Genomic DNA, 115,480 nt, shown 5'->3' with positions numbered 1-115,480 from the left:
TGCATTCCCATCATTGTATCCATAATATTAGTTCATATCCATGTACAAATGTGTAGTGATTCGTTTTCAACCCTATACAGCTGTTCGGCAGAAATGGTAATATGAATAAATGTTGTCCAGGACTTTTTCATTTAATTTGGCAAAACCTCCGCCTGCCCCCACCCACAATCCACCCTACAAAAATGGGAGCCTGTATGCACAAGTGATCTACTGTCACTTGTATAGCAGCAACACCAGGACGTAGCCCAGTGGTAAAGCGCTCGCTTGATCCGTGGTCGGTCTAGGATCGATCCCTGTCGATGGGCCCATTTCTCGTTCCAGCCAGTGCACCACGACTGGTATGTCAAAGGTTGTTGTATGTGCTATTCTGTCTGTAGGATTGTGCATATCAAAGATCCCTTGCTGCTAATCGAAAAAGAGTAGCCCATGCCCATGAAGTGGTGACTGCGGGTTTCCTCTCTATATCTGTGTGGTCAATAACCGTATGTCCAATGCCATATAACTGTAAATAAAATGTGTTACGTGTATCGTTAAATAAAACATTTCCTTCCTTCCTGATACGACAGTGGCTAACGTTAACATTTTCGTGGTCAACCTGTCGATTTTTTTGCAAGGGTACTGTAAAGGGACAGAACTCAATATAACCAGTGTCGTACTGGCCTCGGTCTACAGGCTGGTAGGTACTGGGTTCGGATCCCAGTCGAGGCATGGGATTTTTAATCCAGATACCGACTCCAAACCCTGAGTGAGTGCTCCGCAAGGCTCAATGGGTAGGTGTAAACCACTTGCACAGAGCAGTGATCCATAACTGGTTCAACAAAGGCCATGGTTTGTGCTATCCTGTCTGTGGGAAGCGCAAATAAAAGATCCCTTGCTGCTAATCGGAAGAGTAGCCCATGTAGTGGCGACAGCGGGTTTCCTCTCAAAATATGTGTAGTCCTTAACCATATGTCTGACGCCATATAACCGTAAATAAAATGTGTTGAGTGTGTCGTTAAATAAAACATTTCTTTCTTTGTGTCGTCTGATGTAAGTTTTTCCAAAAAAGCTCCGCTTAGTCTGATATGAGTTTTTCTAAGTGTGTACCTGGTTCTCCCACCATGAATTGGGAAGAATGTAGGTGCACATACTGGCATTAAAATAGTTACAATAAACATTCACTGACCAGGTTTTCAAAGCATATGCCTTTTCTGTTTTGCATAAACATGTTTTATCATAAATTCAATTAGTTACAAGTAGAATGACCAGAAACACATTGAATTTTCCAAAATTGATAATTTAAGCAAGAAGTTGTCAGTAATACCATATACAACTTCAAGGTAACAATGCTGCAATAGCTACTGTTAGTGCTTTTGGTGTTTCTGTTATGCCTCCATCCCCTCAACAATTACAAAACAAGGGTAATAACTCATAACAAACTCATTACAACATTAAGGAAGGACATGTTTTATTTAACGACGTACTCAACACATTTTATTTACGGTTACCGTATATGTCGTCAGACATATCGTTAAGGACCACACAGATATTGAGGGAGGAAACCTGCTGTCACCATTTCATGCGCTACTCTTTTCGATAAGCAGCAAGAGATCTTTTATATGCACCATCCCATAGACAGGCTAGCACATACCATGGCATTTGATGTAACAGTCGTGGTGCATTGGCCTGAGCGAGAAATAGCCCAATGGGCCCACCAATTGATCCCAAACCAACAGCACATCAAGCGAGTGCTTTACCACCGAGCTACATCTCGCCCCTCATTACAACATTAAAGTTGAAAAGAATGGTTTAGTTGAACTACATCTCAATAGAGAATAACACACGAGTGGCCATTAGATACCATTTATCTCACGAGTTGTTTTATAATGTATCTGACGAGCGGAAGTCAAAATCGAGAATGACACCCCATACCCATACGTTTTGACTACAGACATCCTAGTAAAGAACGTACAGGTCTGTTTATCAACACACCAAACACATTCCATAGTTTGCACGTGCATCACGCAGTTGCCCCGTACACGTGCATGGGGTGTCATTCTCGATTTTGACAATTTCCAGAAAGGTCCATTAATCACGGTGAAACATTATTTCTGTCAATCTTTTTCATTCTGTTGATCTTACAGTTGATATTGTTTTGTTTTTAGTCATTTTTATTGTTTGAATTTGTGATTTAGTGATTAAAAAAACGTCAACTTTCAAATTTCACTTCTGACCCCAATGGTTCTTCAAGATCTTTGGTGGTCATAAAACCTACTGTAATACTGAACTACCGGTTGTAGTGTTAGCCCAAATAATTCACTATTATTATATAACCATTCCCCACAGTTAATATACCTTACAATTTTGGCAATTGTAAATTCTTATTAGAGCTCCCCTACTTTTTTTTGAAGAGTATATATATATACAGTAAAGTACTTTTAGAACGATTGTAAAGTCCCGATTTTCCCCCCTATACATTAGTAATAAATTTTAATGTATAGAACGAACTATGTATAGCGAATTAACTGTTAAAACAAACCAATTTTTTTTTATCAAAATTGTGAATTTCAGTGTAAATTAGTGCATATACAGCAAACCGATCATAATTGTTTTGTATCTTATTTGTATCTTATCAATCAGTAGCATTAACGGCAATGCATTAAAAATGACTATACACACATGTACTGATAAGATCAGTCAGATAACGTATGCATGGATTTATGTAGTCGATTGGCATCAATTAAGGAGGTAGTGTATTAAACAATTAATGGTATGATCTCACTTCTCTGTCATTGTACAGAACAGAACTTTATTACACTCAGGCCATTATGCAACGGCGTAAGAGGAACATACATATTCTGATTTTGACAAGATGGTTAACAGGACATAAATAATAGGAATACACTGCTTCCAAAACGACTGCACTGATAAGTCCAATCAGATAACATCCACTTGTTGTTACCTAGTAGATTGGTAACAATTAAGGGATTAATACAGTGAGCAATTGACCATCTGTTCTCACTTCACTATTATTGTGTGCTTGTTTAAGTGCCGGTATCCACATACGACTGACACATGAAACTCACAATACAGTCATTGCAATTAGCATTAAATACCCGGATATTTTGTTTTGAAGATAGGTAACACAAATGTTATCAAATGTTGAACAGTATTTGGTAGATGTGCAATCATGATGGACATGATAACACTGTTTTCCAAAGTAAAGTTGATGTAGCTATGCCTGCGTTTCTTTCGACTGTCTACATCACTACAGCCCTGCAGGCTATGAGACCATTGCTCACTAAGCAGACAAAAATAAGCAACTTTGTTTCAAAATGTGACCGACTGAACACTCATTTGATTTCAACATGCTTTATCTATATGCATATTTGCTTCTGTTGGTGATAATAAATGAAATATTAAAAAAAAACATCACACTAATTCTTGTGTTTATGGTGTTTAAATTTAAAAAATCCAAAATGGCCGACTTCCTGAATGAAAACGGCTCACATACACATACATATATATATATGCCCCCCAACACACACTTTTTTGCACTTTCCTACACCACTGTAGTTGTGGATCACTGGCAGGCATGGTGAGGCCAGTGAAGGACTCCACAGTAAAATACTTGCCAAGTAATGGACAAAGGAACTTAGGATTATATGTGGTTTGTCTAAATCACTCGACTTCCACCAGCTGGTATTAAACAATCTTTTTGAGAGAATTGCTAAAGCAAATCTTCCCTTCTGGGCCCCAACAAATATCTGCATCTCCTAAGTCCAAGGGCCATAACTCTGTCAAAAATAGGTAAAAAGTAAAGTAAAGCCACTAGAGCACATTGCTTTTTTTTATCTTATCATCAGCTATTGGACGTCAAATATATGGTCATTCTGAAACCGTTTTTTAGAGGAAACCTGCTGTTGCCACATAGGCTCCCCTTTTACAACAGGCAGCAAGGGATCTTTTATTTGCACTTCCCACAGGCAGGATAGCACAAACCATGGCCTTTGTTGAATCAATTATGGATCACTGGTCGGTGCAAGTGGTTTACACCTACCCACTGAGCCTTGCGGAGCACTCACTCAGGGTCTGGAGTCGGTATCTAGATTAAAAATCCCATTCCTCGACTGGGATTCAAACCCAGTACTTATCAGCCTGTAGACCGATGGCCTAACCACAACGTCACCGAGGCCGGTCTGTCAAAAATAGGTAAAGCCATACACAAAATGTAATATTAATATCTTGAAAGTAAAGTTTGTTTTTATTTAACGACGCCACTAGAGCACATTGATTTTTTTATCTTATCATCGGCTATTGGACGTCAAACATATGGTCATTCTGACACTGTTTTTAGAGGAAACCCGCTGTCGCCACATAGGCTACTCTTTTTACGACAGGCAGCAAGGGATCTTTTATTTGCGCTTCCCACAGGCAGGATAGCACAAACCATGGCCTTTGATGAACCAGTTATGGATCACTGGTCGGTGCAAGTGGTTTACACCTACCCATTGAGCCTTGCGGAGCACTCACTCAGGGTTTGGAGTCGGTATCTGGATTAAAAATCCCATGCTTCGACTGGGATCCAAACACAGTAAATACCAGCCTGTAGACCGATGGCCTGCCACGACGCCACCGAGGCCGGTCTATTAATATCTTGAGGTATTATGAAAACTATATGTGGGACAGGCGGAATGACAAGACGGACGGATGGAGTCAAAACCTATAGTCCCCTCCAGTTGGACTGATAGGGAACTAGTAACATAATTCATAAACAGATGGACTGAATTCTGGGTGTTTTTTTTGTTTATCTCAGCTAAAAAAAACAATTGAAAAAAAACAAACAAAAAAAACATCAGTGTGAGGCTCTCCAGTCTTCAATCCACAAAGCCATTTTGTCCAAATTGTCTTCCATTTCCTCTGGGGTGTTACTCTGCAGTTCATGAACAATTTCACTTTTGTAGGCTTCACGAGCCTCGTCAAGAATTGTCTGAAATATTTCACATTGCACATTGTCCTCCAGTTTCTTGCTGCTGTAGCCTCTGAAATAAAGCATCTCATTAATATTTCTTATTTGTTTAATGACACCTCAGTACATTTTAATCTATGGCAGTTTGCTGTCTAACATATGGGTAGGAGTGAGAGAAAGAAAAAAAAAGAGAGACACAGTGAGAAAGAGAGAGAAAAACAGAGACAGAGATAGAGAAAGAAAAAAGAGAAGGAGAGAGGGGAAGACAGGGAAGGGGAGACAGAGCAAGAAAGAAAGAGGATAGATTGAAGGACGGGACACACAGGGAGTATGGGGAAGAGAAAATGAGAGGGAGAGGGTAGAGTGTGAGAGAGGAGGTGGATAGACAGAGCGAGAGAGAGACATGAGACGAGAACACAAGATGAGAGACACACAGTTGTGGTGTAATGGTTTAAGACAGGAAAAACCAAGTCCATCAATCCTATGGTTCATGGCACATCAGGCAAGTGTACTACTACTAACATACAATATATTTAGTGCAGTAATGTTAATAAACTTTGGTAAAAAGTTGTACATATTCGGAAATTCAAATTATTTTAATATAATTACTGCTTAACATTCCATTGATTCTGAGGCGAAATGGTTTGAGGTTAGCATGTCTGTATTTAATTTGGGCTTGTTTATTTTGGGCCCACCCATTAATGTTTTGGAGTAATCTAAAGACCTGCTTTTGGGCCCACCCATTAATGCCTCAGTTTTTGTGTAATCTAAAGACCTGCTTTCGGGCCCACCCATTAATGCCTCAGTTTTTGTGTAATCTAAAGACCTGCCTACAAAACCAGGATGCTTCAGCATTATGGTTCATATATGTGTACTGACCGTTTCTCAAGTCTCTCATAAAGCGTCTTGTTATCCGTCCGCAACACGAAGACGATGTCGAACCAGCGTTCGGGGAAGAAGTCACAGCTGTGGTAGTCCACGATGTTGCCACCCTCACTCATAGTGTCTTCCAGCTCATCAATAACCTATCAAAACAAAGTTCACATGACATTATTCTCACCAAGGGGCGGGACATAGCCCAGTGATAAAGTGTTTGCCTGATGTGCAGTCGGTCCGGTCAGTGGGACCATTGGGCTATTTCTCGTTACAACCAGTGCACCACAACTGGTATATCATCGGCCATGGTATGTGCTATCCTGTCTGTGGGATAGTGCATATAAAAGAACCCTTGCTGCTAATGGAAAAATGTAGCTGGTGTTTGACATCCAATAGCCAATGATTAATAAATAAATGTGCTCTAGTGGTGTCGTTAAACAAAACAAAATTTAACTTGAACTATTCTCACCACTAAATGATGGAACAAGAATTCTCCGGAATTAAATGTCTTACCTGCCATAAACTTTTTCAGTGCACTGTGATGAACATCGACAGGTACAACTACAAACCAAGTTTCACTAAGCTAAAACTTATAATTTGTGAAAAACTCATCTAAACACAAAACTTTAAAGTAACAGTAAATGCATTTTGTGATATTAAAACCACCAGGATGACCAGAAACACTTCGGATGTACAGAAATGAATAATTATTTTAATATAAATAATAAAATCAAAGTAATATCTGATTCCAGTTATCAAAAACTGCTCTAATAATAAAAAATCTGTCTTAGTGTTTAAAAACTAGGGTTTGTGACTAATAATTCGATTGTCATGGGAAATGTTACTGTAATTGTTCCTACAATTTAAATAATGGAACTGATATAAATATGCTGCGTTTTGGGTTTGTTTACATGTAAACATATAAGTACTTAAAGGGACACACCCTAGTTACGGCTATTTGTTAACCATTATGGCGTTGTTTTTCGCTATTAAACTCTATTTTTCACAAATAAAATTGCACTTTACTTACATTTTATTATCAGAATACACATTTCCATTCACCTGAAGTGCTTTTTGGTAATCCTGATGTTTGTAAAACCACGAAATGCATTTTTTGCATTTTTTCACAAGACGTGCTGTCGAGAAAAAAACGTTAAGCAAGCGAGGTCCAATCTATTTTTAGAGGGAATCTTCCTGTGTAAACGTCACAGATGTTGGTATACCACGTGACCATTATCATTTTGGTTCAGTTTGTTTTCTCATGCACGGTTCGCGCAATCAACATCCGATTTGTTGTTGTTCATTTGTGAGATTTTTTTTCACAGTTCGTGAACATTTTCAGTAACAATAAAGTTCAGACAAGTAAGTGTCTCACTACAAAACGTTACAAACCCTTAAAACCAATAATTTTGCTAAGTCTTACAATATCTGGAGAGGGGATACAACCAGGACAGAACAGTTGGAACATGTCCAGGAGAGGCGAAAAGAACGCACCCCAAGTCTGCGCGCACTCTGTGAAATTTGTTGTGACGTAGGCATTGTTGTGCTTCGAGCGACATCTACCGGTGACATCAGAATACTACTTTCAAAATTATTTCAAGCAATTGGGACATGGGGATTCCCATGGTATTTATCGATATAAAACCTGCTTTTTCACTCCATTTGATAAAAGCGTGATCTAAGTGTGTTACAGGTTTGTAGATTAACCAAATTATAATTTATTTTCGCTGGATGGAACTAGGGTGTGCGGCTTTAAGGAAGACAGACATTGAACAGACCTATTAAATTTTAAATTTCAAAATACTTCTTAAGTTCATATACTTCTAACCTACAGTATGTAATCAAAAGTTGATGGGTTGATGAAATTCCAACCCATTCTCATCACTAGTGTGTGTATGTGTGCGAGAGAGTGAGTTTTCCTACCCGGTCTTCATCAAGGATTGGACACTGGTACGTTTCATCCCACCCTTCAAACAGCTCCTGTTCCTTGGCCAGGTTCCCAACACCGACGTAGTTTAAGGCTGTTCTCTGTGCCAACTCTGATGCCAGCGTTGATTTACCGGTTCCAGGTGTCCCTGATAAATGCAGGTAAAAACACAAATTAATTTTATACTGACTAGTGTGTTCCCTAGATTGTTTCAGCATGGTGCAGCAATAGGCTCAGTAGTCTAGCACCATTTTGCTATAATCGGCACCATGCTGCCCTGAGATTAAACAAGACTTTTTCAATAATTACTTCAAAACTTGCCTTTATAAAACAATGAAATTTTGTTTATTGATAAATAAAAAATCCATTAATTATTTTATCATTCAGTTGTTAAATCAAGCATATTAATTACATTTATTTTTAGTTCTATTAATTTTTGTACTTAATGAAAAAAAGTAAGCTCTAAAAATGGTGAAAATGCTCCAAAAATTCTTTGTCTACTGTACCGTACCAAATTTCTATGGCAAACCAGGACTTCTAGATTATGGTAGACCCACTCCCACGGCTAGTGATATTCAATGTTGGGCTAGTAAATTACTACTATTGTCATGCCCGACGGCTAGTGAAATATATTTTGTCAAATGTTGCAGTTACGTCTATTTTGTAAATATGAATATCCTGCCTCCAACTCAACCCCCCAATGTTAGTGTTTTTAAGCTCTATTTCCCTCTTTAGGTGACATACCTGATTATTACTATTATTTAGTGAACAGATTTAAAACTGTCTACATTTTCCTTATTAGCTAAGTGTAGATCGCAAAATAATAAAATGTTATGATTAACATGTAGATATTTCTGTTAGTGGGCATTTCGATGCACCCTGAAGAGAGGGCAATGACACAAGAAATGTTCAGCATCTTCAACATGATGTTCACAAGTACATTTTGGATTATCTAACAGACGACACTTAAATTTATGACCATTTAGGTTACCTTTACCCATTCTAAGTCGACAGTGAAGTATCTGCTGACATCTTTGACCATAATAGCTTAATTGATCTTGACCATATACAATAAAACATGAAAGTTAATAAAATATCTAATAGTAATACTGGAATTAATTTTGTTATGAGTTACAGGTACAGTAATTATGAAATAAACTGATTTTTAATTGATATTTGGTTAACCACATCTTAATTTAAGCTGTTTTGTTAAACTTCGATATTATTAATTTTGAAATGTTTTTGCCATAAGCAAAATGCTCACCTATGGCAATTTTGAACCTGCCTACAGCAATTATAAACCAGTAACTTTTGCAAGTATTGACATAACGTGCCACGTTAGTGTTTCTGCCAGAAATAAATTTTTGGGTATGGCGCTATGGACTTCAAATGTGTTGAAACTTGAATGCAACCAGTCAACGGGGTATGGTAGTGGGGGGCCTCCCCCAGAAAGAAAATGGGTTAAATTTGGGGTTAGAGTTAAGAAAAGCATACAGTAATGACAAGAGTAATTAATTTTGTCCAAAAGTTAACTTAAAATCTGCCAAAAAGAAATTGCTGGCAGAAACTGCCCGTGCACTAGGCCAGATCATGACAACTGATTAAAAAAAAAGTTAGTTTGTTTGTTTTGTGTAATATGACATTTTACAAGGAAAGTATATTTTATTTTATTGTTAAGGACCATACAGATGATGAGAGAAGAAACTCGCTGTCATAACGCAATCGGGATTGATCCTAGACCGACTGCGCATCAGGAGAGCGCTTTACTAATCACGGGTCCACCTAGACTACGTCCCGCCCCGACATTTTACAATTTCGGTTCTTTTCTGGAATTAGTTTATACGCTGTCATGGTAAGTAACAATATACAAATACAAGACAGTTAATACCAAAGCCATGCTTTAAATGAACAAACAATAAAACCTGTTATCAATATATTAGGCCCACGTGGCCTGGCTGCCATTGCGAATTCGAGACAAAAACAAAACAAAACCTTCGTATGTCAATCTGTTTTATTTAAATCTAACCATTTTCGTTAAAGCTCCACAGAAACCGTCCGACCTTTTCCTAGACTGGTTCTATGTTGAACTCGAGCCACTTATTCTTACATAGTAAACTTTTGTCGTAACACACGGTATGATGTCAGTATACACTCATTGTAATAATATCAAGTGTTGAGTTTCACAGTCTCTATACAGTTAAATTGTTTGTACATGTATTATTTACTTTGCTAAAAGTTTGTAGAGTCCATGTGCTTCATAATAAGCCAAAAATAGGCAATTGATTGTAGTGCAATTGATAATAAATATGTGGCAATCCAACAGAGGCAAAAGATCACCCTTTTCAAGGTTTTTCAACAGGGTCACAAATTGCATTGTCAATGTCATCAGTGTTAAACATAAAACAATAAATAAACAGATAAAAAGAAAATTAAATAATTATTCATAACATACTAAATATTAAATTAAAATAACTTGAAACATTTAATAGGCCTACATTTTGATAAAGTTTCTTTTCTTTAACAACACCTCTAAGACAAATTGATTTGGTAATTTTTTACACATAACCTTGAAGACACACTACTTTTTTCTGTAGCAGCAAGGGGTCTTTCGTACATACTTTACCCACAGACAGGACAAAACATACCACAGTGTTTGATATAGGCCTACTAGTTGTGGGACACTGGTTGGGATGGGAAAAGTGCAGTTGGAGATTGGGTCCACTAACGTGGTAGGGGCAGGACGTAGACCAGTGCCAAGTGTTTGCTTGATGCACGATTGGTCTAGGATCAATTCCTGTCGGTGAGCCCATTGAGCTATTTCTCGTTCTAACCAGTGCAGTACATGGTATGTCAAGTGTCATGGTGTGTGCTATCCTGTCTGTGGGATGGTGCATATAAACTTGCTGCAAATGGAAACATGTAGGTTTCCTCTTTAAGAAGAAAGAAATGTTTTATTTAACATTGCATTCAACACTTTATTTATGGTTACATGGTGTCACGGTCAGACATATGGTTAAGGACCACATAGATATTGAGAGAGGAAACCTGCTGTTGTCACTTCATGGGCTACTCTTTTCGAATAACAGCAAGGAATCTTTTACATGCATCATCCCACAGACAGGGTAGTACACACCACAGCCTTTGATAACCAGTCGTGGTGCACTGGCTGGAACGAGAAATAGCCCAATAGGTCCACCGATGGGGATTGATCTAACATCGATTGCGCAATGAGCGAGCATCTTACCACTGGGCTACGTCCCATTTCCTCTTTAAGACTATATATATTAAATTACCAAATGATTAACATCTGATCAGATAGGCGATGATTAATAAATCAATGCGCTCAAACTAACTTTTTTAACACTGAGGTAGTTTAATCCTGCCACACACGTACCTCAGGTGACTGCTCTACCAACTGAGCTACATGCAGAGCCCAGCCACCATTTTAAAAAAAAAAATTGTGGTGTCTTTAAAAACAATTAATATTATAAACTAACTATTGTAATCCATGGAAAAAATATAACCTATATGTTTTGTTTTTGTTTTATTAGCCTGTGATTCAGCAAAATGGATGGCACCAAAAAGTCTAAAGAAGAAATTGATGCATATGTCGACGAATTGTTCAAGCAGAATCCTGACAAGTTTGCCGAGTTGGCGGTCGATATACAAGACAAGATGGCCCAAAGTGTGGGACAAGAAGAGAAAATTCGAGCTCTACCGATGGAAGACACAATCTGGTTCATCGTTGAACTTGAAACAGGTTGGTTTTTGTTTATACGTTCTTTGAGGTTTAGACTAATGTTATAAAAAATATTTTGTCTGTGGTGAAAGTATGTTTTGTTTAAAGTTACATTATCTGGTTACCATATTATAACATCATGTACACATGTGAAATACAAGCTCAATTGCACTTTTAAAAAAGTCATGTGTGTTCGCTATGAACGGATATCGTCAAACGTATACGCTTGCAGCCTGTTGTCAGTTTCAGTTAACATGTGCGTTTGCCAATTTCAAATTGTATGGTTCGTCTCAAAAAATTAAAAGAGAAATCTTGCGCTGTAGTTAAAACCGGTTTGATCTTGACAACTTATTATCAACAGTTGTACCTTCCTATTTCAGAATTGATATTTTATAAAGTGTTAGTAGAAGTTTCAAAGTTTAGTTTGTATGCTAGTAACATATTAATCATGTATATATTTTTAAATAAAATATACTAAAGTAGACAATGAACGTTTTCACTTCTTAATTTTACATGTTAAAATCGACAAATTCAAATAAATATTATTTCGTTTGGAAAGGGTAAAGTTGGGGGGTGGTGGGTTGTTTAACGACATTAAAGATAAAGCATATTGATTTATTAATCATCCGACCCCATACAACCGTAAATAAAATGTCTTGAGTGCGTCGTTAAATAAAACATATCCTATCCTTCCTTCCATCTGCTGTTGGATGTCTAACATTAGGTAATTTTGACATATAATCTGAGAGAGGAATCGGGTGCATGTGCAGGGGGAGGGTATTGGAGGTCGAAACCCTTACTTGCCTAAGCTTAAAAAAAATTGAAATGTATTTTTTGGGGGAGCATGGCCTCATATAAACTTTGCTTAACACAGTCTATAACCCCAACCCCGCTGAAATCAAGGGATTTAGCAAGGGATTGTTTATATGTACCATCCCACAGACAGGATATCACATACCATGGCATTTTTGTATACCTGCCGATGGGGATCAATCCTAGACTGACCGCGCATTTCCAAAAAACACCTTTTTAGGTCTAAGTAATGAATAAAAATAACATATAGTCTTGAAAAATGTTACGTAAATCGAACACAGTACCCTCTTTCTCTACCCCTAGAGCATTACGTAATTAGTAACACCCACTTACATATAACGCATATGCCAACAGCTGGCCACTGTTAAAATTTCAAGGCAAATCCCCCACTCACCGACCCCTGAAAAGGCGTTGTACCATGCCTCTATGGATATAAATATGTTTTGGAGACAGTTAAATTTGTTCAAAAATTGCGAAATCTCACGTGATCTCTTGTTGGGGAATGCTATACTTGTGATAAGCTAATGAAAACCGAGATCGGTACAAGCCCATCAAAAGTGTTCCACTTTCAAAATCATTTCTTTGTTTTTAACCTGGATAAGCCAGCATAGTGAAACCAATGCGGAGTGCGGCGTCATATATATGCACCAAACGTAATTGGATTTTCTGTCCTATATGCTTAAATAATAAAAATATTCCAGGGAATGTAGTTTTAACAATGCCACTAGAGCACATTGTTTATTAGTCATCGGCTATTGGATAAGTTTGACATATAGTCATAGACAGGAAACCCGCTACATTTTTTCATTAGTAGCAAGGGATCTTTTATATGCAACATCCCACAGACAGGATAGCACATACCATGGCCTTTGATATACCAGTCATGGTGCACTGGCTGGAACAAGAAATAACCCAATAGGCTGTCTACAGTGAATAAATGTGGAAGTTAAATCTGGTTTCTTTTTTTAAGTTCTCTCAAAACTTTAAACTTTTTTATCACTTTATTTCTAATTTCACTGTTAACCCTATTTGTTATTCACATAATTCAAGATATTCAGAAAAATGTAACCAGTATGACACACGTGTGTCAATGATTTCACGTGCACAACAAATGACGTAATTTGGGGAAGTGATGTCATAACTTAATGAGGCTTCCTCAGTCATAGTTCTCTGTAAAAGGTTACCAAAATGACGTCATATCGAAAAATTACATTGTTTCGTTATCTCCTAGTTATGTTTGAAATATTTTTGATATGGTCCTAGCTTGTTATTCTTAAAAATAATATTGATAATATGGACAATAAAGAAATTATTACACTCGTTTGTGAATCGTACTGATTTTACGAAACTCTGTGAATACTTTCCAGTTGTTGATGATGATGGTGTTACCCATCGTTACGTCCAGATGAACGACAAGAGAGGGATGGGACTCGGGGTCAATGTGGCCGATCCCAGCAACAAGACGTTGTCACAGCAGGCGTACAACCTCTTCTGCTACTGCTGTCTGTTTCCTGTAGCCAAGTCGCCACGACGACCTCGCATAGTCACCTACCAGGACAAGACCAAACTTCAGTCAGTATTACAAATACATCAGAATCATATCTGGACAGGATGGATGTGGACATTTTTTAATTTTTTTTAATTGGCCTCATCATTATTAAGATCTGTTGATATATTTGTAGTATAATTATACAGTGACACCTGTCTAAATTGGACACTGAACAAACTGGAATCTGGTCAAAACTGGCCATTGTTTATGGTCCCAAATTTTCTAAAGTCTCAAACTTAACCATCTAGACACTGGATCCTGTCTAAATCAGATAAATATTAGGTCCCTGGCAATAACCGGTTTAGACAGGTTTCACTGTAATTATTTTTATTTTTTTCATGTATTCTTCAACTTTCCTTTTGCCATCTACATGTATGTTGTACTTGTTTCCCAATCTTTACCCCATGTGCTTCGAAACACCAGCATTATGATTATACAACTATGAGTGCGAGACAGACCCATGCAAGACAGACCCGTTCCAAGACGTCAGCCCATGCGGAATAAATCTGTCTTGCATGGGCTATGACATCATTGAATTTAACATAGGAAGTATTACGGCGTTGGTAATATATGACATATCAATGCGAGTTGGTTAGTTTTAGATCAATATTTTGTTATTAAAACCTTCATTATAAAAGCTATCTTGTTAATTTGTAGTGTTACATTATATTTAACACATGAAACAGATGCAGCAAATATGATATTGTAGTTTATTTATGATAAAACAGTCAAATAAAGAAGTTACTTTTTCAGCCATCTTTGTTTGTTCGTGTAAAATAATGGTTTATTGATCTAATGGTGGGAGAAAAAGACTCCATGATATGCGGTCATGTGGAATAGAAAAAGTACACCCTCGGTGGTGGAAATTTCAACCCTGGGACTCGGCAAGCATTGTCCCGGGTCGAAATGTCCACCACCTCGGGTGTACTTTTTGTATCTCACATGACCACATATGATGGAGTCTATTAATCCCAATGGATTAGTTCACAAACAGATCCTCTCTAATCTACATCTCAGTGCTGTTGTAATGTCTACTTTATGAGTCATTAAAACATTTCTTTCCTTTCTTTTTCATACTTGTACATTTTTTTTATTGAAAACCTATTTTATTGCATAAACAACAGAAGGATTGGGCACAAGTTTGCCAACTTACTAGGCCCTGACCTATATACATACAATATAATGGCGACAATTACTTAATTATAATATAATAGTAATGTATACATATAAAATTTGTATACAAATGTATTTTAATAACAATCAAATAGAGGAAAAGAGGGTATTATGTACAACAGGATTTTGAAAGAAGCTAGAAAAGAAACAAAGAAGTGCATGTGCCTTCAAACCATTAGACTATTTTAATCAAAACGATGTGTTTGGTTAATAAAATTTCAAACACAAATCAATATTTTTTTTATTATAGAGATCACTTAAGGTATTTCGACCAAATAAAAGCAGTTGTAAATGTATTGGTTGTACAAACAAAGATAACATTCCTTTCTTTTCTTTTCCTAACCACAGGTCTGCGGCTATTTTGGATCTCAGCACTGTTGGTGTCTACTTCATGAGCCCTGGTCTCGGTCCACCACTGTCCATGAGTGAACTCTGGTTCCGCCAGTGCAACATGTGTCCAATGAAAGGAACACCAGATCTCTTTAAAAAGTGGTGAGAATGTTTTGCAGCTGCAGGGTATTTATGGTGGCACATAATTATGTGAAGAAGATTTGTGTAATGTAATAAGGAAATCATTCGTCTCACATCCTCGCTGAGCATACATTTACCTAGTCTAAAATAAAACTACGGGGGTGGGGTTGCAATAAAAAAAAGAAGAACCGTGGCACAGTAATATGTTTTGTTTTGTTTAACGACTGTACACTGGCGTTTTAAGTGGGGGGTGGTCGAATGTTGCAGTTACGTCTATTTTGTAAATATGAATATCCTGCTCTCACCCTCACCCCCCAGTGTTAGTGTTTTTAAGCTATATCTCTCTCTTTAAGTGTTATTACTATTATATAGTAAAATTGTATTAACTTAAAGTAAAGTAGGGCTTGTGAATTTTTAATCGTGGCTAGTAAATTTTTAAAACCACTGATCCCATGGCTAGTGAATGTTATAAAAATTCTAGAAGCCCTGACTAGAGCACATTGATTTAGTAATCATTGGCTATTGGATGTCAAACATTTGGTAATTTTGAGACGTACATAACATTTTTTTCCATTAGTAGCAAGGGATCTTATATATGCACCATCCTACAGACAAGATAGCACATATCATGGCCTTTGATATACCAGTCATGGTGCATTGGCTGGAAGGAGAAATAGCCCAATGGGCCCACCGACGGGGATCAATCCCAGACTGACCACACATCAAGTGAGCACTTTACCACTGGGCAACGTCCCACCCCTGCCAGTAATATAGTGTCTTCGTCAGCTAGACAAAAAGGGACACCTTGAAACTAAAAAGAGTACTTTGTAATATTTTACAGAGAGTGAGGTTGGAGTGGGCAACAAATAGCTATTCTGCTATGCACATGTATGGCTTTGCCTTGTAACTAGTTTTGCAGTCGTGGTTTGCACCACCTCTCAACTTTCTAGGTTAGGACCACTCAATTTAGGTCAGTTATTAGTAGTAACAGTTGTTTATCAAATCAGCGGCCTTGATGGTGTCGTGGTTAAGCCATCGGACATAAGGCTAGTCAGTACTGAGTTTGCAGCCCAATACCGGCTCCTACCCAGAGCAAATTTTAACAACTCAGTGGGTATGTGTAAGGCCATTACATCATCTTCTCTCTCACTAACCACTAACCCATTGTCCTGAACACAGCCCAGATAGCTGAGGTGTGTGCCCAGGGCAGCCTGCTTGAATCTTAATTTTTATTTTTTATTATTTAAAAAAAAAAGTTTATTAACCCCAGAAATATATATGGTAGTGTCAAGGTTGGGGCTCTGATATCACTACCTTATGTCGTGCTAATATATAAAAAAAATGAATTCGAATGGTACATTACAACAGTATAATTAAACATGGATACATAAAATAATTATGTAATATATGGGGTTAACAGTGAATTTAGAAGTCAAGATAGAAAACATTTTAGAGGAAAAAAGAAGGAAGAAAGGAAAGAATAAATGTTAAGATAAGATTTTGAAATAGAAAATATTAAATTTTGTATTGTAATAAATACCTTTATAACAATATATTGCTATGTCTCGTTTCCTGGAATATTAACCAAGGTGCACAATATTGTTCATGCTCTTTACACTGACAATGTTTGTAAAATATATTTTTTTCAATTTGTATTCTATCTTTTATGTTTAAAAGAGCTAGGTTTCTGTTTCTGCATTTTACTTCTGTATTCATAATATTTAACATTAATAATGAATCAATTAGCAAATACCATTATACTTTTGTTGCTGTTTAAAATTCCAAACAATACTGTCTGTCAAATTGTATATGTTCACTTTTCAATTTCTTTCCACATAACAGCGTGCTTGAATCTTATTTGGATATAAGCACGAAAATAAGTTGAAATGAATAAATGAATTTATTGAGTATTTGAAGGAGGTGCTCTCTGAATATTTACCTAGATTGCCAAAGGGGAGCTATATTTTAATTTGATTTTCAACTGGGGTGGGCAGTGCATTAACTCCAGAGTTGTGGTGGGTAATGCATTAACTTCAGAGTTGGGGTGGGCAGTGCTTCTGATGCCTATTCTCCAACCAGTTATTATTCTGTTATATCATTTTAAAATTATTATATCACTATTATCCTGTTATATAGTTTGAAATATTATGTGTATTTATTTATATACATGTATTTATATATTATTTATTTATATATTGTGGAATATTACGTGTATTTCAGCTCATCATGTGATGCCATCATCTACTGCTCTAAGGAGTGTCAGAAGCGAGGCTGGTCGCAGCCCGGAGATATGAAGAATCACAGTCATAAACGGTGGTGTGCTCGCATGAAGCAGTACATGACCAGAACAACAGAACTCGCAGACTTCCCGTTCTCATATGTACAAGGTTTGTTGTATTGAGGCGTCATTGAATATTACAGCCAGAGGATTTAATGTACTTGTCTAACAGTACTATAACAATATGTGATGTTGTAATTCACTGAATATTACAGCCAGGGGGTTTAATGTACTTGTCTAACAGTACTATAACAATATGTGATGCTGTAATTCATTGAATATTGCAGCCAGAGGGTTTAGTGTACTTGTCTAACAGTACTATAACAATATGTGATGTTGTAATTCATTGAATAATGCAGCCAGAGGGTTTAATGTACTTGTCTAACAGTACTATAACAATATGTGATGTTGTACTTCATTGAATATTGCAGCCAGAGGGTTTAGTGTACTTGTCTAACAGTACTATAACAATATGTGATGTTGTAATTCATTGAATATTACAGCCAGGGGGTTTAATGTACTTGTCTAACAGTACTATAACAATATGTGATGTTGTAATTCATTGAATATTACAGCCAGGGGGTTTAATGTACTTGTCTAACAGTACTATAAAAATATGTGATGTTGTAATTCATTGAATATTACAGCCAGGGGGTTTAATGTACTTGTCTAACAGTACTATAACAATATGTGATGTTGTACTTCATTGAATATTACAGCCAGGGGGTTTAATGTACTTGTCTAACAGTACTATAAAAATATGTGATGTTGTAATTCATTGAATATTGCAGCCAGAGGGTTTAGTGTACTTGTCTAACAGTACTATAACAATATGTGATGTTGTAATTCATTTAAATATTGCAGCCAGAGGGTTTAATGTACTTGTCTAACAGTACTATAACAATATGTGATGTTGTAATTCATTGAATATTGCAGCCAGAGGGTTTAATGTACTTGTCTAACAGTACTATAACAATATGTGATGTTGTAATTCATTGAATATTACAGCCAGAGGGTTTAATGTACTTGTCTAACAGTACTATAACAATATGTGATGTTGTAATTCATTGAATATTACAGCCAGAGGGTTTAATGTACTTGTCTAACAGTACTATAACAATATGTGATGTTGTAATTCATTGAATATTACAGCCAGAGGGTTTAATGTACTTGTCTAACAGTACTATAACAATATGTGATGTTGTAATTCATTGAATATTACAGCCAGAGGGTTTAATGTACTTGTCTAACAGTACTATAACAATATGTGATGTTGTAATTCATTGAATATTGCAGCCAGAGGGTTTAATGTACTTGTCTAACAGTACTATAACAATATGTGATGTTGTAATTCATTGAATATTGCAGCCAGAGGGTTTAATGTACTTGTCTAACAGTACTATAACAATATGTGATGTTGTAATTCATTGAATATTACAGCCAGAGGGTTTAGTGTACTTGTCTAACAGTACTATAACAATATGTGATGTTGTAATTCATTGAATATTACAGCCAGAGGGTTTAGTGTACTTGTCTAACAGTACTATAACAATATGTGATGTTGTAATTCATTGAATATTACAGCCAGAGGGTTTAGTGTACTTGTCTAACAGTACTATAACAATATGTGATGTTGTAATTCATTGAATATTACAGGCAGAGGGTTTAGTGTACTTGTCTAACAGTACTATAACAATATGTGATGTTGTAATTCATTGAATATTACAGGCAGAGGGTTTAGTGTACTTGTCTAACAGTACTATAACAATATGTGATGTTGTAATTCATTGAATATTCAGCCAGAGGGTTTAGACTTGTCTAACAGTACTATAACAATATGTGATGTTGTAATTCATTGAATATTACAGCCAGAGGGTTTAGTGTACTTGTCTAACAGTACTATAACAATATGTGATGTTGTAATTCATTGAATATTACAGCCAGAGGGTTTAGTGTACTTGTCTAACAGTACTATAACAATATGTGATGTTGTAATTCATTGAATATTACAGCCAGAGGGTTTAGTGTACTTGTCTAACAGTACTATAACAATATGTGATGTTGTAATTCATTGAATATTACAGCCAGAGGGTTTATTGTCTAACAGTACTATAACAATATGTGATGTTGTACATTACAGCCAGAGGGTTTAGTGTACTTGTCTAACAGTACTATAACAATATGATGTTGTAATTCATTGAATATTACAGCCAGAGGGTTTAGTGTACTTGTCTAACAGTACTATAACAATATGTTTAGTGTACTTGTCTAACAGTACTATAACAATATGTGATGTTGTAATTCATTGAATATTACAGCCAGAGGGTTTAATGTACTTGTCTAACAGTACTATAACAATATGTGATGTTGTAATTCATTGAATATTGCAGCCAGAGGGTTTAATGTACTTGTCTAACAGTACTATAACAATATGTGATGTTGTAATTCATTGAATATTACAGCCAGAGGGTTTAATGTACTTGTCTAACAGTACTATAACAATATGTGATGTTGTAATTCATTGAATATTACAGCCAGAGGGTTTAATGTACTTGTCTAACAGTACTATAACAATATGTGATGCTGTAATTCATTGAATATTGCAGCCAGAGGGTTTAATGTACTTGTCTAACAGTACTATAACAATATGTGATGCTGTAATTCATTGAATATTGCAGCCAGAGGGTTTAATGTACTTGTCTAACAGTACTATAACAATATGTGATGCTGTAATTCATTGAATATTACAGCCAGAGGGTTTAGTGTACTTGTCTAACAGTACTATAACAATATGTGATGCTGTAATTCATTGAATATTACAGCCAGAGGGTTTAATGTACTTGTCTAACAGTACTATAACAATATGTGATGTTGTAATTCATTGAATATTACAGCCAGAGGGTTTAATGTACTTGTCTAACAGTACTATAACAATATGTGATGTTGTAATTCATTGAATATTGCAGCCAGAGGGTTTAATGTACTTGTCTAACAGTACTATAACAATATGTGATGTTGTAATTCATTGAATATTACAGCCAGAGGGTTTAATGTACTTGTCTAACAGTACTATAACAATATGTGATGTTGTAATTCATTGAATATTGCAGCCAGAGGGTTTAGTGTACTTGTCTAACAGTACTATAACAATATGTGATGTTGTAATTCATTGAATATTACAGCCAGAGGGTTTAATGTACTTGTCTAACAGTACTATAACAATATGTGATGTTGTACTTCATTGAATATTACAGCCAGAGGGTTTAATGTACTTGTCTAACAGTACTATAACAATATGTGATGTTGTAATTCATTGAATATTACAGCCAGAGGGTTTAATGTACTTGTCTAACAGTACTATAACAATATGTGATGTTGTAATTCATTGAATATTGCAGCCAGAGAGTTTAATGTACTTGTCTAACAGTACTATAACAATATGTGATGTTGTAATTCATTGAATATTACAGCCAGAGGGTTTAATGTACTTGTCTAACAGTACTATAACAATATGTGATGTTGTAATTCATTGAATATTACAGCCAGAGGGTTTAGTGTACTTGTCTAACAGTACTATAACAATATGTGATGTTGTACTTCATTGAATATTACAGCCAGAGGGTTTAATGTACTTGTCTAACAGTACTATAACAATATGTGATGCTGTACTTCATTGAATATTACAGCCAGAGAGTTTAATGTACTTGTCTAACAGTACTATAACAATATGTGACGCTGTAATTCATTGAATATTACAGGCAGAGGGTTTAATGTACTTGTCTAACAATATGTCATGTTGTAACAGGATTTTCATTTTCTCTAATTCATGCATGTACAAGATAGAATTAGCCATTTGGGATATATAGAATACTGTACAAGTTTTCATGAGATATCATTTATATGAAACAAGTGAACTTCCCATGTTAATATCTGACCAACTGAAAGTTAGGTCAGATACCTTAGGAAATTTATGAGTTTCGTAAAAATAATATCAAGCGAAAACGAGTGTTGTATTTATTTATTATCCACCATCAAATAATGTGAAATCTGACAATTACTTCCAACATTACTCAGAATAACATGCAGATGCACAGAGCTAAGACCATCGATCGGCAAGACAAAAAAGTTATTGTTAAAAGTTAAAAATCTTAAAACAAACTCAATCTGGGCAAGCTCATTCCAATAATTAAGGGTCACTAAGGGTAAAACAAATTTTAAAATGTGGAATAAAATATTCCCACAGAATCAAAATTTTTCATGTATACTTGTAGGAAGGAGGAAGGGTTTTTTAAAAAAGAAAAGAATATGCTTTATATACTCATAAAATCAGAGCTGGCTTTGGGTCAGCAAAACATTTCACCAAATTATATATTAAACTTAAAAAATAGCAGAAAAACCAGTTATTTTCTAACAAAATATCCATTATTTCATGAAATTATTTTGCCAGACTAAAATAAAATGTGCCAGTTGATTTTGAAATTTGCAATTGGCAAATTTGGCGACTGCCAGAGCTAGCCCTGGAAATGTTGATACTTCTGAATATCCTTGAGAAGACGTACAACCAAAATTATATAGTTCGCTTGATTTGCACAAAAATCTACTTAATAAAAATTAATTTTCATACCGTCATCTACATTTAGATATAAAATGTTAATGCTTATGGTTATCCTGTATTGTTTTAGAAACAACCAGTCTCGACTTCCATGTGCTTGCGTATCGGAAGTTTCTAAAGAAACATGGCGTCTACAACAAGGGCATGTGGCGACGAGAATGTCTCCTGTGGGCGCAACAAGGAAACGACATTCCTTTTGGTAATCATTACTTTCCTAATTCATGTATTGCTTTTGTTAAAATACTAACAGTCATTTAATTGTTAATTTTCTCTAGACCTAAAAACAAATTGTGTCTTTCTGGGAATCTGACTCTACCAAACGTAAAGAAAGGGTGCACCCTAATTAATTTTGTATCAATATATATTCCCGCCCACCTCTGTCTAAGCTAAAGTGTCCATTGAAATTAACAGTACAAAAACTGATGGCTACCTATATGTATAAGTTAAATGTGCAATCTTGTTTAAAAACATCTCCAACTCATTTTCACTTATTTGATACATTTTGAAATAACTGGTACCTTAGATAAATGGTATAGGCCTATAATGGCCACAAAATTATTGTAATATTCTCTATAACTGAAGGTTTAACCACTACACTTTCTCATCCTATGCTTCTACATATGTATTTGATTAAATCTTCCAAATAGTTTGCAGTTAAACACAAGATTGCTTTTTATACACATGTAGGACTTCAGGAACTTACTTCTACTTGTGATTTTTAGGTTTGCAGTTAAACACAAGATTGCTTTTTGTAGTACTTAAGGAACTTATTTTTACGTCTGATTTTTAGGGGACCTAACTGATGATGACAACCCATTTGTACTGCCCACAGAGGGTGCTGTCCTCAGCACAAAACCAGACAGTGTTCCTCCAGATATGAGCAAGCCGTTCACTGATTGGACACAGTATTACACATTTCGAGGATTTAGTCTGGATTCTCCAATAGCAGCCCTGCTTAGTTTTCCACTGACGTTGTACTACCTTGTAACATCATGTTTTAAAACTGACTGTAAGTTGTTGACCAAGGGATGCATTATGAAACATTATGGGGGAAGGGGTTCTTTGTCAAGAGTTACATAAAGTTTTGAAACAGTTGTCTCATTTTTAGTTATAAAGAAAAATGAAGCCAGTCATTGGTATTGTAGATTCTTTTTTTGAACTAAATATTTATTGCCATACCAAACAAACAGAAATATAAACAGAAATTCTAATAATATTGGTAAAATAATATTACTATGCAAGCATTGGAGGTGGTGTTGTCAGACTTACATACTTTTAGAGGTTGGCTTTTTAGAGTAAAAAATGTTATATGGGTGTGGGGAGAGTATTAAAAAAATGTCATTTCAATGGAATATTTTAAGCCATCCATTGTATGTTGGGATGTTCAGATCAGTTTATTGTTTCAGGTGAAAATGCCATTGGTTTGAGGTCAGGTTAAGTATTCATGAAAAGAAAAAATGATCCAACTTTTTTTCTTTCTTTTTTCTTCTTTTTTTGCAATATGTAATTGATGACTGGCCCGTAAATACGAACCCAGGCCTTTCATTGAAATATTTCACTTGATTTTTCCAGATCCAGATCGTCTTAAGACTGGAGACACGTTCGTCATTCATCTTGTTGGTGCAGAGAAAGAGGTGGAGATGTTAGCAGCATTTCAGGTATGACAAGTCACTAATTACTACAGTTAATGACATGCCAAATGGCTCATACATTTATAACTATAACCTTTTCTCGGGATGGGGGCAGGATGTAGCCCAGTGGTAAAGCGTGGTCAGTCTAGGATTGATCCCTCGTTGGTGGGATCATTGGCCTATTTCTCGTTCCAGCCAGTGCACCACAATCTGTATATCAAATGCTGTGGTATGTGTTATTCTCTCTTTAGGATGTAGCCCAGTGGTAAAGCGTGGTCAGTCTAGGATTGATCCCTCGTTGGTGGGATCATTGGCCTATTTCTCGTTCCAGCCAGTGCACCACAATCTGTATATCAAATGTTGTGGTATGTGCTATTCTCTCTTTAGGATGATGCATATAAGAGATTCTTGGCAACTAATGGAAAAATGTAGTGGGTTTACTCCTAAAACTCAATATTAGAATTACCAAATATTTGACATCCAATAGCTGATGATTTTGGATGATCCGTGTGCTCTAGTGGTGTCGTTAGACAAAACAAACCTTTTTTTCAGAATGGCAAAATGGTAAATGATTTTGAAAATATGGTGGTGATGTTTCCAGAATTTCAAGTATCACTAATGACTTATTACCATATTTATGCCAAATGGTTCATACAATGTACCTGTTAAGCAGTCACCAAACTGAGCTTCCAAAAATGGTCTCTTAAGACAGGTGGCTGCTTAATACAGGTCAATTCATACTTTAAAATGTAAAAACTGGGGGGTTTTCTGTAAATTTCAAAATAGATATTTTGAATGGTAGATGATGGTCATTTAGTATTCATTGTGGTCATTCTGCCAACAATGTAATGTAATTAACCTGATGAATTACAATACTTTCATTATTTACGGTTATATGGCGTCAGACATATGGTTAATGACCACACAGATATAGAGAGGAAACCCGCTGTCGCCACTTCATGGGCTACCCTTTTCAATTAGTAGCAAGGGATCTTTTATATGCACCATCCGACAGACAGGATAGTACATACCATGGTCTTTGTTACACCAGTTGTAGAGCACTGACTGGAACGAGAAATAGCCCAATGGGGCCACCGACGGGGATCGATCCAAAACCGACCACACATCACACGAGTGCTTTACCACTGGGCTACATCCTGCCCCTCCAGTTTTAAGAGGTGTCCGGTTGAGAGAGGTTAAGTTATGTACTGATTTTCAAAAAAGACTGTGAAAAATGTCCAGTTTTGAGGGAATTCAGGTTACGGTGGTGGTGGTGGGGTGGGGTTGAGAGGTTCCTCTATTATTATTTTTTTAATACTTTACAAATATTATTTTGGAGTCTGAATCCCATTGTCACATCCCATGATTTATTTTATCTGTCTGGTATTATTACATTTCTGTCCAGTACGACGGTGCACTCTCATTGTAGGGTTTATATTTTAGACATTTGTGACATCAACATTTTAATAAACTACATTACATTTAATCTTTTTAAAGGAATTTGCAAGGTTGCTTCCCACAATGAAGTTCCAGATTGACATGGTGGGCAATGAAATATCAAAGAGTGTTAAGAAAGGGAGACAACTGGAGAACATAAAAATGACGTGTTACAAGGGCTGGTACCACACGCAGAAACTTGATAAACCAGATCTCGTAGTGGGTAAGGTTTTATGTGTAGATACCATCTTTTCTTTTTTTCTGCTGTTCTAGTGATTAATTTATAATAAAAATTTTATTATTTTGATCTGAAGATTGATTATAAAAATCCATAATTAATTGCTGCGAGAAATGTTAACTGTAATAGTTCCTACAGTTTTAATGATGAAATTAATGTAAATTTTCTGGGGTTTGGGTTTGGCGGACATATATAAATAAAGCAAACCAATACTGAATGGGTTTTAAAGGTAACTGTTCCCATGAGCACAACCTTGAGGGCATGGTCCTAATGATTCAATTTTTTTTTTAATTCATATAATTCTAATTGATTGTATAATTGAACGTTGATCGGTTAATGATCAGTGATAGATGATGAAATTCCAACAGATTCATGACATTAGAATTAAGTTGATCGGTTAATGACCAATGATCGGTGATGAAATTCCAACAGATTTCCAACATTAGAATTAAGTTGATTGGTTAATGACCAATGATAGATGATAAAATTCCAACAGATTTCCAACATTAGAATTAAGTTGATCGGTTAATAACCAATGATCGATGATGAAATTCCAACAGATTCCCAACATTAGAATTAAGTTGATCGGTTAATGACCAATAATCGGTGATGAAATTCCAACAGATTCCCAATATTAGAATTAAGTTGATCGGTTAATAACCAATGATCGGTGATGAATTTCCAACATTAGAATTAAGTTGATCGGTTAATTACCAATGATAGATGATAAAATTCCAACAGATTTCCAACATTAGAATTAAGTTGATCGGTTAATAACCAATGATCGGTGATGAAATTCCAACAGATTCCCAACATTAGAATTAAGTTGATCGGTTAATGGCCAATAATCGGTGATGAAATTCCAACAGATTTCCAACATTAGAATTAAGTTGATAGGTTAATGACCAATGATCTGTGATGAAATTCCAACAGATTCATGACACAGCAAATTATATTGTTTAATTATCCTTGTACAGGCATCTGAAATTGTGACCATGGTGGTTTTATTTTCCAAGAAAATTCTGAAATTTATTTTGCTTAACGACCCCACTAGAGCACATTGATTTATTCATCATCAGCTATTGGATGTTGAACATTTGGTAATTCTGACATATATAGTCTTAGAGAAAACCCACTAATCTTTTCCATTAGTAGCAAGAAATCTTTTAAAATTACCATCCCACAGACAGGATAGCACATACCATGGCTTTGGACATACCCAGTCGTGTAGTACTGGCTACAATGACAAATGAGACCAATGTGGATTGATCCAAAACCGACTGAACATAGTTGTGTTGTTAAAACAAACTTTATATTATCTCCTGGAGAGTGGCAATGATTCATAAAACCATACCAACATGACCTTTTAGACATTGCTCATGACTTTGTCTTGTATAGAGGGAAGGACGCTGTCCACCGGTAAAGCGCCTGCTCAATGTGCGGTTGGTTGGGGATCGATCCCCGTCGGTGGGCCCATTGGGCTATTTCTCGTTCCAGCCAGTGCACCACGACTGGTATATCAAAGGCCATGGTATGTACTGCCCTGTCTGCGGGATGCTGCATATAAAAGATCCCTTGCTGCTAATCGAAAAGAGTAGCCCATGAAGTGGTGACAGCGGGATTCCTCTCTCAATATCTGTGTAGTCCTTAACCATATGTCTGATGCCATATAACCGTCAATAAAATGTGTCGAGTGCGTCGTTAAATGAAACATTTTCATTGTTTTGTGTAGAGATGCAAGCTTTAATGTTATCAGATATAGTTATGACTTCTGCATTATTCTGGGGCAGGACATGGCCCAGTGATAAATGTTCACCTGATACGGGACTATTTCTCATTCCAGCTGGTGTAATAAAGGCTGTTGTATATCTACTATCCTGTCTGTGGGATGGTGCATATATAACGGATCCCTTGCTGCTATCGAAAAGAGTAGTCCATGGAGTTTCCTCTCATTATCTGTATGGTCCTTAATATGACCAATACCATATAATTAAGAATGTGTTAAGTGTGCCTTTAAGTAAAACATGTCTTCCTTCCTTCTTTGATGTTCTTCTAGATAAACAACAACTGCATCATTTTACTACTTTTGTAATCGATGGTACTTCCCTTGTATTCTGTATTATACATATAGGGGAATGGCTGAGTACCGTAACTCTCCATTCCTGAAAAATACAAAATATTCTGAACAGGAGAGTTATGATGCTATTTCCCTACTTAAAATACACCAGTAAGTAATTAAATATGTGCATGGACTTTACGTGTGCAAGCTAGAGCTCACATGCATCTGGACAATACTGAAAGACATTGGACAGATTTTCAATGGTTTAACATTGACGGTGTATTTTAAATATATATATAGTTATTTGTACAGTTGAGTATTGTAATTTCGAAACCCTAAGGTTTCACTTGATCGGAAGGACTATAGATTGAAATTGACAACAATAACAATGTTACTTACCTGTACATATAAATATATTTATAGTAATGTCAAATGAAAATAAAATCCACTGGAACACTGCTGATATAATAAACACTGTTCCAAACACACTCCCCCTAAAACAACTGGTGTCCGGTTAGAGTATTGTAAAGTCGAGAGTAAATACAGTGTTACTTTCTATGACATCACATTTAATTGTGGTCACGTAAAAGAAATATTTTGTTTCTGGAACATTTTATTACATTTCTTTTGTATTTAAAAGAAAGCTACTTTTTTAACAAACTGATGAAAAGGACAGTAAAATTCATAAAACAATGAATAATGAAACATACAATTTTAAATGCTGACAAATGTGAAAAACCTGAAAATCAGCATGGAACATGCAATTTACTGTTTATTGTTTTGACTATTGGACCTACAGTGAGGGCAAATGAATTTATCACCTCTCCTGATCACTCTTTTTTTGGTGCAGTACATTAAACATAATTTCTGGCATTATAACCAACTCTCAAGTAATCTGTCAATGCTTTATTTGCTGTTTATTTGACCCCCAACTCTGTTAGTACCCATTTAATTACTTCATCATGGCCTTACAGTGTCTCTCCCAATGTGTCACGTGACTGAAAGCTGTGGTTTTTGCCATCCAAACCATTTTTGTCTACTTTCGTAGTTTTGACAATGCTGGGTTTCGTTTCCTGGGTGAAAACAGGAATTAGTGAAAACAGTTAAAATTATATAAACAAACATTTTGTTCTGGTTATTCTTTTTTATATCGCATTATTTCCGTGAAACATGTTCATAACCTCTTGGTGTCTCTTCTGTTTTTATTAGCAAAAACAACAATTCAACAAGTGAGCGTGCTTGTGAATTTCACGAAAATCGCAGTCTCGAACTTACAATGCTCTCGATTTTACAGTACTCGACCATACTAGTTTTAGTATTCACATAATTATAGTTTTCCATATTAATTATTTATTTATTTATTTGTTTTCAGGATTCAATGCAGGAATTGGGGCGTATGTGACATGGGGAGAGACACTAAAGAAACTGAAGGTATTATCAATCTATTATTGATTTTCTAAATTCAAGAATTTGTAAGTGGCTGAATACAACGTGTTTTAGTACTTCATTATAAAAGATGTTATTAATTTATAGTCTGTTCCCAGTGTAATTGAAACTGATTGATTGTAAATACTAAATTCAAGACTTGAAAGAAAGTAATTAAAATCCTTGTAGTTAAGTGTTTTATTACATTATGTTGCTACTTAGATATTTTGTACTATTCTCCAAAGGCTTTGTTTTGAAGACAAAATCTCAAAGACAAAATTTCTAATCTGAATGTGACAATTCTTCTCAAATCATCTCTTATTATATATAAATAAGTGCTTTTTCGACATATTTTAACATGTTATATAAGATATCTGCTGAATAAGAATAAAATATATGTAGTCAGAGCCATGGTTATGAAATCGCATTTCATCTGCTATGTTACAAACACCAGTTTTGTCTCTGTTTTCATTAATAAATTTTTTTATATTTTTAAATACAGATGGACAGCACTCCAGTGTATTTGACGGATTACTGCCAACTGAGTTGTGAGTGTGCGAGAGAGGCCATGGAAGGTCTTGGTGTCGGCTCCACAACTGAACCAATCATCAACCCATTTCGCAGTCCGCTCAGGAAAGTGTGTGAAGAAAATAACATGCCCTGGTATAGCAACGCTTTTATATACCGGCTCATTTACAGCTGAGAGAACATGTCCTGGTGCAGCCTCGGTAGTAACTTAGAAAAGATGCTCAAATATGACTTCATCATGCCCTGGTACAGGCTCATTAGCAGCTGATAAAACATGCCCTGATGATGCATCATTAAATTATTAATAGCTTAGAAATGATGCCCTGGTGAAGCCTCATTAAGTAGCTTAGAAATCATGCCCTGGTACCATGAATTCATGCCCTGGAACAGCAATGTCTTTATATAGACTTATTTACATCTGATAAAATGGGAAAAAATAGGCCCTGGTAGAGCATCATTAATAGCTTAGAAATTATGTCCTGGTACCACAACATCATGTCCTGGAACAGCAATGTTTTTATATAGACATTTATAGCTGATAAAATTATTAAATTGGTAGAGCCTCATTAAAGGATTCCCTGGTAGAGCTCAGAAATGATGCGCTGGAACAGCAATATCTTTATATAAACGTATTTACAGCTGATAACATGAAACAAAACAGGCCCTGGTAGAGCATCATTAAATAGTTTGGAAATGATGCCCTGGTACAGCAATGTCTTTATATAGACTTATTTACAGCAGGCCCTGGTAGAGCCTCATTAAATACTATGATGGAGTCTCTTTAACAGCTTAGAAATGGATGTCCTGGTACAGCAATGTGTTTATATAGACTTATTTACAGCAGGCCCTGGTAGAGCCTCATTAAATACTATGATGGAGTCTCTTTAACAGCTTAGAAATGGATGTCCTGGTACAGCAATGTGTTTATATAGACTTATTTACAGCAGGCCCTGGTAGAGCCTCATTAAATACTATGATGGAGTCTCTTTAACAGCTTAGAAATGGATGTCCTGGTACAGCAATGTGTTTATATAGACTTATTTACAGCAGGCCCTGGTAGAGCCTCATTAAATACTATGATGGAGTCTCTTTAACAGCTTAGAAATGGATGTCCTGGTACAGCAATGTGTTTATATAGACTTATTTACAGCAGGCCCTGGTAGAGCCTCATTAAATACTATGATGGAGTCTCTTTAACAGCTTAGAAATGGATGTCCTGGTACAGCAATGTGTTTATATAGACTTATTTACAGCAGGCCCTGGTAGAGCCTCATTAAATACTATGATGGAGTCTCTTTAACAGCTTAGAAATGGATGTCCTGGTACAGCAATGTGTTTATATAGACTTATTTACAGCAGGCCCTGGTAGAGCCTCATTAAATACTATGATGGAGTCTCTTTAACAGCTTAGAAATGGATGTCCTGGTACAGCAATGTGTTTATATAGACTTATTTACAGCAGGCCCTGGTAGAGCCTCATTAAATACTATGATGGAGTCTCTTTAACAGCTTAGAAATGGATGTCCTGGTACAGCAATGTGTTTATATAGACTTATTTACAGCAGGCCCTGGTAGAGCCTCATTAAATACTATGATGGAGTCTCTTTAACAGCTTAGAAATGGATGTCCTGGTACAGCAATGTGTTTATATAGACTTATTTACAGCAGGCCCTGGTAGAGCCTCATTAAATACTATGATGGAGTCTCTTTAACAGCTTAGAAATGGATGTCCTGGTACAGCAATGTGTTTATATAGACTTATTTACAGCAGGCCCTGGTAGAGCCTCATTAAATACTATGATGGAGTCTCTTTAACAGCTTAGAAATGGATGTCCTGGTACAGCAATGTGTTTATATAGACTTATTTACAGCAGGCCCTGGTAGAGCCTTATTAAATACTATGATGGAGTCTCTTTAACAGCTTAGAAATGGATGTCCTGGTACAGCAATGTGTTTATATAGACTTATTTACAGCAGGCCCTGGTAGAGCCTCATTAAATACTATGATGGAGTCTCTTTAACAGCTTAGAAATGGATGTCCTGGTACAGCAATGTGTTTATATAGACTTATTTACAGCTGATAAAACAGGCCCTGGAAGAGCATCATTAAATGATACTATGGTGGAATCTCTTTAATAGCTTAGAAGTGGATGTCCTGGTACAGCAAAGCAGTTAGTGTTTGTGCCCCATCCCTCTATAAAATCATGGCTAGTCAATCCCATTAGTCAATAAATATACTTCTAACTGTGGCTTAGTTTTAATACAGGTTTATCTTCCCATGGTAATGATATACTTGGACATGGATTGTATACATAACAAATCTAAATGTTTTTGTTTCATCCGTGCTGTACTGAAGGAATTCGAGGCTGGTTATGGAGAAGCGAAGGACTTTGTAAACCTTGTTCAGTTATTAGCTTCAAGCTCAATTTGGTTTTTTTCTACTGTTACTGGTGATGAATTTTTGTGGACTGGAGAATTCAAGTTTTATCAAAACTGCATTGGTTGTACAACTGACACACCCATTAGTTAGTGCTTGTTTGTATGGATGCATCATTAGCAAAATGACCTTATTTATTTACACGTCATATAAAATTACAACCCTCTTATTGGTCACTAGAAAATGTCTACATTATGTTGTACTTTTATTTAGCATTTTTGTAATAAAATTGTTTTACTTTTTTTGCATTAATTTTTGTGAACCTTTCTTTCGGAAATATTTACCACCAAACAAAAGGTAATCGTTTAAAAATATTTAGGTTGAGACTTTCATCTCATTTGGAACTGATCACATGACAATTATCCGTCCTTCAAATAGAGGACTCATCTAAAGTGCTTTGGTCATTGAATAGAACTCTTGGTGGACCCATTCTGCGACTGGGTTTTTTTCCAACTATTGCAACCAGTATTCCACAGCCGGTATATCAAAGGCTGTAGTATGTACTGTCCTGTCTGAGTGTGACGTCCCCACATAAGATATATCAGGGGTGGGAATTGGTGAACTGTAAAAAAATAAAAAAAGAGGAAATATAGAAGAATCCCAGGTATTCTTGAAATCCAAAGTTAAAATCTGTGCCATCCGACACATTTTGGAGGAAAGGACAATTAAAATGCAAGGAAACACAATGTTCCATGAGAGGAAAACAGCTGATCCGAGAATATATATATATATATATATATATATATACATATACACACACGCCTGAAATTTATAGTCACCAATTATTATGGGTGGTAGCCAGGCAGTATTAATACTGTAGAAAGTATATCCCTTCCCACGCTCCATACCATCGTTTTGCTGTCCTCAGTAGTCAAGAACCTGCACAAATAGCACGTGCAGCAAGCTACCCTCACACGTGGGAAAAACCAAGTTTTTGTCCCATTAAGTTTTAACTTGGTTTTGTGAAGAAAGTTTTAGTTTTGTGCTCAAAAAGGAAGGAAGGAAATGTTTTTATTTAACGATGCACTCAACACATTTTATTTACGGTTATATGGGTCAGACATGGTTAAGGATTACACAGATATATATATAGAGAGAGGAAACCCGCTGTCACCACTTCATGGGCTACTCTTTTCAATTAGCAGCAACGGATATTTTATATGCACCATCCCACAGACAGGATAGTACATACCACAGCCTTTGTTAAACCAGTCGTGGTGCACTGGCTGGAACAAGAAATAGCCCAATGGGGCCACAGACTGGGATCGATCCTAAACATACTGTGCATCAAGCGAGCGCTTTACCACTGGGCTACGTCCAGCCCCCTTGCTCAAAAAGCATCTAATGGTTTGCCGAGAACTTTTGATTGGCAGATTAATGGAATGAATAATGCGTTATTGTCATGCAGGGAAATCGAGCGTCAATTGGGTCGGAATCATAGTGTAATTAGTAGACTTGTACAAAAACACCAACAAATCAATGAAGTCAAGGACAACCTTGAAAAACATCTCCACGAGAAGATAGGCCGTTGTCGAGACTTGTTCGACATTGCCCCTTTTTCAGCAGAAACATGCAAGACCTTGAGGTAACTGGATTCCCAACAAGGTCATGTCCATGAGGACCCTAAGGAATGGGCTGAAGAAAGCTGGGTACCCAAGCCAGGAGTTCTATCAAACGTCCGTTTCCAACACCAGCACACAAAGATTTATTGATCCGATGAGTTGCTTTCTTTGCCACGGGACAGTTTGTTTTGTTTAAAAACCACTAGAGCACATTGATTTATTAATCATCAGCTACTGGATGTCAGTTGGTAATTTTAACAGGTCTTAATTAGAGAGAAAACCTGCCACATTTTTTCATTAGTAGCAAGGAATCTTTTATATGCACCATCCCACACATAGCATATACCATGGCCTTTGATATACCAGTCGTGGTGCAGAGTTTTTAAGAGGCAACCAAATGCTGCCTACAACATCCAGGAAACCATTCCATTTGGCCGTGACTCTTGATGGTGTGATGATGCATTCCTTATAATATTAAGTTGTATTTGGTCACTGTTCAAGGCAATCTCAATGGGCCAAGATATCGGAGGAACATTCTGGAAGCCATTGTCCTCCCTCACTTTGAGGCCATGCAGTGTTTATGGACAATGCTAGATTCCATTGAATGTATCCACATAAAAAAATTTATTTAAATAGAATGGGTCAATTAAATAGTCCAAGTTTGTTGTGAAATAGAAGTTCCTTACCAAAATCAGGGTGGTGTTAAATTAATTTCCAGGTGTATAAATTTTTTTACCGAAGACTTGAGCACCAAGGTTAATGCTAAAAACAGCATTCATACATCACATCTGAAAACCATTTACCATCATGGAATGTTGGATAAAGCCTTCCCATTTGAAGTTCTTGCCTTGCAGACTATGCTACACTTTTAAGAAAAAAGTGCTCAGTTTACGTGTGGTTAGTCGGTAGGTCGGTGAACCATTGGGCTATTTCTTGTTCCAGCCAGCCAACCAAGACTGGCATATCAAAGGATGTGGTATGTGCTATCCTGTCTGTGGGATGGTGTTTATTGGGTGTCAAAAATAAGTATGAAATTATTGTGTTGGTTCATAGCAATCTGCCGTTTCAGTATTGTTCAGCAACAATAAAATATAAAATAAAACACAACCATAAATAGTAATCCATTTTATTATGACACCTATCGACAAGGTTACTTTTGGAGTGAAAAATTTAAATTGGAAATATTTTTCACCATTTTCAACCACACGGCAAAAGAAAATATGAAATCTTTGGGCCTGCAACTAAAGTTGTATCAAAATACGTATATACACATATCAAAATCAACTACTCAATACATAATTATTATGTATTTCTTTGCCAAGTAGAATACACTGTTACTGATGTTTAATCTGATTATATTTCACTTTTTCTTAAGGTATATTTTTTCCCACCTAATAATAAAGTATGTGTTTAATATTTAACTAAGTATACTGTAAATAGATATGAAATGTTCTATAGCCATTTATTTTTATTAACTGGTCAATAATGTATGTCGCTGAAAAACCTGTTGCCCTATTAACAAGCACTGTTCTGATGTAATATTTCTTTGGAGTTGTTGCAGGACACTGACAAAATGACTTAATTACCACTGACAAGACATTCACAAACATCAGAAACGAATATTTAAAACAACAAAACGTTTGAGCCCATGTGAAAACTGTATCAAAGTTATATATTAATATCACGATACTAGAACAACAGGGCTGCCAAACATCCACAGGATGAGGATGAGGATGATGATGATGATGATGACAACATCTGGAGGTGCTAGCAATACAAATTTCTGATTCCGTTTCATTCCTTAGTCCTATCCGCACCATGCTGTGTAGATAGGTGGTAGAGCAACTCAAGAGTTGACGTAAATGCAAGTAGTTTGCCATTTATGACAGCCTTGGGTGTCTGTTTGTCCGCCATTATTGGGGGTTACATGAAACATAAAAACAATATTCATCACAATATAATTTTTTTCTTTCTTTGTTTTTTTTTTTTTACTTCTTCTTCAGCTTTTTGAATCTGGTTTGATGTTCATCACCTTACAAACCCAAACACCAATTTTGAAGTCAGTATTTTCAAATTTCCTAACCCAAGGATGATTCTGAAAAAAAAGAGAAAAAAAGTACGAAACTTTTAACATTGTCTTTTTATGTCCCGTACCATATTCACATTAACCTGTGTGTATTAGCCACCTCCGTGGACAACCTGACCTCTTAGTTTCACCCTAAATATCTCGTATAAAATCAACGTTGTGTATAAGCCAAGGCCATCTTTTGTCCTCATATATTGTATTGATTTTAATAATACTGTCAATGAACAGACCTATTCTAACAGTGATCACACGCCTTTCTTTTTTTGCAAAACACTGATAATGTCTAAGTATCTTCCCATAAATCAACAAGCATTCTGAGAGTACTGCTAATGCAATAGATGTCCCCTACCGCACCCAACAAATTTTAGCATCACCTAAGTTCAAGGGCCATAACTCTGTGACAAATGAGTAAATTGCCATGAAAGTCAAACCTGATCTGTAACAGTATTTTTGAGGCATTGCAAAAAAAAGAAGAAAAAAAAAGATATGGAAAAATAATTTTCCTATCTCTTAACTTTAAGGGCCATAACTCTGTCAGAATGGGTAAATCATAAAATTCAAAGTTTATCTGTACAAGTAGACAATAAAGCTATATATAAAATATCAGGCAATTACTTTGGGGCATTGTTGAAAAAAAGTTTGGAAAACTGCATGTGGGACTGAGAGACAGAAGGATGGAGATGAAACATGGTCCACTCCAGTTAGACCAGTAGGGGACTAAAAAGACACTTTCCTCGGATCTATCTATCTTCTTCTTCCCCTCTCTCTCTCTCCCTCTCTCTCTCTCTCTCTCTCTCTCTCTCTCTCTCTCTCTCTCTCTCTCTCTCTCTCTCTCTCTCTCTCTCTCTCTCTCTCTCTCTCTCTCTAACACACACACAACTTAACTACACACTTTCCTCAGATCTCTCTCCTCTCACACACACACACACAAAAAGGCACATTAAATACCATTAATGACTGCAAATCTGCTCTGTCATTGGGATTCTTCTTGAGGCTGGAAAACAAAAAAATACTATTATAATAGAAAGAAAGAAGTGTTTTATTTAACGACGCACTCAACACATTTTATTTACGGTTATATGGCGTCAGACATATGGTTAAGGACCACACAGATTTTGAGAGGAAACCCGCTGTCGCCACTACATGGGCTACTCTTCCGATTGGCAGCAAGGGATCTTTTATTTGCGCTTCCCACAGGCAGGATAGCACAAACCATGGCCTTTGTTGAATCAGTTATGGATCACTGGTCGGTGCAAGTGGTTTACACCTACCCATTGAGCCTTGCGGAGCACTCACTCAGGGTTTGGAGTCGGTATCTGGATTAAAAATCCCATGCCTCGACTGGGATCCGAACCCAGTACCTACCAGCCTGTAGACCGATGGCCTGCCACGACGCCACCGAGGCCGGTACTATTATAATAGTAATTAATAATAGTTAAATAGTTTGTTTCACCAACTACAATGAATCACTAAATATTTAAGTATAGGTTTCTGCATAGACACAAATAACACTTTATTAACTTAATGACTGCCTTTTACAAGATTTATTACTAAATGAACAAATGAAATTTTAAACAATATATGACATCTTCCCCAAATTCAAAATGCAAAAACGACCATTCTTCATTTCGAGAAACTGACATTAAACACATAAGTTTGTTTTGAATTTATTGACACAACTAAAGCACGTTGATTTATTAATCACAGGCTATTGGATGTCAAACATTTGGTAATTTTGATATGTAGTCTTAGAAAGGAAACCTGCTACATTTTTCCATTAGTAGCAAGGGATATTTTATATGCACCATCCCACAGACAGGATTGCACATACTACGGCCTTTGGTATACCAGTCATGAATGAGAAATAACCCAATGGGCCCACCGCCGGGGATCGATCCAACACTGACCGCACATCAGGTGAGCACTTTACCTCTGGGCTACATCCCGCCCCTATATGAGTTTATGTGACTTGATATTTCAGGCATAAAAGTTCTATTGCAACCAAGTCTGTGGTTACATTTGTGCACTGTATATGAATGATAATACACTGTTTGGCCGTAGTGAAGTCAATGACTCTCAGCGAGCCTTTCTCTACAAAATTTACTAAAATTAATTATTAACACTGCAATCAAATTGTGATTTTGCATGAATGTTTCCCATGAATACATTTCTCTTTATGATAATATGAGCAAGATGGATATATAGAATGGGAGACAGTCAAGACAGGAAAGACAAAATGTCTGTGCTAAACTCTATGTACATACCATCTTTCAACAAAATCTTCAAACTCAACAGAAAACTTTCCTTTAGGAAGAGATGGAGGTGACTGAAAACAAACCAATTCTCAAGTAAAAAACCCACACATCTACATTGATAATAACAAAACACCCCCAATTTCACATTTTAATTGAGCGAACTGTATCCAGAATATAAATGAGCATATCGCTGGGTGAGTGCAAGAATGTTGTATATACAAAATTCCCATTTTGAGAAAACGAGCATTAAAAAATAATATCGCTGGGTCAGTGCAAAAATGTAGTATCTACAAAATGTTGATAAATAAGGTCTTAATTTTCACAATGTAATGGACCCTATATTTTCCAGAGCAAAAATGTTGTATGTTCATATAACAGGTCTGGTTGCTTAATTTGAAGTCAGCTAAACTGTTGTAAATGCATATATTGTAGTTGACTCGGAGCGAAAGTGTTGTAAGTGTTATATCAGTGTATGCTGCTTCAGAGTTTGGAGGAAACTACCAAAAGAAGAATACAAAAAGTCATTATTTTATTATTTTTTAATGCTCGTTTTCTCAAAATGGGAATTTTGTATATACAACATTTTTGCACTCACCCAGCAATATTGTATCTAGGGTACAAGTGAGCAGATTGTATGTAGGGTATAACTGAGCAGATTGTATCTAAAGTATAATTGAGCATTGTATGTACATGTAGAGTATAACTGAGCATTATATGTAGGGTATAATTGAGCAGATTGTATCTAGAGTATAATTGAGCAGATTTTATTCAGGGTATAAATGAGTAGATAGTATCCAGGGTATAATTGAGTAAATTGTATGTAGGGTATAACTGAGCAGATTGTATCCAAGGTATAACTGAGCAGATTGTATCCAAGGTATAACTGAGCAGATTGTATCCAAGGCAGACCTGTCAACCTTTAGACAAGAGAAAGCAGGAGGTGTGTGTTGAAAAAGCAGGAGATTTTGTCAAAAAGCAGGAGATTTTTAAATTCACACAATTTAACCCAAAATCGCAAGATTTAAAAAAAAACATTATTACAATAAGTTATATGAATACTTTATAATGTCATATATACTTCTTAACCTTAGATCTTGGCATTAAAAAAAAAAAAAAAATATATTAATTTTTTTTTTTTTTTTTTTTTTTTTAAAGTTTAAATATTATTATGATATCATATTTAAAAAAAAAAAAAAAAAATTATCCAAAAATAAGAACATGAACAAGAAATACAAATTTAATTAGTACATTTACGGTATTACACTTACAGCCTTACAGGTATTATCATTTGTGGTAGTTAGGTACCAAAGACAAATATATAAATCTGAGAGGAACGGTGGCAGGTACTTGATGCAATATAAAACCTCATTACGGTATATACCCATTTCCGTGAGTAACTTTATGTCAATGTCAAACACAACATTTTTTAATTGTACAAAAATAATTTCTTGAAGTGTACCCTTATAACCAACATTTAACTGCACAAACATACAAAATTAACTGACACAAGTATGTTTATACAGCTAATTGGTCTTTTCGTTGTCTTGCTGTGACATGTGATTTTAACATGCATCGTGTGTATCGCTGTCAACTCGGAGTCTGGCAGTTCAGATTCGTCATAGTTGCATTATGTAATCCAGTGGGAAGACATTTTACAATTCAGAGGTGTTATTAGAACTAAATTGGATAGTTTTTTTTTTTTTATATGGCAACACTGAATGTCAATACACAGCCTGTTGAATTAGCGGCAACACGCATTGTAGCCATTACGATGACAACAAACATTATAATTACATGTCATTTTATAAACTCCATGTGCTTCCCACAATTTTCACTTCGGCAAAGGTTAAACAGTCGGGACAATTCGGCCTGTTACATTCTCAGAAGCCGAAAGTAGTCGACATTTGCCGAATGAGAAAAAAAGGCAGAGTTACTTCCCTTCTGTTATTTTGACAAAAGAGGATCGATTTTTTTTTATACTTACAAAAATGTAATTTAAAAGGAGAAACTGTCTCCCGCACAGGGGAAAGGAGATTTGATCAAATACCGGGAGACTCCCGCGGAATCCGGGAGGGTTGACAGGTCTGATCCAAGGTATAATAGAAAAGATGGTATCTAGGTGTATAACTGAGCAGATTGTATCTAGGGTATAATTAAGCAGATTGTATGTAGGGTATTTGTGTACAACTCTCCGAACCAATCTTTAGGCCACTGGACTGGGCTGGTAGGTAGGTAGGTGTATATGTAGGTTCATGTCCAGGGACTGGTCTCACCCACAGTAAGATCTGCTTTCCATTCATGTGATTCTGCACATAATTTATCACGTGCGTATCCATGTGCGGAAATGTGTTTTTGCATTTATAATCACACACACACACACACACACACACACACCGGATAAAAATGTACTTTTTTTATTGTCCTACTCTATATAAATAAAGGAAAAAATACTGCTTGTGCCCCCACAATGGCAGATGTGACCTTCACTAGAGGTTGTGCCCCCCCTCCCCTCCCACCCCACCCCAATATCGTTCCTATTGGCCTGATAATAGCAAACTGAATCAGACTTTATTTTGCTTCTCTTTACAGTGCATATTAGCTAGTTTATGAGTTTTGTTGTCTCAATATTACCTCGCCGACCCCTTAACAAAAAAAATATTACTGTGTAGCCACAGCCAGGAAATTATGTCAATAACTCTATCTGAAAAGTTTTTTGGGACCATCTTCACCACCAACCCCATCAAAAATACGTGCTTCCTATACATTATATTGAGAAAGTTTAAAATATAATATTATTCAAACTGAATTTCACAAAAAAACCAAAAATATGTGTAATTTGCTTCTAAAACAATAACATCAAATTTAATGATACACTAGAAAAACAGTGAAAAATTGGCCAACGACACATGCTCAGAAACAAAAAAATACCCAAAGAAATAACAATTGAAGCAGTAACTGCATGTAAGGTTATAGTTTGAAGAGTGCATGTTCTATGGTAAAGTTTTTTTTAAATTCAGCGAAACCCCTCTAAATCAGACACCCAAATGACCAAGTAAAAATAACCCTTTTAAGAGGAATCTGGTTCAGAGAGGTTCTGTGTGTACTGGGGGTAGGACATAGCCCAGTGGTAAAGCGCTCGCTTGATGCGCAGTCGATTTGGCATCGATCCCTGTCGGTGGGCCCACTGGGCTATTTCTTGTTCCAACCAATGCACCACGACTGGTATATCAAAGGCCGTGGTATGTGCTATCCTGTCTGTGGGATGGTGCATATAAAAGATCCTTTGCTGCTAATGGAAAAAATGTAGCGGGTTTCCTCTCTAAGACAGCAACAATAATAAATCAATGTGCTCTAGTGGTCGTTGAACAAAACAAACTTTAACGGTTTGTACTGGTATTTAAAAAGGGATCGTGAAAAACATCCTGAGTTTGGGGGAATTCCAGTTTTGACAGGTTTTACAATAGTAAACAAGGCCACAGTCTATGAAAGAGTGATGAAGTTAATATCTTGTGATTTAGAAAACAAATGACACCACTAGAGCACATTGATTAATAAATCATCAGCTATTGGATGTCAAACATTTGGTAATTCTGACTCGTAGTCATGAGATGAAACTCGCTACATCTTTCCTAATGCAGCAAGGGATCTTTTATATGCACTTTCCCACAGACAGTATAGCACATACCACGGTCTTTGATATATCAGTTGTGGTGCACTGGCTGGAACAAGAAGTAGGCCAATGGGCCTACCGACAGGGATCGATCCCACACTGACCGTGCATCAAGCAAGTGTTTACCACTGGGCCACGTCCCGCCCCTGAAGAAACAGTTTATGAAGTAGAAAACAAGGTCAGTTTGTGTTAAGTACTAAACCTGGTCATAATGAAGTACTTAACAAGTTCACAGTGTGTGAAGTGCAAGGTATTAAATAAAGTCAGTTTGTGAGGCAGTAAACAAATTAACAGTTCTTGGAAGTAGTAAACAAACACACAGTTTGTAAAGCAGTACACAAGGTACCAGTTTGTAAAATAGTACAAAAAGTCAGTTAGTAAAACTACAAAAAGTCAGTTTGTGAAATAGTACACAAAGTCACAGTTTGTACACAAAGTCAGTTTGTGAAGTTGTACACAGTCAGTTTGTGAAGTAGTACACAAAGTCAGTTTGTGAAGTAGTACACAAAGTCACAGTTAGTGAAGTAGTACACAAAATCAGTTTGTGATGTAGTACACAGTCACAGTTAGTGAAGTAGTACACAAAGTCACAGTTTCTGAAGTAGTAAACAAAGTCAGTTAGTGAAGTAGTACACAAAATCAGTTTGTGATGTAGTACAGTCAGTTAGTTAAGTAGTACAAAAAGTCAGTTAGTGAATTAGTACACAAAGTCACAGTTGTGAAATAGTACACAAAGTCACAGTTAGTGAAGTAGTACACAGTCACAGTGAAGTAGTACACAAAGTCACAGTTAGTGAAGTAGTACAGTCAGTTAGTGAAGTATACACAAAATCACAGTTAGTGATGTAGTGCAGTCACAGTTAGTGAAGTAGTACACAAAGTCAGTTAGTGAAGTAGTACACAAAGTCACATTTTGTTAAGTAGTACACAAAGTCAGTTAGTGAAGTAGTACAAAAAGACAGTTTGTGAAGTAGTACACAAAGTCACATTTTGTGAAGTACACAAAGTCACAGTTTGTGAAATAGTACAAAGTCAGTGAAACAGTACAAAAAGTCAGTTTGTGAAGTAGTACACAGTCACATTTTGTAAAGTAGTACACAGTCACAGTTTGTGAAGTAGTACACAAAGTCAGTTTGTGAAGTAGTACAGTCAGTTAAGTAGTACAAAAAGTCAGTTTGTGAAGTAGTACACAGTCAGTTTGTGAAGTAGTACACAAAGTCACAGTTAGTGAAGTAGTACACACAGTCAGTTAGTGAAGTAGTACACAAAGTCATAGTTAGTGAAGTAGTACACAAAGTCACAGTGAAGTGGTACACAAAATCAGTTTGTGATGTAGTACAGTCACAGTTAGTGAAGTAGTACACAAAGTCACAGTTTGTGAAGTAGTAAACAAAGTCAGTTAGTGAAGTAGTACAGAAAATCAGTTTGTGATGTAGTACACAAAGTCACAGTTAGTTAAGTAGTACAAAAAGTCAGTTAGTGAAATAGTACACAAAGTCACAGATGTGAAATAGTACACAAAGTCATAGTTAAGTAGTACACAGTCACAGTGAAGTAGTACACAAAGTCAGTTAGTGAAGTAGTACAAAAAGTAAGTCAGTGAAGTAGTACAAAAAATCACAGTTAGTGAAGTAGTACACAGTCAGTTAGTGAAGTAGTACACAATCAGTTAGTGAAGTAGTACACAGTCACAGTTAGTGATGTAGTGCACAGTCAGTTAGTGAAGTAGTACACAGTCAGTTAGTGATGTAGTACACAGTCACAGTTAGTGAAGTAGTACAAAAAGTCACAGTTAGTGATGTAGTACATAAAGTCACAGTTAGTGATGTAGTACACAAAAAACAATGTACAAACCTGACGTCGTTATTACATGTACCACACTTTCAAATTCAGTTTATATTAATACTTCACTGTGAAATCACAAATTAATCAAATGCAACACCCTTGACAAAGAAATGGAAAGAAAGAAAGAAAGAAAGAAAGAAAAAAAACAATCCCTACTCCAAAACACTACCAGCCCTCCCCCTTAAAAAAATTAAACACCTAAAAAACCCACAAACACACAAGCAAATTTCAAGTGAAATCATGCAGTGTCATCTAGGTTAGCACAAAAGTATGGTACATGTACTTTTTGTCAAGTCAATGAAAATATTCACGTCAACATTAGCATAGTATGGTTCCTCGGGCAATTACCCAATTTGCACAAAAGAAGCACTGGGCTGCAGTAACAATACAGAGGCATGTCCACAGAGAAAAGGAAAGGAATGTTACAAGACACATTTTAATCCACAGCTATGTGTTGTCTTAAAAAATATACAAGTCCAAAGTGGAGATATTAATTCAATTGTACTTACGTGCAATAAACATAGTGTTGGTTGAATGGAAGCCAACATTAGTTACAATTCACACATGCCAAGGTATACAAGTTCAAATCACCTACAGTCTGGGTCAGTTTAGCTCATGCAGTTCTTATCAGTAGTTAGTCAAAACTATTTTATCACTGTTATTGGTTAATATTTGTCATCGCCGTGAACACATTTATTGAATGACATTTATTTATGACATGACAAAAAGCCCAGTTAAAGTTTGTTTTATGCAACGACACCACTAGAGCACATTGATTTAAAGCTTTGGCTTTTGGATGGCAAACATTTGGTAATTTTGACTCGTTGACAAAAAAGAAGAAAAAAACCCACCAAAAAAAACATTCAGTTAAATCTGTTTGGTACACGAAAAATGTAATACAGCAACACATATATAGTTTTCAATGCACTGAGCTATACTTCATACAAATCATTCATGTAAAATCTCTTATACAGTTGGTAGTCGGTGCATTCACTAAAACAATCAACACAACCACACGTACGTTTTTCGATGCATGAGGTATGTTTTGGACAAAGCATTCAGTTAAAACGGTTCAAGAGGATTTCACACATATAGACAAAACTCTGTTATGAGACCTCTACAAGTCACATGGCAACTCAAACCAGATGAGCAGGAATTCACAACAACCAAAAACTAACAGTTACTAAAAATAAATATTAATACAAAAAAACCCAAATGAGCACGTCACCAGGGGTGGAGAGATTTGTAAGGGGGGGGGGGGGGGGGGGTGGCAATTGTTTTGTTATTCCTTCAAAAAAAATAATATATATTAGCCATAAGACATATTAGTTCATTATGAAAAAAAATTCCTGGCGACGCCCATGAAAATTACAAGCAATTTTGAAGAAAATAAAGTCTGCAAAATAAGTAATTAAGCAAAGATGAACCATTCAAAGCCAACAAAAAGAAAACATGCATTAAAATGTGTGTAAAACAGGAGTTCAATATACGGGTTTACAATGATACATAAAGTAACCAAATAGACACCCTTTTATAGTAAACATCAAACACTTTTAATTCAAGATTATAAATACTGAAGGAAATAGCTATGATCATTCTAAAGCAGCTACTTCCCTTTAATATGATGATTTCTTTTTTCCCAGACTTTATTTTTACTATTACAATAGTTTCTTTTCGTCCCACCAGCCTCCTTTTGCCCTCTATAATTTTTTTAATTAAAATAAAAAATTCTATCCTCACCATATCCTTGCCTAGGACACATTTCCTGAGCAACTTGAGTGCCCAAGACAGGCATACTTGACCCTTCAATGGATGTATGCAGGGCTCACCCTGTTCAATGCCAAATTAGCCATTTGCTAATTTCCATACAGTGGCTACAACATTTAATATTTGGCAAATAAAATGTTCTTTAAATTAACCACTTTTGAATCATTTTTAATGAAATACTCTACATATGTTAAAATTGGTTAAAGCAAAATTCTTTCCCTATGTAAGAATATGTCAAATGATAGATTGATTGACTGAAACACCAACGCCATATTTAAACATTACTAAGCATCGTTACAGTAGGACATCACCTAGGAAACTGACATTTACCATCCCTGATGCAAGCTTTTCAAGGCATTATTTATCTTTTGCTAGACTGGTTTCGGCACTGAATGTTAAATGAATGCGACAGGGCAGGAACCAGTCCAAACATCAATGGGTACCATATATGCGACAAAACCTGTGTTATCAACACAATGAAGTGGCTCATACTACACTTGGCAAGCGATGAAGCTAGACGTGTGTGCCTGCTCTCTTGAGTTACCCCCCCCCCACCTGGGGGGACTCATTGCCAGTTATGGAGTATTATTGGAATACCGCGTCACGTACACCGGGCCACGGGCAACCGTGACCTTGGTGTACGGTGACCCGGTCAGGAAGCCAACCAGGAAGAGAAGGAGGAGGAAGACGGACAAGCCAGACCCTCCGACGCAACCGCCGAATCCAGCTACGGACACCGAGGAGCACTGGTCACTCAAGGCCGGCAAACTGTCATCTCGCTACTCCCAGTTAGTCAAGACCAACATCGAGGACGTCAGACAGCTCTTCACGCAACCAAAGCACGCAGCTTTTAGACCATTACCAGCCAGCCCGACAGAGGGAGACTTCTGCGTTCACAGCGTCACAATGCGGGATGGTAGTGGACTCTGGTTTCACTGTTCGCCGGAACGGGATTTATCACCAAGGACTGCTACTCCCAGAAATGGACAACCCGACCCTCCATCGAATTATCAAGATCATAGCCGGGGAAGATTATTGCGCAGTAGCCAAGGCGATAGCAGGATCCACATACCGGCCAGCCATCCCGCATTTTGACTCGACCAACTTCATCGGTTCTCCATGACGACCTCCCCTTTGCCAATCTCCTTTGTCTCCGTGAGTATGGACTTACTAGACTTTAATCTTTTAGGCCGTTATTCAAAAACTTTGTTTAATTTTTTTTTGTAAACAGTCGGTAACCTTTTATTTTCGGCAGTCCGTCTAAATTGCTCAAATCACCTTAAAACTCAAATTTTAGAGTCCAGACATGTTTTTGGATGCAGTTACTCTTTGTAGACTTAGCCAATCAGAGCACGGCTCCCACTCAGTGTTACATGAGGTCTGCGAAGTGTCTGCTATTCGGTCCGCGCTTGCGTTTGACTTTACTAAATGGCTTTTTTCCAAATTCCACCCACCTCAAACTTAACCCCCCTCTTCTGCTCCGGAGTTGGTCACTGGCGAAGTCAGAGGCTAAATCCGAAGTGGGCGTGCCTGAACCTTTGTGGATAGGGGCACGTAAAATAAGTTCCAAGTTCCAATGAAGTGGAATGAATATTAAATGTCATGGCTGTTAAAAGTCATGGCTGTTAATTAAGGTCGACAAGTCACCTTTTGGACCCTTGTTTTGGTTTTGTGCACAATAAATGAAACATATCCAATGGTAATTTTTTGCCACGATATATTTGACAAATGGTACTTTTTATTTCTTTCATCTTTTAAAACTTAAAATTATTATTTTGTCCAGAATTATGAATTTAAAAAATAGCGACCTGTAAACAGCATTGTTTGCTTGTTATAGAAATTTGACAGGGGTCAAGGTTAGTAGACCAGTTTTTATTTTAATGTGGTGAAGCATTGTAATAATATAGCTAATTTTGAATTTTAATGACATCAGTATTCCAATGACGTAAGTTTGCATCTCTCCTTACAATAACTATAAACTGGATACATGACGTTTCCGTTTTAAGAATGCTGAACAATTCCAATGCAAAATTGCTATTGAAAATGTTTTGTTTGAACATTACTAATGCACGTGAATGTGTTTGAAGAAAATATTGTGATTAAAAAATTGTACCTTTTACGAAATATGGATTTCAAGTGAAATATGTTATATTTATTGTGTATGATGCCAAAATAAGGGCGCAAAAAGTGACTGTCATCGACCTTAGTAACAGGCATTATGAGAGTACTACTAAAGCAATACATGTCCCCTACAGGGTCCAACAAAATTTCGCATCTCCTAAGTTCAAGGGCTATAAGTCTGTGAAAAATTTGTAAATTACCAAGAAAGTCAAACTTGATCTGTAACAAAACATAATAAACTTATACACAATATTTCAATCTAATTAAAATTAGCTCCACTGGTTAATTACTATTACCTCTGGATCTAACAGCACCCCATTGGAGCTTATGTCCAGTTGACCTTTAATTCGACCAATCAAAACCTTACTTGCAAAATCATGCCAGTGATTTGAAAAGAATTTGAAAACATTCAGGATTATGCCGAGGGTATACAAAATGATTCAGGTGAATTATGAAGTATGCCGGAAACTAATTTCAATATAAAATTTTATATGAAATTTGTTTCGAGACGAAAAAAACACCTGTGATGGTATAGCCATAAAATCTGTTTATACTGGTGTACAATCCAGAGTTTATTACTGCACTTTTCCCCATTTTTTAATGTTGAAATAGACCCAACAAGTTCGCCTATTGCATAAATAGTCTCGCCAATATTTTTAGAATTTGCATGCTCCCGAATAACGCTATAAAAGGCGAAGTGTAATTGGTCGATATTTAAATTGTTATTTATAGATGAAGAGTCCACGCAATGCTGTTAGATATACTGGTAGACCAGTAGAGCTAATTTTAATCAGATTGACAATAGCTCAAGATCTTCAAGCATTGCCAAAAAATTATTTAAAAAAAAATCATATCTCCCAAGTTCAAGTGCCCATGAAAGTCAAACTTGATCTGTAACAGTACATGATAAAGCTATACACAAAATATCACCTCAGTATCTGAAGGCATGTGAACAAAACATCTGCAAAATTATATGTGGGACAGATGGACAGACAAACAGAAGGACAGAGGCAAAAATCTATAGTCCCCTCCAGCTGGACCGATAGGCAACTAACAATGAGAAGTGTGGCAACAATTTTCTCCTCTCCAATATTAAAGTTTGTTTAATGACACCACCAGAGCACATTGATTAACTAAAAATCGGCTGTTGCGTTCGATTCGATAAGCACTACCCATAAACAGGACAACACATACAACAACCTTTGATATACCAGTTGTGGAGCACTGGTTGGGATGAAAAGAAACCCAATGGGTCTGCAAAAAAGGCTTAATCATGTGACCCAAGCAAAGTGTGCAGGAACCTTGGAATATTTTTTTGTTATTTAATGATGCACTCAAACACATTTTAATGACAGTTTAATGGCATCAGACATATGGTTAAAGATCACACAGCCATGGGCTACTCCTTTTGATTAGTAACATGGGATAGTATATACCTTGGCCTTTGTTAGACCAGTTGTGGATCACTGGCTAGATCAAGAAATAGCCCAATGGGCCCACCAACAGGGATCGATCCTAGACCGATTGTGCATCAGCCAAGTGCTTTATATGTATGAATGGACTACGTCTTGCCCTGCTGACGTAAGTAATAAATATAGTAATATATTAAATATATGTTGAAATGGGAAGATAAAATTAACGACAGGAACTTCTAATGTGTAAGCCTTACACATGGCCAAGAAAGAAGGTATAATGGTATAATGTAGTAACAAGGAAACATAGTCATCAATACCCCCCCCCCCCCCACACACACACACACACTCCCACAATGAACTGGAAACCACATTCATTGGGTTGGTACTGTACATATACTTTCTCAAAACAGAGCTCAGTGCAGAAAAACAATATCATGGTCACCACTGTCACAGATAGTGTGATATTTGGTCATTCTGGCTATTTGTTTCCATGGTAAGAGAATAAATATCGAAAATGAAAAGTCCCTCATAACAACATGCATTATTTACAAGTCGACTTGATTAATAAATGTGTACAAAGTTTCGTAAGTTATCTTGAATGGTTTTGGACTGATGCTTTGGAAACACTATTGAACGCACAGATGCATAAGACAGTGCCCGGTTTAATATCCTACAAACATCGCATTGTGTTACGGTGTTTTCAACTAACATATGAATAATTGAAATTTTAATGTATCGATAGGCTTTTTTTTTTCGAGTCAGGTTTTTAAGCGGTCATTCATCAAATGTGATTCATAGATAAATTTGGCGAATACATTTCTTTACTAATTCACCAAAGGGTTTGGATAACTGTGTATTTTTTGTTAACATAACTCCATTTTTGCTGCTTCGCTAAATAAAACCAAACTGCTTAAACCCTGGATAGTGATTATCTTGTGCCTGCAACTTGAACTTGGGGGGGGGGGGGGGGGGGGGGGGGAGAGGGAGAAGAGAGAAGAGGAAGGGAGAGATGTTGGGGGGGGGGGGGGTGTCAGGATATTAGTATACACTAAAAATCTATCTAAAAATGCAAAAACTCTGAGACTTACAGTATCAATATTTACACTTTTGAAGATCACTAAATCCAAAGAAAAGATTTATTTATTTAATCCAACAATTTCAACACTTTATAACTCGTACAACATGTTGAGAGTTGGATTAAAATATTAGGTTAATTTAAATTACAAAGTGTTCAAGGAATTAGATTCAAATATTAGAATGGTTCAAGTTATGCAGTATTGAAGAAATTAGATTCAAATATTAGGAGTTACAATGTGTTGAAGGAGTTAGATTTGAATATCAGGATGGCTAGTTACAAAACCATCAGCCACAAAGGGTTGAAGGAGTCAAATATAAGAGTCAATATTAGAAAGCTGTCCATCAACTAATAGGAACTTGTCCATCATAGTGTTGAAGGAGTTAAGATTTAAGGATTTAGGGGAACTGTCCCTCATAGTGTTGAAGGAGTTAAGATTTAAGGATTTAGGGAAATTGTCCCTCATAGTGTTGAAGGAGTTAAGATTTAAAGGGACATTCCTGAGTTTGCTGCAATTTTTAAGGTGTTATTGACTTTCTAATGATTTTAATTACATATCAAATATATTTTTCTGCATAAAATATTAGTGGCTGTATATTAAACATGTTTCTCATCGCTCTAATATTTGTACTAGGTTAAATTTCATTTTATTTTCTAAAATATTTTTTCGTACGTACGAAATTATTTGAAAACAGAATCCAGTTTGGGCTCCTTACAAATATTAAGACGACCAGAAACACATTGAATGTACAGACACTGATATTCTAAACAAGAAAATATATTTAGTATGTAAGTTTAATCGTAGAAATATTTTGTTAGTCGGAAACATCTTACAATGCAGCAAACTCAGGAATGTCCCTTTAAGGATTTAAGGAAATTGTCCCTCATAGTGTTGAAGGAGTTAAGATTGTAGGATTTAGGGAAATTGTCCCACATAGTGTTGAAGGAGTTAAGATTGTAGGATTTAGGGAAATTGTCCCACATAGTGTTGAAGGAGTTCAGATTTAAGGATTTAGGGAAATTGTCCCTCACAGTGTTGAAAGAGTATTCAAGCTTGGAAACTGTCCCTCTAAAAGAATTAAATGAGTTATATGTAGATTTAAATAATAGGTTGCTCAAGTCAGAAAACCATTTATGACAAAGTGTTGTAGGGGTTAAATCTAGAGCCAAATCTCAGGAAACTGTTCCTCTGCTGAGATTCACAAGGACATTTACCGGGGTGGGAACTGGTGAACTGTAAAAAAGAGGAAATCTAGAGGGGTCCGGGGTGGTGAACTGTAAAAAAGGAGAAAATCTAGAGGGGCCCGGGGGCAAGGATGATTAAAATGTGAGTAAACGCAATGTTCCATGAGAGGAAAACCGTGGATCCGAAGAGAATTCCCTGATGAAGAATAACATTACAGCCCAGTAACCCGCTGATCATAAATCATTACCTGGTCTGTTATATGTCTTTTATCTGTATTCTTATATTATTGTGCTAAAATTGGTCCAACAATATTTTACTTATTAAATTTAATGTCTGAATACACATCTGAGTGTGAAATAGCAAGCTGGGGTGCGCAGTCTAAATGTATTGGAACATACAGGGTTATGACGTGGTGTAGTTTTGAAATATCCTAAAGACCATGTTGCTTTAATGCACACTACAGTATGTTGATTATGATGTGGCGCGTACTGCGGCTGAAATGTGATTACTGTGATGTTGCACGTGCACACTCGCTTTCCTTAGAGAGGGACTACTTAGAGAACATTAGTGTGTGCACTGACTGTTTGGACGTGTTGTGCTTCGTATTGACGAATTTACGAGACGTTTTTCCTTAGCAGTAGTTACACACGTATAAGACCAAAGGTGGCTTCGTGGATTCTGCGCATTATACATCATTTTGGTGTTCATGAATAACCGGATAGGCATTTGTTGTGTTAAAAATTTGGATAATATAACTTGGAAGGGACAGCGTGAGTTGGGTAGGTGTCTTGGCGTTCATGCTAGTGGGCTGGGAGTGGGTGGGTGTTGTAGTGTAGTGCGCAATGTTGGGCTATAGCGCGCTTATCAACGAGGTTCTCATCTGTGAATATTATCATAGTTATGATTGTTTTATTGTTTCAATGTTTCTTTTTCTCTGTCGCACTTTTATCTTCTCTAGAATTGTCATTGGATCACGTCAAATCTTTCAGTAATGGTAAATATAATTGGCACTTATTTAACTACTTCAAACATCAATTGTATTGACCCCTCACTTGCCACGATTAGTAAATCTCTCGGGTAAAATATATGATGTCGGTTGATATTGGTGTTTATCGGGCAAGCGTGGGGCTCTACTATTATAATGCAAGGAGTAAGCAGATGGTAGATTTCACGTGTCTTTTCATGTATATGTGTTGTCACTTCTGGGGTTCGAGGGGTATAACTATTATTCTATTCTTATTATTGATTTCTGGAAATGTTCACCTCAACCCAGGGCCTGCAGTTACACAGAATGTAGCACATACATCCATTGTTCACATTAACGTGTGTGGTCTAGAAGTTAAGCTTGACTTAGTGGAAACTGAATTGTGTAATTACGATGTTATTGCCATATCCGAAACTCACTTAAATCCCAATATCCCAAATGATAAGATTCTCATTAAAGGCTACAAGGAACCATATCGTAAGGTCAGATTAACTAACAACTGGGGTGGTATAGCAGTTTATGTAAAAAATTATATAATCTCGAAACATCGCACAGATATGGACATTCGTGGTTTGGAAGCTATTTGGGTAGATAAACACTGCAAATAATAAACTTTTAATAGGAACCTTCTACCGAGCCCCTTCTTGTGGAGTAGATTCATGGAACTTAATTGAAGAATCATTTTATTGTGGTTTAGATGATGGAATTGAAAAGGTTATCATGGTTGGAGATTTTAATGCTAATGTTCTAGAACGAAACAACCCAAGAATTGACCATCTGTGCAATCGCTTCCAACTGTCTCAACTGATAAATAAGCCAACCAGGATTACTGAAATTACCAAAAGCACTCTTGATCTAATTTTCGTTTTTTCTTCTCGATATGCGACGAATGTTGATGTACTCACTCCGTTTTGTAGCGATCATTCGCCAGTCCTTGTTAAATTTGGTACTAAAGAAAATAAAAGACAAAAATCTTTCCATAGAACGATTTTGGACTACTCAAATGCTGATATCCTTGGTTTAAAAACATTCTTTAATAATTTTGACTGGGACAATATTTTCAATCAAGAATGTATTGATACTATAGTTGAAGATTTTTCAGCATTGGTTCTAAGTGTAGCAAAACGATTTATTCCCTCTAAAGATGTAATAATACATAACAAAGCTAAACATACGAACATACCTGAAGATTGGGCCAATTTTAGGAAATCGCGTAATTTGGTTATATCCGAAGTGTGAAAAGCAAAACTAGATTACTTAAAAAAATTAGATAATAAAATAAATAATTCGGCTACTTTAGGTGAGAAAGACTGGTGGAAGTTGATAAATACATACTTAACAGGACGCTGCGTCACTAGTTCTACTGCTACACCACTGTTAGTTAATGCTTTTGTAGTAAATAACCCAACAGATATAGCTAATGCCTTTAATGACTTCTATATTACGCAGTCAACTCTTGACCACCTTCCTTCTGAGGTCCCGGAGATTGAACCTTTATCAAACGTAACCCTGGATCACATTCAATTTAACACAAAAGAGGTAGAAGATATCTTAAAGTCATTAAATCCGGCAAAGTCTACTGGTCCAGATCTCATTAGCAATACGTTATTAAAAATGTTAGCTTCAGAACTTTCCCACCCATTAACTCAACTTTTCAATCTTTCAATACAATGCTCATATTTTCCCTCTAATTGGAAACTAGCCAATGTTACACCTATCCATAAAAAAGGTTCTGTCCACGATATTAGTAACTATAGACCGATATCAATTCTAAGTAACTTATCAAAAGTGTTTGAGAAATGTATTTTTAAACATGTGTTCAATTTCTTAAAAGATAATAGTTTATAACCAAATTTCAATCGGGATTTATACCAGGGAACTCGACAGTTAATAAACTTATTGACCTGTACAATTTTATCTGCCAGGCGTTGGACGAGGGCAAGGAGGTTAGAGCTGTTTTCTGTGATACGTGTATTAGTAAAGCCTTTGACAGTCTGGCATAAAGGTATGGTAACGAAATTAAAATCTATAGGAATTTCGGGCAACCTCTTATATTGGTTCGAAAATTATTTGTCCCACCGTAAACAACGAGTAGTTATTGAAGGGAAATTTTCAAGTACTAAAATTATTCCTGCTGGCGTGCCCCAAGGTTCAGTTCTTGGTCCAATGCTATTCTTAATATATATCAACGATATAGTAACTGGAATAGACAAACATACGACTCTTCACTGACGATACTTCTTTATTCACAAAACTCTGATCTAAAACGTATTAATAACTGGGCCAAAAGGTGGCTTGTTAAATTTAGTTCTGCCAAAACTAAAACATTCACTTTCACGCGGAAGTCGTCTCTCCTGATTAAACCCACTTTGTATCTTAATAATGAGGAAATTATAGAAGTTAATTTTCATAAACATTTGGGACTGGTTTTCCAACAGTCTGGTGAATGGCGACTTCACGTGCAAACTGTTATTGATAAAACATCTAAAATGACCAGTTGCCTTCGGTCGCTTAAATATAGGTTATCTAGGAAATCATTGGAAAAAATAAACAATACATTTATCCTTCTTCTTTTTGACTATGCTGATGTAATTTGGGACAACTGTACATTGCATTTATCTCAGCAGCTTGAAAACATTCAATTTAGATACTCTACGCACCATTTGTGGTGCTGTTCATGGAACATCTCATCAGTCATTATACAAGGAAACTGGTTTTGTGCCTTTATCAGAGAGAAGAAAATGCCACAAATTATGTGTGATGTATCGACTTTGTAAAGGTATGACTCCAGCTTACCTATCCCAAAAATTGCCCAAAACAGTATCAGAACATTCTCGCTACCCGTTGCGTGATGCTGATCACTTGCAGGGATTTAGAAGCCGAACAAAACTATTTTCTGATTCGTTCTTCCCTTCAGGAGTTAAATTATGGAACAAACTACCAATAAATACTAGAAATTCTTTATCCATAAGTTGCTTTAAAAAACACTTATATGCAAACAAAACTAAAACTCCATTTTATTTTTACACGTTTGAGAGAAGACCAGAGATATTACACTGTCGTCTTAGTCTAAATATTAGCGACCTAAATGGACACAAAATTACACGTTTTATATCGGATACTCCAATCTGTGCCTGTGGCCATCCTATTGAGAATTCTGAACATTTCTTACTCCACTGCCCAAACTATGACAGACAACGTGCTCAATTTCTATTTGCTTACTCAAATTGAAATTACAAAGTGCTTTTACTTGGAAATCCAAATTTTGATGACCAAGAAAACGTTGACATGTTTAAAATGGTTCAACAGTTTATTGTTGCAAGCAAATGCTTTGACATTATCTGACAATTCTCATTCATTCATTCATTCTCTCTCTCTGTCTCTCTCTCTCCCTCCCTCTCTCTCTCTCTTTCTGTCTGTCTGTCCTCCTGTTTCTGTTCATTTCTTGTGCGTTGTGTGTGATTTGTTTTTCTCACAACTATTGTTTTGTCTGCTATGTTTTGTAAAAATTGTATTTGTAAATTGTAGGGAGAGACCTTAATACAGACATCGCCTGTTGGTCAATCCCAAACGTTAATAAATATTTATTTTTTAAAAAATCAGACCTTACACAATGAATCAAGAAACAAAATACTGATGTTGGAAACCAAGAGGCTAAATATTAATTTTGGTTAATACAAAAAACAACAATAACAAGTAATAACAAAATAAATATGTCACGGAAATAGTGTAATAAATAAAAAGAATGCAAAACAATAAGGCTAAATGGGTAGAACGACAAACTAAAACAAACTACGGTGCAACAAAGCAACCAAAATTCAAAATTAGAGAGACATGACAGTAAATGAAAAACGACATAGAGGTCTCATATTAAGTCATGGAAACTGCTAAACTGTTTATTAATCCACAAGTGCAAGATACCTCCGACAAGCTCGTACAAAAACTAAGATGGAATAAAATATAAAAAGATATTTATTATGTTCCTTTCTAGAACTAAATTTAAGATAAGCTATTTAAAGTTAACAAACAGGCTATAGTCTTTCTCACAGGGAATGCCTTTTTCCATACTATAGAATTTACCACAAACGATTTATTTTTGAGACAATTTCTAAATTGAACACCAAAAAAAAGTATTTTTTGTTATTTTTTAAACGCTTTCACAATGATCTGAAATCTTTAATAATGGCAATTAAGCTTTCAGGTTAATTACAACATTTAAAACGATCTGACAATCTTAGAAACGATCGGATGTCTTCAACCTAAGGCAATTAAGCTTTACAACTGATCTATGATATCTACAAGCTTTAAAATAATCTGCTTTACAACCGATCTAAGACATCTACAACCTAAGTTTTAATTATTAAACATACCGTATTTGACCGGAAATAAGCCCATGTCTTTGAATAAGCCCCCCACCGTTTTGATAGCATTTAAGTAATTAGGCCCTCATTCGTAAATAAGCCCACCCCCAACTTCGTCACCTTATAAATAACACGAAATTGCAAGTTTGCTCAAAGTTCATTTAAAAGGTCATACCTCCTGCTGATAATTAAACACAAATGTAACACAATATTTTACCACCAGTGAGATTTAGCAGTCTAACAATAACAGTGTGTAACATTGTTTTCAATTTCATGCTTGCAGTATTTCTTTGAAGTATCCAAGCCCAAGTATGAACTAAAAACCAATGTCTATTTTTACCACCACACTGGGTCCGCAGTTACTGCTAATTAAGCAAATACCATATTCTGATTGGCTAAGAACAATGACCTTAGATTGACAATTTTTTGAAGTGTAAGCTGGCTGCCTGTGTCAGAAACGTGTGTATACGCTATTGAATTTGTTGTTAATTGCTGTTGTTTTAAGTCTTCTCAGCATTAAATTTTGGATGTAAATAAACAGCACTGGTAAGTAATTGTAACATAGAAGGTGTGTTTCTGATAATTAGATACTAGTAAAAAAAAAAAAACAATTTAATTAATAAACAATTATTATTTATTAATAACAAATGGAACACTAATTAATAGATATGCTACTGAACGTTTTTTGTTTTCTTCCTAGTTCATTTAATTATTATTATTTATTTTAATTATTATCTTCTTTTTTTCTCTCAACAAAATTGGCCCCTTGTCTGGGAATAAGCCCACCCCATGCTAAGCTCACAATGAGTTGTCTGGGCCCCCTGGGCTTATTTCCTGTCAAATACGGTAATTTGATATCTCTGATACTGGCAATTAAGCTTTAAGATAATTACAAGATTTAACAGATCTGATAAACTTTAAAATGATCTACCATCTTCAATGTGTGGTAATTACATTTATACTGATTTGAGATATCTGCAACTCAAGCTTTAAATTATCTTTGACATGTAGCAGGAAAGCTTTATGACCGATCTAAGATATCTACGACCCAAACTTTAAAATAAACCAACATCTTCTATACTGGCTATTAAGCTTTCTTAAAATCGATCTGTGGTATCTAAAATCTAAGGTTTCAAATGATCCGACATCTTCAATCTTGTGAGATCTACAATCCAAGCTTTAACATAATCACACATATTCAATACCGGCAATTAATATTTTAGATTGATCTGTGATATACACAAACTTGATTCTAGATATAGGCTTAAAATTATCAGACATCTTCAATACTGGTAATTAATCTTTAAGATTGATCTGTGATATACACAAAGTTGATTCTAGATATAGGTTTAAAATGATCTGATATCTTTGATACTGATAATTAATCTTTAAGATTGATCTGAGATAACAAGCTTTAATTAAAATTATCCGAGAAGCATTAAAATGATTTGCTATCTACTATACCGGCACTTAATATTTTAGATTGATCTGAGGTATCTTGCAACACGTGACCACTACTATGAACAATAGAGCAGGAGCGCACTCAATGAATGCTCCCTAAACATACCTCATTTACAATGTAATCTAAAAGCTCAAATATGGCCATGGGTCGGGGTCCATCCGCACCGGGCAGGCACACAAAATTATTTCTGCTTCCTATAAAGCAAGAAGAGTGCAAAAAGACATAAACAAAAATATTGGCGAGACACACATTGAATCCACACACAAGAGTTGTCCACCCTTTACGGCTGTCATTTATTCATGGATACAAACTTAATTTTTTTTTTCCTAAATATTATTATATTTTCGTCATTTTATCTTCCAATGTTATGCTAATGATTAAATATAGGTAATTGTTGGTCTACTTAATGAGGCGTATTTTGCTAAACAGTGTAACAGGTTTTTTTATTTAATCACAGACCATTTAATACAATGGGTCTGTAAATAAGAAAGAACTGGGTTTTGTTTTCAATTATGGTCATTCTGGGGAAAAACTAACAGGAAATGTCACATAAAATCTCTGAAACCTGAAGTCAAATGAACATCTGATAACACCAGAGCATTCAGGACTAGCTCTGGTACTTGCCAAATCCACCAACTGCGAGTTTCATTTTAATTTGACTAAAAAATTACATGTAATAAATTAAATAATTGACATTTTGTTATCGAATATATTAGCGTTTCTGCTATTTCTTAAGTTTAATAGATAATACGGTAAAATTTTCTTCTCACCAGAGCTAGCCATGGAGCATGGATAGGGTATGAATATTGTACACTGCAACAATGGGTGGGTTGCAGATACATAATCAGGCCACAGCAATGTATTACAACTGGTACATCAAAGGCTGTGGTATGTACATACCTGTTTCCAGTGCATGGGCAATTACCCATACAAGATACCCTTCTGCAATATGGTGTAAGCAGTCAAAAGTCAATGGCGAATTTCCTTTCTTATTATCTAGACAAATGTGCTGAATTTTTTTTTTAATGTTCTTTTCCTTTCCATATTCTTAAGGGCATACTAATATCAGGGATACCCAGTTTAAAACACAGACTGAAATGATCTTTAAAAAGATGAACTTGCCATATCATACCATACCTAAGTAAAGGTCATTTTTTTGCATTTTAAATCCAATCCAATCTATTTTGTAAAAATTATTTTATGCAAAAAAAAAAGCTGAACTCCGAAATCACATCCCTGTAATATTCTACAGTTTACAAAGTTAAAGTTAATTTTGGTTAATGACACCACTTGATACCAGTCATGGTGCACTGGCTGGAACAAGAAATAGCTCTATGACCCACTGACGGGGATTGATCCTAAACCGACCACGCATCAGGCAAGTGCTTTACCACTGGGCTATGCCTAGCCCATCACAGTATAGCCCTCCCCATCATAGTATAGCCCACCCCATCATAGTATAGTTTGAGAATAATATAGTAGTTTATGAAGATGTAAGTAAAATTTCACCAGACTAGATAATGATTCTTACAAATATGGTCTGCAGTCAGTAATTTCTAAATAATATATATAAAACAGAGCATCTACACATTAATGCAAGACAAGCCATAAAGGGAAACAACTCTTGTATTGGTCACTTAGAACACAACATAGCAGCATATCACAGGAAGGTGATTGATATGCATCCATGGTTACCTCATTTACTATATATTCCAAGAGTTCGAATATAGCCATTGGGAGCGGCCCATCTCCAGATATCTCAAACTCACCGGGGCACCCTGGAAATGTACTAACATTTCAAAATATAGCCCTAATATTTATAATAATAAATGCTACTGTTAAAGTTAAAAATTATAAAAAAGAAAGAAAGTAATGCATTCACATTTCATGAGTTATTTTTTAAAATATCAAAACAAGAATTCCGCGGAAATAAATGTCTTGCCTACCATAATATTTTTCAGTTTTTTCTGATGAACATCCATAGGTACAACTATAAACAACGTTTAACTTACCTTCGGCACAGTTTATGAAAAACTGATCTAAATGTGAAACATAACACAAAAGTTGACGCTGTCACCATCTGTCTGAAAAATAATACCTATATCTCACCTTTTTACTTTGTAAAGGCAAGATAATAACTAGTTCATAGCCTAAATTTGTTTTTTTAAAATGAATAAGGATTAAAAATATTATTAAAGTGTATGTAACACTTACAAAAAAAAGAGAGGATATTTTACTCAAACAATGAATGAAACACTAATGGCAATTATCATAAATTCTTGAATGGAAGCCTAGGATTCTATTTTTTTTTCGCGACTCTCCGAGACCCGGCCTCTGTTCAAAGCAGGTCACAAAGCAGGTCACAAAGCAGGCTTCTATGTTTTTTAAAATCATTTTCGTGTTCTGCTGCTCGCGCCATGTTGTTAAAAATGTGACATCGTGCAATGGAAGTGACGAGTATAACGCAGTCATTAACCTGATTAAGCTAGAATAGCAGAACTAGGCAGGCTTCTATTCAAGGCAGGCTTCTATTCAAGGCAGGCACCGGCCTCGGTGGCGCAGTGGTTAAGCCATCGGACTACAGGCTGGTAGGTACAGGATTCGCAGCTCAGTACCGGCTCCAACCCAGAACGAGTTCTTAAGGGCTCAGTGGGTAGGTGTAAGACCACTACACCCTATTCTCTCTCACTAACTTATAACCCACTGTCCTGGACAGACAGCCCAGATAGCCGAGGTATGTGCCCAGGACAAAATGCTTGAACCTTAATTGGATATAAGCACAAAAATAAATTGAAATGAATGAATGAATCAAGGCAGGCTTCTATTTATTTCGCAACGCTCTGAGACCCAGCCTGTAATCAAGGCAGGCATCTATCCATGGCAGGCCTACATTCAAGGATTTCCGGTATTCACATTCTTTGACTTTATGTAACTCATACCAGAAATATAATTTTTTACCACTGAACACTTATTTTGACTAGTTTAAAACACTGTTCTTAAATCCTATACATTATAAATACCTGCAACATTACCAGTTGTCTGACATTACCACTTTTATCCGACAACATTACTAGTTATCGGACATTACCACATTGGACTGTTATTTGACAACATTACCAGTTAATATTATCTGACAATACTTCCGTTATTTTATCTGAAATGACTGGTTATGTGACATTACCACTATAGATGACAATATTATCAGCTGTTTGACAACATTACCAGTTATCTGATATCACCACTATTGTATGACAATATTAACAACTGTTTGAGAATATTAACAGTTATTTGACATTACCACTGCTATTTGACAACAATACCAGTTATCTGACATCACCACTCTTTATCTGACAACAAAGGGAGTAAGTAACCTTGCAGATGTCTCCCTGTTCTTGCAGCTTCAATATGTTCCTCCATGCAGTTTTCACCAAATATGCTGCTCAAATCATTTGGATCAGGAGGTGGAATTGGGTAGCGACCAATCGACATCTCGATGAGTGATAATCCTAGACTCCAGATATCCGACTGAACTGAGTAGTGTGTGCCCTGCAACCTCTCAGGCTAAAATCAAACAACACTCATAAAAAGACAATTTAATTTAATACAATTTAATTGTTTAAAAATTAAACAAAAACAAGCCCACGATATAGTTCCACAGAAGTACTCTGGCTGAACGCAAAGCAGAAACGAAACACCTCATGATGGTTGGGCTCGAAATTAACCATAGCACCGACAGCAACTGCAGTAGTTACGATAGATTTCCCATATGTTATGGCTTTTACCAATAGCAGTGTTTTGACGCTGAATGATAGGGATTTTTTTTTTTTGCATTTTTATTTGTTGCAAAAGTTGGTTTAAAATTTTTGTAGGCCAGGAGCCTAATTCACAAAGCTCTCTTAGGCTCTGCTAGACAACAAAGCATCCTCTTTGCAAGTCTTTTAGCATTGCACTGCGAGATCGCAAATTTGCGAGAGAGTTTAGTGAATTAGGCCCCAGACTCAAAACTGCTAAGGATGAGCATTTTGTCTTCGACAAAAACAATTTAAAGTTGTTGAAGGTAACATATTCTGAAGTTCAAGCCATGTGGTGGCATGCAATGAAACTGTAAAATTAATTGTAGCAATGGAAATGTACACACTAATTAATTAAACCACAAGCAGCTGTTTTCTGCATTAACAAACTGTGAAGAAACAACATTCTGCAAACTACATGACATTGTATATTAAACAACTTACTGCCATATACGATCTTGTACCAACAAAAGAGTTTGCCATTGAATCGATCAGCTGCCCACTGACGCCAAAATCACAGATTTTTATCTCTCCTCTCGAGTTCACCAAAATATTTGATGGTTTCACATCTGAAGGAAAGAAATGGAGGATATTCAACGAGTGTCTTGCGATATCATAATTTATCATGCTTCCTACTGACCTGATAACCCCTGCCTGATAATTCAAAGTGTTATTATGTCACTAGAAAATGAGTTGTGTGCATGATTGATGTTTGCTAAATTTTCAGGTAGGTCGTTTTCTTTTTTCAAACATCCATTTATAGCAATAATTGTATAAACTGCATAAATAAATATAACATTTACACTTCCTGTAACGTTAAACTACCTCTTATTTTTCAATTCTCCATTATTCGCTCCCATTCGGAACTAGCCAGTAGCTTCCTGCAAAGAATGTTTACATTGGAACAGCGTCTGATGTCACAGTCACTAACAGCCAGTGATGTAGATCTTCTTCAGATCACACATAAACTTTATTTTTACAGAAAAAGGTACTTGAAAGGCGTGGCATGATAAAAAAAATATCAGGCTATTTGGCTTGGTTCGATAACGGTGTAACAGGCTCGCTGAAGCTCACCTGTTATACTGTTATCTAAACCTTGCCAAATAACCACAATATCAAAACGTTGTAACCTGACATTCTACATTTATCAGCACAAGTTGATAAAAGTATGAAATCTGAGGCTTGCTGATAAATTATGATATCACAAGACACTCGGGGGTGGGGGGTGGGGGGATTGATGTGTTATTTATTTTATCTTCCATTACCATTCTTTTTATTTGTGACAATTGTAAACAATGTCAGTAGTATGGGTTGAATGTCACTGTATTTGGCAGTGGTAGTCTCGTTAACTAGCAGGACGATAGTGGTGTGACGTCACTAATGATAGGTTTAGCGCTGAAACATGCACAGTAACTTAACAAAAGAAACCATATCTCCTAGGAGAATATCGCAAATTATAGTACCAGCGATATCTTCTACAAAATCCTTTACTGGATGATAAAAACAAATATTACTCGAATTTAGAAGGAAAAAACCCTACGTAAATTGTGAAACATTATTTATATTTGTTAAAATCTAAATTTTTAATCTGCTGCTCATATGATTAATGTTTGATTTTTAACAGATGTTGTAACATACAGACTTATGCAGTCCAATCAACTTAGGCTATCCTATAAACAAAGTACCTGACAGTCACTCACTAGAAAATACTGTAATAACCTGGCAAAACGTCTTTTGGACTCTATATTACACAGAAATATGAGCTTGTTGTATACATGCGTTAACGGTATTATTATTCAGATTTAACAGATGTTATTATGGTATCCAGTCAGCACTTTTTGCAGATACACACTGGTAACCTTACACCATGGATGCATTCTAAATGTAAATTAATCTACAGCTGTTGAAAAAGCCAACTCACAGAAATTGATGATGTTCAATTAATTATTAAGGTGCAACTTAAAAAAAAAAAAAAAAAAAAAATGTTCAGTTAATAATTTACATCCTTTATATTTTCTTTCCCACCAGTTTTAAACAATGATCCATAAATGGTGTATAAAAATCTGTGTCTGTGGGAAAGTGCATATTAAACAATCTTGACAATTATTCTCTAGACCAAATTTCAGAGTGGTTGAGAAAAACAGGCAGCTACATTTGGTAAATGCAGAGATGTTTATAAATATATGTGATAGTAATAGTTGCCAAACAAATTCTGACGGAGAGACAAGGACAGAATTGAAACCTAGAGTGCCTTCCGGTTGGACTGGTAGAAGACTAACCATGCAGGAGTGTGATTAAACATTGCTATCTGTTGCTGATAAATATAGTTTTAAACACTAACCTCTGTGTATAATCTGGTGTTTCTCTCGTAAATAACACAGTCCTTTTAACACCTGCAACAAACACAACCAATCAATAAACACATTTAAACACAACAAGAATAAACTTTGTTCTATATTTGCACAAAATACTCCCAATATGAGCAATATCACCCCAAGCCATTTAATCCAGTTTAATTCAAAGGAGGGGAAGCAGGGTAGAGTAAATTTTAGGTGCTCATAATAATACATTTTTAACTATACTACAAAAACCAGGATAAGAGAAAGTACATTGAATTTGCCAAAATTGTAAATTTAAGAAAAATATTGCAAGTAATGTGTAGTTAACAGTAAAAAAAGCAATAATACCCCCAAATATTTTATACTGCCTAATAACTACGGTCAGCTGGTTCACTGAATATCGGCTACTTACTGCGTTGTTTATCACAGCTAATATTGGTTCTGGTATTCTTCCTGCTCTCTTTAAAATAAGGTCCAGCGAGCCTCCATCCTGCAAGAAATCATTTTAAAATAGTAAACTCAAATGTATTTATAAACAGGAACACCAGTTATTGTACCCCAGGCACATACATTTTACAACAAGCATTTTGTTAAAGCAATACATATCCCCTACCAGGTGGCAAACACCTCATTAAACAGATAGAGACCAAATTCTATAATCTCCTCTTGGCCCATGCTTAAAAAAAAAAAAATGACATCACACACATGCAAGCTGTATGGTGTTGCCATGACGTTGAAGTCACATACTCTATTGGAGTCTTGAGTTTACACTTTAAATTTTTTTATAAACACCAGGCCTAGTTTGACCAGTTGGGGATTCAAAAGACTTGTTTAATACACCAACACTGTTAATTTCATCAACACATCAGTCTAGCACCATGCTGCCCTGAGATTAAACAAGCCTTTTTCAATAAATAATTATAAAACATTCAGAACATATATTATTAATTGATAAAATATCCTTGTTATGGTATATATTTTGCCATTCATTTATTAAAGCAAACACGTATTAATTACATTTATTTTTATTAAAAAAAAAAAAAAATTGTCTTAAATGAGGAAACAAAAGTTCCCTGAAAATGGTAAAAATGTCCCAAAAGTGTTTAGTCTACCATGCCTTGCCAAATGTCTCGGGAAAACACAACATTATTTAGTAGTAGGCAGGTGGTTATTTTCAGAGCTACTACTGCTGCCACTGTCACTTACATTACGACGGGGTGTAGCCCAGTGCTGGCCTTATGAGCAGTCAGTCTAGAGTCTATCCATGGATATATTAGACTATTTCTTACTCTAGCCAGTGCACCACAACTGGTATATTAAAGGGCGTGGTATGTGCTATGCTGTCTGTGGTATGGTGCATATAAAAGATCCCATGCTAATAATAAAAACATGTTGCGGGTTTTCTCTCTAACAATATATCTATCTGTCTGTCTGTCGGTCTATCTATATTATATATATATATATATATGTAATATAAAAATTATCAAATGTTTGACATCCAATAGCCGATGATTAATAAATCAATGTGCTCTAGTGGTGTTAACTGTTAACAAAACAAACTTTACCTTTAGTGGAAAGCAGGACCTGGTGGTTATTGATGGAGCTAATACCGCTGCCACTTACTGTTCATGCTTACAATTATACACCTCATTTAAATCAATACATGGGCAGAGCACCAGTTATATTAAACAATATGGAAACATCCAAAGATTGAACATACCATATACTCCATGCAGATGCTGATCTCCCCGTCACTGTAAAATGCTCCGTAGAAACCAACAATGTATGGCGAGTTACACTCGTGCAGAACTTTCAGCTCTCGGATAATCTGGTTCCGAACAGCAGGTTTGATTTCCAAGTGAATGAGCTGAGGAAAGAGAAATTTCAACAATAATTCCCCGGAATTAAATGTTTTGCCTACCACAAACTTAACAATTCATCTCAATGCATGTTAAAAACATTCCAGCTCTAATACAATATGTTTGACGTTGAATACCTTTACAATGATCATTTATTACCGATAACACACATTTGACACATTAATCACTAATACACACACCATGGGAAGAAACCCATCAGCACCAATGCATTTAACCTGAACATTATTTAATGGGGGTACTGTTAGATTTCTTCCTGTAATGTGTGTATCAGTGATTAATATGTCAAATATTTGATATTAGCGAACTTGAAAATTATCAATGTAAAGGTATTTAACGTCAAATATAGGATTGTTATTGTATTAGAGCAGGTATCTTAGACTACCATTTGGTAGGCACAGATTGCACAGTTTTGATATAGTTTTCTATGGCCATAAGGAGAGCGACTTATGATCAGAGTACTCGGACTAACCCAGAGCTAGCCAAGTAACCAAACTTGATATCCCATTTCACAACAAACAGGAAAGAATACATGTACCCGTACCATGGCGCACTGGTTTTGATTGAAAGGGGGGGGGGGGGGGGGGGGGGGGGGGGTGGGGGGGGGGCAGACGACTAGGTATATCCAGGTATACTGGTATACCCAGCCCCTCTGGTAAAAGATTTATGTACTGTCAGAAAAGTCAGAAGTAAAGAGTAAAGTCAGAAAAATTAACATTTTTTTTAAAAGGTGTTGTTGTTATATTTGGGGGGGGGGGGGGGGGGGGGGTGTGGGGTTTTTTGGTTTTCTTTTGGTGATCAGTATACTAGTATTACAGATTAAGTGAATAATAATGATATTCCAGTGTGTGTGTGTGTGTGTGTGTGTGTGTATGTGTGTATATATATATATATATATATATATATATATATATATATATATATATATATTATATACACACACACACACACACACACAGTAAACTCTCTATATGTCAAACTCCATTTTCTCAAACGTCACACTATCACAAAGCAAGACGTGGGTCCGAACCGTTTCTCTATATAAACATTTAAAAATTTGTATGTTTATCTCAAACTCTGACATAAATATACACGTTATGTCAAATGACTTATGTGGTCCCATATGACATATTTACTATATATTTTGTATATTTTTGTCGAAGTTGAAAACGTATTTTCCATAAATTAAAATAATAATTATTTAATAAAATTATTTCAATAAATGCAGTAAAGCAAGCCAAGGGCCTCCTTTTAATTTATCATGTTTGTGTTCGATCATTACAGGCCAGTGGATTAACTTGTTATTGCCAAGTATGCCTAATTAGTATTTATTTAATCCGGTCGCTTGAAAGTGATGGCCTATGAAACCGTGGCAATTATCAAAAGCGGGTAACAATAAAAGTGGGATTGGGTATATAAACAGTATTGGATTAGGTGTTCTTACTATGAGTGGTTTTAACTTGTTATTTTAAATAAAAATATAAGAGTGTACAGCACTGGGGGAATAGCTGGATCCAGTGCTTTAACTCTGACATGCAAGAGAAAGTTAACAGTACATTCTTTTCAGAATTTAGATGTTTAGTTATCTGAAATGTAACAATATCTCAAACTAACCGGCTGGCACCAACAAATTTGACATATAGTTTACTGTGTATGTATGTGTGTGTGTGTGTGTGTGCGTGACAGGTTTTACTATTATTATCCCCCACCCCTTTTTGGGTAATAAACATAATTAAATCAGTGTTGCATTAGGCAATTTTTTTTGCAAGTCAAGTAAACTATATAATTTTGGTTGCACGTTTCTCTTTTTTTTAAAAACCTTTCCTCCTTCCTACAAGTACACATGAAAAATGTTGATTCTGTAAAAATATTTTAAAGAAAGAAAGAGAGTGAGAGTGAGAGAGAGATTGAGAGTGAGAGACAGACACACACACACACACACACACACACAGATTATCAACTGACAAGAACCTGATAGGTTTTACTATTATTATCCCCCACCCCTTTTTGGGTAATAAACATAATTAAATCAGTGTTGCATTAGGCAACTTTTTTTGCAAGTCAAGTAAACTATATAAAAAAATTTTAAACCTTTCCTCCTTCCTACAAGTACACATGAAAAATGTTGATTCTGTAAAAATATTTTAAAGAAAGAAAGAAAGAAAGAGAGAGAGAGAGAGTAAGGGTAAGTTTGAAGTGGGTGGAATTTGGAATAATTTTTTTAGTCAAAGGTCAAAAAAGCCTAAGTCCTACGGAGAATAATCTGCATCCTAACCATGTCCGGACTGAGAAATTAAAACCAAAAGTATTTTTGACTGCTCCGTCTAAAAGGTTTTAAGGTGATTTGAGCAACTGAACGGGTGCCAAAGTAAAGTGCATTGGACTATTTATAAAAAAATAAACATAAAAATTTTGAGCCATGGCAAAAAAAATTAAAGTCCAACTAAGCCCAAAAAAGGAGGTTACCTGTCCTAGGTACGGTTGGGTTCTACTGCGGCTTTGAGGTGAATTGTTATGAGGTTAGCATATTTGTACTCAATTCAGGCTTACTGGTAATTATTGTGGGCATACATACTGTGAGCACAATCAATGTTTAACGCCTTTGCTTTGATGCCATCTGAAACCCTACTGTCACACCTGTTCTAGGCAGTAACAAAAGTGATAAGTTTCTATCAATATAGGCAACCCCTTCCAATTAACAACCAACAGTCATACACTCATTAAGCCTTCTTTTCTAGCCACCTGTCACGCACGCACACACATACACACACAGTGAAACCCCTCTAAACCAGACACCATTGACCCCAAGTAAAAAGTCCAGTTTTAAGAGGTATCCAGTTTAGAGAGGTTATTTTCTGCACAGATATTTAAAAAGGGACCATGAAAAACATCCAGTTTTGAGGGAATTCCGATTTACAGAGGGTCCAGTTTTGAGGTTTCACTGTATACATATATAGTTGTATTTAATGTGACAAAAATGTGTTGGTGATAACAAAATTAATGTTGGAGGAAGGAATGCTGTGAGCCAACACTTGACTGAACACACCCAGTTGTGTACATTGTACACACGTGCATGTGGGTGGAATTTTTTACAAGAATGTGTCACGTAGTATTCACTCCATTCTTCACATTCCATTGTAGTTACAAACATGTACATACATAATACTGTCACATACTGTACAACATGTCATCAAATCTGCTTATATGACAGCAGCAGTAGCAGTAGTAGTTGTAGTGGTGGTGATGGTGGTAGTGGCTACATTTACTTGTTGGCTAATAAATATTCCTTAAATTGACCACATTTTAATAATTTTCAAGGAAAAACTTGACACACATGTACATATCTAAAAGCTGACTAAACCTTTGTTATAGTAGTAGTAGAAGTAGTAAACCTAGGTTACAATTTTAATAGTAGTACTAGTAGTAGTAGAATAGAATAGAATAGAATAGAATAGAATAGAATAGAACAGAAGTTTAACGAAACCCCAGCACGAAAAATACATCGGCTATTGGGTGTTGAAGTTTGAGTAGTAGTAGTAGTTGGTATAATGGAATTAGTAGTAGTATTAGTAGTAATAATAACAATAGTAGTAGTAGTAGTAATAGTCATGTTCACATAATAACTGTAATTATTCCTACATTTTATAGCCTAAGAGGAAACTGATATATGTGTTTGGGTTTGTTTTCATACACACTTATGAAAAGAAAACAGTCATTATACATAGATATTAAAGGTAAACTTAGGGACCATGGCCCAATTTCACAAAACGTCTAGGCTAGTTTTACATATAAAAGTAAATGTACTATAGATGTTAACGATAAAGGTAGCGGTTACCATAACTGTACAATATTTTGTGAATTTAGCTGCTATATAGCTCTTGAAATAAGTGGCAGATGATTGCCAAAAAGCAAAAGAAAAGGGGGGGGGGGAGAGCTTGCATGGGTAAACTGTATTTCGTTGCGTGATGGTGGAAAAACATATCCCGTAGCAGAGTTTTTGCCAGAAAGACATTTTTGGGTATGGTGCTATGGAATTGAATATTTGCTGAATGCAACCGCAGTCAACAGGGGTTATGGTGGGGCCTCTTTTAGAAATAAAATGGGTTAGGTTTAGGGTTAGGGTTAACAAAATCATACAATAACGATAAAGAGTCACTAATTTTGTCAAAAGGTAAACTTAAAAAAAACAAATCTGCAAAAATATTTGGGTATGGCGCCATACCCATTTTACCCTTTGGCAGAAACCCTGCTTAGGCTATTTTGCCCCTCAGTATCTGGTACAAACAAGTCTGTACGATGCACAAGCTGACTCATCTTTTATGTACTGTTAGTTGAACCAGAGATATTGTAGGTATGACATTCACGGGCATTAATTTTGCTGAATCGATCAAAGTTTTAATATTATTTTAATAAAGATTTCAAGATTTGTAAAGGTGGTGTATATATTACTTGGGAGAGAGAGAGAGAGAGAGAGAGAGAGAGAGAGAGAGAGAGAGAGAGAGAGAGAGAGAGAGAGGAGAGAGAGAGAGAGAGGGAGAGAGAGAGAGAGAGAGAGAGAGAGAGAGAGAGAGAGAGAGAGAGAGAGAGAGAGAGAGAGAGAGAGAGAGAGAGAGAGAGAGAGAGAGAGAAAGAAGTGTTTTATTTAACGACGCACTCAACACATTTTATTTACGGTTATATGGTGTCAGACATATGGTTAAGGACCACACAGATTTTTTTAGAGGAAAACCGCTGTCGCCACATAGGCTACTCTTTTTACGACAGGCAGCAAGGGATCTTTTATTTGCGCTTCCCACAGGCAGGATAACACAAACCATGGCCTTTGTTGAACCAGTTATGGATCACTGGTCGGTGCAAGTGGTTTACACCTACCTATTGAGCCTTGCGGAGCACTCACTCAGGGTTTGGAGTCGGTATCTGGATTAAAAATTCCATGCCTTGACTGGGATCCGAACCCAGTACCTACCAGCCTGTAGACCGATGGCCTGCCACGACACCACCGAGGCCGGTAAGAGAGAGAGAGAGAGACACAGAGTATCAACTGACAAAACCCTGACAGGTTTTACTATTATTATCCCCCACCCCTTTTTGGGTAATAAACATAAATCAGTGTTGCATTAGGCAATTTTTTTTGCATGTCAAGTAAACTATATAATTTTGGTTGCACGTCTTCTCTTTTTTTTTAAAACCTTTCCTCCTTCCTACAAGTACACATGAAAAATGTTGATTCTGTAAAAATATTGTAAACAAAGAAAGAGAGTGAGAGTGAGAGTGAGAGTGAGAGAGAGAGAGAGAGAGAGATGAGAGTGAGATTAAGAGTGAGAGTGAGAGACAGAGACACACACACACACAGATTATCAACTGACAAGACCCTGATAGGTTTTACTATTATTATCCCCCACCCCTTTTTGGGTAATAAACATAATTAAATCAGTGTTGCATTAGGCAAATTTTTTTTGCAAGTCAAGTAAACTATATAATATTTTTTTAAACCTTTCCTCCTTCCTACAAGTACACATGAAAAATGTTGATTCTGTAAAAATATTTTAAAGAAAGAAAGAAAGAAAGAGAGAGAGAGAGAGAGTAAGGGTAAGTTTGAAGTGGGTGGAATTTGGAATAAATTTTTTAGTCAAAGGTCAAAAAAGCCTAAGTCCTACGGAGAATAATCTGCATCCTAACCATGTCCGGACTGAGAAATTAAAACCAAAAGTATTTTTGACTGCTCCGTCTAAAAGGTTTTAAGGTGATTTGAGCAACTGAACGGGTGCCAAAGTAAAGTGCATTGGACTATTTATAAAAAAATAAACATAAAAATTTTGAGCCATGGCAAAAAAAATTAAAGTCCAACTAAGCCCAAAAAAGGAGGTTACCTGTCCTAGGTACGGTTGGGTTCTACTGCGGCTTTGAGGTGAATTGTTATGAGGTTAGCATATTTGTACTCAATTCAGGCTTACTGGTAATTATTGTGGGCATACATACTGTGAGCACAATCAATGTTTACCGCCTTTGCTTTGATGCCATCTGAAACCCTACTGTCACACCTGTTCTAGGCAGTAACAAAAGTGATAAGTTTCTATCAATATAGGCAACCCCTTTTATTAACAACCAACAGTCATACACTCATTAAGCCTTCTTTTCTAGCCACCTGTCAGGGGTTCAAATGTGTTAAAAACAAATGACTCTGTTCCAGTTTTACAGATTACATGCCTTCATACATGTCCCCTACCGAGCCTAAAAAAAATTTTTTGTATCTCCTAAGCTCAAGGGCCCTAATTCTGTCAAAAATGGGTAAATTGCCAAGAAGTCTAACTTGATCTATGACAAACGTGATAAGGTTATATACAAAACTCCAGTTCAGTATCTTGAGGCATATATTGCACAAAAAAAAAAAAAAAGAGTCCTGAAACCAAATTTTAATGCCTCCTAAGTTCATGGGCCATAACTGTCAAAAACTGGTAAATCATCATGAAAGTCAAACCTGGTCTGTAACAGTACATGGTAAAGTTTACACCAAATTTTAGCTCATAATCTAGAGGCACTGTTAAAAAAAAAAAAAACATATGAAAAACTATGTGGGACAGACTTGGTATGCACAGAATTATGTTTGGGCTAAAATACATAACATCATGAACAGTGATGTTATCGTAAGTTGCACAATTTGAAGTTTATAGAAGTACAAGGGCCTCAGAGGAAGTTACGCTTTTGATGCCAGTTTAAACGAACTGAAAATATATAATTATTTTTTGAGTTTGTTAGATAACATTTTCCAAAATGATTATTTGATTTCATATATTTTCACAAATATTTTGTGTCTATGTTGATTCAGACTCTCAACTCTTAAGTGAATCTCTATTTCTCGTGCCAGCCAGTGCACCACGACTGATATACCATAGGCAGTGGTATGTGCTATCCCGTTTATGGGATGGTGCTTAAAACAAACCCCTTGCTACTAATGAAAAAAATATAACAGGTTTCATCTTTAGGTCTCACAATTATCAAAAGTTTGATATCCAATAGCGGATGATAAATAAATCAATGTGCTCTTTTAATGCAGTTGAACAAAACAAACTTTAACTTATGTGAATCTGACATGAATCAGATTTAGGGATTCACACAGTTTTATCACTGCAAGTCAGGCCATAGGATTTCAAATTTTATGGACAACTATTTTTTTGCTTCCATGTTTTCTGATCATTGGAAACCATCTGAAAAACACTTTTGGTAATCACGGTAAAGGTGGATTGTGTTAGATACTAATGGCCAACAGACTTTTGGTTTCCTTTATTTTGCCGACATGCTGATTTTACTGGATACGATCATTTATGTCAAACCAGCATGAAAATGAATACATCCATAACAAACAATAACAAAGAAGAGACTGTATAAAACTTGCTGCAAGCTGAATGAGGAAAACGGAGGGAAAAAACTAGCAAGAAGTAAACAAATTAAAAATCATTTTTAATTTCTATAAATCCTACTTTTCGGGCCATGATCAAGGCAGTGGGTTTATGTCGGACTCTGGTAACAACTCCTCCATTTCCTGCACCAAGCTCTCCCAGCTTTTCAAAGTCTTCTTCCACAAGCTCTCCGACCTTCTGTTTCTGGGTCAGGAAGAGCTCGAGTCTTTCTCGCTGCTGGTCATCGATATCCAATTCCTTCAGCTTCTGTTGTAATGCTTCCAAGTTTGCAGCTCCATTCTGCTTCCTACCAAACAAAAAATAATGTTGAGAATAACTTGAATTTTTCTACTGATAACCACCAATAATATTTAATGAAAATTATTATTATTAGAGTGAAACCGGTTTCAGGCTTCTGAAAATTGTGACAGCGATAGTTTTGTTCGCACATCGCTTGCATAACCCATTTTTCGTTCATACATTGTATTTATGACATCATTTAAATGGTCATGACGGGTTACGTAAAAACAAAATGGGTAACCTGAAATAGTTTTAGAGTAACCCATAAATGGTGTATGCAAATTTTCATTCTTAAAGGCCTGTTTAAACCGGATAATGCTGTGGAACTAATATTTATTCAATTTATACAGGATCCGGTGTTTTGAGGGTCACGCCTTAGAAAATAAAACATTCGGGACCCTGAAATTTTAGACAGGTTTACTATTATTATCCCCCACCCCCTTTTTGGGTAATGAACATAATTAAATCAGTGTTGCATTAGGCAAACAACGTAGTGATAAGGTATGTATTACATACGTAATGTAATGTAACTAACCCTAACCAATATTTTTAAAATTGGTCAGGGGAATGAGGAAGTCTTGCCCTAAATGAGTTTTATTACCCATAACCATTACATTAATCTATTATTATAATGGCTGCAAAATCAAGACAGTCCCTTTAATTAAGAATGATTATGATGATTTCTTGTGTATTAAAGCCATGAATTTATTGGTTTGTTATTGTTTTGGATTTAATTTTTAAAGGATTTTAAACGATATATACATATACATTTAGTAATTGATTTGAACTCTGCCATGAATCCGTCAGTGGCCAGGCAACACGGATGTCTATCGCAGCCTACCTGTCATCGATTAGTTTGCACTGAACACAAAATGACATTCACACACAACTTACTCCGCAGAATCCTGTGACGGTTCGGCGCACGTAATCGTCAAATTCAGCTTGTTTTTGCCCATAGGCATGTTTGCAATTCGGTGGGAAACAACAATTATACCATCTGTAGACTCGAGGTTGCGTAAATTCACCACAATAATAGCCAAATGTCCCACTCAATAGTAAATGACAGCAGCCAAGACCAAAATGTACATATTATCTATCCATACCATAATTGTCGGAAGTGACGCACGACCTGCCTTTCGTGAATCATTCGGAACACTTCGACTGATTACGGATTGTGCACATATACTTTGACCTGTTTGTGGGTGGGAATGTCACACATATATACTTGTATATTTTAAAGTCATTGTGGTAGTCTGCCATATAAATAAAGTAACATACATTTTCAGAAAAATAAATAAATTAAATAGTCAATTTTTTTTTTTTTTTTTTAAACTACTTTGTAGACGTGAGTTTGTGCATGTCGGATCTCCGTATCTGTACGTACGTACGTGTACGTGTAAAACGAGATGGGCGTAAATATTTGGTCCATGTATGACAATATTAATGAAAACAACAAAAACACTAGATTTGTACTCCTGGTGAAAAAACAAATAATCATATTTAATGCAGGCCTAATTCGTTTTATAGCATGTTATTTGTCTTTATAAATGATGAGCAATTATTGCTAAAATTTTCAATTAAAAAAAAATTTGAAATGTAATAATCAAGAATTTATTTTATATTCCTAGTAATTAGCCTTCAATTTCAACATGGATAGATCTATGCAAAACCAGTAAGCGAACTCTTTACACACGGAGGATTGCATACGCTCAGGTGCTGATCCAGGGGTTTGTTGGGGAGCTATGGTAAGAGGTGTTTGAACATGGTTTGTTTATTTATTTATTTATTATTATTATTATTATTATTATTATTATTATTTCTATCATAATCATTATTATCACTGAAGTCGGCGAAAAAAAAGGTTGCGCTCCTATAGTGTCCCCCTAGCTCGAGTAGTCTGACTAAGAGAGCTAGACGGACATTTGAACAGTTATATATACACTCTCATTTACAATTGTAATGAGAGCGTATATAAGTGTCGAAATGTCCGTCTAGCTCTCTAATTAGAGTCAGAGTATTCGGGCTAGCGTCCCCCCTCCCGAATCCACGCTTGCTGCATAATGAATATTTAAACAGTAATGTTAATGTGATGTGTGCACTAATGAATCACTGTCAAAAAGTGATATATTACATATACATTCTATAGATAATAGACCCATATAACATTATACTAAAGGCTCAAATAGTCAGACAAAATAGTATATACTTAATTTGACATTATGGGGCGGGACATAGCTCAGTGGTACAGCGTCCGCTTGATGCGCGGTCGGTTTGGGATCGATCCCCGTCTTTGGGCCCATTGGACCATTTCTCGTTCCAGTCAGTGCACCACGACTGGTATACCAAAGGCCATGGTACTATCCTGTCTGTGAGGTGATGCATATAAAAAGATCCCTTAATTGCTACTAACGGAAACATGTAGCGGGTTTCCTCTCTAAGACTATATATGCCACAATTACCAAATGGTTTCTTGGGGCTGCTACAAAATTGCAAATGGCGGCTTTGCCACAAAGCTACGCTATATATATTATATACATATAGGCCTATATGATTTATTTCTCTAACGTGTGTTGTATTATATGGTAGGTCTATGCTTATGCTAAAACCATATCTAGTGTGCCTTAATATATATATATATATATATATATATATATATATATATATATATATATATATATATATACATAATTTCAACAGCTGTTGAACGGAGACGCAATGCCAATACATTTCCTTATTATTGTGCTCAGAATGCTGAAAATGCCGTATCTGAACATCTGAAATTCAAAGTTGTCTCAAGGAAACATACCCTCCAAAAGGACGGTCCAGCCATGCCCAGTTAGACCTTTAAATTTTCCTTCCCCGGGCCATCGGAATGGTAGTGCCCTTCCACTTCCACATCGCACTGACAGTGGCACCCCCACTTTCAAATACATTCCGCTGTCTTTTGCCCCGTAAACTTTACCGTCACTTCGGCGTAAAGTACCAGCCAATAATCCTATGTTAACTTTGATACCAATGGACATATATTTACTGTCAGGCAACCTACAAATGTAAAATCAAGAACAGACAACTCAAATACATCCTTTTTATCTGGACTTCCGGTTACGCGAGGTCGGTAAATTTTCATCAAAAGAAACGTTTTCTAATCCATCAAATCCTGTTGTGAAATAAACATTTTATAACAATCTGGAGTTTTGTATCGCACGACCAGTTAATACTGTGCCATGCTATTTGTTTATTTATTTTTACCCTTTATGTTGTTATTTCTTTAATTGAAGTGAAGCAAGCGTTAGCCATTTTCGTTTAGGCCTAACTGCAAGCTTACGTGTGAAGTTACATTGGAAAGACTTATGCAGTTTCTCATTCATTTGTCTTTTTGGCAAGAGTTTCTCCCTTTTGTTAAACCAATGTTTAACATAAAAATATTCTTATCTTATGATAGGCCCGTAGGAACGACATCTGGAGCGAGAAGATGGGGACTGGGGTGGCATAACCTTTGACTTATCACTATCAGGGGAGGCTCAAGCCAGATTAACCCCAACCCTAACCTTAACCCTAACCCTAAACCCTAAACCTTAACTAAAAATAATAATGGAGGGGACCGGGCGGATATTATACCCATATTTCAAATGTGCAAATGCGAACTATTGGCAGATAATGTACACCAGGGGCATACATTTCTGCAAGATGCCCGAATGTGCCAGCATTCTGTTCATCCAGGCGGTATAATTAATAGAGGCACTGATTTTCCGCGATCGCGGAATCACGGAATCACGGAAATACCTATTTGAAACGGAATTCCCGATTTTTTTCCAAAACATTTAATATGGGCACCGACATCTGCCTGTGCTACGCTACGACACTAGTACATTTGTATGTTACGCCAAATGTTTAATGTAGAGTATCTAGACGTTTTACAAGTCGTGTTTTCTTCGCTTATTCCCGGCGATTTAACGGGGAAAACCGAACATTGTGAGCTAAAATTGTCCGATATTTACTCAAGTGAAAGATATGTTTGCTTATTAATTTTTAACATTTGCGGCATTGCCATATTTCCAATCTCAGAAAAGAATGCAGTAATTGCATATTGTATGCCAGGCTTTGTTCAAAATAAATTATACACGGGAAGTGGTTTATAGTGTGATCGTTTGTAATTATTTCCCCGATCGTATCGTAAAGAAAACCGAAAATGTCCGAAGTCTGTGTCGTGGCGTATTCTTGTTTAAATTTTAAACCAAAAATAAATACAAACTACTGACATGTTTTGCCTCATTGCATAATTAATTTATTTTATACCAGCAATTAATTGCGGTGTGTGTGTGTGTGTGTGTGTGTGAAACAAAAACAGAATTTGTTTAATACTGAAACGGGGGAAAAAAACGGAATTTGTAACATTATGAAACGGAAAAGGGAAAAATCTGAAACGGAAAATCAGTGCCTCTAAATTAATATTTGTTAGAATTAGTGTAAGTTTAGAGTTATTGTCCGAACCAAATAGTTAACAACTACAAAAAATTACTCTCCTACCTTTAATTGCCGTTAGATTTCCTCCAAAGTTTGTCCAGACACAAATCGCAAAAAAACCACTACAAATATACAGATTACACACATGAGACTGCAACGATGTCACCGATATTGTCTTTGCTGAGATTGCATAGGGAAAAATACATGCAATTTTCTGCCGTCTGCCATGTTGCTTGTTTATGGAATACTCTTCAAGAGGGGTGCAAACCTCCAAAGTGTTTGACACAATTAATATGAAATCAATTATCTCTAGTGGTATCATTAAAAAAATAAAAATAAATAATATGACGTCATCACGTTTGCTTTTATATCATAACATGTTATGATGTTGTTAGATTAAGTCCTATTCTTTCACCCCTCTTGAAGAATATTCCATAAAAAGTCAAAATGGCAGCTGACACAAAATTACATGCTTTTTGCCTATGCGCTCTCAGCGAAGTTGATATAGGTGATATGGTTATCATCTGGTATGTGGAATATGTGTCATTGTAATGGTTTTTTCAAAATTTCTGTTTGGACAAACTTTTGAGGAAATCTAACGGCAATTAAAGGTAGGAGAGTAATTTTTCTTAGTTGTTAACAATTTGGTTCGGACAATAGGTTTAGTTATATATATTCTAATTTTTGAAATATACCTATTGAAATTTGTATGTTGTACTAGAATATTTGTTTAACTGTAGTAAGACTGAGTTTGTTTTCTCTATTTTAGAGCCGTCACCATGGTCCGGTATGCATCCGAACCAGATAATGCATCAAAGTGTGAGTATATTCCAGTGTTATAGAACTTTGTGCTGTGTGAGGGTGGGACGTAACCCAGTGGTAAAGCATTCTTCTGTTGCACTGTCAGTCGAGGATCAACCCCCATTGGGCTATTTTTTATCCCAGCCAGTGCACGTGACTGATATAATATGAAAGGCTGTGGTATTTACTATTCTGACTGTGCGATGGTGCATATAAAACATCCCTTGCTATAAGTGAAAAATGTAGCAGGTTTTCTCTCTCAGACCAGGGTGCAGAAAGTACTTGCCAGTATGCCAAATACAAGTAAAAATTAGTTCCAAAATGTAACTACTAGTCCGACGGGTGGTCTATCTTTTTCTGACTGAATCAGGGTTGAAAATTAGCATTTGGTTCTAGGCGACTAAGAATTTTACCAAGGTAGTCCGTTAAGGTGACCATCGATATTAGGGTCTGGCGAGTATACTACCAGTTAAAATACTGAAACTGAATCGAATGTGACAAAACACATCGGGTCTCTGTTGGCGCTAACTACAGCAGCAGAAGACAGATGTTAACAGCGCTAGATTCAGCTTCTGGTACTTTTGGCCTGGTCTTCTAAAAATAAAGCTCAAAACATATTGAAGACATTGCATGTATTTTTTAAATCTAGAAGTCGGCTCATTAGAATGGACTGGATACGCCACAATTATCTAATAGAGCTACTATTTGACATTTGTTATTCAATGTTATGGTAAAAAGGAATCATATTTAATTAGCTTACATTATTCTTGGACAATATCAAAATCTATCTTGTAGTTTTAACTCACACTTAACGTCATCTTCATAAATCAAGGCTAATATTCGCTCCTCGTATTCAGCCTTGATACATGTAGTCAAGATTACTGATATCCACTACTAGCGCCCTCTATTGGAAGAAAATTTGTAACACCGATTATGTCCCTTACACGATGACATCGCTGACCAATCACAGCATCGGTAACATGTGACAATCTTGAAAGCAATATAAAAAAATAACCGCCGGACGCTGACGCTGACATCTTTGTTTACAATAACAAGGGAATCTATAAGGAGCGTTGCGATTCGTTGCAATCAGATATCATCGCATCCAATGAAATTTAAGCATTTTGTGGCACGATTTCTTGACAACATGTATCAAGGCTGAATACGAGGAACGAATATTAGCCTTGATTTATGAAGATGACTTAACGTGAGCACATGCTTATATATACAAATAACAATGACCTGTTCCATTACTACAGCCCAGGGCTTATTTCAAAGGTCAGTTAACTGATTGTTGTTGTCGATATTGTTTTAAATTTAAGTGATTTGCATTAAATAAGAACATATCAAATCTAAAGTCTTGACACCGAGACTTACATAACAACATATTATTACTGTAATAAACAATAAGTACACCGTTGTGCTATGTAATATAATAACTAAATACATTGTATATTTTGGTAAAATGTTGGGTTTTTTTACAGATTTATTTTTCTTTTGATATTTATTTTATTAGTAGCCTACTAATGTAGCATTTACAATATTCAAATTAAATGCACATGTGTGCATGCTTTGTCCTTTCCCGAGGAAATCTGATACCGGAGATTGTACCCCTACTTGCATCGCCACGTCAGAGGACTGCCATCCAAGACTAGGTTTATATACTAAAGCACGCGCAGTTCTACCTTTATTCTCTTTGTATTGCATTATTTGTTTTTACTTCAGAGACGGTGCAAGTCAAACTGTATACCTCGGCTGTTCTAGCATATAGTTTTCACCCCTGTATTAAAAATGAGATTTAATCATCATAATCTAATGGTAATTTGTAAAGAATTTTTTTTTTTTTTTTTTTTTACTGGATTTCTGTTTTTTTTTTCTTTCAAAAAAAAGTTATTTTAGTTGGTATGGGCAAGGCTCGAAATTCATTTTTTTGATTGGGAGGCAATTTTTGCTTTTCAAATTTTAATTGGGAGGCAAATGTTTGAATTTGAGAAGCAGTCCAATTTCATATTGTTAGTACCGTCAACGTATTTAGCACTATAGTTTTGCAACCCACAAATTCTTCTTTTCATCAATTTACAAATTTTGCATGAAATAATCGTCACAGAACCTTTTTCGTCGCATTCAAATTCTAACCAGTTTGCGTGTGTACTTGCCCATTTCTCGACAGTAGCTTTTTTGGCCACCGCGGCCATGATTGTAATAAATTCTAAAGTAGCTTGGTCGATGGTAAGTCTCTAAAATTGGTAGTCGTTTTTGAAAGTCGCGACACTCGGAACTTCTCGGCTGATTCCATCGATAAATAAGCGTAAGTTCAACCAGTAGTTGTTTCCTAACGTTGGCTAGACTAGTTTTTACGCTAATTCTGGGATATACCGGACATTTTTTTTAGAAATCAGATGGAAAGCAAAACCTGCTTGTGAAACGGTTTTTTGGAAAGCATTTTGTGCGCTTTGAGCGGCAATTGCCGCCTGCCAAATTCGAGCCTTGATGGGTTTGAAACTTGATAACACGTTTTTATATGAATTTGAACTCTGTTCATTATGAAGTTACATGCCAATTCATCAGTTTCCTTTTGAAGGAAACAGGACTATATACGGTGAGCACATGATTATTATTCAACAAAGAATATTCTAGTTTTGATTTTGGCTCTGCATTTAAATTACAATGGAGGGTTGGTTGAATTTGAGAAGGGCCAGTAACATTTTATTTCAACTGACCCTGCTGGTGACCATGGTTTTCATGTTAATTTTTAACCTTGCTGAATGTCATTTTTTTGCTTGTCAAATCCACGACTCCGCATCAGCCGTGTCGGAATTCTAAACCATTCAAACAAACTTTTCAGAATTATGATGAAAAATCAATACATGTACCACATTGACAATTACAGACAACTTAGGAGTTCTGAACTGCAGTTTAGGTACAATTATATATTTTGTAAACAGATAAACATTAACTATTGTTAATTATTTTCTCTTGTTTTTCAGCTGCTAAAGCAAGAGGCTCATACTTGCGTGTGCACTTCAAGGTAGGCCTTTTGGGTTGTGAAGAAAAAATGTTTTGCCAAAATAACTTAATTTTTATGAAATGTATTTTTTCCTTTACAAAGTAACATTTGCTTTGTTGGTAGGTCATGTTTTCTTAATTATGTTACAGTGCATAGATTTTTGATAGTACGTTTGTTGGTGGGTATTGTTAATCATATGTAGTCCTTTACCTTGATTTTTGTGCTTGTCCAATTATGGTTCAACATAGCTCACACCTCAACTAATGACCTGTGTCTAGATTATCATTAGAGTTTAATGGTTGTAGTGGTTAGTGAAAAAGATGTTGGTGAATATCTTTATACCTTCCCATTGAGCTGTTCCAATTCCAGGCCTCTGAGAATTGAAAATATGCATAAACCATTTATGGATTAAGCAAAAACAAATTCAGGTGACCCATTTGGTTTTTAGGTAACCCATCATGAACATGTAAATAATGTCTAAAATTCATTGCGCGAACAAAAAATAAGTGGTACAAACTCTACTTACATTTAAGCAACATGTGAACGAAACATCGCTCTTGCAATTTTCAGAAGCCTGCAACTTTGGGTTTGGAGCCTGTACTGGGATGTGAACCCACCAGCCTCAAGTTTGATTGTTTAGCCACTGGGGCTAGTCTGTTAAAATTATGTTGTATTATTGAGTGATACACTGTATTTGACTTGTTTGTGCCGTGATAATTTACCTCTGAATATTGGATTATTATTATTATTTTATTTTTTCGTCATTGTAGAACACTCGTGAAGCTGCCCAGGCCATCAAAAAAATGCATTTGAAGAGAGCAACTCGTTACTTGAAAAATGTGATGGCACAGAAAGAAGTAGTGCCATTCCGTAGGTTCAATGGGGGTGTTGGCAGGTGTGCTCAGGTACGTGTACTGCAAGATGGGTCAATAAAATAGGGAACAAAAAAAGAGCACAAATTTTTCCTTATCTGTAAAATTAAAAGGATGCAGGATATTTTGCCCAACATTTGGTGGTTGATATTTCCTGCCATTTGCACATGGCACTGGTTGGAAATGCTAACAGCAACTTGAAATGGCTTTACTGAAAATAATATCCGATTTAATTTTGCTTTTATCTATGAGAATTATGGGTTTGAAAATGTGGTTTTTAGCAAGTATTTTTGCTTGACGGGCAGTGGTAGAACATTGGGGTCATTTTGAGGACCTGATAGCTCATTGTGACAGCTGATATAATAAATTTGACCATCTTACCAAGAATGAAAAGTGTAGTGCATTTCTAATGTATGTAGAAGTAAACCTGACTTGATTGTCTGCATAATTGTACATAACAGAAACTGATGTAAAATATAAAAATTGGGAAAACCCACTAAAGTAATAATAGCCCTTTCCTATATGAACATTATTTTATGGATTTATAAACTTTATATAAAGTCGGTATGTGAGTGAGTTATAATCCTATATCCCCTCAGATTGATTTTTGTGATGTTATATCATGGTATATGCTATCCTGTCTTGGATGGTGCTTGCTACTAATGAGAAAGTGTAGTGGGTTTCCGCTATAAAACTGTCAGAATTACCAAATGTTTGACATCAATAGCCGATGGTTAATAAATATTGTGCTCTAGTGGTGTCGTTAAACAAAACAAACTTTTAACTTTTATTTGTTCATTTGCACGACTGGTACATCATAGGCCGTGGTATGTGCTATCCAGTCTATGGGATGGTGCATATAAAAGATCCCTTGCTGCCAATCTAAAAGAGTAGCCCATGAATTGGCGACGGCGGGTTTCCTCCCTCAATATCTGTGTGGTCCTTAACCATATGTCTGACGCCATATAACCATAAATAAAATGTGTTGAGTGCATCGTTGAATAAAACATTTCCTTCCTTTGTGTATTTGTGGATTGTGTTGTTATTTCAGGCCAAACAGTTTAAGGTGTCGCAAGGCAGATGGCCGAAGAAGAGCGCAGAGTTCTTACTGCAGTTACTGAAGAATGCAGAGAGCAATGCAGAATTTAAAGTATGTCTGGAAATCTGTTCAGATATTGAAAAGTCCTAAAATAATGTTTTCCAGTGATACAACATTTGTTTTTGTGCTCTTTTAAGGAGGCACAGGCTGTATGTAAAGTTTTATTATGGACACTGCTTTTCTCATTTATGTTTACCATTGTTTTTGTTTTTTTGTGGCTTTTATTTGAGCTTTTGAGGTATTTGTGCCTCTCAAGTTAAGCAAAAGCCGAGAACATTACTCTCTGTGTACTAAAGATGACCAGCATAATATGTTCATCTTAATAAACAGAGAGGACATTTTAGGGGTTTTTAATACATTTTTTTTAGTGAAACAATCCACAACCATACAAGATATTTAGGGTACACCTCTTCAGTTTTGAATAATGTTTTTGTTTTGTTTTGTTTTTTAATGTGTGTATACAAATGTTTTTATCAGTCGACAAATTAATGTAACAAATTTTAATTCCTGTTAAAATCATGTATATTGATGGGTCGTGGTTCGAGGCGTAGCCCAATGGTAAGTACTTGCCTGATGTGTGGTCATCTAGCATCGATTTCCATCGGTGGGCCCATTGGGCTATTTCTCGTTCTTGCCAGTGCCCTACAACTGGTATATCAGGCCGTGGCGTGCTATGTGCTATCCTGTCTGTGTGGGATGGTGCATGTAAAAGATCCCTTCCTACTAATGGAAAAGTGTAACAGGTGTTCTCTTTTAAGACTATGTCAAAATTACTAAATGTTTGACATCCTATAGCCAGTGATTAATAAATAGATTTGTTCTAGTGGTGTCGTTAAACAAAACAAACTTGAACTTTTTACGTCGTGGAATGGGATGTAGCCCAATGGTAAATGCTTGCTTGATGTACAGGCGGTCTTGGATCGATCCTTGTCGGTTGTTCATTGAGCTAGGGGGCGAGGCGTAGCCCAGTGGTACAGCGCTCGCTTGATGCAGTCGGTTTGGGGTCGATCCACGTCTGGGCCCATTGCGCTATTTCTTGCTCCAGCCAGTGCACCACAACTGGTACAACAAAGGCCGTGGTGTGCTATCCTGTCTATGGGATGGTGCATATAACAGATCCCTTGCTGCTAATCGAAAAGAGTAGCCCATGAAGTGGCGACAGCAGGTTTCCTCTCAATATCTGTGTGGTCTGACGCCATATAACAGTAAATAAAATGTGTTGAGAGCGTCGTTAAATAAAACATTTCCTTCCTTCCTTCATTGAGCTATTTCTTGTTCTAACCAGTGCACCACGACTGGTATAACAAAGGCTGTAGTATGTCCTAACAAGTTTTTCTCTAAGACTATGTCGTTAAACAAAACAAACTTTATCTTTTTACATTTACTATTATGTGGCTTTTATTTGAGCTTTTGGGGGTATTTGTGCCTCTCAAGTTAAGCAAAAGCCAAGAACATTACTCTTTGATTACTAAAGATGACCAGCATAATATGTTCAGCTTAATAAACAGAGAGGACATTTTAGGGGTGTTTAATAAAAACAATAAAAACATTTCACACGCATACAAGACATTCAGAGTGAGTCTTCAGTTTTGGAAAATGTTTTGTGTGTGTATACATGTGTTTTTATCAGTCAACCAGTTAGTGTAACCCATTTTAGTTACTGTTAAATCATGTATATTGTTAATAACTGCCTTTCATGGGTTGTATTATGGTATGGCATTGTCACTCCATTAAGTTGTGTATTATGGTGTGGCACCGTCCATCCATTAAGTTGTGTATTATGGTGTGGCACCGTCCATCCATTAAGTTGTGTATTATGGTGTGGCACCGTCCATCCATTAAGTTGTGTATTATGGTATGGCACCGTCCATCCATTAAGTTGTTTATTATAGTGTGGCATTGTCCATCCATTAAGTTGTGTATTATAGTGTGGCATTGTCCATCCATTATAGTGTGGCACCGTCCATCCATTAAGTTGTGTATTATGGTGTGGCATTGTCCATCCATTAGTTGTGTATTATGGTATGGCATTGTCCATCCATTAAGTTGTGTATTATGGTATGGCACCGTCCATCCATTAAGTTGTGTATTATGGTATGGCACCGTCCATCCATTAAGTTGTGTATTATGGTATCCATTAAGTTGTGTATTATGGTATGGCACCGTCCATCCATTAAGTTGTGTATTATGGTGTGGCACCGTCCATCCATTAAGTTGTGTATTATGGTATCCATTAAGTTATGTATTATGGTATCCATTAAGTTGTGTATTATGGTATGGCACCGTCCATCCATTAAGTTGTGTATTATGGTATGGCACCGTCCATCCATTAAGTTGTGTATTATGGTATGGCACCGTCCATCCATTAAGTTGTGTATTATGGTGTGGCATTGTCCATTCATTAAGTTGTGTATTATGGTATGGCATTGTCCATCCATTAAGTTGTGTATTATAGTGTGGCATTGTCCATCCATTAAGTTGTGTATTATAGTGTGGCATTGTCCATCCATTATAGTGTGGCACCGTCCATCCATTAAGTTGTGTATTATGGTGTGGCATTGTCCATCCATTAAGTTGTGTATTATGGTATGGCACCGTCCATCCATTAAGTTGTGTACTATGGTGTGGCACCGTCCATCCATTAAGTTGTGTATTATGGTGTGGCACCGTCCATCCATTAAGTTGTGTATTATGGTATGGCATTGTCCATCCATTAAGTTGTGTATTATGGTATGGCACCGTCCATCCATTAAGTTGTGTATTATGGTATGGCACCGTCCATCCATTAAGTTGTGTATTATGGTGTGGCACCGTTCATCCATTAAGTTGTGTATTATGGTGTGGCATTGTCCATCCATTAAGTTGTGTATTATGGTATGGCACCGTCCATCCATTAAGTTGTGTATTATGGTATGGCACCGTCCATCCATTAAGTTGTGTATTATGGTGTGGCACCATCCATTCATTAAGTTGTGTATTATGGTATGGCACCGTCCATCCATTAAGTTGTGTATTATGGTGTGGCATTGTCCATCCATTAAGTTGTTTGTCTGAATCACATCTTGGATCCCTATGCACGAAACCTCACATCCAGGATTAACTTGGGATGGGGTTGTCCCATACATATCTTATAATATTCATATACTTAACTGTTTGACAACCAATAGCTGATATATATTTTTGTGCTAAGGTGTCGTTAAACATTCATTCATTTGTGTCACATACCATCAATATGACCTACTTTTTGCAGTTCTATGCACACTAAAGTGATCTCTAGGTGTTTTCTTATCAATTCATATAGAATAATCAATTCATATAGAATAATCAAGCCTTGCATGCAGTTGGGAAGGCATATCATTACTAGGTCACTATGACCTACTTTTTTATGAATCATTGTACATTAAATGAAATTCTTGTCTTGTATGTAAAACCATTAGGTGTGTGGCTTTTCTTAATTTGCTTGTGGGCCCAGAGTCCAGAGGTTAGGCCAAAAGCCAACATTATTACTCTTTGCATCTTTCAACACTTTTAGCTTCCGCTGACTGATGTTAAATGCAAATGAGAACAAACCTTGGTATATGCATTCACTAAAAACCAAAACAACTACAAGCATGTGTTTTATTTTGAAAGTGCAGAGAAATCATCAAAGAAGCAAATAAAAATGTGTCAGATGGCACAGATTTTTACCGAGGATTTCATGAATTTCTAGGATCCCTCTAGATTTCCTCTTTTTTTACAGTTCACTAATTCGCACCCCTATGTGATGTAGGGGCCATTTATTGTTTGTGGTCTTTTATTGTTTGTGGTCTTTTCAGTCGATGCTTGCTTATTTTGGGGTTCGAGCATTAATTTATTTCCTGGCAGGGATCTTTTTATTGGGCAGCATCCAGTAATTCTTCGCTGCCTTTTTAATATATTGTTGCAGGGTATAGAATTAAAAAGATTATGAGCCAAGTTTATGAAGCCTGTTTTCCTTAAACACAGGTGTTTAAACATTGTAAATGTATGTAGTTACACGCACACAAGTCTAAAACCATCTTCATAAATCAAGGCTAATATTCGTTCCTCATATTCAGCCTTGATGCATGTAGTCAAGATTACTGATATCCACTACTAGCGCCCTCTATTGGAAGAAAATTTGTAACCGATTATGTCCCTTACACGACGACATCGCTGACCAATCACAGCATCGGTAACATGTGACAGTCTTGAAAGCAATATCAGTGTTTGCCCGCCAACATGGAGTTTACATAACAAGGGAATCTATAAGGAGCGTTGCGATTCGTTGCAATCAGATCTCATCGCATCCAATGAAATTTAAGCATTTTGTGGCACGATTTCTTGACGACATGTATCAAGGCTGAATACGAGGAACGAATATTAGCCTTGATTTATGAAGATGGTCTAAAACAGGCTTTGTAAATTAGGCCCTAAATGTTTCCTGACTGTTGTTTAACCGTCTTAATTTGTGCGTGTTGACAATCCTGTTATATATTCTTTTGTAAGCTTGTTCCTGATTGGTTGATATTAGCTTATTAACTGGGTATAATGAAATTGCACCATCCTTTAGACTGGGTATCAGCTCCCACTAGAATTTAATACTTGCAGGTGTGTGGCTTTTCTTAATTTGCTTGTGGGCCCATAGTCCAGAGGTTAGGCCAAAAGCCGACATTATTACTCTTCACATCTTTCAACACTTTTGGCTTCTGCTGACTGATGTTAATGGTGGAATAGGACAAACCGTGGTGTATATAAAGTAAAATGTAGAAACAGTGAACGAATTCATGCATGTGGGTCTTTTTTAAAGTGCAGAGAAATCATTTTATCATCCATCAAAGGCTTTTGTAGGAGATATCGCTGTCATTATAATTTGCGATATCTCCTCCTGTGGATATATTGCTTCTTATAATCTTGATTGGTCAAATTTTAATCACAAGACAATGCTTGTTACATCACTGTTTGTTTCAGCGCTAAACCTACCATTAGTGACGTTACGCCACTGCCGTTCTGCTAGTTAATGAGTCTACCGCTGAAATTCAACCCACATTACTGACATTGTTTACAACTGTTGCAAATAAAAAGAATGATAATGGATGATAAAAAGAATACCCCCATCGTGTCTTGTGATATCATAATTTATCAGCACTGGTTGATAAAAGTATAAAATCGTGCTGATAAATTATCACAAGACTCAGGGAGTATCCTCTGTATAGTAATACATGGCTTTAGATTGCATCAAAGTGGAGGTGGTAAAGGGTGAGCCCAAAATAAGTATGCCCTAAATAAGCAAGTCAAATTAAGTACAGACATGCTAACCTCGAAACATTTCACCTCAAAATCAATGGAATGTTAAGCTGTAATTAGATTAAGATAACTTGAAATGCATTTTTGGACATGTACAACTTTTTACCAGTTATTATTATTGTAAATTACTGCATTAAAAAGACCTTGGTAGGCTCGGACCTGACAAAAAGCCTGCTGTACCCAAATTAATGAGATCTAAAGCCCTGTAGCTAATAAAAATGTGATGTCTTCAGGGAACATTTTGTTTCAAAATCTTGATTCGCGATATTTCTGGTCAACTGAAAATTTATTAGCAACTACTATTTAATGTTTTAAAATTGTGTAGCGATCTCTGTAACTGTGTAGCAAACATGTTCCCTAGTGTTAGGGGACATTAATTGTTACATGTCATGGAAATAGCTGGCTATAGTATAATAATTTTCACTTGTTATTGCTATTCTTAAAAACATCACTGCCTAGTCTTAGCTTGATTTGATAATTGCAGGTATATATGGCTTTTCTTAATTTGCTTGTGGGCATAATAGCCTAGAAGTTAGGCCAAAAGCCGACATTATCACTTTCACCTCTTTACACAATGTCTGCTTCCATCGTTTGACATGTATAATGTGAGAGAACAAAAATTAATCCTGGATATAAACACGTAGGGTGTTAATTAATGTTGATAATAAGAGGCCAGGCTTTCTGCCAGAAAATAATTGTGGGGGTGGGGTGGGGCGTAATAAAACTAAAGCAAACCATAAGTGCCCATACTAGGTGGTTATGTTTTTGAAATGGGACTCTGCATTTGACAAGCTGAAAAGCAGTTCAATTACTATATAATCTTTCTAAAAATTCTGATAATATATCCATTAATTTCCAAGATTTTTGGGTACATACTTTTACCCTTTGTACCCTCTGGCAAAAACCCTGGACAATAGCTGCCTATAATTTATTTTTTACCTGTTATTTCCATTTTTAAAGACATCACTGCCTTGTCCAAGCTCTCACTAGAATTTGATACTTGGCTTTTCTTAATTTGCTTGTGGGCATATAGCCCAGAAGTTAGGCCAAAAGCCAACATAATTACTTTCATATTTTTACACAATGTCTGCTTCCATTGGTAGACATTAACAATGTGAGAGAACAAAGCTTGGTTTGTATAATTAATTATAGAACAAAAATGACTACTGAATATATATACACATTTTTCTATAGCATGCTGCGAATTTAGCAAGACTCTGTGTATCTACAAATCCCAGATTTTGTGTCGAAAGCATAAGATTGGGATGGAATCCGGAAATCCAATGTCATGTATATGTTTATATTTGTGTTATATATCTTTTCAGGGCTTGGACACTGATCACCTGGTAATTGAACACATTCAAGTGAACATGGCTCCCAAGATGAGACGACGAACCTACAGAGCTCATGGGCGAATCAATCGTTAGTATTCAGGGTTTCACTACTTTCAGCGATGTGTCCAGTAGAGCAGTGGTCAAAAACAATTCCACTGGTTTCTATCCTATACTACCAAATCACATTAATTTATCATTGTGTGAAAAAAAAACAGTCGACCAGGGATTCAAGTACCAGACCTTGTGTTTTAAGATGTGCAGGTGTGATCGTGCTCGTACAGCGCATGTAAATTCAATCTGATGAGAGTGAAAAACCGCGCACGTTACACTCGACAAACGGTGTACATAAAATAGATGGGTATATTTATTTCCACTGTCTACAAACATCAACAGTTTTCATAGCTCATTTACCTGATAGGAAGGTCCCTTTTATTAAAACAATATAAATTAAAAACATGGCAGTGGCTGCCATGCAGTCGTTAAATTGGTATTTCTCTTTGTTGAACAAATCGGGAATACAGATTTAATAAACGTTTTGTAGACATACCAGTCAAAATCCAATCGGAGCTACACTGCCTATTTTATTTATTTTGGAGAGTGATTTTTCACTCGCCTTAGCATATTTGAGGAGTGTGATTTTCCACTCGCCTATAATTTTCAAAAACCAAGGTCTGAAGTACTCTACCTCCAAGACACATTTTAATACAAAGTGTGGAAGGACGTAATCCAGTGGTAAAATGCTTGCTTTATGCACAATCAACCTAGAATCGATCCCCATCGATTGTCCCATTGGGCTAATTTTGTTCCATCTAGTGCTCCACAAATGATATAATAAAGGCCATGGTATCTACTGTCCTAAGGGATGGTGCATTTAAAAGATCCCTTGCAGTAATCGAAAAATGTAGCCCATGAAGTGTTGCCATATGGTTTTCTCTCATCTGTGTAACCATTGTCCAACACCATATATACTCTTCAAAAAAAGAAACGCAAAAGGGTACAAATGGGTTATAACTCCGATTTTATATTTCCTACCGGTTCATGCTTTGTGAATATAAGGTCATTGCATGTCCCAAACACATTCCCACGGTTACATTCGATAAAACGCAGCTACTGTACAATAAAGTTCCAAAATGTGAATATTCGCAAAAACGCAGCCACGTGCAAACCATGACACCACTGCACGTGCGTTGTCTGCACGTACAACATGAACACCGACAGTATAAAAGTGCAGGGTGTTCGCTTGCCTGGCCTCTGTATCTGGCCGACAGTTGACAATCCAGGACATGCCACTTCTCAGTGAACCGCAGAGAAACGATGCCATCGGCCGACTAGACGCAGGCGAATCCAGAACGGCCGTTGCCAGGGCATTCCATGTGTCCCCAAGCACCATCTCCAGACTGTGGGACCGTTACCAGCAACATGGATCAACACGTGACCTCCCTAGATCCGGTCGACCACGGGTCACTACCCCTGGGCAGGACCGCTACATCCGGGTACGCCACCTTCGGGAACGATTGACTACTGCCACCTCCACAGCCGCAGCAATACCAGGTTTGCGCAGGATATCCGACCAGACCGTACGGAACCGCCTACGTGAGGTAGGAATTCGTGCCAGACGTCCAGTTCGAGGTGTCATCTTAACACCACAACACCGTCGACTCCGACTGCAGTGGTGCCAGATTCATCGACAATGGCCTCAACTGCGATGGAGACAGGTGTGGTTCAGTGACGAGTCCCGATTTCTGCTCCGACGTCATGATGGAAGATGTCGCGTGTATAGGCGTCGTGGTGAACGTTATGCGGCAAACTGCGTGCAGGAAGTGGACAGATTCGGCGGGGGTAGTGTCATGGTGTGGGCAGCCATCTCACACACTGGCAGAACTGACCTGGTCCACGTGCAGGGCAACCTGAATGCACAGGGCTACATTGACCAGATCCTCCGGCCACACATCGTTCCAGTTATGGCTACGCCAACGCAGTGTTCCAACATGACAATGCCAGGCCTCACACAGCACGTCTCACAACGGCTATCCTACAGAACAACAACATTAATGTCCTTCCTTGGCCATCGATGTCACCGGATTTGAACCCAATTGAGCATCTATGGGACGAGTTGGACCGACAGCGACAAGCACAGCCCCAGACCCTGCCCGAGCTGGCAGCAGCCTTGCAGGTCGAGTGGGCCACCATCCCCCGGGACGTCATCCGTACTCTGGTTGCTTCAATGGGCAGGCGGTGCCAGGCAGTTGTCAACACACGCGGAGGCCACACCCGGTATTGACTCCAGATGACCTTGACCTTGGTGGTGTGTCCTATCACTTACTCACAATGGACTAGAGTGAATTGTGAACAATCCTGCAACATTTGGTAATTATCGGACTCACCATTCAATAATTAAATCAATTCTCCAAATGTTACGACAATGTGGTTTTGCGTTTCTTCTTTTGAAGAGTATATATCTATGTATGCTTGGCTAACTCTACTATTGGACACTGTAGTGTAATTATGGCTTTTTTTTTAAGCTTGTTGCACTTAAATGTGTTTGAAGTTACGCAAAAGCCAAGAAAAACTCTGTATGTAAAATAGATACAAGCCAGTTTAAGATTGGTTTGGTGTTAACATACAGAACACTGAAAATAAGATCGGAAATGAAGCTGAATAATTAAATAACTTGCTGTTTTTATCATCATCATTCCTCTTAATATCAGGATACGTTTTGGTAAGTTGTAAATTGCGATTCGCTCTACAGATTTGAGAGGGCGCTACACTATTCTAAAATGTTGTGTAGTAGCTATAATAAAAACACTACAGCATATGTTTCACTATTAGAGCTGTTTATGATCACTGAAATAAAAAAATTATATCTTATCATTTCCATAGAACCAAAGTGTTTTTGGTCATCCTGTTTCTAATACCACAAAATGCATTTTCATATTTTTAAAAACACATGCATATGAGAAGTGGTGGTTATTGAATCGATTTCTGGTCTATTTTTAAAGATATTTTCTGGGTGGTAATATTACTCTTTTTTCATTCGGTTGTAACTTTATCCAAGTGTGTTACAGGGTTGTAGATTAATTAAACTTAAGTGTCCATTTTTACGAGTTAAAACTAGGGTCTATGCCTTTAATTGCGTGATCTAATAGCCAGTTTTAACCATAAATAAAATGTGTTGAGTGTGTCGTTAAATAAAACATTTCTTTCTTTCTTTCTAATAGCCAGTTTGTATAAAAAAATTAGCAGTTGGCCAATTTGGCAGTTGAGTATTGTGTGTTATTTTGTAGTCCTGTTTAATGATTATTTGGTAAACATGGCTTTGATCTCACCCCAGTTGTTTTCAGTGCAGAGCTTGAAATTGAAGCTGCTTAAAATGCACAATACGCATTCCAAGTAAGCAGCTTTTTGGGGGGGAAATATTTGAAATACTTTTTTTTTAAAAAATTTAATTTTTTATTTTTAAGGAGCAATAATGTAAATCTATTTAGCCTCATTTGTGTCGAGTCTTCCACCAATGTTACAAATTTGCGTTACAAGTCTTAATTTTTAAGACTACTTTCTTGAACTGTTCAATTTCTAGCATTTGCTTCTATGTTAAAATATGAAAAGGAAGACTGTTTCCAAATCCACAAAATGAATTTCAAGGTTTCATTAAAAAAAGGCTTCTTTGAAAGCTTGTTGCATTACAATAATGTTTTAAGTTACGCAGAAGCCAACAATAAACCCTGTTAGGAGATGTATACAAGTCAGATTGATGCTGGTTTGTTTTCTTCAACAGAACACAGGCCTCTACGTTAACTTTACCACAAGGAGCCAGATGTGCCTACGTGTATTTTTAATGTTTTAGTTGCCAATTAAAAAAAATGGTCGCATACGCAGCCATATATATGTGACAAAAATCAAATTTGATATTGGGACCCAGTTGTTAATTAACTTAATCAACTTAATCCGTAGTTAAGTGAATCCTTCAAAACAATTTTTAAATCTATGCTGCAAACAGCAGTGGAAGCAATGGTAAATATCAAATATGTAGTTGCATGTATTTTTTTTTTGTTGTGGAATGGGATGTTGCAGTGAGGTAGCAGTAGTTTAATTTTTCATCTTGTCATTTTTTATCATTATTATCAACTATTATTGGAACAACAATTTTTTTTTTTAAAGACTCGAGAACTTATCATAGTTTTTGATGCTGACACTTGTAAAGTGATGTGAATAGCTATTGGGAGATTTCAGGAAATGTTTGTTTATGGGGGGGGGGGGGGGTATTTTGCCTTTCAACTGGGGGAAGTGGGTCTAAAACATTCTGGACACCTCAAACTGATTATGAATTACTTTGTCATCAAAATTCTAATTTATTACATGCTGATCCTTTGTTGCATATTTTTAAAAAGGGAAAAACTGTAATGTTCTGAGTAATATACTACTCTTGTTTTGTTTTGTTTTGTTTACAGCCTACATGAGCAGCCCGTGTCACGTGGAAGTGATCCTGACGGAGCGGGAACAAGCTGTGCCACATCCTGTGGGCGAGGACGAACCTGTCAAAAAGAAAGTTTCTCAGAAAAAACTCAAACGACAGAAAATGATGCAGAGAGACTAAATTATACCGAACTACATAAAATAAAATCCTCATGTCGTTAGCACTTGTTTTTGGTTTGTTATAATATATCGGAAAGTTACATGATGAAATTTGTTATAGATTTTTGTCATAAAAGTCTGTTGAGTGCTGTGGTTTTATATACTTTCTGAGCACAAGCGAAACTGAAGCCTGAGGCAAGTTCAGCTAACTGTTTATTGTTATGCTTGCTACACTCGTTTTTATACACGTCTTTGACAGGTTCTTTTATTTTATTGTATGGTGGCGTCTGTATGTTAGCGGGTAATTTTTTTGTTTTGAGCATATCTTATTATTTCGTGTTGTCAAACCTTGCATGCAAATACAACTTTTGATGGTTGTGTTTGGCATACCTTAACTGACTAGGCCACACTGTGACTTACTTTTAACACATTGCTGCACATTAAAGAAAATCACTGTATGGGCCATATCTTCCTTATCAATTCACATAGTTTCATAAACCTTGCATGGATGTACATTTGGGATTATGGTAGGGGTGTGCGATGGGTACTTGCGTACTCTTTCTCTCCACCACCCCCCCCCCCCCCCCCCCCCCCCCCCCCCCCCCCCCCCCATCCCACATTATCAGGCCCACATTTTTTCTATCAAATTTAGTTAACATTGCCTTAACTTTGTGAACCAGTTGAAATAGTTCACAAACATTTAGCAAGAATTGGCCGACTGGACATTTGTGTGATTTTAGCCATGGATTCCATCAACTTTAATCGACGGTGTGAGATTTTCAACTCGATTTGAGTCTGACGAACTTATGTCATAATTTTGCCTGAGTAGGGTGAAAAAAAGGCCTCTCAATATCTTTTTGAATGTGTAGGTGGACAGTGTACATAACATTTTTATCTGGACCTGTAGGGATGAGCGGGTGAGATGTAGCTCGGTGGTAAAGCACTCGCTCTATGTGCAGTTGGTCTGGGATCGATCCCTGTTGGTGGGCCCATTGGACTATTTCTTGGTCCAGCCAGTGCACCACAACTGGTATATCAAAGACCATAGTATGTACTAGCCTGTCTGTGGGATGGTGCATATAAAAGAACCCTTGCTGCTAATTGAAAAGAGTAGCTCATGAAGTTGCGACAGCTGGTTTCTCTCTCAACATCTGCATGGTCCTTAACCATGTCTGACACCATATAACCGTAAATAAAATGTTGCGTGTGTCGTTAAATAAAACATTTCTTTCTTTTTCTGTAGGGATGAATGTGAAAACAAAATCGAAGAAAAAAAGCTAACATGCCCCACATGATACCTAACTTTTGGGAGTATTTCTAGGTCATTGTGATCTATCCAATTCAAACACTAAACTATAGTGTGCACATGCACAATTCTAACAACTTGCAGTGTACCCTGTGGTTTGTAGGTACTGGGTTCGGATCCAGTCGAGGCATGGGATTTTTAATCCAGATACCGACTCCAAACCCTGAGTGAGTGCTCCGCAAGGCTCAATGGGTAGGTGTAAACCACTTGCACCGACCAGTGATCCATAACTGGTTCAACAAAGGCCATGGTTTGTGCTATCCTGCCTGTGGGAAGCGCAAATAAAAGATCCCTTGCTGCTAATCGGAAGAGTAGCATGTAGTGGCGACAGCGGGTTTCCTCTCAAAATCTGTGTGGCCCATATGTCTAAATAAAATGTGTTGAGTGCGTCGTTAAATAAAACATTTCTTTCTTTCTTTTCCAAACTTATACGGTAATTTATAAACAAACTACACTACTCTGTGTATGATGATACACGGTACAAATTTTAGGGAAGTAAAATCCACAGTAGTTGTTGGGAAGATTTCTGTTAGCCAGAAACGTAATATAAAGACACTAGTAGAGCATATTGATCAGTTAATCATCGGCTATTAGATGTCGAACATTTTGGTAATTTTTAACTCCGTCTTTAGAGAAAACCCGCTACATTTTATGGATAGCACATACCATGGTCTTGGCTGTACCATTTGTGGTGCACTGGCTGGAACGAAAAATAGCCCAATGTGCCTACCGACGGGGATCGATCCTAGACCGACCGCGCATTAAGCGAGCCCTTTACCACTGGGCTACGTCCAGCCGTGTGTTTGTGTGTGTGTGTATTATATTATAAAATAACGTTAAATGCAAAACTGCATTAAAATTATTTTTTAGCTTTCGGGATTACCAAATGTTTAACATCCCAAGCGTGTGTGCAAGAAGGGTGGTAGGTCGAAAATGATCAAGAATGACCGTCACCATGCATGATTTATGAATAGCGGTTTCATCCTTTTTGAATAAAGTTTGGAAAATTTAAGCCGCTTTGCGGAGTTTGAATGCCGTGAAAGCAGAAGTAGGAATAATACTGATTGTTGCGATGCAAAGTATACAGTAAAATAGATTTAAACCGTGTAAGTCATAGTTGATAATTTTATTACAGTTAACCTTCAACTTGCTCGCGGTAAGTTGGCCTGAAGTTTGTTTTAAGTGGACTTTGGGCCGATAAAATAACTAACAGATCACATGAGGCGAGTCATGTGACTTTCCACATTACAAAATGGTGTCGCTCATCGTCACGTTCAAGTAACTGTGCTAGTCCTTGGGGCGTATTGACTTTCTTGCAGCACTATGGTGTCACTGGCATGGACGAAGGCGATAGTTTTAGTGGTTCTTTTGGTATTAACTTTTATTTTGGGAGTACTCCCAATAAAACTTGTACATATTTTTAAACGCCGAGCCCGACATAAGCAGCTGGCGCGTACATTGGCAACAGCGAGCAATGACGAAGAGGAAACGGAAAGTTTGCCGACATATAAACGTGTCATCAGTTTCTTGAGTTGTTTCGCTGCAGGCGTCTTCCTAGCGACGTGTTTCCTCGACCTCCTGCCCAGTGTACAGCGAGAGCTGATGAGCGTCCTCGATGTTTACAATATCAGAACCGGGTTCCCAACGGCGGAGTTCATTGCATGTTTGGGACTTTTCGCCATACTCATCACCGAGCAGATAGTGCTGGTGGTAAAAGAATCTCAGACCCATACTCCAAGTGCAAAGCAACCACTGCTTACCAGTGACAAGTCGGATCTTATAGAATCCACACACAGTGATCATTCAATGTCTGGAATCCACGACCACCATCGCAAAAGGCAGATTTTGAAAAGATCCGAAACCATTTCGGATGACAGTTGTGATGATGCACATAATGTTAAGTCAAATGACAAATGCGAAGAGTCGGAAAATCAGTCGCCGCTGCGAACACTGCTGTTGCTTATTGTTCTCTCTCTGCACTCCATTTTCGAAGGACTGGCAATCGGTTTGCAGAAAAACACAAATGGAGTGTTGGAAATATTTGCAGCTCTCGTATTGCATAAAGGGATTTTAAGTTTTAGTTTGGGTATGAATCTCGTACACACAAGATTGTCGGAAGGAACAACTATACGATCAATCCTAATTTTCTCCCTAACCGCACCCATAGGTATTGCTTTGGGCATTGGTATCATGAAATTTTGGGACTCTACAACATCCAGTTTAGTTCAAGGGATCCTCCAGGGAATAGCAAGTGGAACGTTCTTGTATATCACGTTCTTTGAAGTCCTGCCACATGAGTTCAACTCCAGTCATAGTCGACTTTTAAAAGTGTTTTTCCTTTTATTTGGTTTTAGTGCAGTGACTGCAATTTTGTTTCTTTCTGATTCAGTTAGAAAACCACTTTGTGCTGTAACACCAACTCCTTAAAGGGACAGACCCAAGTTTTTAAACACTTGGGCATATTTTTCACCTAGACTATAGTTTCAACCCGTAAAAATTGACATTTAAGTTTTGGTTAATTTACAAACCTGTAACAAATTTGGATACAACAGAGTGAAACAACAGTTTGTGACATTGAAATACAAAATAGACTAAAACAAGACTCCATAACTGTTGCTTCTCCGATGCACATGCATTTTTAAAAATATTAAAAATGCATTTTGTGGTGTTAGAAACACCAGGATTACCAGAAACACTTCAGTTATACAAAAATGGATAATCTAAACAATAAAATATGAGTAATGTTTGATTTCAGTGATCATAAACGCCTCTAATAGTGGAAAATATGCCTTAGTGTTTAAAAACTAGTGTCTGTCCCTTTAAAAGGACTGTTCCAAGATTGCTTCCGTTGTAACATGTTTCTGCCTAACCGTCTTTATAAAGACTAAAATTACATGTTAATATATGTTTGTTTGTTTAGAATATCAGTGTCTGTATAAACGGTGTGTGTTGTCATCTTAATGTCTGTAGTAGTCCAAACCGGATTTTACCATCAAGATTTACAAGAAAGATAAAATACTACTTAGACTTTAGGGTTAGGATTACGGTTAGTGTTAGTTTTGTGTTAAAGTCAGGCTCCCTCTGTATATCAATATAGTGGGGGTGGGGGTAGGGCGGATATATTTCCAGATATGCAGACACTGGTACTTTAAAAATTAAAATGTAATATGTTATTTTACTTTATTTAAAGGCTCTTTAATCAGAAACATCTTACAATGGCTAACCAGTCTTTTTCTATTCGGAACTGTCACAGAATTGATTACATAGTGTAGGTTAGGGAAGCAATTTTGTTATATAGAGAATAATTGGTTACTGCTTCAGGGCTAGCTCTGGCACTCCAAATTCGTCAGTTGTGAATTTGAAAAACAGTTGGCGAATTTTATTTTAATTTTGTTGAAATAATTTTAAGTATTAATTGATATTTTTTTCAAATTAACTGGGTTTCTGTAAGTTTAATAGATAATTTGGCGAAATTTTCTGTTGACCCAGAGTTAGCCCTGCTGCCTCGAGATATCAGCTTTATATCCTGCAACGGTTAGATATCAGACTATAGTACTGTCGGAAATAGAATAAAAATGATTTTCGTCGATTATTTCTTTCATATTAAACTGACAAGTAAATATTTTGTAAATACCCATTCAATAATACTCTATATAATATAGCATTTACTTGTTTGGGCTCTCATTGATGTACAAGATAGTGTTTACTCTTGAAATTAAACTAAAGATATCAGTAAACAGGTGATTTGTTACCTTTATTGGAACAGACTATAGAAATTTACAGATATTGACCAAAATGTGTTATAGTCTGTTTCAATAAAGTGCACAAATCACCTGTTTACTGACATTTTTCTTTTAATTTCAAGAGTAAACACCACCTTGAACATCAATGAGCGCCCAAACAAGTGAATGCTAAATTAGGTAGACTATCATTAAATAGATATTTACAAAATATTTACTTGTCAGTTTAATATGTAAGAAATATTCGACGAAAATAATTTTTATTCTATTCCGACAGAACTATAGTGCTGTAAGGCCCTGCCAAGAGGCTTTCACCATTTGGCCTGAGCATGATAAAGCACAAGGCACAATATTTCATGAGGAACGTTGTTCTGTTCACAACTTTAAAATCACAAGAACCGCCAATCATTTCAGTGGTGAATTTAGTGCTCTGGTGAACAATTACATTCCAAAATTAAAAGTACCATATATCAGTAATGAAAGGGAAAATCAGTTTGTTTTTGAACCACCAATGTAGCACCGAACCATAGTTGAAGTGTTTTAAGATTAAGTAGGCTTAACTTATCGGTTACCAAAGTAAAACTCACGTGAACTGACTTCCGGTTACCTAAGATTTTGAAATATTGTCCCCTGATGCAGTTACTAGTGATTTTTTTTATCCTGCAATCCCTGATGGTAAATAATGATTTATTACAGTTTTTGTACGCAAATCGAGTACCATCAACCTAGAAAGGTTCTTACAGTATGATGCCGTACAAGATACATGACATTTTTTGTAAGATGCTAGCTACATTTTGTCACATTAACAAAGTGTTTCTAAAACTCTAATTCATAAATAATTCTGTAAGTATCTTTATTGTGACACAAAATGTTATTTGTATATATTGTACTAATTTAAAGAGTATGTTTATTGAAAATTTATTCTGAAATTTACTCGAGTAGGGCTTGTCACATGACCTATATTTTTTGTCAGTTACTGAAAATATAGAAATGTATCTAGTCATCATATCTTGCCCAATGATTGCAGGATAATTAGTGAAACCTGTCTAAACCGGATCACTCGGGGGTGGGGTGGGGAGGATGTAATATTTATCTGATTAAGGATTTAAACAGGATATGATATTTAGAGGGTCACGGTTTAGAATTTTGAAAATTCTGGATCATGATCCTCAGCTGGTTTTGACAGGATTACAGTATAAACAGCTTTAAAGCAGTTACACCCACGCACGCATGCACACACACAGTGAAACCTGATACTTAGGTCGCAATATGATACGTATCGAGATACTTAACTTTTATATCAATCATCAGTTATTAAACTGTTTAGTTCCAGTTTATGAAACATGATAACCTAATGCTTAGGAATGCCGGCAACTGAACGTCGAAATTACATTTTCATTGCTTTACTGTTTCAATCTTTTTACCAAAAATTATTAAAACATGATCGTATCTTATTGTATCGCGATACAGCTTTTCTGAATTGATATATTGTATTGTGACCCTCGTATCACGATACCATACTGTATCGTTACAGCTCTATAATATATATATATATATATATATATATATATATATATATATATATATATATATACTTACTGCCCACAATAAAATCTGATTTAAACCATGTGTGAATGAAGGAAAGATGTGACAGGCCAACTTCAGGGCTCAGACTTAATGGTGGCACCAATGGAAACTGCTGCAATATGAATTGCTGTAGGACAATGGCCTTACTGATGGAAGTTTTTTTGCAACTGAATAATTTCCGTCATTGAAGGGATACTCTTTGATTATCAATTTTGTTTATTTGATGCAAAAGTTAAAATTGTTGTAGGCAGGCTAAAAATTGCTGCAGGTGGTATAAAAACTTTCATAATTGCTTAGGTAACAAATTCTTAAGTTAGTGTCCTGCACATGACATAAAATTGGGGCGGGATGTAGCCCAGTGGTAAAATGCGCGGTCGGTCTAGGATTGATCCCCGTCGGTGGGCCCCTTGGGCTATTTCTCATTCCAGCCAGTGCACCATGACTGGTATATCAAAGACTCTGGTATGTACTACCTTGTCTGTGGGATGGTGCATATAAAAGATCCCTTGCTACTAATGGCAAAATTTAGCAGGTTTCCTTTCTAAGACTATATGTCACATTGGCATAGAAAGCAGAGGGGGGAGGGGCAAGGAGACATGTGCCCCCCCCCCCCACTTTTCTTGATCCAGTAGCAGCAGCTATGGTTTATATATATATCAATATATTATATATGTGTGTGATCCCCCCCCCCCCCCCCCCACACACACACACACACACTTCTGGCACCTCCCTACGCCACTGCGTCAGAATTACCAAATGTTTGATATCCAGTAGCCAATGATTAATAAATTATTATGCTCTAGTGGTATCTTTTTGTTATCCTGGTACCTGATACCTCCTGGGAAACTTTTTTTCAGTATTGTGTACATAGCTATTAACTGTGCTAAAGATCACTACACAATACTATGATGTTAAATACATGTACTGTAGTAGTTGCTAGTCAGTTTTTATATTGATTAGTAACTGTTGCTAATCAAAATTTTGAAAATGTTCCATGACCTCGCTAGTTGTCCAAGGTAAACTAACAATCCATTCTTGACATTTACAAGACCTGCAACAACTGCACAATAATAAATAATGGGTTGAAATGTTTTATCTTGATGAACTGACTCGTTTAATCAAATTTGAATCGAAACAAAATATTGTGTAAGAAATTTATATTTTCTTGGTTCAAGGGTTGCCATGATATATTTAATATAAAGCTACATGTATGATATACATATATATTTTTATAACTGCAATAGTTTTAATTTTAATATATTCATATCAGGGTATGGTGTTCATTAGTGGGACGTACCAGTCAGCTAGTTACTTACCTACTAGTAAACTAATACTATACTAGAAATAAGTAGACAAGTGGTAATTACAAAACCTACCAATATTTCAGCATCCTCTTCAAACAACAAATTCTACAGTCACCAAACGAAGCAAGCTATGAAAGTATGATGCAGGTTTGTGCAGTTCTAAAACTTAAATCTCCTAATAAAGACTTGTAGTGTAACCTTTTTGTAACATGCATCCAGAAGACTTGAGACAAACATGGATATGGTAAAAACACAAGATTTATATCATGACTCCTGAAAATTTGAAATTCTAAATGTATCCGAGATGCTGTCAAAAAGAAGATGGAAGGCAAAAGTTCTTTGTGCAACTAATATATAGAATGCATTTCGAGTAGAATTTGCTGTTGATTTTTGTCTATGCATTATTATTATTTTTTAATCATTATTCACCATTCCTTGTTACAAAGGCCTACCCCCTGTCCAGGATGAAAATGGGGGGGGGGGGGGGGGGGGGGGGGTGTTGAGGGAGGGGCAGGTGATCAACTAGACCAGATTTGTCTACTTATTTGTTGTTGTGTGTTATTAGTTGGAGGAAATGCACTGGTAGCCCCCACAACGTTTGTCCGAATGCAATCAGAAATTTAGTATTACATGTACTACAATGAACAATACAACTATAAAGTCAAATAGCAGTTCATGGTTGAACACAGTGGTAGTACAGGGCCGTACCCCTCGGGGGAGGGGGGGCAAAACAGTTTCCACCCCCCCGAGAATCTTTTTTTTTTTATAGTGGTTTATTTGTTTATGAAAAGTAGTGGCCCCCCTCCTTCCCTAGGGTTTTGATCAAGGTACGGCTCTGTAGTACAGCACTTAGTAAATATTCAGGACCATGTTTGAGTTTAAAAGGCTCAACCTGTCCATTGCCAAATAGCCAATTGCTAATTTTTATATAAAATGGCTATAACATTCTTTGGCGAATGCATTTTTTCATTAAATTAACCATTTTAAATGAAATACTCTACACGTCTCAAAATGGGCCAAAACCAAATTTGTTAGCACTGGACTTTACAGCTTGTTTGTTTTTTAAATTTTGTGGCCAGTTATGTTTGTTGCAAATGTTTTGCTCATTACCTCTCATAACTAGAACTGAGATATGATTGATCCTGACATAATAGTTTATATAACTACACTTGCGCTTGCTTTGGTTTGGTCACTGGTAAAGGGTATACATTTATTCTACATATTTTTATCAAAAACGTTGGAGTTACTGGTGTTATCATTGGATATTTAAAATATTGATACTGTTGTCATTCACTAAAAGTGACACAGTATACACAGTGTATATGTTACAGGCAATCTGTAGAATGCCTGAAATATTCAGGCACAGACAATCTGTAAATTGCCACAGCAGATGCCACCATGTGCATCTATGTATGCGTTTAATTATCATTTATGTGTTTGTTTATCGCAAATCTGTTGCAAAAATATTCAAGCAGCATATTAAAAGTTACTATGAACGCATTTAGAACTGGAGATAGTTGTGTTTACCATTACAACAATTGCTGTCACTGAAACACTGAATAATAGATCTTTCATTCCAGGCAATGTGTCGAGAAATTACCTCGAAAAGCCAGGCAGTGTGTAGATTTCCTGAAATATTTAGGCAGTAGAGATTGCCTGAGTGAATCAGACACTGTACAGATTGCATGAATATTTCAAGCATTTTACATGTTGCTTGATTTTACACATTGCCTGTAACGTGTACATATACACAGATATACCGGTTATACACCGAAGAAAGATTTTATTGTGGTTAACCCACCTTTTGAAAATAATTTATGGGCGTTTGTGTACATATACATTTGTTAATATACATGTACATGTGTTTGTTATATATTTAATCAGCAGCTGAATGTTTTTACTTTGTTAGTAAATATGTAATGTTAAATAAAATTATATATTCTGTTTGGACGTTTTGAGTTAGTTATTGTGATAATTTTTATTTCATGGTATTTATTGTCTTTGAAAGTAGGTGGCTGTTCGAGAAAAACAGGCTGCTTTTTCTGTACATAGTGCAGTAGGTGTATAATTATAACCATGAAGCAGTAGATGGTACCGGCCTCGGTGGTGTCGTGGTTAGACCATCGGTCTACAGGCTGGTAGGTACTGGGTTCAGATCCCAGTCGAGGCATGGGATTTTTAATCCAAATACAGACTCCAAACCCTGAGTGAGTGCTCCGCAAGGCTCAATGGGTAGATGTAAACCACTTGCACCGACCAGTGATCCATAACTGATTCAACAAAGACCATGGTTTGTGCTATCCTGCCTGTGGGAAGCGCAAATAAAAGATCCCTTGCTGCCTGTCATAAAAGAGTAGCCTATGTGGCAACAGTGGGTTTCCTCTAAAAACAGTGTCAGAATGACCATATGTTTGATGTCCAACAGCCGATGATAAGATAAAAAAATCAATGTGCTCTAGCCTACTAATGAGCATTCTGTGTTTTACAATTGGGTTACTAATACAGAGTATATTGCTTATATGCCAAAAAACCCCACCCCACCCTCAAAACCAAACCAAACAACAAGGAAAAAACCCCACCCCAAAAAGCTATGGTAAGTAATGACCAAAAGTGATGGCGAGGGTATTTTTACAATGACTCATTCTGATTAGTAATTTCTATTGACTCATTCTGACTAGCTATTTGCTCTCAATCACTGACTGGCAAGCATCTTTTTTTTTTTAGTTTCTCATTCTTTTCAGACTTACTCTTTACTATTAGTGTTGGATTAAGATCTCTGAAGGTCCTAACCACTAAAATAATCAATAGGTAACAGGTACTATTAATCGGTTAAAGTATTAATATTACTAGTTCTATATTTGTGCAAGTGCGTCGTTAGACCACCACAGCTTTGTAGGACTATTGATCTAGAATATGAGAGAAAGAAAGGAATATTTAATGACACCTCAGCACATTTTTAGACTGGCTATTTGGGGTTTAACATGGTTATATTGGCATTTGGTCAACAGAGAAAACTTGCTTCTCCCATTTAAGGCTACAATTAAAGATAAAACATGAAGAGGTATTTTATATGCACTTTACCATAGAACAGTACTTACATGACCTAGTCATAGTACACTGGTTGGGATAGGGAAATCCCAAGTCCATTGAGAGTAACTGATCTTGGAACCCAATGCAAGTAAATATGAGCCAAGTTAAATGAGCCATTAGGTGCTGGACAAAGGTACATGGAGGAAGGAAATGTTTTATTTAACAATGCACTCAACACATTTTATTTACGGTTATATGGCGTCGGACATATGGTAAAGGACCACACAGAAATTGAGAGAGGAAACCTGTCACCACTTCATGAGCTACTTTTTTCAATTAGCAGCATGGGATCTTTTATATGCACCATCCCAGACAGGATAACACATACCATGGCCGTTGATATGCCAGTCATGGTACAATGGATGGAGTGACAAAATAGCCCAATATGCCTACAGACGGGGATTGATCCCAGACCAACCATGCATCAAGCGTGCGCTTTACCACTGGGCAACGTCGCAAAGTACATGAATGTTGATTCAGTTTGTGGTCAAAATAGTTTAAGAAGATGTGAATTACCATGACCAAACAACATAAACTAGATCAAAAACTATGGAAAACATGTAAATATTCACATTATAGATCAATGATTACAGAACTTTTTTAAAACTTAAATATATTGGCGATTACTCTCTGGATAAAAAAATTTCTACTTCAAAAGATACTGACCACCCATCATAATCTACCATAAAATCTTTCAAACCAGATCCAAAGGACCAAGTAAAAAGTTCAGTTTTTGAGTGACATCTAGTTTATTGATGTTTTTAATTCTTTGTTGTTCTGGATTAATAGTTTAAAAAAAGTGACAAAATAGTCAAAAACACCACCAATCAAATCTGGATAAAATGATGCACTTATATTTCAACATTTTACAGTATGTTCGGACATTTAGAAACTCAATATGGAAACTGAGATATTGTCCATCCAGGGGCAGGAAGGAAATGTTTTATTTAACGACACACAACACATTTTATTTACGGTTACATGGCATTAGATTAAGAACCAGTCCACACAGATATTGAGAGAGGAAACCCACTGTTGCCACTTCATGGGCTACTCTTTTCGATTAGCAGAAAGGGATCTTTTATAAGCACCATCCCATAGACAGGATAGCACATACCATGGCCTTTAATGTACCAGTCATGGTGCACTGGCTGGAGTGAGAAATAGCCCACTGACGGGGATCGATCCCAAACCGACCGCACATCAAGCGAGCGCTTTACCACTGGGCTACATCCTGCCTCCTGGTGCCATAATGATTGATATTAACTAAATACATTGGGACATTTATACATTTAGTGTTTAGTTTAGTTTTATCCAACACATTTCTCGATGTGGAAATATGCTTTTCCAAATCTGCGTTTTCTCACGCAGATTACTAAACAAAATTTTACATTGTCGGAGTGTACTTAATCGTTCATTGATCAACTTTTTTTCCAGCTGCCTGAATATTTGCCCATGGAATCATGTAGATGGAAAAGGTACTATGTAAATTCACCGTATAGATAAACTTGAGTTCTTTTCCTAGCGTGAAATTGTGTTAATGGAAAACGGGACTAAGAAGACTTTTTGGTTTTACGGAATTTCACTGTATCAGGAAAACATTACAAAAACAATAAATTTAATGAGTGTTCCAACTTCCAGATTTATTTATCACATCGATTTTAATAAAATTCAACAACACGGAACATCAGCTTGCATGACCAGCTGTACAGTCTCCCTGATACATTCAGCAGTTTCTGGTTTGTTCAGTTCATTTAAATAGGACTCTACCAGTCGAGGACAGCAGTACCGTAACAAGACTAAGCAGGACACTGATTCATCATGAAGATTGTCCTTCACCTCCTTAGATGTGGTTGTTTCATCAACAGCAAGATCATACAAGAGCTTCAACAGGCACTTGAGTATCTCCTCACAATGACTGTAGACTCTGGGCCAGGCATTTTTGATGAGGGATTTGAGCATCATCAGAGCATTCAACCGTGATGTTTCTTCAGGGCCATCATAGATTTCCAGAAAGTTTGATACAAGATGGACAACATTTTTCATGTGTCTGACGACACCGATTCCCAGTTCGTCGACAAACTTCCACAGATGTGATGTGAGAGCTCGGCGTATGTGAATGTTGTTTTCCAATTCTGCATCATGCAACAGCATCTGGAATATTTCATCATATCTGTTAACGTCCAATAGGAGGCCAGAATGGATGTTGTCTGGTGTTCGTTCAACAACTCTGACAACAGCCAACACAGTGGGAATAGCATCCTGTAGCAAGGTTGCATTCTTTGTGTACAGTTGGTGTTTGACGGCTTCATACACTACTTCAGCTCTGCCGTACCACCGCAATTCCTCGGATGATGTATTGGCAATAATATGACGGAGACACTTTATCCCAGATATTTTGTTTTCAACAACAAAATCATCAATGAAGTTGAGCGATGGTGGTAAAATGTCTGTCAGATGTTCACTGATAGAAGACTGCTTAACACTCGTTAACAAGTGAATGAAAGAGGCTTGAACAAAAGGATTTCTCTTCCATCTGTCTCTATCCAAACACGGTTTCACAAGACGCAGATATTTTCCAAACAGGGAAGAGCTTGGAGAAATGAAGTCATGATTCTGACTGTCCATGTTTAGTGTTAAAAGCTTTCCCGTTGTATCACACTTGTAGAGTTTGAGCATACACTGCGATAACATCATGCTCTGATCAACAACACCACTGCTGTTCCAGGCAGCTGGGGTCATGTTGGCTGAAAGTAACAACAACAAACTTGGCAGGACTTTATTGAGGCAATTCATCACGGCACTCTCCAGCAATTCCAGACTGTTCAGATGATGAAATATGGAAGCAAAATTTTTTAAAACTGCGTCCGTTTTATCTGCAGTGCCAACAAAATCTTGTTCTTCATATTGGCAATGTTCCCTTTCAGGTAGTTCACCAACGATGGCAGTTTTGATGGTTTGTATGAGGAGATCCGGCATCACTGAAGACTTCAAACAAGAGTAGATATATTCTGCTGACAGCTGCTCTATTTTGACCGATATGTCCAGCAGAGTGACATGGTTCTGTGACGATGCAGCCAGCTTAAACAACTGTAGGATTCCTTTATCTGTATCGGTATGTATCTTTTTATCACACTCACAGCTAGGTGTTTCATCCATGGTTTTGTCGAGGTCAAGTTTTATCTGAAACACAAAACACCAAGTAAATTAGAACACAGATAATTTAATTCAACGTAAACGCATACATGTATATTTAAAAAGAGCTACTTTATCAATACAACATGTAACTATGATCTGTGAAGTATCATCAAATTCATGTTGCATTCCAGTACCAAGCAATTAATTATACATGTATGTACTTTTAAATGAATACAAATACATGTATACACATTAGATTAAAACCACACACATACACACACACACACACACACACACACACACACACACACACACACACACACACACAAACTGCTGTACTGGTCACACTAAAAATTAAAATTCAATCTCCTTTTATCTTTTATAAGAGGGGGCAAAACAGCACATACCATATGCTGTTGGCAGCATAGAAAATGTATCTTTCCAATTCAAAACAATCACTAATGTCTAAATTATTGTGTGTTTTTATTTCCATATGTTGTAATGATAACCCTTTTTAATTTCTTCTACAATGGCATTAATGCTCTTCTCCATGTCGTATTCCGGAGTTGTATGAGAAAACCCCTCAAAGGTTGAACCATTGAACGGGTCGTGGGCAAAATAAGTATGTTATGCTACGATGTAAGTCATTCAAAAAGTTGTCAAATCTAACTGAAGCAGTGTTCAAATAGGGGTGCTGTCAGGTTTCATTCTGTAGTGCGTGTTCACGATTAACATGTGAAAAATGGGTTTTCATCAACTTGAAAATTATCGATGTAACAGTATTTAATATCAAACAGGATTATTGTTGTATTAGAGCAGGAATTTGACTACTGTGGGGTAGACACATTTTTAATGATTTTGATATAGACTTGTCTCTGGCTGAGAGAGCGATTATAAGTAATAATATAACTGTCAAAATGTCCATATATAGCAGGGATTTATCCAGGGTTTTTCGCCAGATGGGATTGGGAAAATCAGCAAGAGTAAATCACACTTAGGATATTTTTTCAGGCAACTGGATGATGCAAAAAACTTCTGTTAAATTAATTTATTACAACAGACATCATTAAATATATAAACTGGGAACGTTTGGTCTAGAAATTGGGAATTTTCAGTGCCAATTGCTTTTGGGAAGGGGCTTATGTTCAGACTCAGAAAACATCTGCATAAATCCTTCCCACAGGGAACATCAGGGTTTTTCTATAGTATTTGTACACGTTATTTATTTAACAATGCACTCTAACATATTTACGGTTATATGCAGGGGCATAGCCAGAAAAAAAATAGCATTACGCACGCCAAAGGCATGCCCAAACAGGGGGATTCAGAGGGCCTCACCCCATGAACATTTTAAAACTCAGGACGCCTGTAGATGCATTCTGAGCCTTTTGTGAGGCATTTTTTTCTATCTTTTTTTTCTAGTCAAGTTTAAGATATTTTATAGAACAATTACAGACAACCTCGACCTATTCCCAGATTTGTTTGGCATTATACACATGAGTAATGGGTGCTACGCCTTTGATATGGCATAGGACAAATGATTAAGGACCACACAGTTATTGAGAGAGATAACCCGCTATCGCCACTTCATGAAGGTGGAATAACCGGGCCAATACCCATCATGCATATTATCCCAAAACAATATTTTTTTTTAATTTGTTATATGGAGAAAATAAGGAACTCTTTTCCAAGTAAAGAAATATTATTAGTATTATTATTTTATTATTATTATTTTGACAATGTGAAAACTGGTAAATAACGATAACACGTCATTTAATACTGTAAAGGCAAAAAATCCAATCTACCAAATAATTTAATAAAGTCTTGCATAGTTGGTCTTACTATAAATTGACAAATATGAAAAAAATATTTCTGTTCAAATTTTTACAAATCGCGGATACTAAGCTAATTACAAAATAGTAAATATTAACTCTTTTGTTTCTCATCGCACTACTATAGCAACCGTGCACCGTAAACTGTTTCACTGTTATAATAGTAAAACAGACAAGTAGTTTTTAACACGCGATCAGTCTACCGGGAAGACAGCGGTCCGTTGACGTAATATCCCAAAATCGATTCTCTCTTCCTGTGTGCTGTTGTCATTTCTAGAACTTTTTCACACCTGAATGACACGGTAAGACAGTGATTAGCACATTATTTGATGCATCTTTGTATTGTTGTCAGTGATGGCAATATATTTGGGCAATTGTAAAGGTCATTTCAATGCATAAGTAAAACACAAGTTGAAACATGAAAGATGGAAGCCTGTACACAGTACAGTGTACTGTTCAGTAGTCGCGGTGACAGAACCACGAACTCTGTGCAAAGGGAACGCACAGCCTCAGTATATTACAGGGTTTCTGCCAGAAAGAAATGTTTGGTCATGGCGCTATGGAATTGAATATTTACAATGTTAGTGTTGAATGCAACCACAGTTGACAGGGGGTATGGGGGCCTCTCCCAGAAAGAGTTAAGGTTACGGTTAAGGAAATCATACAATAGCCCATGTCAGACATTAAGGAAATGTGGTTGCTAAATATAGAGCACAGTAATGCCTGGTGTGTCTTCACTACCAATGTATTATGTATTTCTGACGAGGGCTATAATGATTTATAACTTATATACAACCGTGTCTGGTGTATCGGCGTGTCCGGTGATTCGGTGCACTTGGGAACTGGGAACTATTTTCTCGTGCCCCTATCCAGAAAGGTTCAGGCACGTCCACCATGGATCCGCGTTCTGGCATCGTCAGCCCACGGTTCCATGGTGCACTTGGTATTTTGCTGAAGTATGCTTAGGAAGTTGTCATGTTGTCGGTGTTTTTAACAAATTAAAGTTCAGTCTCTTTTTCAATGAGTAATTAAGTATCAACATATTTATTGTTAAGGGTGCAATTAATTTTTTTGTTTAGAATTATCAGTAATTATATCATAATTTCAAAATAAATCATTCACCTGTTTTCGTGTATATAAACGCGAAGTAGGTCAGCCTTATTAATATTAAGAATATTAAAACCAGTCTAAAAACACCTTTCCCACATTTTAAAAATTATAGTAGATGGTATAATTGTTTTTTGGGTTATTTTTATTTAAACTGAAAAGGAAAACACAGACAAATGCAAACAAAACGAAAGTTTTACACCTTAATTGAGTCATTCCAGTTCACAATTGTCACATTGTTACAAAAAATAAAAGCGAAATAAGATCCACATGTGTGCACAATCCCACCACCCCCCACCCCTGAAAAAACAAATTCCATGTAGGCATCTTAGCCATGCATGACAATGAACATGTATGCATCTGCAGTACTGTGCCACTCAAGAAAACGATTCCGAAACTGATCATGAGATGGGTCATGTGTGATTGTTAATTTTCATGGTAATATTTTTAACAAGACAAAACAAAAAAGTACTAAAATAATCCTGGGACAATAGGGTAGCGTTTATGGGCAACAAAATGAGGTCATGGGCAGTCTATAAATAGCGGGGTCAACAATCCACATCTACTGCGCCAAATCACTGGACATGCAAATCGTTTTGGATACATGGGGGTGTCTATATTTATGCACCATTTTAAAATGTTTATTTACTACAGACATAAAACAATTTGTAGTGTATTTCAGATTATGCACTGCTTCAATGGTGAGAGACATATTTTATTAAGTATTTCACAGTGTTCATGCACATAGAAAATGGTCTTTGAATGCTTAGGTGCGCCGATACACCGGACAGCACTGTAAGTCATTAATTTTGTTGAAAGGTCAACTTAAAAAAACAACAAATCTGCAAAAACAAATCACATGACACAGTCGCGAATGTCAAAAATGGGACAACAGACCCTGCATTTCAGGGCTAGCTCTGGGTGATCAGAAAATTTCGCCAAATTATCTAAAAAATGCAAAACCTAGAGCTATTTTCCGACAAAATATAAATTATAACACAATATATGTCCACGGGTGTTCATTTCCTGGCGTATGGGTGATTAGTTAGTACCACTTGATGAAACGAACGGCCCACTGATGGCAGTTTAAAGCTTGCCCATTGCAAATAAAAAAAGTAGACTTTTGTCGGAAATAAATAAAGACTAAAAGGTTATTTTACTGTGTGTAGACATATTTTAAATATACTAATGCTATATACTGGTTTACACCAGGTGTCAACATTTTGCCATTATTGAGGAGCTTTTCTTCCACCCCTCTTAAAAAGTATTCCGTTAAAAAAAGGCAAAATGGGAGTCGGTAAAAAATTACAAGAGATCTCAGTGAAGTGAATATAGGTGACATGGTTACAATTTAGTACCGGTATGTGATGTCTGTGTCATTATAATAGTTTTTTCAAGATTTCTGTTTGGACAAAATGTGGGGGAAATGTACCTTTAAGTAAAAGTAATGAAATGATTTATTGTAGTTGTTAACATTGTGGTTCAGACTTTAGAGGGTTACATAATTATTGAATGGTGGGATAGAAGGATGTGATGTTACATTAATTAAGTCATATACTTCAGAGACTGCCACTCCTCTGGAAGAGTATTCCATAAAAAAAAAGTAAAATGGCAGACAGCGAGAAACTACGTTTTTTGTCCTAGGAGATCTCAGCGAAGTCGATATAGATGACATGGTTACAATCTGATATGCCCTCCATACAATATGTGGTGCTGTTAGGGGGACAAGCCATGAGAAAATTTATAGTGAAACTGGATTCAGTCCTTTAAACCAACGTTGTGTATTTCACAAAATATGTAACGTTTATAAAAAATAAAAAAGTTGTGTATTCCTGCCGATAAATGGAATTATAAAGAAAAGAAAGTGGATTTTTGATGAAAATATCAGATCACGCTTTTAAACCAAATAATTCATTGTAGACTTGGTTTAGAATGCAATGACCTCAACGCTCGTAAATATACAAAACATATTTATGATAATTCCATTTGTAGTTGTGGGCATCTATATGAAGATACGTTTGATTTCCTATTTGTCTGTTCTCTGTATGGTAACATTCGTACAACAATGTATTTTTATAATGGTGGTTTTGACCTCCATACAGTGCTATATGGTAATAATGATTACCCTCTGGACCTTAATTCACGTATAGCACAATTTATTATATACATAGCAACGAAATATATAGATCTACGGAAACCATAAAAGTCATATCCGGTGAAAAGTCATATTTTCATACAGTGAAAATATAGAAATCGTATTTACTTTTTTGTAAAAGTGCATGATTAAATTATCTCCGTTTGTCTCGTTTCTTCGTATTTAAATTTGATGATTACCAATGCATCTGACCGAATGTAAAAAATTAAAAATATAATTTAAACAACTGCACCTATAAAAATAGAAATTGTATTTACTTTTTTGTAAAAGTGCATAATTAAATTATCTCCCTTTGTCTTATTTCTTCGTATTTAAATTTGATGATTACCAATGCATCTGTTCCTGTCTTGGAACAAGGCCGGCAACTGTGCCCACGACAGGCGTGCGCTACAACAGCTTGCTCTGAACGTGCACGTAAAACCCTTTGACCTTGACCTAATGCATCTGACCGAATGTAAAAAATTAAAAATGTAATTTAAACAACTGCACCTATAAAAAAAGGGATACGAAGTGCAATTACGACAAAATATATAAAACGAATTGAATACAAAGCTGCATAATGATGACAATGTAGTGTCATCGAGTGTAAGTGTCAGAATTTAATGGCGTTCGACTCGTGTTGTTTTTGTGGGAGTTTTTAGAGGATCGCGTTGTCAGGTATGTTTGCACCGCAGTATTGTTAAATAAATGTTAATAAAGATAATTTTTATTCAAATTTCTTTTTAAAAGTCTATGGTCAAGTAAATATTCTGGCAAAGTTCCATAGGAAGAAATATATCATGACGTTACATGTTTTCGATAGGATAAGTGAAAGATATTACCAAAAAGCGAAAAATATTGTCAAAAATTAGGAAATCTGTATATAATAAATAGACCATTTCATGGTGTTTTTCCAAATACGATTCGTATAATATGGTTTTCACACATCACTCGTTGACATAAAAATCGTATTCGAACAAATCCATGAAATAGCCTCTATCTATTCATATCTTTTTTTAATTGTCAAAACACTTCACTTTTAATTTCTTAAAGCCATTTATCCTACATCACATTGTCATGCACTTGCAAGTTTGGCTGCTGTAATGTGAGTGGTGGGCGAGAATCACTGATGTAAGTTAATCTTAGGAAATTGG

The 115,480-nt window shown here is 36.4% G+C and overlaps 7 protein-coding genes across 11 annotated transcripts in view; 4 read left to right on the top strand and 3 right to left on the bottom strand.

The window, feature by feature from the left end:
* Positions 1-4,767: 4,767 nt before the first annotated feature.
* LOC121378329 (adenylate kinase isoenzyme 6-like) lies at positions 4,768-9,807 on the bottom strand. Its single transcript, XM_041506451.1, has 4 exons — positions 9,674-9,807; positions 7,748-7,899; positions 5,828-5,973; positions 4,768-5,021 (listed from the first exon to the last, which is right to left on the bottom strand). Exons 1-4 carry the CDS (start codon positions 9,711-9,713, stop codon positions 4,835-4,837), a joined length of 525 nt encoding a protein of 174 aa, XP_041362385.1. The 5' UTR covers positions 9,714-9,807; the 3' UTR covers positions 4,768-4,834.
* An 85-nt stretch (positions 9,808-9,892) lies between these two features.
* Positions 9,893-32,383, top strand: LOC121385669 (zinc finger MYND domain-containing protein 15-like). The gene is made up of 11 exons (XM_041516438.1): positions 9,893-9,955; positions 11,303-11,511; positions 13,671-13,875; positions 15,374-15,517; positions 17,717-17,883; positions 22,457-22,585; positions 23,177-23,395; positions 23,959-24,044; positions 25,515-25,677; positions 29,124-29,182; positions 29,679-32,383. The coding sequence occupies exons 2-11, from the start codon at positions 11,319-11,321 to the stop codon at positions 29,877-29,879; spliced, it is 1,566 nt and encodes a 521-aa protein (XP_041372372.1). The 5' UTR covers positions 9,893-9,955; positions 11,303-11,318; the 3' UTR covers positions 29,880-32,383.
* A 2,430-nt stretch (positions 32,384-34,813) lies between these two features.
* LOC121385651 (dual specificity mitogen-activated protein kinase kinase 1-like) lies at positions 34,814-74,745 on the bottom strand. 3 transcript variants are annotated; one of them, XM_041516422.1, is made up of 11 exons: positions 74,530-74,745; positions 73,417-73,642; positions 65,782-65,928; positions 64,474-64,551; positions 64,064-64,115; positions 62,167-62,291; positions 61,303-61,492; positions 59,627-59,709; positions 38,054-38,115; positions 36,738-36,783; positions 34,814-35,798 (listed from the first exon to the last, which is right to left on the bottom strand). In XM_041516422.1, the coding sequence occupies exons 1-11, from the start codon at positions 74,595-74,597 to the stop codon at positions 35,703-35,705; spliced, it is 1,173 nt and encodes a 390-aa protein (XP_041372356.1). In that variant the 5' UTR covers positions 74,598-74,745; the 3' UTR covers positions 34,814-35,702. The 3 variants fall into 3 exon arrangements, 2 of the variants coding, with proteins under 2 accessions (XP_041372356.1, XP_041372349.1); XM_041516415.1 differs by lacking the exon at positions 59,627-59,709 and adding an exon at positions 58,037-58,125; XR_005959562.1 differs by lacking the exons at positions 34,814-35,798; positions 59,627-59,709 and adding exons at positions 52,948-53,057; positions 58,037-58,125 and having other exon boundaries at positions 36,741-36,783.
* A 1,975-nt stretch (positions 74,746-76,720) lies between these two features.
* On the top strand, positions 76,721-95,150 carry LOC121385641 (60S ribosomal protein L17-like). The gene is made up of 7 exons (XM_041516403.1): positions 76,721-76,746; positions 78,869-78,918; positions 81,888-81,928; positions 82,678-82,812; positions 83,831-83,929; positions 90,508-90,604; positions 94,965-95,150. Exons 2-7 carry the CDS (start codon positions 78,879-78,881, stop codon positions 95,108-95,110), a joined length of 558 nt encoding a protein of 185 aa, XP_041372337.1. The 5' UTR covers positions 76,721-76,746; positions 78,869-78,878; the 3' UTR covers positions 95,111-95,150.
* A 2,030-nt stretch (positions 95,151-97,180) lies between these two features.
* On the top strand, positions 97,181-98,935 carry LOC121378322 (zinc transporter ZIP1-like). The gene has a single exon (XM_041506437.1). The coding sequence runs from the start codon at positions 97,718-97,720 to the stop codon at positions 98,819-98,821; it is 1,104 nt and encodes a 367-aa protein (XP_041362371.1). The 5' UTR covers positions 97,181-97,717; the 3' UTR covers positions 98,822-98,935.
* An 8,797-nt stretch (positions 98,936-107,732) lies between these two features.
* Positions 107,733-111,238, bottom strand: LOC121385613 (TELO2-interacting protein 2-like). 3 transcript variants are annotated; one of them, XM_041516362.1, is made up of 2 exons: positions 111,185-111,238; positions 107,733-109,298 (listed from the first exon to the last, which is right to left on the bottom strand). In XM_041516362.1, the coding sequence occupies exons 1-2, from the start codon at positions 111,197-111,199 to the stop codon at positions 107,787-107,789; spliced, it is 1,527 nt and encodes a 508-aa protein (XP_041372296.1). In that variant the 5' UTR covers positions 111,200-111,238; the 3' UTR covers positions 107,733-107,786. The 3 variants fall into 3 exon arrangements, with proteins under 3 accessions (XP_041372296.1, XP_041372304.1, XP_041372313.1); XM_041516370.1 differs by having other exon boundaries at positions 111,096-111,220; XM_041516379.1 differs by having other exon boundaries at positions 111,059-111,194.
* LOC121385633 overlaps positions 111,239-115,480 on the top strand; it is a 12,810-nt gene continuing 8,568 nt past the window's right edge. Inside the window, exon 1 of the mRNA XM_041516391.1 lies at positions 111,239-111,387. The gene's annotated coding sequence lies outside the window, so the exon portion shown is untranslated. The remainder of the gene's footprint in view (positions 111,388-115,480) is intronic.

The sequence above is a fragment of the Gigantopelta aegis genome, chromosome 2 (assembly GCF_016097555.1).
Source record: "Gigantopelta aegis isolate Gae_Host chromosome 2, Gae_host_genome, whole genome shotgun sequence".
NCBI classification, from domain to species: domain Eukaryota; kingdom Metazoa; phylum Mollusca; class Gastropoda; order Neomphalida; family Peltospiridae; genus Gigantopelta; species Gigantopelta aegis.
The sequence above is the reverse complement of the archived record's forward strand: the minus strand, read 5'-3'. Positions and strand labels throughout refer to the sequence as shown.

What these genes read in the sequence shown, in the direction of transcription:
- LOC121378329 (XM_041506451.1), bottom strand. Translation starts at nt 9,713, where the DNA reads ATGGCAGCCAGGCCACGTGGGCCTAATATATTGATAACAG. An exon ending in CAATCCTTGATGAAGACCGG is followed by an intron (nt 5,974 to 7,747) that starts GTAGGAAAACTC and finishes TTGTTTTGATAG; the next exon opens with GTTATTGATGAGCTGGAAGA. An exon ending in TATGAGAGACTTGAGAAACG is followed by an intron (nt 5,022 to 5,827) that starts GTCAGTACACAT and finishes GCTTTATTTCAG; the next exon opens with AGGCTACAGCAGCAAGAAAC.
- LOC121385669 (XM_041516438.1), top strand. Translation starts at nt 11,319, where the DNA reads ATGGATGGCACCAAAAAGTCTAAAGAAGAAATTGATGCATATGTCGAC. An exon ending in AGATGTTAGCAGCATTTCAG is followed by an intron (nt 24,045 to 25,514) that starts GTATGACAAGTC and finishes ATCTTTTTAAAG; the next exon opens with GAATTTGCAAGGTTGCTTCC. An exon ending in AGACACTAAAGAAACTGAAG is followed by an intron (nt 29,183 to 29,678) that starts GTATTATCAATC and finishes TTTTAAATACAG; the next exon opens with ATGGACAGCACTCCAGTGTA.
- LOC121385651 (XM_041516415.1), bottom strand. Translation starts at nt 74,597, where the DNA reads ATGCCTATGGGCAAAAACAAGCTGAATTTGACGATTACGTGCGCCGAA. An exon ending in CCTTGATCATGGCCCGAAAA is followed by an intron (nt 65,929 to 73,416) that starts GTAGGATTTATA and finishes CTCTTTCCTCAG; the next exon opens with CTCATTCACTTGGAAATCAA. An exon ending in GAAGATTTTGTTGAAAGATG is followed by an intron (nt 36,784 to 38,053) that starts GTATGTACATAG and finishes TTTGTTTTCCAG; the next exon opens with CCTCAAGAAGAATCCCAATG.
- LOC121385641 (XM_041516403.1), top strand. Translation starts at nt 78,879, where the DNA reads ATGGTCCGGTATGCATCCGAACCAGATAATGCATCAAAGT. An exon ending in GTGTTGGCAGGTGTGCTCAG is followed by an intron (nt 82,813 to 83,830) that starts GTACGTGTACTG and finishes TTGTTATTTCAG; the next exon opens with GCCAAACAGTTTAAGGTGTC. An exon ending in AGAGCAATGCAGAATTTAAA is followed by an intron (nt 83,930 to 90,507) that starts GTATGTCTGGAA and finishes ATATCTTTTCAG; the next exon opens with GGCTTGGACACTGATCACCT.
- LOC121378322 (XM_041506437.1), top strand. Translation starts at nt 97,718, where the DNA reads ATGGTGTCACTGGCATGGACGAAGGCGATAGTTTTAGTGGTTCTTTTG.